Below are 144,179 nucleotides of genomic sequence, written 5' to 3'. Positions count from 1 at the left end.
TAATGCCTGTGTAGAGATCGTGCAACTATATCATACCTCGTAGCTTGACTACGGCGCCTAAAGCTGAGCGACCTGCAATCCCAAGCTGAAACTTCTGTGGTTTCTGGACAAAAAGTTGTTATAAGTAATTTTTGCGTTCCTCCATTGAAACTAAGTGCTATGAGGGCATTTCTGCAAAGACCAAGGTAGTCTGCTGGTGAAAGATCAGGGGTATACGATGCATACATCAGAATTTTCTATCCCAGTCCTTTTATTTTTGCCCAATGGCCAAAAATGTATGTGGTCTGATATTTCTCCAGTCGGATTTTTTCAATGGCTAGTTGTAATCTCCTTATTCTGTGATGACAGAAGTTCAGATCAACTGCTTTGCCGGGCGCCAGCGTTTCATAATGCACGATCCTTACTGAACACAGACTATAAGCTTCTTTGATATCAGTTTGGGCTTTGCTACGGATCCTGGAGCTAATTTTTTTGTTTTTTATTTGTACCTTATGATCCACTTTTATCTTCCTTAATCAGCAGTGTATACAAATAGCTCAATTTCGCTACGTAACTACAAAGTTTCGCAGATATAAGCATGATCGGGTAAATTATCATGCGTCACGTCGTGTGGCAGCCAAACATTGACCATTTTTTGCAGCCAGGTTTTAAAATAGTTGAAAATTATTTAGCGGTGGATGTTTAATTCATCGGCGATAGCTACTCAAACGTCGGTCTTACACTATTCCCACAATAATTTCACAGATCTCTTCTATAGTTGATTGGCGATGACGAGGGAGAGCTTTCATTCAAAACGAAAGCGATAAAATCATCTTTGGACTGCTTCTTTCAATAGCAGATCTTTAATATAAATAGCATAATTTTTTCTATAAGCCTGGGCAGCATTTGGGCTCAATTCACCTTTTGTATTGAACCTGATTAAAGACATTTCAACGATTTTAGCATATCTATTACTACACACCTTTTTCAAATGACACCACCTTGAGACGGCTCATATTGTCTGCGATACGTGATTTTGAAGCCATCTAAAAGTAAAGCTAACTAGAATAACAATCAATGCTTCTGCGATCCTAAAAAATTCACCTAATTGTGCATGCAGGAGAGATGTTGAGACAATGCCGGGCGCTGATAGCAGCTCGGAACAATTAGCCAAGATATTTCCATGCCGGGCTTTTCCTTGTGATACCCGGTTTGTATGACTTCTAGCTCATGGTTGTGGGCGGACTTGGGTTGTGTCGTATTTTTTTGCGGACAACCCGTGAATTCACATGAAAACATGGTATGTCGGAACGAATCTCATTACGTATACGCCCATCTTTAAGTAAGTCAACCTGTATGATTCATCATTGCTAGCCAGGTCGCCTTGGCTCTATCAGGATGTTATAGCAATGCAATACTGCTGTGTGGTCGTTTATGCTGTTTTTATTTCCGCTAATTTCTATCGAGATACGTTATAAGAAATGAGAATTCTATAAATTAGTGAATATTTTTCTGTTATAAATAATCAATACTTTTCGTCCGCTGTTTCTGCTAATTTATGACCATTAGCGATAGCCAGCGGCAAGGTATGCCTCGCGCCTTTACGAACTCTCCCATGGGTCATTTTTCTATTTTACCGAAATCGGCATTTTACACGCCAAGCCAGTATTTGCATTGATGTTCCACTTGGCCGCTATCACTGCTATTCCTAGGATCTGCTTCGTCACTGATGAAGTGAGCACCTGTCAGGATGCAGCAGTAGTAAGAGGAAGGTTAGAGGAAAAAACGTGGGTACCAGAGTATGTATGTGTGGTTTGCTAGACAATAACGGCAGCGGTGCAGACGAGCAAGGACTAAGATTGGCAAAGGCGCTACTGTCTGAGATCGGTCCGAGTGCGGGACAGAGTATCAAAGTGTGTATCATCACAAAATAAAAACCTTTAGATAAAAGGAATTTCACAGGCGTTTCGTATTCACAGCCAAAGACAACCAAAAATGGAGACGGACACGGGCCTCTGCTGGAAGTTGTCGATACGGAGAACACAATGATTTATACTGTTATTTGTATATGTTATGATATATTCTATGTATATGTTATATAACACTAGAATCAATGAGCTCGCTTAATGTAATGTGTTTGCAAGTACGGGTTAGGGAGCAAGGGCTAACGTGACACATCAACGTTCAACACATTGGACCCGTCATTCTTACTGAGTATTTATGTAAAAAATAACCGGCTCCTAACTTACAGGCGGGCACACAGGCCGTATGAGACAGTTTTTAGGAAAATCAGTAATATTACAGAGCGAATCCATGCAAAAAGTGAGTGATGGTAGGTTTCACAAGCAACAGGCTTTGTTGGCTTTCTATTCCGTCTATATAAAGTTCATGTCTCATTTGGAGCCAATGTTGTGGATTGATACTATCTTCAGACCATGCTAAATGGACCTTAAATTCAAATCGCACCTTCAACGTAATTAGTGTCTTCAAGTGTTGTGAAGTCAGATAAAATCTGAGCAACGGCAACTTGAGACGATCACGTAGAGGACTGTGAAGTTCCGTTTCGGGCAAATGCGTCCGGTCTCCTATAGCGGACTAAACTAGAGACTTAGAAAAAAACTTCGGATGGCGTAACTGCTCTATTTAGAAACCATCGTTTCGCCAAAAGCCTCACAACTAGCTTATCAGAGATAAGCGGCCATTTTGACAACAAGAGTATATTTTTTCAGAACCGACACATGTTACGTGCAGACGGATTGCAGTATTCGCTTCGATAGGCGTATAATGCTCTGCTGATTAGAATGTCCACTGTGTAAATATTACAGTTAGTTCTTCGCATTTACCTGGATAATGTTTAAATTGAGCAATTTTTTCTTGGAGGGCACAACATAATTGCGGGCCTTGACCAGAGAATTTCTAAGGACATGCATGATGCATGTGGCATACCAATCTCTATGCACGCCTCCCTAAATGTCTTTACTAGATGCCAGAAGGACGAAACCTTGAACATCACCTTCACTAAATCCTGAACCAACAATACAATACAGCAGCACTTAGTGAACTTATATCTCCCTGCATCTAACTAGTACATAGAGGATGGTCCCGTCTCGTTTAGCTCCCAACCATCAGACCGCCTATGCCGTCATCGGATAGTGAATTATAGTAGCGATCGCGGCGGCACTACCGCAGTCATATTACAGTAATGCAGGAAGAAAATGAGCGGGAGCAGTTCTTGCGGCGAGCGAAGCGATGTTGTACATGCAGATAATACGGAATTTTTCCGTGCTCAGCGCTTAGCTGCCTCGGGGCTATCTGGCCGGTCTTTTCTAGCTCTGTGCAAGAATACCGAAAACAAGGGGCTTTCTCGTCGTAGCAAAAACGACCATCGAAGGCCTTCTCGGCCCTGTTAGAGGTGAGGTGAACTGCCGTTTACTTACCCGCAGTCAACCTTGGCTAGGTTGCCGATTCGGCGGTGTCGGTACCTTGCTTGGCCCATTGTGGGCTAAAAGAAAATAAGCGCCAAAACCCGAAAGATCGGAAAATAAAGAAGAAGAAGAAGAAAGAAAATCGATGTCACATGGGTGGATCATTATACCATCCATTATCCACTAATGAATATAAATAAACCACGAAGAAAGAGATCAAGATATTTGGCACATATAATTGCCTTGCAAGACTGGCTCGTACCATTTTCCATCTACGTGTTGATGGTTTCTTTCCTCCGAAACGGCGTAGCGATAAAGCGGGGCAACTGTTGCTACTCCGGCTTTCTCTTTCCTACAGTTAGTCCCTGTACTTTAATTCAACAGATGCAGCAATAACGGAGATGGGTTAGAAAGAGAGGTGGAGAGGCAAATGTAGTACGCCTTTGCACTTCGTTGCGGGAGGGGGAGCGCTTATTCATTAAGCAGGGCAGGAAGTTACAAGCGACGACATACAAACACGATAATGAGCAAGCTGTAGCAAGTACGTATTTTGACTCTGCGTACAACAGCGAATCATGAAAATAAATCTATATATACATTCGTTGCTTGTTTGTGTTTATAAACAAACGAAAGTTTAGAGAGCAATGGAGGCGAGAGGTGGCCGATCGGTTAACGACTTCTGGTAGCAGCTGGTTCGATATTTGTGTATGTGGCAGAGACATGCATAGCTATATGTAGATTGCATTGATTCTTCATGGTTTGTCAGCTTTTATTATCGATGTTTAATATTGACTCGACCTAAGAAGGCTCGCTGAGACATTTACTTAGCGCCGCCGATCAATCCGATACATCCCCTGAACGCGAAAGTGACAACTGTATTTGCATGGAAAGTAGCTATTGAATCTGATGTTGTGATTCTTTTCCATATTATGTTCTTTGCTATTTGCCTTGCTAAGCACGGGTGATTAAATCATTTCCCAATATTTTTATTAAATCGTTATTAAATCATGATCTCTCAATTGGTATCTATTGATACACCTAACGTAAAGGGTCTCTTAGTAGGTTTTCGCGAATGTTTTGTTGTTTTCTACTGGCGTCCCTTAGGAAACAAAATTAGTGTTCTGCAGTGGAAATCATACATCGTTCACGCGTTCAAGTTAGACTTGAACTAATCCTTAGACCGTAAGTGGGTGTTGCTTTCGCATGGCGTTGCTACGTGCTTGCCTATATTCCAGTCCCCTGTTGCGTAATCATCATGCGAAGCAAACGTTGAAGGGCGAAACTACCCGTTTTGATCTAGTTTCACGTAATCCCAATATTATAGGTTGGGATGAGCAGGGTTTCTGATTCACAGCCATAGAAAAATATGTTTAACCAGCGTCTTTGGACCTTCCTAAAGTTCCGTGTTTACAGAAGCAGCAACGTTGAGCTTTTTTTAAAGGCAATGATTTGCTTGATCCCCTTGTTTCATCAGCCTGGCCTAAGTAACAACTTGAAATCAAAGTGCTACTATTCTGTATTGAAAACGCTGCTGATCTCTTTGTTACGCTGTTTTATAAGTGAACGGTTAAATAATACGAATCTGTTTTAGTTTCTATCTTTAAATGTAGGCGGCAAAGATCGCCGTCTTAGCAGTAGTCGAAAACTGTGGTTGGTTTCCATTGTTGGTTTTCGTGAATAAGCCACGTCCAAGACTCCCTCTTAAACTGTTTTATCGAAACGAACTATTAAGACAGTTCATAAACGCGGATAAATTACAATCTTTTGCGATAAATTTGTAGTAAGTTTTCCATGTATACGTTTCCTAAACTGCGTATAAGACACCACTGAACCTACGATTGCTTCCAGTGAACTACAGAGTCTATACTCGGTCGGTATTTTAATCCTCTTCTTCGACGGCCAACGAGGTTCGAGTTGCTAGAAATGATAAGGATTCGCCATGTAAATAAAACCTTGCCGATTTGCCGCCCTGTTTGTTTTTCTGCATATTTTGTGTTTGCATAAAACGTAACGGTCCCTAGATAATAGTGAACTTATTAACTTATATATGTAGTTATTTTCAATTCACTAGCTTCGTAAAGTTGAAATAACTTAATCGTTTTCTGTGTTAGTTATATAGAAGCATACAAGTATCGCGACTGTTCTGCAAATGTATGTGTTCCGTTTAATATACCGAACGAGGCTGGTATATATATATATATACCAGCATCGTTCGGTATATTAAACGTATAAGCTATTTACAAAAATTTCATAGATTTATCAGCAAGTGACGGAAGTGGAATATGTTTAGGTACTAGCGAAAAAGGGGGGAGTCGAGGTTGCCATTGTCCTCAAGGCGAAGTGAGATATTAAGTTCTTAGCCAAATCGTCTGGCAGCTACCTATGACCCTATGGTAATGTCAGCTCTCAATATGCCTTCAGGCAAGGTGTTCTAAGATGCATCGAAGGCCTGCAATCCTTAATCGACCTCAGAACTTATTCAACGGATGGATGGATACAGATTCAAATGAGTTCTAAATATTCGCATTGGTTGAAGAACTTTCAATAATAATAGAATAAGTAGTGAATAATTAAGGCGACAATTTTGCATAGTTAAGTTAACAGTACTTTGTCCAAAGCAAATCTTACAAATCAGTTGTGTGCTTGTGACATTTCCCTGGAAATAATACTAGGTGTCGAACTACCTTCATTATGTAATCATAGAAGAAAATATTGATCATGATATACTAGTTACATAGCACAATTGTGATGTTTATTGACGTTACACGTACTGAATTTCAGAGACGGCGTACCATGGGAATGGGGGCGCTCAAAACACAGCCGAACAGAACTTTCTGCCGCGGAAGTGAATTTTGTCAACTTCTGTAACAAGCCATCCTAAATCTGCTGTTCACTTTATTTAGGCTCGGTTTATTGACATTTTATTTTAATCAATGTACGGACGCCTGCTGCTTTACACAAGTGCACGACCATCTGAATGATAAGGCCTAATTATGTCAGTTTGGTCTGTGCTATTCAACTTAACAATAAAAGTCACCGAAAAACGAAATTGCTATACAAAGTACGTTTACCTCTCTGTCAGGCCCGTAATACTGTTAACGAAAGATCCGCGCCGTCAGAAAGTGAAGTTCGAAGGGAAAATGGTTTGAATCATACAACACCTGTTCTGTTCGGTCTAGGTAAATCATTTGAGACGTTGGCCTCTGATAAAAAACAAGGCCCCGGGGCATACTACTACTACTCACGTGTAGGGTTCAGTGTGACTGGGCCGCAGATGGCCTATGCAGTCAGGAAACACTTCCACAACCACATCATAAAAACCACAATCGTCATGTTCCTCTAATTTCGTTTCGAAAATCCCCTTTCCTTTTGATGCACACGTTGAGGCAATGGCCATGGTGAAGAAACGCCTTTGCGTCCGATGTTCCATAGAAAACGTTATGAACTACGCCCTCACCTCAAACCTAAATCAGAGTTGTCCTTGCCAATTCTGGGCAACACAGAGGCAGCCATACTAGGAAATAATGAAATTTTAATTCCCATCATATTCACTGGCCTTTGGGAGAACTTCAAGCGACGAAGAAGCAGTGAGTATAAGGAATCGCTAGATCGTCACCCCTATCTTCACGAATAACCTACCGCTAAAGTTCTTCAAAACGTTTTTCATCCAATGATTTAAGGGAAAGCGTATGGCCGAGTTTCGGAGGATGAGTAAAATATCGATGACGATCTTTTTAGATCAGTGTTTCTCACAACGGCATTAGGGTATTTTCTTACTTAGTTAGGGTAAATTTTTTTTTGCACGCATAGTACATAGCTATTAGGCACCACTTTAGGTGGGTCATGCTGGGGTTTAATGGGTTTTTTTCTTAATAGATCTGTAAGCGACATGGAAACAATACTAAGAAGATATACTGCTATTAGGCGATTGTATAGTTCTCATCATGTCTTTAACACGGGCACGAACATGTACTTAACTTTTTGCAACGTAGTATCATATCGGTGTGACAAACTTAGATGTGAGTTAGGGTATACATGCACGTCATATGCTGAGGTTATCATGCTTTTGTATATCTCTCAAAATTGTGTTAACGCCTCGTTGTTAATACCTTAGTTCGTAACTAACATCAATGAGATTCGCAAGTAATTTCTCCTTATATTCCTGCAGCGAAATGAGCTTGGTGTAAATGGCCGGACACGGTGCTGATCGCTATTAAGGGGTCTAGCTCGGTTCTTCATAAGGTGGTTCAATTTAAGGTAGTTGCCATCAGCGCTTCACTGTACTGTAAGTATTGCGCAGGGCCCGTTTGATGACCGTCTGAGAAGAACAAAACTTCTCGGCAAAAAAAAAGTCACGCATTGTCACAAATGGCTATCGTAGTTGTAGGTAGCAATGGCCCCCTACGCGTTAGCTCTCGATTCACGTTCACTGCTAAGGAAAATTCTCAGGAGTATGAGAAGTAACAGTTATCAAAACAGATAGTATTGACAATAAATAAGGCAAAATAGGCTTTATTCTTAATCGAAAGCCGAAAATTTCATTCAATCTCCTATAATAGGACCATTTATAGTGCTACGAAATCAGCTGGCCCCTTACGACGATAGTAACCTAGATGTCCAATGTGCACAAACCAAGCTCGAATGACTTCCGCGCTTTTTACCCATTGCAATATGTAATACGGATTTTATCTAGCGTTCTGGAGTAAAACAATATCAGTATTTATTTACAATGGTTTTTCGCCTACCGTCTTGCAGGACTAGGATTGACCCGAATCCCTCAACAATAAGCAATTCATAGACGGACGTTTACTATTGAGAGAAAGCTAAGTGAACTATTGAGAAAGTTGTCATTTCAATGCCGATATCGTGGCTCTATGCATCTAGGTCTGCGACGATTCTGGTAACTGTTTTCTGCCGGCTTTCCCTTATTGACACGCATGGTCTTCGTCTCGGTCCGAAGGGGCTACCTAAAGGATGCGACTAGATATTTCTACTCATAGAACAAGCTGATGACTAACACTGAGGAAGAAGAGGTATCAGTCTATTCGACTGGTACCTCTTCTTCCCCAGTAAAAAGGGTGAAAAGAATAATTGAGCAATCCGCGTCTTCTTCGGTCTAATTGTTTTCAATGGGTTACAAGAGATCTCTTTTTCGAGGTTTCATCATACGGGCTTTTCGGTAGTTAGAACTATTTGGTTAACTACCGAATACGTTGATCAGTCCATATTGTTTTACAGAGAATCGATACGTCCGCATTCTTAAAGTCGCTTAATTACAGCAGTCCTGTAACAGCCCTGCGTTTCCAACAATGTAATAGACAGCATGGGATTACGTTACTAGTCAAGCCGATATGTCAAATCTTGCGCCTCTACGCATCGCGTCGTTCAGTCTGTTACAAATGGCTAGCTATAGTCATCATTTAACTTCGCTCATTTCACAGAACTCAAAGGCTTAGGATCTAACTCTAACTGTGGATAGGGTATAAAATGAGTAATGAAAATAATACAAAAAAAACTTGGCACCATGAAAGGCTTATGTATATTGCATCTTTCCATAAAACAGATAGCATTTGGCGATCATAACAGATATCAGAATAGAAAACCCTGTTGTTTATTGTCGCTAGGACCCATTCTTGCTTTCACGTGTACCAAGCCTAATACCCTATATTAATATTTTTTTATTCGACGTCTGCTTTCACTCCATTGGCGTTTTCAAACGAGAAGGAGTTCGTAAATCCCGTCACAGAGCTGACTGTCTTTCCAACAATATAGGTGATACCACGACGCTATTTGCGCGCTTATCGCATAGGTTTTAATAAAACGACTTTGAGACCTATGAGCATTCCTTTACCGGCCTACCTGTCCTGACTCTAATTACGAATTTATAGTGACGATAATTGTCCCGAGCCCTGCACACGTTGTACAGACGTGATTCTGTTCTGTTAAAAGCATTTGCACGTCGATCATCGAGAGTTCTTTTGGCATGCCCCTAACTAACTAGTTACTCCTAGATCGGCACCATTTTTGCAAAAGCACAACATCATACTGTTATCAGTGCAAGTGTACTGCCGTGAGCTGCCTCCATTGCGTTCGTCACCCGTGCGATGTAGCCGTTGCCCCGTTAAATGTTATCTTTACTTCACCGCTGGCTAGCACCATAGTGTATCCTATTTTGCCTACGTTTCCTTCTTGCCGACCCTCGCTGCGATTATAAGCAATGATGAGCCGCCCCTGGCTTGCTCCGCTTGATGCTATCCCTTGTTGATCGTCGTGTGCACGAAGCTCGCTGACCGTTCAAACGTTAGAGCTGTAGGACCTTCCAATACTTTGGGCAAGCCACACAGCTAGCGCGCTCTTCTCCTTTCATTCAACTCTTCAACTACTCATTGCCGCTCGTTATAATTGCCTGCCTGCCTGCGATAGCCGCTGGACATCCGCCGGCACCCACTCTACCACCGACCCCACGACCATACTGCACTCTAGATAAGGGGGATACGAGGCAAACCTTTATAGAATCGCGCCTACAGCCCAGCTAACTTGCTCCCCATTGACCATTTCTCGCGAGTGGATGCCGCGCTGCTGCTTTCAGTTACTAACAGCTTGTTTTAGCCTTAGAGACTACTGAACCCGAAGTTTTTGCAGTAACTGATAAAGCCGGCTGCGTGCTTGCTCTGGCGGCGTACCCTGGAACGATCCCCTTGATGAAAGCCAGTTAAGCAGTCTCCGGCTATTGGCCAGTCTTGAATATGGAAAAAAGCACCACATCATCCTCCGCCTGCAAGTGGGCAATGCGAGTGGGGTTGAATCAAGCCCTCGAAGCACGTGGGTGGCTTAGAGGCTTGCAAGCTAAGAGTGGGAATATCTGATCGTCCAACAAAGACTTCCAAAGCCTATTCTGATTTGGTTGTTCGAAGCTAGCTTGTAGATTTAGAGGAAATCGCCTGTTGGTATTAAATATGTTTGCTAGGGGTGTCTTCGAATAAGTCGCTCCGCAGGCTCTTACTAAAGAAACGCAGTGCGACACGTATATTCAATAATAATAATAGTCGTGGCAAAAACGGTCCTAATCGACTGCGGCAGAAGGCTTGGTGAATGGCGAATGCTAAGGCGGCATGCTGCAGCTGGTAGTCCTGACTACATTGTTTCACTGTTTGAATCACCATTCTACATGAATGCATCAATATAGCCGTGGTTTTATGTTTGATTATGATGCTGCAGGAAGAAGCAGAGGTACAGAGGGCACCGGCGCCCCTTCGAGTGTCCGTTAACTCCCACAGTTTTCAGTCTTTCGCGGGCGAAATAGACACTGTGAGAGCAGTTTTAATAAAGAGAGTCAGTTTAACGTCAAAAAAGGCAACGCGATAGCAACCACATATCTTCTATTAGACATCGGCTTTGCCACAGCAAATTTCGTCTGTTGCTATGTTATTCTAACGTAGCGCCGCCTTCCTGAGATCTTCGGGCTGTGTATGCACAATAAAGCTATAAAAGTAACGTTCAAGTTTTATATCCGGTAGTGCCATTAAGCATTGCTGCTTTAGGCGACGGGTTATTCGCAGCATGAGACAAAGTTTGTTTACGTTCGACTTCGAACTTAGGCCATTTCTCCTGGCCCTAACCTCAGCCGATAGACACGTTATTACTGCACCGGTACGGAAGCAGACTAGAATGATTCATTTCATATATTAGATCATCGAAGCGAAATTCAAGCAGATTAATAATAGACCTCAACTTCGGCTGTTTTTTTTTATGCTTCACGTTGCGGATAATGATAACGTTAAATTACGCTGGCGATTAGCGTCTGCAGGAAACGACAACTAGAGAGACAACTCAATCCTTCTATTTACCTCTTCTTATGTACTGCAGAAACAGGTAGTAGACATTGTAGACCAGCCACACGAACACAGACAAACAGTTCTGAGGATTGTTCTTTGTTAAAGCCCCCATAAAAAAATTCCAGCTATATTAGGAAACCAGCAGAGTTCGTTTGCATATGTTGTCGAGACGGGCATGGCCGAGCTTAGCCGTGGCCAACGGATGTACAAACTTTATAAAGGATTGCATTTCAACAGCTACTTACTCGATAGCTCTCTACTAATTAAACCGTAACTAACTTTGGCATACTCAGGAACTTGTAGTTCACGTTGACCTATGGTATTGCTAAGTTTCGTATCTTCGCATGCTTGTCTGCAATAGTGCACATCGATAGTGGATACGATGTCTATAGACGTGAGCTGAAAGCGTTCACCGAAATCCAGTTTTATACAGCTGCCTACAGGGCAGAGCAGCAGTTTATCGACACAACCGACATGGGCCTTGGAAGAACGGGCGAGGAACGGGGAAATGAAACGTGCTTCCTCATTAATCGTCAGTGTGTTACCAGCCAACATTCTATACACAAGTTGTTCGTACACAGTATCCTTTTGCAGAAAACCTGAACAAAGAGATCTAGCTACCGCGCATTTCTGTATTTTGTTGCGTCTCAAACGCCTGACGGGCCGCTGACATTTAATTTCGGAGGATTTCTTATCTCGGACTGAATTGCTGTCTCAGTTTGAAAATACATCGAGACATTATATCCGTGCCCGCTAAATGGAAGTATCCTTGTCGCATGGGACCGGTAACTCGTGTAATACGCTCTAGGTTCAGCAACGTGCTAGTTGCTATGTAGAGATTTGCACGCATAGGACTGGCAACTAAACTCGGCCATGGTATAGGCTGCTTCTCAGGACGATCGGGAACAGGAAAACCTAGCACAGCTTTACTAGGATCTGCATGGTCCTGTAGTTGCAATTATACCATCCACAACTTAGCCAACTGCCTTATATATCTCACCCATGCTGAGAAGCCATGAGTTAACGGATTTCGTCAGTAAAGATTGTGCGACGGAATCACAGCGGGCACTATCGATGCTTGTCCTACATATGAAGCAGATCTACTTAAGGCCAAGAAGAAACATACCGTAGGTTACGTGCTGTCAGCGCGAGCCCAACATAAGGTAAAGGTTATAATATAAATATAGTCTTAAATTAGGTAACTAACCAAGACCCTAGAAAATACCCTTCTGTTTCATAGCGTAGAGAATTGAAGTCAATGAGCCATCGATCTCATGGACGCAGTGATCAAACTGGAACGTTGTATAAAAATATAAAGAAAGCCACGGGACAAGCAGTACGTACTATATTAAATGTTACCATGTAGAGCATAGCAGGATATCAGTGCTAAGTGAGTATATAATGAAATAACAATTTTGAATCCTAGGTGATGGCGCATCTTTCACAGGTAAGGCGTGTACGTCTGACACTTTACGGATCATCTACGCATTATGTCCAGATCAGAGAAATTTAAATATAAATCAATTTAATGCTTCTAGAAAGTTCTGAAGCGGACGCTGATGCGTTCATCACATTTGAGCTCGGGATTGATCATTCCAGCCCAACGAGATTAGCAACATCAGCTCAAGCGAGACGCGTGAGCACCTAAACGCCTTCCACGTCCGTTCGAGAACACCTCTAGTCAACTTGCCATCTACCGAAGAAGGATACCGCTTTCATTACGGCGCAATAGTCCGGCCCGTGGGATACAGTCACTGACGTAGAATAGAAAATTGCCGCTCTAGCGGACACCGAGAGTGGAAAAAGCTTCTTCTGATCTGAAAAAAGGAGCTCTTCTGATCACACCAACTAGATACAATGGTTAGCAATAGACAGACCGACAGCCTCGCTATCACTTGAGCCTTTCGTATTTCATGAGCAAGGTTCGAGCCTGATCTGGAAATTACGGGCAAAGCCGTAAATTCACATAGAGCGATAGCAAATTAAATCACCATCATTGCGGCCCGTATTCGATATTGAATATCAGTTACTTACGCTCGATGCGCATCAGCAATTGCGCAATTCACATTAGCTCTTGTCAAAAACGACAATTATATGTTCGGAACACTTAATTGTGCGTTATGTAATGAGGTAGCTGATACCATTCTCGACGAAAGCATGTATGTATGTATGCATTTTCAATGCAATTACGGCCACGCATTAAGGCAGGCAGGGTTTAGAGGAAAGAGGTTTACTACATGACCGTTAGCTCGAACGGATCGCGTTCATTTTCCCGAGCCATTCGTAATCTAGGAACCTTGCCGAGCCAGCCCTGATATGGGTTCATCCCAGCGAGACGCACATTGCTGAATGAACGAACCGATACGGGTGTAAAGAGCTATTGCTTTTAAATAGGTCGTACCTTTAATGGAGACCGGTATCCGATACCAGTTCAGCTGTGGGATATATAGCTACCAAATCATTGCACTGTCTGCCCAGCAAATTTCATTAGTGCGCTACTAGATATTTATATAACACGTTAAAATACGAAAAAAGAAATTGCTTTTGTGTGCATTTTTTAGCGGGTTCGGTCAGGTAATGATAGCCTATTTTTCGTGCAGTAGACAAAATTAGTCAATTTGTGATGCCATCTGATGCATCGTCGCCTCGTATGTCTTCGGTATCTTCTAATACAATTTTCGTTACATAGGTAATAACCGCATGACGACTATCTAGTCAGCTCGCACATTGTAGATATATTGAAACAATAAACATTGCAATATGAAATGGATTCCCTCTATTTAAGTGAATAGCTGAATTTTCTACTAGCTAGTACTACACTGTTAATTTAATTACATTCAATCTCGAGGTTTTCGCCATGGAACCGCTCTATACGACAGCGCTTCATCAGGGCGGAAAAATCGTGTTACTGATTCACGTTGACCATATATGTAGCAGCGTACGGCCAGAAAAGCTTGCTGTGTCAACAAAATATGGCGGAATGTGCCAATCATACGCCTTTATATAATATACGCATTTTAGACTGTTTCTATGAAACGATGCCTTACAGCTGATTAGCAATGCTCTTTATAGTGAGTCATAAAAGTTTCGTAGGGTCATCCCGTCACTCCGTCGAAACATGAAGGTTACACACAATGTTTGGCATTATATTTCTCGAGTATTAATATATGTTACTCAAGGGACCGCGTCAAAATATTCTTGCAATCTCGGAACGAAGTCCGTAGTTGCCCGTGACGTTTGCATGCGATAAGGGCTCTTTTAACTAGTCAGCCTTAGATGGTCTAATCTAATAGGCGAGAAACTGAGCTGCTCCGATTGCCTGATATGTCTTTGCCCGACCAGAGAGTGGGGCTAAGCGTTTCCGCTGCCAAACTTTATCTCTCACGACAACACTCGAAAGGCACCGGAACAGTTGTCAGGAGCTTCCCATAGTGGGCAAAATTTAACAGGAAATGTTAATAGTAATTATTATTTTATAATGTTCTTAAAAAATTGCACAGCAATTACTAAGACTTCTGAAGTAACTTTAATTTAATCTTAACCTTAAGTGAGTCTGCTTGTTCTGTGGCTGGCCTAATCCAAAATCACTGGCTAGCGAGATCTGCTTTCAGAGGGATAAAAACATCTTAATCTCCAGCTAATCGACGGACAGATAGAGTTGGTTCAGTCCATCGCAAAAAGATGTTTCCAAAAACGAAGATTTACAATATTGTGGAAGTACGGCAGTTTATAGTCGTCAGTAAATAGATAATTGCTATCCGCTCATCGTTCCGGAACTAAACAGGATGTAAACTTTGCTTAATTTCACACCAATATACGCTATTAGTATTAGCCAACCAACACGGTGCGTTCTATATCCTACATGGTTGAAACCGTTGAACCCGTAATTGCTCTAGTTCTCTACAAATTCCTAATTATCCTTTACGGAAATTATTGCTGATATTAGTTGACCAGTAATCTGTCAAGGTACTGCCGTGCATTGTTTTATCGGCCAAACGTTTCGTTATGTTTTATAAACCTCGTTATACAAAACTGGACAAATGTGTGATGCAAAGGATATGACATAACCCGTAAAAACATTAGTAACAACAATAGAAATCGACAGTGAGGGATCTAGGTAATCCGCCAAATCTGCTTGAAGACCATTGGCCTCCCAGTGGCAAGAATGGGGTTTTTACTGCTTTCCATTGTCTCTTTTAGCGATTTTTCAGTGACGTTGGGTTTCAGCTGATGCTAGTCAGCAAACACGCCGCTTCACCGAGATCTTGCTGCCAGGCCGTCCCGAAACTGTTATATAGCTTCCGAAGGAAATATTCTAATATATAGTACGATAATGCGTATGTAGGCATTCTTGCTTCTAGTACATCGCCCACTGCGGGTCGTATGCCGCTCATGCTGCATTGGTCATCTGTCGCAGGAAGAGTTCTTGCTGGAGAGGCCAGAATGGAAAGTCAGATAGGAGAAAAACGACAACAGGTACAGTAAAGAAGGTGCATCCGACTATAGACAACATCGTTTCGTTTTATTCGTTTGTTTGAATGAATGTTCTAGGTTTAGACAGGCCCAATTCGTAAGGAACAGAATGAAGGGCTGGAAAGGAAGGACTATACTAGATACTATTTTCTTATTGCCACTCATATACCATTATATGCTGTGTACTACTATTATTATTTACATTATAGTACCGGCGGACATAATAAGAAGCCTTCTAGCTCTGATCTTTAAATGAACTTCGTCTATCAGATTTATCTGCGTCGGCAAATTTTGTCAAAGACGTATGAAGTAACAGCCGTAGTAACACCTCGGATAACTCATGTTAATAGATAGAGATTTTTTTCCCTTTATGGAATCCATATACACAATTATTGCGGTTGTCTACTGTGGACCTTGGCCATATATAATTACAGATAGTCTTCTTATCATATCCGTGAAGCAATCGTTGTTTTGAAATCAAGTTTGAATCTTACTAGCTCTATAGACAACGTTATATATCTCTAGACCCAAGATGTGTGGTCCGTCGAACCATTCGCTGTCTCGCATAAAAGTCTCGAAACGTAATGGACCAGCCTTGGATCGCGCATACGTTGATAAAGAAATGTTTTACGCAACACAGCCTCATCTGAATATACATCATATTTACATATTCCTTCGTACAGAGCTCGATTTCAGAGGATAACTGCCATAGGCGGCACTTCGGCCCCTATTGATTCAAATCAAAGTCTATTTGACTGTTTATGCCTTCAGTTTATACACGTGTATTCTGTCGCCCGGTCGTCATTAGAACTGGATGCTATCACGTATATATACGTGCCTGCACATTTATAAAATATGCCGGACACGTTTGTTTCTAACAAAAACTTCCAAGACTCCAATGATATCTTTTATATAATGTATCGATATGTCTTCCACTACTGAGATTGGATACGTTACGCTACGACGTGCACTGAACGAGGGCAAAAACGACGAGGACCTCCTAAACACTTACAGACAAAAGTGAATCTTAGCATAGATACACGCGCACATTAATGCAATTTCATATTGTAACAGTAAATTACTACTGGACCTTTCTACAACTTGGATTTGGTGATCCATTGCTGTTCACTCGTCTTCAACGCATCGTTGATGCTGACAAACACGAAAAAATCCATAGTCGGTATAAAATTAACAGCTATCACATAGTTTAATTAGCAGTAGTTGTAATGACAATAGTAGTCCTAATACAAACAATAATCATAACCTTGGCAGGCAAGATTGCGAGGCACCATCGAACTGCTAGCGCAACTTTTATTTTGATTGTTATTAACTTGCCGGCTGTAGTCTGAAAAAATGAGTAGGCCTGCCTGATCTCTACGCCGCCATGAATCGCCCGACGAATATAGGAAGTGAAATAGTCGAAGGGGGCGAACAGGATATGGGTAAACTTCGGTAACTCCGGAAACGTCAGCTTGGAAAAGGAAACGGAAGCTGACCACTACGATGTGGTAAGGTGCGGTACCAAGAGACAGCCAAATATCTGTCTCCTTGTACTATATATTGGTGCGCGGCGTGATAGCAACATGCGTGGCCAAGCGCGTTGACGACAGGATACATGCATCAAATATGTGCCAGAACGCCACGAACGGCAGGAAGATCCGCAACAGCGGCACCAGTAGCAGCAATTTCAATACGAGCGGCAATAACACCGTCCTTTCAATTTATGTATGTCGATGAACGTATAGTGATGAACTGTGTAGTGGCTAGAACACAAAATACTCCGCCTGCCAAATGGAAATGTACGGAACGTTCTTGTAGTTGCGAGACATGTTGGCGATTTGGCGGGAGCAAAGGGACCAGGCACAGTGCAGAGCCAACGGTTCTACCGTGAAACTATACTTATAGAGCGGTACGATGCATCCGGTGGGAGCGAGACGAACAAACTATGGAATAGATGTACTACGGCTGACGATAAAAGACATTTTGCCATGGACCATGCAAATTCGGCCTTGATCCATTGCAAAGTGTTTCAAGTGTTGTCGTATTGATATTTTATGAGTATTTATGTAGATGCTTGTATTTTCACTTCCGTCGGCTATCAAAAAAAGGGCATGAACTCAGCATGTATAACAGTTTTCTCTATCCTCTCACTCCGCCATCGCAATACTTGAAATATCGTGTATCATAGCATCCGTTTGTAGTCTAAACACATTCGAGTGGCAGCTCCGCCGATGGATTAATGTAACTCTAGGCTGTAACAAATGGGTAAATCTGTACATTCTCGCCATGTGGCCTAAGAAGATAAAAGAGTTTCTTGGTTCGTAAGCGAGAACCGGAGAACTGTAACCTCGTTCACCCAAAAGTAGATAGCTTCGGCTTGGGCAGCAGGACAGACCCCGGCGACGGCTCCAGATATGTGAAATGTAACTGCACTAGCGACAACATGTGCTATGAGCAATGTTTAGTTTCGGATCTTCAGTGAGCACGAATTATACGCAAACTGTCTATGTGAAAACTAACGGGGTCAACCTCGACGCACATCGCCGATGGACTGCTTCCTGGAGTGCAAAACGTGTTGAATTTCTATCAATAATTGTCACCTTTATTTGTTTGTTCAAAGGAAATCAGCTTTCTTACTGCCCTTATAGTACGATCCGTGAATGTAACCTAGTTTGGTTTCTATGACCCTGTGCTTCATGTTCCTTTCTTGAAGATTTGGTATCACAAATCATAGAAATTCTAATAAACGACGCATCGATTTGCCATACAAACCCTTTTCTTGCTATAAGTCGGTTTTCCATTAACTCGACCTACCGTTATCCTTCTTCTGTTGCTTGTAGTCGAAGTATTTACCACTGATACGTTTTTATTATATCGTGATATCTTGAGTGCAGCCTTCTCTTTGTCAAGACTGCTAGCGACTTGCCGGTATTATAGGAAATTTTGCCCAAGTTCAGCATATCTAATCCTATTCAAGTAGACTGACAAGCCTGTCCAACTGTGTATTCAACCAACCAACCAACTAATACAGAGTCGACCTTCAGAGGTGTATCGCGCGTGTCGACTTCTCCCTATTGCGTTTACCAGGTTATTTTTTCCCCTTAGTGGCAAGCAACCACCTGTTTCCGTCCAGCGTCATTCTGACTACCTGCGTCACCGGCGTTAGGAGGCCTTTGTTTGCTGTTTTGGTAAGGGAACACACGAATTACCAGTGACCACTTGGTGATCCGCCTGTGTCGATCTCGCCACCTTAATATTATCCGTACAATTGATGTTTCCAGGACGTCATCGCTTCCAATTAACAATGCGCTCGCATTGTACAATAAGCAGACATTTCGTCTAAAGGTATCTATTGTCAAATGTCATATGTACGTTGTATAAATTAAATATGATATGCGAACATGTAAATACCTCATAAAACAGGCGCGACGATTGTTGTTGTTGAGTCTTCACAGCTCACCTTCGCTAGACAGAAGTCAATCTTAATTAGTACAAGTCCTCTGATAAGCTGTGTCCTTCCGACTGTTTTCTTTTCGTTTCTCTGTATAGTTCCCGATCCGCTCACGCACTAATTTGAACTAACCGACTGCGGCCGTCCACAACGTCGCCGCTCACACGGCCACTGCAATCCTTGATGACAAAGTAGTCAAAAAGCGGCACTCGGCGCAAACACTTTTTTTCTCGTGTCCCATATATGCGACACGCTTCTTCTGATGGCTTGTATGATATTTTGGCTAGTACGACCCTTTTCAGAACAACAGTTGTCTCCGAGCGTACACCCAAGTGAGATTTTCATCAGTGAGAAACGTTGCACCGTCTCTCTTTCCGTTTGCGTTCCTTGGAGTCCGGAAGCTGATTTTGTATTGTTTCGGCTTTCTTCAATAAGTAACACTACAGGCCTTCTGGCAGTCGACACACGCGCTCAACGCACACACCGCTATTTCAATCCAGTTCTTATTGAGGTTATTTCCTTTTCTCATTCTTTCTTTCTCGTTATTTCTTTATACCTTTTCTCGTACTTTTCCCTTCTGCAGCACAATTCCTCGTGACTCGTTGCATCTCTGTGACATCAACTACTACCATACCCACTCGATTTCGGTACGACCAGAAATAACGATGTAAAGTTTCTTCTCTGTTCTCGAGAGCCAATTAGTGAATTTTTGATATTATCGGCTGGCCTAATTACTACGACAAGACTGCTAGCAACAATAGCAGAAGGTCCTGCCGTTATAGGGCTATCGACGCAGGTCTGTCGTTGCCTTGTACAATTCACTCTTGCATATAACTAACTCTTTGCGCTTCGTCCAGTGAGTTGCGTCCAATGAGAAACTAGTTGCTTCCAAGCTTGATCGGGCTTTCTCGCAAACTCCAGCAGATCGTGCTGGTTTGTGAATCGTCCTACTTCGTCCGACTTGCCAGCTCCACAAGACCTGCAGCTCGGTTTTCGGCAACCTGCACCTCTCTCTCACTCGACTCTTTCGTTAGTTTACTTTTCTGCTAAACTCGTCTGGTTGCCGGTGCTCCTGTCCTACAGCTGTAGGCCTATGGTCCCTACTGGGCCGACGGTGCCCCAAGTGTCCGGGCGTGTGTTATCCTTTTCAAGGGCGCACTCGTTGCTCGCAAGCTGAGCGCCATCAAGAGCAGTGAGCAGTTCTGCCCACCGCCGCCGTTGGCGCTATGAGAGAGGGCCCTGTAAAAGGGAGGGTCGGATCTTTACCCCTTACGCTAACCCCTGTTTATCCCTACGGGACTTTCCTTAACCTGATGTGCCGCAGCAACGTCAAAGAGGACAATTGCCAGAGGTGAGAGGCCCCAACTCCGTGAGGATTCTTACATCCACAAGACTGCCACAGGTTGGCAGACTCATCGTCAGCGACTGTCGTAGGAGGAGGGCAACTGGCCGCTGGTGTGCGGAGGAAGGCTCCAAGTTTGCGCTGCAGCTGTCGTTATAGCTGTCTCAGTGACCGCCGCTGCCGCTGCTGTTACCTCTGCCACCTTCGGCGGGAGAGGGTCGACGATTCTGAGCAGAGTCGAGTATCGCTGCCGGCAACGCCGCAGCTATGCTAAGGTCCCCTGCGTTGTTCGTGTAAAACCCGCACAAAATTTTGGTGTCAGCTTTATGGGTTACTGTCATGCTGCCGTATCGGAGTTATACATTTGAGGTAGCGGCCCGGCGACTTGATAATATGATAGATTGCTGTTAATCCCCAACAAAAGAAACATTCAGAAATCACTGGACAGTTGCTATGAAGCCACTAACACTACAATCTACATATGGAACCATGTTCTCCCACTGTTCATTATTCTTCAATAAATAAATGTAGCATTATGAGTAGCTTACGTGGTGGTGGTAACAAGTTTGTTCTCCTTTTGGGGTAGCACTTTGTTCTTTCTGTAATTTTAATGAAAAAACCTAGTTAGTGCTTAAAGAAATGTTTTTGCTTTGTTTGATACCTACAACCGCCTTGCATGACGCTGGCTGCGTACAACATGAGTTTTGCGTAGCGTGCAGCTCAAAGTAATGAAATGGTTTGTTATTGTTCTAGGCGTTGGTAACCCCACCCAGACACAGGCATTTTCCCTTTTGAGCATACGAACCCCTTACTGCTCGAGAGGGAAAATGTATGTCTACATTTGTCTCAATTCTCACATAATCATATATATATATATATATATATATATATATATACATATATTAATGAAGGAATTTGTGCCGGGTAGGTCTGTGAAAGGGAAGAATATGATTTTAACGCGATAACTTTTGCAACGGTAGTCTGAACTAGGCGTTCGTATAGAACGCATATAAATGATTGACGTTTAAACAGATATTGTGCCCAGTGTGTCTATATCATCACGTAGTCTATAGTATTTTCGACATGTTGAGCGTTTTACTTGTCGTACATAAAAAGTTTCCCGATCAAACGCCTACGGATAAATGATCAGCTACTAGCCAGTATAATGTTGAATCGATGGTGCTTGTCCCGAGCTATTTTTCCATCTATACAAAACGACTCGAATGTTCGCTTACTACGTCGTCCCGATATAACATCCCCAACATGACTTTAATAATAATAGGCGAGCACTCACCATGCCATGTTGTATCTAAGCCACTCATATATAATACTTCTTTGCGTGATTATATTATATCAGATAATAACTCAAGAGATCCTCCTTTTCAATAGAATAAATTTATATACGTATGTAAGGATGGCTATTATATGTGACATTAGGATTTCCATAATCATCAATTGCTAAATATGCAATATTTATGGTTTGTCCATATGTGACAACTTCACTTCATCTGAATGGTTGACCTGTTTTAGGATGAATTCGCGGCCACATATGTGAGGTGAAGATGCATCAATTTCATAAACACTTTCACTCGTGCTACTATCGTGTAATAAATCTACATCTTTCGTAGCGGCAGTAGTGGGGCTCCGAAGGTCAAGCCGTTTCTCGTAGGCCCCAACCTTGTTTACGCACCTTTCGCTGCTGCTGCTGCTGCTGCAGCAGCTACTTCCGTGACTGACATGTCTGGTCCGCTTGCATCACTGACAGAAGCGACTCGGCCTCGAGAGGGTCTTTCTCTCATGTCAACACCACATTCTCAGACACAAAACGAGTTTGTAAGCCCGTCTATGCACGGCCGTTCCTTGAAGGCGTCTCAACGCGTACGCGGTCGACTTAGCCTGAGCTATATTTAATAAGCGACGTAAGTACGTGTGTTATGTTTGCTTGTCTATATATAATACATACGCATGCTCATATGCTGTACGTGAACATAAAGGTGCTGCATAGTTTGTTTCACTTTCAAGGTGACTATGCAGCGAACGAATTGCTCCTCTAGTAGGCTTCTTCTTGCGGAAGCTCGATGTCCTGTAGGGGTGGACGTACTACATATTGATACGTTAAATGAGTTGTCGTCGTGTTGAAGTGGTATGTTTACATGTACCAACGACAGTCAGTATAGCACGAGTAGACAATTACGTACTCGAGCAAAGCTATCAACTCAACGATAGCTTCTTTCTTAAGTGTTGATCTTCATCTGAAAGCTGGACTGGCAGTTGGAAACTATGTGAAGCAGCTGTTTTTGCTAATTGTCGTTCTGTCATTAGATATCAAAACCATCTACCTGTCCAAGTTCTTTTATAAGGAGTTTTCTTGCCAAATCAAGATGCCGATTGTGAAGCGTTCATTAATTATTTTATAAGATGACCTCATTAGTACGCCACTAGCTGCTACGTCCGACGAAGTATCATGCTCTCATTCGGCTCTTCCGAGAACCAAGCACTTTTGCGAAATGTGCCACTCAAATGAGTGAATACCCAAAGCTTTCCGATATTTCATTGAAGATCGTCGCCGTCCGATACGACCAAACGATAATCGGCTGCAACCCGGACTTGTCTAAAGAACTGATTATTATCACTTAGCCATCTATCGATGTTACAAATGACAACGTTGGATTTCTCGATTTTTTTCGGACCCCAGTGATTGTACTCAATGACGTGCTGCCGAGCATCGTCGCGTACGGCCATCAATAGAAGGCGGGACGCGATCCTAATTGGGGTAGATAACCCACTATTGCATCGTTGTCTCTAACGGCAGGTTGTCCTAGTATAGCAAAATAGCATTTATTGTATTCTGCTGTTCTTTGAGAAGAGTCAACAGAAAACCTCCGAAATAAAGTCCATTTGACACATGGAAAACGTAAAGCTGTAGATGCATCTCCTATGATAAATGAGTCTCTCTAGATATCGAGTTGTCCACATGGACAAGCGTGTCTCCGCTGGGGACAAGGTCAATGAAATGAATTTGTATACGATAGCTCTTGTTCTATCTAAACCATTGATAAACTTGGAAACGTTCGGTCGAAGTTGCACTGTTGGAGGATATCGGCTGATCATCTGAGGATCTTAAATCTACGTTCAGTATCTTATACCTTAAGTAGCTCGCGGATGCTCTCATTCATTTACAAAATATTTGAGATCAACGAGGCGAAGTTTTTCTTTTTCATAATACGTAGCACTGATGATGAACCAAATTTTTTAAAGCGTGCTTTTTAATAAACATTTACAGAAATCCATAATGTAAGCATTGATTGTAAACATATGTGTGAGCCCAACAATTTTGCAACAGTTTCTAGCTGTGTCTAAGTACCCTATTCAGAGATCAGTTCTCGTTAACGTAAATCTTCTCTACTTCTTTTTTAATTTTCAAATTGTATTCTTTTTACTTCAGCGATGTTTAATAATATTCTTTTTACTTAATCAATGTTTGTTCGAGTTTGTGTCACGTTGGCGCACGAAAAAATAGGCGTTGAGGCAGTCACCCCACAAAAGGTAGCTCAGGACGAATCAACCATCTGTTTAATAATAGGTCCACAATGCACTTGCTATTATAGCAAAATTTTCCACTAGCGTTGCGTTTCGACTTGAGGAGACTGCAATCATTTCACACACACACCAACATAATATTTTTCATATATGATTGTTATGGCCTCCAAGTTATATCGCCCTGAGGTTTATCGAAGCTTATAAATCCTTACGACACTATGACAACAACCGGATACACATGATCTACTAACAAGTATGGAAGATCCCCATTAAGAACAAAAAAACGCATTGCTGCTTATCTCATACGAAATAGTGTGATTCTTCTGAAGATCTTCTCTGATCTTCTTATTTGGAGATCTTTATTTGGAGAGGATAAATTAGAACCCAATAAAATAGTCTACAAGAAAACGCGTTTCAATTATGGTTAAGAGAAAGTAGGCTAGATGTTGAAACAGCATCTATATCAACAAGGATATTATCCTAGCTGGAAGTCCCGCATTGTGTAGCACAATAAGTGAACCACTGAAAAAATTGTGAGAAGAGTAAGGCTGCCATCGGAACGTACGCAAATGTTACAAGCCATTATCGTAAAAACGAAGCTCAGGACGAAAAAAAACTCATATGATTAGAGTCCTTGTCTTTCTTTTCCCATTATCACACACACATCAATATCTCAGCCATGAAACCCACTATACAAGGCATATTTTTTCTTTGCAGAAAAAAAGGAAGACTAATAGGGTTAACGCTGGTGATTGATATCTTGGCAGAAACTGAAGGCCGCGGAAATACATTCCGACGCGAAATGACAAAATCTGTATTACTAATTCTTTCCAACTGCTCATAGTAGGTGTTTAATATATCGTAAGATCATGCAGTATATGGTAAAGTAAGGAAAAAAAATCAACTCTGCATCACTCTGCGGAATGACAATTGCCAACGGAACGGGTCAATAAACAAAAAATGAGCGAAAATGATGACAATGATTCATGTGATGCTATTTTTTCATTTCGATTCGGCGGCCAATGACAACCCAAGTATTATCGCGGAATCCTGTTGCGACTCCCAGGGAAATAAAGACGGACTATAATGCCCGCTTGGTCTATCGTATGCCGTAAGCCATTATTTTTATCAAAAAGGTCAACGGCAATGCTCGCAGCTGTACGTAATACACCTAAGGCAAAACCAGTATCAAAACGTCGTATTTTCTAAAATTCTCATGCTTGATTTGTAGCCCGCGCGCACGTAGAAGTATGAATAGAGGAAAACTTGAAATGACAATTGTTTGATGAAACAAGAATGGAGCTCTCTTAAGACATTTGTTTAGCTGGACGCCGCTGACTGCTGGAACCGAACGAAAACGACTGCAGAATATGGCAACAAATGGAAACGAGCGTCGATCTGTGGTGTTGCTAGCGGTTATAATATCTCTAATCGTATATATCAATGGTACGTAGAATTACAGAACAGGCACCTTTAAGAGGAGAAAGCAAACACTTATCATACAGGATTGCTATGGAAATGATACCATGATGGGACGCCCACGATACAGTGGTTATTTTATAGCGTCTATTGTCACTGTAAAACCAATGCGTTCGGTTAGAATCTGATTAAGTCGATATCTGTGAGGGCATTAACGTCTTTTTGTTTCTTTTTCAAATCATCTTCAGAGAGAAACTCATTCTAACTCGTCAAATGTTTATACAAATAATAGTAATGAACAGATTGAGCTATTCACGTATACGGCGAGTTGGTTACGGCATCTGTCGCGTCAAGCTTTTGTCTAGGCACTGATTGACATTCTATTGTTAAGTTACACTAGTGGAGCCGGCAGAACTTCATCAAGGCTCACTTCGCCTTCCCGCACTCTTTATGCTATATTACAGTCTCGTTACATTACATTGATCTTCGCATAATGAATAGATGCCTAAAAATTTGCAAAATAGCTATTAGAACGCTATGGGACCTTCGGCCTTTCTGCTTGCACAAGTTTGTTTTCTGTTGGGCCTAATTTTATTCAGTAGAGTCTAATGTAGAATCACCTTGCATACCAAGACTAGGATAGGCAAAGGCCAACGCCCTAGGCGTTATAAGGCGTTGACAAGTTAATTGTTCGGGTAATATATACGAACTTTCCCTGAATGAATTCAGACTAGCAGTTTAGTTGATTAAGATCAGTTGCCGCCGGACTCTTTAGTTATCGTTGCTGGCTAAAAGCGTTAGCGATGCCAACAAGGCACGTCGTTGGCTAGATCTAGTTAGGCAAATCGTAACGGGGACTGCCCCCACCTAAATTGCCATCATAATTGGTGACTAGTCTGGGTAGCAAACAAGCTGCGCTCACAACTGAATTTTTTGCCCTTCTTTTTGTCGAGCATCCATGCTCGACGTGCGTCGAGAACGTACGCTCGATAGATGAGAGAATACTGTCACTGCCCTTTCGTCATGCTGCGCTGCCACGAGAAATAAAAGAGTACTTCCGAAAGTTTCTAGTTCGAAGGAGATGACTTTCTTCTAGAACGAAGAGATACCATTCTTTAGATGCTGCATTTTGATATGGGCCCCTTGCAGTGTCTAGCTTCACGCTGAGGCACCCAATAGAATCTGCGCTAAAATGTGATGGTATTATATCGTAAACGCGAAAAATAAGTAAGATTAGCGCTATCTTATCCTTATATGATTAAAACTTGAAGCGATGTGATGATTTCGGGCGCTCTTTTGAGCTCAAATTTTCAGATGTACGTCCTAAGCTTCAGATATGAATAGGCTTTTGGGGAAATTCTAGGTACGCAATGGTCATTCTAACTGAATGTACATAAATCACTTTCTATGTGTGAGACGTGTGAATGCACCATACGACTTAAGTTCTTAAAAAGATTTGCTGAAAGTTGAGACAGGATCTCGATATGGGATTGGTACGCCTGCCGGATCATTAAGCGAGGATATTTTACAATACGTCCCAGTCAGCGCCCGTGTACATGCAGTCACGGATCTAAGGAATTAATCCACAATTAGAGCGTTGCTGCATAAGTTACAAGTTACATTAGTAATAATTAGATAGATGCGTCACAATTACCTTATTCCGCACCAATTAGAGTTATGAATAAATGCTACAATCAAACTATTATATATTTACATACGAGGAAATTATTATAACAATAATACGTAGCTCGTGATAGTGAAAACCGTAGAGGCTAGATAAGTAAAGCTTAAGGGCCATAGCTCGAATATTAGAGTACGGCCAATGCTACAAAATACTTACCACTGTATTTCGGGCGGAGGAGCGCCGCAGACAAGACAAACTTTTTCGCTCCTTCCGCGCTATACATTTAGAAAGAGCCCTGCTTGAAACACATCGTCAGACTGGTTGCAGTGCAAGAGATCATTATCAGACCCCAGAGATTACCAAATGACCAAACCTCACCTCTAGTTAACGCTTCTTGAGATCGGTCACACCCTCCTCAATCGAACGCGCCTCATTTGCACAAAATAATTCACACAACTTGGGAAGCCATCGAATAGGCAGGGCCATCGGTATATGGCAACCGTTTAACTACCTAATGGCAAAATGGCCTGCACTCGCATTCGAAATCAGGACAAACCGATGGTTACTGCTAAAACATGACATTTGGCGCTCACTTGAGTCGTCTGGAATTAGAACCCCCTTTGTTACCTATATATATATATATATATATATTCATAGAGCGTATATATATATATATATGTATATAAATACAACCATATAGCTACATATTCAGCTCATTCACACGAAGCAAATACATTAGTAGGATCCGTAGTATTAAGATCCTACGCCTAAAAAAATAGCGATTTGAAACTGTCAAAAACTGATCTCTTGCAAGTGATTTTGACACAAAGGACAAGAAGCAAACACTCACATAATCAACACGAATGCTGTTATAGGAACTCAATATAGCGGCTTCTCTCATACGACCCGTGCTTGACGCAATGGCGATGTGGAGGAGTGGTGTATTAAAAAGAATCGAAGTCGATTTTGAAATCTTGTCGCCATGGATACCTCAATACACTCTGCCGCGATACTCCCTCTTCTTTTCGACAATAGCTGATAATTGACAATAGTTCTATTTAATAGATACAAGTATCAGAATCATTAAGGGACGATATGAAACGTCTCTTTTTTGCTTTTTTATTTTTTGAATTTTTTTCTGGAGGCCAAAACTATCACCCGAATTCAATGCAAAAATCATGGCACGTAGAGTTTAGACCATTCATAGACTTTTAGATATAAATCAAACGTAAATCTATATACGTATACAAACCATTATATAAATTGAATAAATTTGGTTGAACGATTATCATTCGCGTGATACTTATCGAACTCAGACAATTACAGTTTGAAAAAATAATTACAGTATCAACTATGATAGATACTACCAAGAGCTACAAACTTATACCCAAATACGTAGATTCACGTGGTTGGCATGTTTCTTGCTTGTCGTTTCTCCCTAGTTGGTTGATTTGTGGATACGCTTAGATGAGGAAATATGCAGTAAGAAGTATGTCAAGTTAAACTAGAAGCTGGATGTCGCTTCCGCGCCGTGTCCCTTCTGTCCTTTCTCAAAGGCAAAACTGTTTGTGACCTGAAAATACCACAGAAAGGTATTCGGTCGCTGTAAAGGTGGAACCCATGCTTCGAACGAACCAACAAGCAAGCCGACTGAACTTAGACGAAAGCTGGGCCGAAAACGCGGAGAACAAAAGCAACATTCCAGGTGGCTAGACAAAACCCTCATAATGTTCCCATAACGGCCGCGTGCTATAGTTACAGAGGATTTACCCTAGCAACATAAAAGAAAGCAACATTCTTATTTAAAGGTTGTCATTCCGGTGCCTGAGACTGAAATAACTAGCGATCGTGTGGCTACATAAGTGAACGGTGTCAGTATTACTAGGTATGCTCCATGAAGTACTTCGAACAGGAACTGTTTGTGAAGACGTTAGCTGTCGGTAACTGACCGACCGTGTTTGGCAGGCCACCCGATGCGGTCTTCATCAGGCGGCCAAAGATGCAGAACATTTGTCGAAACAGAGATGCGTCTTGGCAGTTGTGCGATTGTTTGCAAATCCTTAGAATTTTGAAGTTTAGAAGTTTGATACTTATTCGCCAGATCTTGAGATGAATAAAAAGTTGTATCTCCGACGTCTGTCAGAGCCAATGTTCTATGTACTGCAGATTATCTAACTGTAAACAAGGATTAAAATGCGGTATGTATAATATGACACAGATCTTATATATCATTCATATTAAAAGGCAAATAATCATATGTGATCGACCGTTCGCTTCTAATGAGTCATATTATTATAATATATTATTCTTTCTTTTCTCAAATTCAAGTATGGTTTACTTGCCAAGTTACACGCGCCCCACCCCAATTAAAGAACTTGACCGGTCCTTCAACAATTTCCCAAATTCTTTCGAAACCTATGATTCACTGCACATTATATCTATGCCCAGCAGGCGGTAAATTATCAAATGGATATCGATAAAGGCTAATGTCTCCCTATGACTGTCTGGTGGGCTGTCGGTATCTTCCTCAGCAACGGCTGTGATCTATGACATCACTGTGCTTACTTGCGCGCAACTGATTTCCACGAATGCTCACGTTAAGTTAAACGTCGTTCGTTTCCTCATATGTTGTCTGCTAAATATTGTCAGTGGCTATAGCTAATTGAGCTACTTGTGTAAATCTCCTTAAGATAATCCCTAGACTACTTAGACCCTAGACCGACAGTAGCCCTAATGATTGCGTTCACTACTACAAGAATGAGGGGGAGAATGAACGAAAAAGAAAATATAATTACTTGTGCATATCAATTGTACACGGATGAATTTGTATTGTTTCAATGTTGTAATCTCCTAGATTGATTCACAAAAGCTAATTCTGGTCGTAGGCGCATTGTTCATGGTACGTGTAACGGTTACCCGGTAGCACGCTAGAAACAGTTGACGATGTTGGGAGAGAGAGAGAGAGAGAGAGAGGGAGGGAGAGAGAGAGAGGAGAGTCGCTTTTCCGCTAATCTGACGGCCTTTTGAGAGCTGTTGTTGAGCGCTGAGGAAGATCCGGGCCAGTTAGCCGCGCTGGCAATGGCGGTTCGTTCTGACGGTGTCACCTTTCCCTTCATATAAAAGATTTATGTTATGTTACGAACATCCTGCCATCAGTGGCAGCGCTGTCAATTGCTACGACAAACATAGGTTAAAAGGAAGCCAGCAGGTACGAATCTGATAAAGAAAATAGAGCGTTGGCAATATAACAAATCGAACTTGCGACTCGATCCGTATTAATAGCTATCAGACAGTTCAGTTCAAGCGGAAACAACTGGACGGAAAAATATTAACATTCTTCACTATATACATATATAAATTTGTAGTTAAGTGTTAGTTACCGTTGACCCTGCACGGAAGACTGGGTTCCCATTGAATCAACATTTGTCTAGCGAAAATCTAGATACGTTTCGTTACAGGCGGCAGGCTCAGTACCATCTTAGCCCACATACAAATCTAAGAGATGATTAATATATGCGTAGTACACACCCCTGAGGAGCCTAGCACTACGATTGAGTTCAAAAGTACTAAAGGCAATTTTAAATGCCAACATCTTAAATCAGTCACCACGTGATCGTTAATAAACATTAAAATTGTTACTAACCCAACTCAATGGGACTAATATTGTACTTTTCTAACCCTTATCAAACGGCTGCATGCGTTATTTCATAGAATAAAACCCATGACCAAGTAGAGTCTATGACCGAAGTCCAATACTTGAAAACACGAAATTTATGTGTACAGAAGCAATAGAAACAGATTGACATTGACCACTATCGAGCTGAATTGAAATATGCTATCCTCGTGCCTATAACAAAAGCTATTGTTCATCTCCATCAAGCGGCCGATCAGACATGTCGTTGAACGACCTCGTTGTATAAGCGCTTGAAGTTATTGAAGTGCAAATCGCTTTATCAAGCTTCCATGTTCCCCTCGTTTCGGTGTCGTTCCAGCTGGTGTTGTTGGATTTTCATCGTTGCAATAGTCGTGATGCCTAGCGTTTCAAACACGAAACCGCCAATTGGAGAAGTAATCGCTGATAATGATGATTCTGCTTGCGTTCCGCGGGCTGCATTTGGGACGCGCGCACTGAATAAATAGTTGACCACGGACGCTGAAGTGGTGTGTTAATGTTGCGCTACTACTGGCCGCCGATCCTGAAAGAGCAAGCGCATCGCTTCCCAACTGGGCGCAGTGGGAGCAATCTCAACAAAGCATTATAAAGTTTCCTTTAGTAAAAGTTTGTTGAAATCGAATTAAAATTTCACTGAATAAATCACTATTTACGTTGCACCCATACCAATCCCATGAATTAACTGGCTTATCATTATTAATTAAGACGTTTCGGGCTTACATGCACTCGGCGTCACCAGCACTACGGACGCGATTATACTTACTATTTTAACTTCATAGCAACTTAATGTAAGCTCGAGCGCGCAAATTTGGAAGTATTACAATAGATTTTTCTTGTTACAAATCGGGACAGACGTTTTTGTCTACTTACAAACCTTATCTTGTTCAGATACTTCGACTCTCAAACCATGCCTATTGAATTCAGCCAAATATAGTGTTTTCACCCATTTTATTTTTCATTTTTATGTCACCAAATAATTCCTCTGTTCTGCAAGAACCTATCGACAGTCTACTGCTATGAAAACCTACGCGTGTTTTGTTCTTTTAACAAAGATTATGCCTGCAGTACCTATTTAGAACTTACTATAGATTACGTATGGTTCATTGAGAGACATGTTGCCAAGGACTTGAAGTATTGGTGTTGCCGAATGGGGAAATAAACGTATCTGAAATAATGGAGCAGCCGGAAGTTCGGTGTTGTGCTGCAGTCAGATCTATTCAAGTGCAATGCGTTGTTTCGCTGTTTCTATATATGCTGCTAGTGCTCAGGTAATGGTCTTAACAACTCCGAAGAAAGGCATTTCTAAGATGAGCTCACTGGTTCGAGACTAGAAACACTTGCAACTGCTTTGCAAGACAAGAGTTGCTTTAATTTGGGATCATACTTGTGTCACCTATGGCTGGCAATAAATTGTGACGTCGGGAGCGCTTTATTTGTTGAACAGAGGACAGATTTTCCAGATCGGAACTAGAAGCTGCAGGACTAATTGCCGCGGTATAGCGGGACGCACTGCTTGAGTTTCACGCAGTTTTAAATTCTCCATTTGACCTTCCTAATAAGGGAAGCCAGATGCCAGGGCCAGCATCTGTCGTCCTTTCAGCTCCTGTGCTCGGAGCGACATTGACCGAGGACCCAAAACGGGGACTGAATGCCTGGCCGGTGATGACCGTCTCTTCAAATGCTCCACTACCCGTAATTGACAACGGAGAGCGCTTGCCTGAAGAGCTGTCACATGAATCGGTTCCATTCCAATTATTAAGTACCTTGAAACCCGTAAAAGTTAAAGCGGCTGGCTGATTCCAGACCGGTGACCTCACTGACTGGTCTAATATTGAAAGGTAAATGTTCGCACATTTGGCCAGCTATGCACAATCAGATAACGTTATGATGATGCGTTAGGCCAATACGCGCCTTTCTAGACTGAGTATGCCTAATTTCGGGTACGAACAATCGTTTTTGCAGACAGATTGCAAAATTGAACGTATTTTTAACGTACTTACGAGTCAATTTCGCCATCAATCAAGACATGAATTGAAATGCTAAACATTCCAAATATGGAAATCTACTGTAACTTTTTCTAGCCGATGAATTACAGAACTTCTATAAATGGAATTAAGTTCGGGAAAAAAATAACCAGTGAAAGCTCTATAGATAAGCGACTTGAATGAATTCATTTATTTCAAAAATAAAATCTGTAAATTCTTCTTCAGCTTCAATTTTAAATATATGTTGCGATAATGTAATGATGATAATGTCAGCGCTTAAAGGACAACATTGTCACGGATCGTGTGCTTGTTTCATTACCATTACCCAATGCAATTAACCTCTATAATAGCGGAAGCTATCCAAGAATAACAATGAGAATTGATAACATTTACATCGATATGAAGCCAGGTGATGCTTCGGTAGGCGTGGACGGCCTGTTTGGCCATAGAGTTCAGAGAAAATGCCAAATGTCTGCCGCGCCTCGCTTTTTCCCCGTCTTCCAAACACAGCCTCGCTGACGTTCTATTAGATTACTCGAAAACGAAGGAAAATCATGAAACCGATGCCTCCATGAAAATGAGCTGCGATTTTTTTAGCATTTACAGAACCGATGTTCATTCACTCTGAGCGTCGGGCGCTATCTTCAGCGAAACTGTACCTAAAGCAACTAACGTTAACTTAAATCTGAATAAAGGCACAGATTCAAAGAAATTCATAAGAAATTAAGAAGGAATCAGATATGAACGAATTTTTGTTAACTCTATCAATAAATTTGTCATTTTACCAGCAAATATATGCTACCAAGTTTGCAGTTTTTCTAGGGTCACTAATTGTATTTTCTCACATAATTTCCGTTCTACGGTAGTGCTAGAAGGGGCGTACGGTTGACAAGCAAACAGCAAACATTACCTTCATATCTCTGAATAAAAGAGACATTGAACAACGCATGAATAAATACGTTGAACGTGAAAACGGTCTTATTGGTTTTATCAGGCAACCTGAAGCCTGTAGATGTCGAAGCGTTTCAAGAAATTGGCACCGGCCCCGTCAAGGAATTACCTGAACCTACTTACAGGTTGGAAGACGGCAGTACGAAAAGCCAGTAACATTATCACCAAATTCTGACACTATATATCTGAGACTACGTATTTCTTTCGACCCAAATGGGCAGATACTCACTCCAACAGTCGTTAACACATATTCGATTTTATACAAGATTTTTCGGATACACGTACGTGTGCCCTGAACACAGTTATGTCCATAACCAAAAACGTTTAGTTTTAGTTATGAAAAAAAATATAGGATCGTTTGATTAAAAAAAACTGATAGAAATCTTTTTTCTATCACCGTAAAGGTCTAGATTTTTTTTTGAATATCGAAATCAATTATTTTGGGTCATCGATATGACTTTGCCGAGTGCTTAATGTCACAACAAAAAAAGATTCTGGTGTACAATAGATAAAACGTCAAATTTTAATTTTCAAAAATAATGCTAGAACCTCCCAGCTGTAGGAAGAGGCTTCTGTCGAATTTGTGAAGCCTTAAATTACGATCGGATATACTTAGACAACACTGACTGTTCGTGGACAACAATACCACCAAGATAAAAGTTTCTGCAAAAAAAACGCTTCATATGCCATATTTTTTTATTCGATATAAAGGTTTAAGGTAGTTTTTACGGCTACTATGGCCGATATATGTTGGATTGCTAACTTCATTGCTTTGATTACTGCTCTGCCGATACGGTGTGCAATAACGTTCAGAAAAATCTCAGAGTAGAGTTTTAGCCAACCAGAAGCAAATATATACATACATATATGTTACTAGCTCAAAAAACATACAGGGACAACTTTTATTGACGCAAGTAAGGGAAAAAACGACGGTTGAAAAATCGATTCTCCGATGAGGGCTTTGGAAGGTCCGAGTTTACCTGAGTATTAAATAAAAAAACAAGTGGTCGACATAACTGTTTTACACGGAGTGTAATGGATTTGCTTGCCTGGAAACGTTATTTACTATATATTGAAATACGGAGATCGGTAGGAAACGGGTGACTACAGGATAATATATATGATAGAAAAACCAGGACGCACCTCACGGTTCGCTTCGTACTCATTTTTCATATTGCAGGTTTCTCAGAAGTTGAGGGTAAAATTGCAATGTTTTGACTCGTAATATGACAAAATTGCCATTCCCATTGTCAATAGATTGCAGGCATTAACAAACTATTGCTGAAGTTTAAATTGATAAAAATAGCTGAACTACTACTGCAAAAATCACTACGAAAAGGCCACTATAAATAACATGGCGTAAAAATAACATGACCGTAACTTGTCTGTACGCATATGAAATAGAGCTGAAGACAAAAACGGCATCTTAACAAATGACCATATTTTAACATCAATGAGTTATTGTATTTTCGGGCTTTTAGTAAAAACCTACGAAGATTGAAGTATTATTTGGTTAGAACTTCGAACGAACAAATGTATCCAAAACGAAAATCAATATTTTCTACATTTTAAAGTTGAATTAGATATTAAACGCATTATGCCACCTGTTATCGTCACGGAAAGGCACCTCTTTTCAGCTCACTGAGCATTTTACGTTGGAACTGTGAAGTTAGGCCTGTCCTAAATAGACATTTTGTAAAAGTTCTACATCAAGTTACTTTTGTCTAGTAACAAATTTTGCTACGTGAGATTGTGACATGGGTTACTGGATATTTAATATTTCTCCTAAGACATAGGAGAGTTTACTTACGTAGGAGAAATACGTCGTGTGGCTTGTAGAAGGAAATGTAAAACGATAAATGTGCATCTATGCTGAAGATACTTTGAAGTTTGGACTCGGCAAATGCGTGTGTACTTTGGTCCTTTTTTTCGCCGCCGATATGCTGTTTCTCTGTGGCAATCTCGAACGCGATACGTAAGCCGTTATATTCGGGATGTATTCTCACCGCATGCTCTACGGCGAGCAAGTTACTATAGCATCACATGCGGTTTATATGGTGGGCAGATCGGAACAAAATAAAAAACAGTTAAGCGCTACCCCGAAGCAGCTCTCAAGCTACAATTAATCACTTATGTAATGAACAGCTGAAGCGAAACATCGCAGACCTACGGAAAACATATACGTATTACATAAAGGTCCGAGAGTAGTCATTTCCAACCGACTCTCTTATAAATTGGTACATCCGCTGTCTCTAAACTGAGAGTTTCTCTTATAAGCTGTTCTATTACTGTATATAAATCATACAATTTTTTCTTTGCATGTACGAGGAGTAATTTCCCATCATTTACCGCGAACACAGCTTCAATTTAAGATCTAAGCCAGTCTCAAACTCATTTAAGTAACGCGCCTCCTTGACAGTACGAGTAAGCAAATCGTCGTAATCACTTTTAGACTCTCACTCAGTATCTCTCCATATGTACTACTTAAATCTGGACTCTTCGGTGGCCATGTGTGCTTAACCTTCAGTAGCCTCATATTCTCGGGCACTCAGTTATACGCTATCCAGCTACTATAAACTGGTGCACCATGTAGGCAGAAGACGTATAGCTTCCCTTTAATTAGCCACCGCTACACAAGAGCTTGTGGAATATGCGTTTAGCTTTCTGGAACAAATACGACCGTATGACGCCGCCGTCACTGAACACCACACTCAAAACATGCAATGGGCCGGAAATTTGCTTTTGTCTGGACTAGACATGTCCTGTGGATCACAAGTAACCCAGCGACCGTTGCGTCAACGACAAAGATTTTCTGCTCAGAGAACAATTGTCGAAAGCTTACTGCTCTATTCTCATGAGAGTCGAGGAGCAACCAAACAAGTATCTTGATTTTATTGGCTTCAGAGGGTACATGGTTAATTTTATGACATACGACGCGTACTTGAGATTTTCGTGAAAATCTGTAACATACACTTTACGACGGCATCGAATAACTTGTACCTATTTACGATGCAGTAAATGACTGATTTGAGCTAACCCAAGCAATTTATTACTTCGTTAAATTTCGCCCATCGCAAAGATATTGTTTTGTTCAAATTTAGACCGTTTTTTTCTTTAATAACGGCAATTGGGGATGAACTCACACTCGCTGCGACAGTCAGTCCTTTAACGCTTAACCCAGTGCCCAGTGCAGTTTGGATACCTTACGCAGTAAAAGCTCATACAATACATACAACGCAAAATTTTCGATGCACTTAGAACGAACGAACAGATCCAAAACACTCCCATACGATCTTGGCTACAGAAAATAATTAGTCAGGTCGTAAAGAAGTTACTCACATACAAAGATTGCATAAAGTTTCGGGATTCCTGCAGTTGGAATTATCAATACAAACGATGCTCAATCTTGACAGCAGTACAGCGTACTCTATTTGGGAACAGGAAAATTATACCCTAACGATATGTTGTCCTGTAATGATCATTATAATATCTGAACCAATATAGAAAATATTGTCTGAACGTCAGGGACGTCAATATCGCCTCGCATTAAAATGTCTTCAGTCTGTCTGTTCATTCAAATGGCACGCATTTTCGAAGCAGATCGTGCGGAACTCAACCCACTCTAAGAGGGCGAACAAATTAAGGATCACCGGTGAAGTTGCTAAGGTCAACTTTTGACGAAATATGACCTGTTATTGACTGCTCCACAAAGTTTCACTCCGGCTTGCAATAGGCTTTTGGTACTGATTGCTCAGCAAATCGTTTGAAGATAATGTTAAATAAACGGAGCGCACGTTGGTTTGCATTTGTAAAGTTTACAAAGCATATAAATAGGATATTATTAGGGAAGGACGGAGCGTCCTGTAGATATTATGGATTGTCCGAGAAACATTGATTGACGTCAATGAAATCGCAACGTCGGCTCGCGCATGAAGTACTGAGTACATTCACTTACTGGATGACACCTCAAAATATTTACTAGTTTAAATGGCGCGCGCGTATAATTTCATTTGGAACTTTGCGATTTGCTCATATGGTTGGAATGGTAGAATTATGTCACAGAAACCTATCACATATTTTGGCTACCAGCACACCGATTTGCCCAACCTTTTTTCGGGAAGCCTCTAGATTTACCTGATGAAAGTATCCTAAATTCTCTCAACAGCTTAGGTGATGTGAAATAATATGTCTACACTAGAAAACGGGATGTGGATGATGCCACTTTAAGTTTTTAAAGTTAGGCAAATCCTTCCTGAGTGCATGAGATGCAACATTATGTTGAACCTTTCCATCACTGTATAATGATACTATTTACTTTCGTTGAATTAAGCATACTACTAGAATTCTGCGTTAATAGGTATTAGGTGCGTCTAATAAGGCGGTGAGCCCGGGGCTGAACACGACCCATTAATCCATGGGCTGCTACCACTTCTCCTCTTACTCTGTGGCACTATTCAATATTAATCAACATTAGTTTCGACGGAGCCCAGCCATCAGGGTGGGTGCATTAAATCCGCCTCTTAACAAAAATTCAACATACCTACCTATGGTACGTTTTATGAAGCTTTGCTATATGCAGTCTAAATTGTTGTTTCTGTTTCACACTAGCAGTCAATGCAGTACTATTCTTCCACGGATAAGAGGTCCTTGGTCCTTTCTCGGAACATTGTGGATTTACTTTAGATTGTAGGGATGAGAATTGACCGGAAGATAGATAAGCCTATTGCATCTGATACGTCGTCCTAGTGGAATTTTATTTGGCTTTTTGTACAGCTGGAACATTCAGCAAGGGGATGACATCGTTCACAGATTTCGGCGGCTCGACTTTCCTCGTTTCTTGTTTTTTTTTCGCCAGTTGCAGTCTGATACAGTGAGTGCGATAAGACTACATGCTGGAGACAATGAGTACCCCAGAAAATGGCCGACCGTCCGAATACCGCCAGGGCGACAAACTAATAATTATTCACGTCAATTTCGGCGAAATGTTGGGATATCTTAGAATATGAAACTTATACATAGTTCAAAGCATATCCAAGTAACGTGATGGGACAAATGTTGCATAATATGAAAAGGAGTCGAGCAGTTGCGCAAAAATGGTCGGATTAAGTACGTATAGCCTATTCGAATGGAAAACCTGCCAAATTCTGTTCAGGGTGTCAGTGTGGCTGAGAAAAGCACTTAGTATAAAGCACTGCACGTTGTTCACCGGCCGATCGATCAACGAGCTTCGAGCTTACTTACGCAAGAAGCTTGTTAGGTAAAATTTGAAATAGGGGAGACTCGATGTGCTTTGTAGGATGAATAGACCGTACGTGGTGGGATTTAATCACAACTCTAACGTACACATGTACGGCAATGAAATCGCTTTGAGTTTTAAAATAGCGCATGTTGATGCCGGCTTCATTTCCCATCTCTATTTATCAACAATCACGCAACTGAAAATGTCACCTCTATCAAAACACCACGAGCTAGCCTGAACAGCACTTTTTCTGCTGCTCCTGCTGTCGTCTGCGTTCAAAATCCCACAAGTCTTCCTACGATTGACAGTAGATCTGCCGAGTAGCTCAGTCATCTTATCGATCGCTCAGTATGCAAGATGCTCTTCATACGTTTCATTCTGTAAATTACTCAACGAATTTGTTGGCAGTTGCACAAACGAGTAAGCTGAAGGGTTACAAGTTTTATAACGCCAATTTCTTCGCATGTTCAGTGGCTTTCCGGTGAGCGAACAGACCACAGGATGTTCACGACCAGCCGATTTCCCATATTCTAATCATTCTCCTTGAAAATCCTTTAAAGCTGCGACCTTCAGTTCTCTACATAGAAGTTCTAACAGCAAATCGCACAACCAAGACCTCTGGTGCTAGTACAGTCGAATTCTCACTACTCGGCTACTATACATTGTATGCACCTAAATGAAAAAATAGTTTTTCGGAATCAATAACAACAATGAAAATGCTTAATTAAATAAATGCTGTTTATGAAAATTCAATCAGTTACTCCCGGATGTAAAAGAAGGCATCTACCGTTACTCGCGAGGCAAAGATTCCCTATGATATTTGTTAACAATCCATAATAGTAATAAGGTGATACTACTGAATGAAAGATACTGTCAGTACTTTATTTAGATAAGAAAGAAAAAACGTCTCTATCGATCTTGTGTTTCTTTAGCCTACACGCTCAGCCATCTCGGATTCTGGCATCACCATGGGACCGACCATATCTACCGTCAGTATAGTCCATACATATTATTTATTGGGGTCACGATTTAAGGCCGATTATAGCATAATCGAGCCATTTGCGTTCGCATCATCATCGATGGCCATCAGTATACCGGCAGGTATTATCAACCGCATCTGAATGTATCAATCAATAGATTTCCTTTTTCGGAGGATGCACACACCCCCTGCAGCCATGCTGGGGCAGCTAATTCACGTACCCCGAATAATGGTGAGATGTGCTGAGTAACGAGAAATGTGTTAGGGAAGAATACTGAATAATGACTGATACTGCAAAGTTTCTAATGTTTCAGTCTTCCTCTCTCGCTTGTTTCTTTCATCTCCTCACGGTACCGGTCGCTTCAGGGTAAGAATAATGCCTTAGAGTGATTCTCGCTTTTTTGTACCAGCCAACGTCGAACTCGTCAGGGAACAGGGTGTGCCGCGTTGGTCATGGAACTGATTTAACCTTCCTATTTATTACGGTGTCTTTCCGTGGTGTGTGTGTTGACGATAGCAAGGTGTTTTGGGTGGCAGCCAACGAACTTGGTGAAGATCGGGGAAGGAACATTTATAGCCTTGAGTTTGTGTCACATCTAAACCCTAAGACTGCCGCCCTGCCTGGGAAATGTGGGCGAGTCAGGACCCGATCCGACTAGCGTCGGCAACCGGCTACGGAGATCTGGTGACGACCGTCAGCCCCACTTAATCCGCATAACAAGAGCCTATTTTTTGCAACCCATACGGTACTGGTACATATATATATATATGTATGTATGTATGTGCCAGTGTATATGGGTGTGTATATATATGTATATACTCTTTTCTCAGCAGCAGCAATCGTAACGGAAGTGGCTCTAGGAAAAGGTAGTACCATAAATACCTTTGTTAGTTAGTAGCATAGGACCTATTGGTTGAGTTACTGAGTCTTCTCAGTTTTTCTTTTCGAAAGAAAAAAGGTATCTGCTAAGGCAATGAGCGCAACTTTATTTGTCTGTTTCTGTCCTGCTATATATATATGTATGTATGAAAAAGGGGAGTAGGATTTTTGCATAGGATTGACTTCGGATCATAAACACAAGCTTCCTCGATACTCAGGGCTCAGGTAGAACTTTTTAGATATTTATGGGTTTTTAAGGAATTTGTATAATTATTAAAAATGCAATCTGCTTGTTATTAGCATGCATCAACTCGGGATTGACTACCACTTCACAAACTGTTGCGCTTCCGCCATCCGTTGTCTGTTACGCATATTGGCTGAAACAATCTACACTTTCTGTTTACTATTTTGTGTTTGCCCTACACGTTTTTTTGTACTATAACTGGAATTTCAGACTGGAGCAAAGAACGGTCGAATATACGTGGACCGTACAGCTAAAAACAACGGCCAACACAATACGAAGACCTAGTAATTGTCATGTAGGACAATAGAAATGCATTGTTTGTTCCATCTATGGCCGCTCCTCTGAACGATTGCGTCCACCCCGTTTCCTTATATCAATGCGTTCATTGGAAGCTATCTCGAATGCCCTCAGGGTAGATGCATGTGCAAACTGATACGGCACAAGGTTTTTCTTCGCAATGCATCAAGCTCACCTCCCAATGCCCGTTTGTCTCTCTCAAACCGAGTACGGTCCAGTTATTGCTCAGCTAGGCATTGTCTCGATTATTTATCAACAATAATATGTCTCAATAAATTACAAACAAAATAAATAATCAAACCTTAGTAACCCTTATAATGACCTAATATTATTAGACTGTTCTGATCGAAACCTGCGTGCTCTAAAATGCTAAAAGAAAAAAAATAAGAAGAAAAAAAACCTGTACACGAAAAGCTAAAATGATAAATAATGATGATCTTTTAAATATGTTTTAACTTATTCTTTCTTATTTCCTATACGTGTACCCAACCGCTGTCGCATCCTGTCGATATCTATGTACTTACCGTTCTTGGTTCCAAATGTAATTTCTCTATTTATGGTTTCTTGAAATGAATCGGTATTAAGATATACTTGGCTAACATATGCCCTTTGTAAGGCATGGAAAGCTGCGTAATCACGCGAACATAGACCGGTAGATTAAGCGAGTTGAAGCCAAGGTGGAATATTCCTTTGCTCAATTTAGAGAATCATCGAGGCGTTTGACGTTGCTAAACTGTGTGACTTCGCTTGTCATGACAACGGTCCATGAGTCTCTTGAGGAGCTCGAAAGAACGGGTTGCATTTACTTTTTCGTTTTTGGCAAGTACTTTGTGAGAGCAACTGATGCCTATTGCAAGTACGGCTGTCAACTTAGTCCGAACATACATGACACCGCCGTTAAACTCCATTCGCCTTCGAGGCAACGCCCTACTCTCACCTGAAGTAAACTTACGGGACGCCCACTTTATTCTCGGTCTCCGCAGTTTCAGCATTTGGGTTGTAGGTCTGTAACACGTTACATCTGAAATGTTAGTATTGGCAAAAAGACTCGGAATTCTGTTTTTGCGAAGAGCCTCCTTGATTTTGGCTCGAAGGACAACAAGAGATTTTGACAATCTCTTGTTGTCCTTCCTCAACACTTCAATGTCGTATTGTGCTTTTACTTAAGATCTTCTTGCCTATAGTGAAAACATCTTCGATGAAGTTGCGCAGCGCTATGATCTTCATTAAAAGCCCGCTACATTCACCTGTAACAGTGGCAAAAAATTGGAGTATTTTCTATAAGGAAACAGCTATATTCTTTCCAAGATGCATGGCGAATTTTATACAGTCTACTGAAAGAAATGATGGAACATTTAAGGTATCCAATATTTGTTTTCTACGTGCTTGAAAACGAAAGAAATAAGTTCTTTACGCACGCAGCATCTGCGTCTGTTATTGTTATTTATAGAACCAATACAAAGGGCGTAGAGCTTGCGATTGCATTGAAGCACAATATAGACCCCTGGACAAAATTTCTGCCGTTATAGTATAAATGTCGGTAAAGAGAGTTTGGAGCTCCTCGCATAATCAGGATGACGCCGTAACAAATATATGGCAGAAAATCGACCGATACGGATTAATACGCAATATATCTTCCGACGCCGCGTCCTCCATGATTAGCGTATTTTTCAATGTTGGCCTGCCCACTTTGGTTGCACTGCGAGAGTCGCTGTCAACTCAATAATGATTCATATTGATTACATTGGAGAGCACTTATCAAATGGACAAATAAAGCAGAGCATACAACGATACAGATTTTTCATTGTCACTTGCGCTTCTTCATGAAGAAAGGGGAGGCTTACACAATAAAAATTCAAGGGAACTTGGTGGCAGCAAGCTTCGATTACACTGGAACAGTGAGAAAACTCTGATTTCCTTCAAAGCGGAATACTGCTTTCACAGACAGTCGAGTCTAAAGTATGTCCTTCGCATCAATCGCTACCTTTGCGTTTATCCAGACCACTCAGTCAGCTAACTATAGAGTTACGTTACGTTACGAGAAACGCATATTCACTTCATGTGATTTTGTAAGCTCAGAGTTTCCTGCAAAACTCTAGTAGTTTCAATGGCGTCATCAACTCATCGAGTTTTAATGTAAGGAGTCTTGCGCAACATTTTTCGCTCAATTTATCACCTTTATCGTAAAGGCAGTAACACGCTTAGATGACACCGTACCCCTATTCAATATTTGAATACAAGAAGAAGCAACAACAACTGTCAATCCATCGCACGTTTTATAAGCTTCAAATAGATCTATTAAATGACAAAAATTAGATTAGGACACAGAATTTATTCATGTGTCTGAAAGACGTTATTTAGTACTACGTACTATTGCGATGATTCGATAAACGAGAAATCGTCAGACGTTTTACTAAGCGTTCATACAACACAGACCTTTATAGCAAACAAGCTCAAGTGTGATACTTCTGATATGTGTCTTCATGCTACTCTGATACGAAAGTTCGTGGGAGAAGACGATATAAAATAAAAATTGATTCACTTACGTCTACTTCATTACTCGCCATTTATTTTTAGATCCTCAATGGATTTGTTGGTAACACACAATGCAAAAAGCAGCTATTTTTAACGGGCGGCAATCTGACAAAACAGTATAAGAAATTGTCACGTGCAGTTGCATCTTGGGCCATGGGCGTTTCTACCGTTCGCGTATACGCAGCATCATCGATTGGCTGCAAGCGGTTCAGGCGAAATTCGCGACAACGTTTTTCGTTGATCTCTAACTTCAGTTGGTGCTCAGTATAGACCTTCGCGTCACCTGTCGTTTGTTACTTTGAGGTGCTTGACCTTGGTCCCAGACGATGACGTCAGAGAATAGAACAGGGGTATAATAACCAAATACTGTCACACGTTAGCAATGGCTCGTTGGTACCCTATACGCAGTCGCAGACCATTAAAATCTTAATCAGTATAATCATTAACTGAATAGGCAGTTCAACGTTCCGTCATAACATACAGTGAGACACTGCCAGAAATACGGCCACAAATATCCATGTATGAATTGTACAGCGAAAACTAAGGAAGTTTCATCGCAGTTATCATGTGTTTCGTTACTTTTTCTATTCAGGCTTAGCCTAATCGCGCGTTAAACTGATATTATCGCAAAGTGATATTATCGCTGTCCATCCTATTCCCGTTTCAAAGTTTATTTATTGCGTTTTACGCTTGCATTGAGGGGCAAACGTACGTACTCAGGCTGTAATATTAGCAACGTCTTATTCAGCAAGCAAACACGCACCGTTCATTTGGCTTCTTTTGTCGAATGAATAACATTACAAGTGCGCAGATGGGCTATGAAATAAGTGTCGTTTGTTCTCTTCCATTGGACCAATAACGGCACGGTAATCCGACGATGCTGGCAGAACTGCAGGCAGGCACTTGCGGCCGCCGTTATCCAATTTGAACGCTTTCGACGCTAGCGTATTCATCGAGCAGACGAAAATGTCTTGTGCGGGTCTAGCTCTGAACCTTCATTCGGTAGCGGATGTTGTCTACCTGCAATGGATTTCGCAATCCTTGCAGCCGCGGTAGTTGTAAGAGTAGCAGGAACAATAGTACAAGCTATTTAGCTCACTAATCTGCAGGCAATCGCCTTCCTGCAGGAGGCCAAGCAGAAGAATCACCTGAAGAATATTTTATAAATCAAGATACAATTTACCACATTAAAGCTGTCATTTTGTTAAGGTGACAAATATAATTTATACATTTTTTGCGTTCCTCGACGACCTAAAAACGTAGACTCCGGCTAAATGTTTACCGAGATTAAAAACATTACATTTACATGTAAGACAAGTGCTATGAAGATTTGTTTCTAGAGATATGAATAGTATACTAGCAGGTGGCGACACTTTCGAAACCTTGTATGGGGGGAAGATGCTGTGCGAAATACTATCACTCTTGATCTGCTGATCTTCGGTGCGTTTAGCTATGCGTCAATTTCGGTTTCTTCAATCGTATTCCTCTAAGCAGAAATTTCCTTTGAGGTATACACGACACTGTACATAGGTGATCAGTTTAACCGTCGACACAGAAACTAGAATTTCAGATGTACCATAATTAGGGTACATATGGTCCTTGCAGCATATAACTATTTGTACATAGCCCCAGTTAAAAACAAAATATAGTCTAATTAACTTAGGTGCTTATTTACAATACTTTTAAGGGACAGATCTGGAGCGTCGCTGGAGCATTAGGCCCACTAGCATAAACTTCTCCTTCTGTCACAAATACTGCAACGTCTTACCCATGTATTCTCAATGCTGTCATTTTGTCAGATGAATCGCTGTTCTAAGCGTGTTTGCTGCTTAGGCCTTAAATCTATTACAATTGGTCCGTCCTTTTCACGGTAATATAGTATTCTACTGAAGTAAGGCACGCTTAGTGACTGTCTAGCACAGTGCGGACCCGATTCATCTCCAAGATAGTACTGCCGGTCATTGGCCGTAGCATATGAATTATCCAAGGTATTAGATAGTAAAATATCATTTGCAAAACGAACAATATGGAGGAACTTTAGAGGGTAATTCGTAATACGCTCATATACCGTGTTACTAGAACTTTCATACGAGCTCGCTGATTTGGGGGGCTAATCGGAAGGCTGCCCCCGAGCTTATGTCCGCATTTGACCATACGTTGTTAGTCCTCACAGATAATGACAACTGCTATCGCCTTTCCCGTATTGTGTAATTAGATAATATAATTTCGATTCTATTACAATTAAGGGGCGCTCCTTTAGGACCGATTCAAGTCCACATACATCTACCATATAACCATATGCGTGTACCTATTTTCTATACAATTTTTAGACGTAAAGCTACAAACGCCTTCGATGAAAGCGGCGATATATATATTTTTATCATTGATTAGTTTTACCATAATGAACTATTTGTTTTTTTTTTTCATTTGTTTCATTGAAGCTCACGTTTAGTTATCAACGGTTATCGCCTAACCCGTCCAATTTCGTTACCGTTCCATTATTTTGTAGCCCACAAATATGGCTGTGCCAACTCGAAGGGCATTTAACAGAAGAACCACCTCATCCTCCATCATATTTCCGCGATCATGAGACGCCTCACAAGCAGACACAATAAGGGTGTTTAGCCATCTTACCCTTGACTTTTAACATCGTCATGGCAGCTATTGTACTATGAAACTGTCTACTACTGATCAGAAAACATATCGTAGCAACTATTACCAATTCACAGGACTTACAATTGCTGCAGGAAAATAACGGCGGAGATGGAGATCGCGCGGTCTTATAAGGAAAAGTGCCAGACTGCAAGCAGCTACTCGTCTGCGTATTTATTGATTTCACATCGCAACCTACTCTATTCCATGATCTACCTAAAACCCATGGGCCGTTGTGTGGTATTGTCCAAGAGAGGAAAAATCAAATCTGACATGTTGGCCTGAGCAGCACGTAGGCGGATACGGCCGCAGAAGCTGTTACTGCTCTGCACTCCTGGTGATGAAGCGGTGACCTTCGTACCGCCAATACAAAGTCTGTTAGGTATCAGCTGTGTTGCTGCTGCTCTATGAATTCACCAGTATTTATATATATTGCTGAAATATTAACAGGTGATTAGCGGCACCGCTGCTGGCATCTGCTGCTACGTTACGATATGGATCTCTATGACACGCTTGCCATGAATCTGCCCCTGTTGCCGCTGTTGTCGATGGCGCCTCGTTAAAGCTGCCGTGACTATCGGGCAGTACTGGCCGATGAACGGTCTTCGATCGCCAGGCGCAGCAGAGGACTTTTTCCGTTGTGAAAGGGGTTAGGTGATCCCGTTCCTCAAAAATGAGAGCTCATCGCAGAGAACACGGAATCGCATGGAAACGACGCAATTTCTGTGCTGGGTAGAGTGTCACAACGTTGAGTGCGTAAATGTAGAAAAGGACTAACGCGCACACTGCACATACTGCGTACAGCTTACCCTATGAATTTTGCTGATGGGTGCGCTAAGAGACAGACGATGCTCATCTGTACGAAGTCTAACTTCCTGCCGGAAACAAACCGAGGTCGATTGTTTCTACGGGCTGCTTGTAAATATTGCCACATGTGAAAACGTACAGTATCATGGCAGCGAGGGGGTAGCATGAGTATCAAGTGAGCAATTCATTTCTATTCGATTCCTTCATTAAACGCAAAAAGAGACGTGGCGTGATACAGATAAATGACGTAATGATAGCAATACAGTCTGCCTAAAGAGGAGTTGACGTAAACGCTTAGCTTACTTTGAACTGCCATTAATAAATGCTATAATCTATTTTGCCTAAAAGTTTCAAGTGAGCCTTTATTTCTCTCTCTAAAAAATTTCATCTGCATTATCATTCCGAAGGCGACGAGGGTTTCTTGTACCTGTCGCTCCCTCCTACAAAACTCTTCGTTGATTTCAAACTATTGAAAGTTGAAGAATAAAGATAATCCCCCGGGAAGAAGAAGGAAATAAACAAAGAGAACCGGGGTGTTTGTGAAAAGAGCTGTTCATAAATTTTGCTTAGTCAACTACTGGGCACTTTTAAACGCGTAACATAAATTGTCACGTAACAGACGTCTCCAGTAATACGAACTTTCAGCTGGTAACGCCGTTGTTTTACAAAAGAAACAAGTCCATCGATGCTCAGTTAGGTTAATGTGAAAGCACGTTAAAAATGATTTGATTCAATCAATTTCCGCCTAATTTGTCAACAGTCGCAGAGCATTTTGGATACATATAGAGATTGATAGAATATTATTGAATCAGACGAATTGTGCGCGTCTAGTTGAAGTCACAAGCTTTAACTTGAGTAACTTGTCAGGAGTCCTCTAGATGATATGAGGACGGAGTAAAAAAACAATAATTAATTTTTCACACCTAGAACACCAGGCCTTCAGAGGTTCGCTGGGAAGGAATCGAGGCTCGACAAAGCGAGTCATATAACGTGTCAATTTAGCCGAGCAGTCCGCTTCCATTCGCCGCTTTTTATCGCACATAAAAAGTCGATGTGGCCTTTCGACAATAAACGAAATTTAATATGATTAATAAGAGAAACAGAATTTCCTATGTAGTCCATCGTATACGTTTGAATTAAAGGTACGCAAGATTTATTTACCGAACTACCTCCTTCTACAGCGACTGACAGTTACCTATCCAAAGTCCCACATGGTAACTAGCTATATAAGAGTATAGCACTACGATCGGTGTTACGAAACCAGCGTAACGTAACTCTAGGTCTACTTGAGTTCTCAACTGCGAAGCCGTAAAGAGCTCATCATTCGCTCTTGATACGTATCATAGTTTTAAAATCCTGATGGTGGCACGTCTAAACCCTAGAGGAAACCCGTTTCAATACGAAGCACCGCGGGGTTTTATTTCAGCGGGAATTTAGCTCGCGTTTTGGTAAATGACCTCCAGCAAAATCGACTGCGAAGCGATGCCAGGTGCTACTCCATGCAAGGAAGGCATCAATGAAAATTGATAAATATTCCAGCACCAGCAAGAAAATGTACCTAGGCTCTTCAAGAAGCCCTTATCTAATGTAATCTCGAAATGAGTGTTGGGAGCTGGCAAAGCTGCCATACAGCTGCTTCCTTGCCGTCACACCGCCTGTCAAACGGCACTGACAGATAGTCGGATTGTAAACCTATCCTAAAGGAAACATTACCGCAATTATACTGCAATGCTGTGCGATAGATATATATATATATATATATATATATATATATATATATTACCATGCAATAGTCTTCAGAGAGTTAAGTTTCGTTGAGGAATATCGAATGTGTTTGTGTGTGGATCAATAGACGATCAACAGGAAACGGTAGAAGTAACTGCTATATATCCAAGCGAGCCCTTATATAAAATTATAAGGCGTCGCTGCAAAGTAGAAATTGATTCGTCCTATCATACATATTTTTGATAATGCTTATGATCACAACTTTCCGAGTCCCATATGACTATTGCATAAGTTGCGCAGAAGTAGCTGATTTAAGCCTCTGAATCAGGAAACTTTTAAAAATCACTGCCTGTAATATAATATAACTGTAACTACGATAAGGCCAATAAATGGTCAATATTATTATTTTATAGGTAGGGCTTGCTCAATTAGGCGAGGCTTACAAATACACGGACCTGCTATAATTAATTTCGGGTTTATAATTTACGAAAGTTGCCTTCAGCGAACAGGGCAGAATGGCGTCATTTAGCTGACTGAATTATGGGCCCATACGTAATGGTTTGCAAATAGACGGTAGCCGCTTAGAAAGTCCACACGTTTATGATTTTGCTGCCAGAGCTCGTGCCCCGTCCGGACAGGCTGACATATGTGGTAGCACTACCCCCTGGGTGTAATCTACTTCCGCAACGAAAAAACTCTATGAAAGCAATATTAGCTTTACTGCGTAACCGAGGGCTGCCCGCCGCAGGCAATCCGTCAATTCTATACGGGGATCGGGGAATACGTGGAACATTGGTACTAGCATCATCATCATCATCGAAACTGTTTTATAATTTCAATAGAAACCTAGTTCGGGCAAAATTCGTTCAACTCGGATGTAACACTTCTTTTACCTCTAGACTGACACGCCTGGCAACATGGTCCCCATTATAGCGCAGTGAATAACATGTTTACCCTGCTAAGCATAGGAATACGTCGTGATCTAGGTTCGAGTGAGAGCGTAAACATACTTCGTTTCGTGTTGAAAGCCAATCCAGCGACTCAAGTACCGCACATCAAACATTAGAAAAATAATCTTAACTACTTGCTCATCGTATCCCTAGCATCCTTACCGGCGCAATATTTCCGGGCCCAGAAAAAATGTATTGAGTGCCCAACTAAAATTTATAATTACCAGTGACATAAGATAACACAATAGGGAACACTGAAAAACAATACGAATACTAGTTGATAGATCAATTCTCGGAAAGCTCTATACAGGATGAAGCGTTGCTGGGTTATAAGTTTCAAACGTTAGCATCTGACGGCCCCAAGCAACAGTCTAGCGAATCATATACTTAGGGATAGACTTGTATAGGGCCCGTGTTTTAATTTGCCTCCTCTTATATAGGAGGCAAATTAAAAAGGTGTGAAATTACTGCTCGATAATCAATGCCATTATAGTGAAAATTAAAGCTATCACAGTGAAATTATGTTCATCCTTCGGTCGATTTTCTGCATATAATATATCTAATAGGTAGTAATAAAGGTTCGGTATGTTCGAGCGGCGTATCGTAGACCGAAACACGGCTCGCCAATCGAAAAGCCTATACATACTGCAGATACTAGATCACAAGCGGTTTACTTAAGAAAAAAATAGCGACGACTCGAAAGAAGGCATCGCAGACATCCAAAAACCGCAGGTGCGATCTAACAATGGTGTTGCTTATCAACATGTTCACCCTGCGACGATTCATCACGACCAACTTCAGTATCCTACAAACAGTCGTAAAGGCGATAAGTGTCTCCGAAAAGGTGTGCTTAGATCTAAGACGCTGAGCATTTCTCAATTTTAGCTAATTCGTACGCGTTAGATTATGTGGTTGACCATTCAGAGTTTTCTGGAGTTTACCAGTCTGCTGCTGCACTGGTCCGAAGAAGACAGAGCAAACCACGAGTAGGTGGCGCTGATTTCCGTACATGTATTTGCAATATAATAATAACAATCACCATCATCATTCTCTTTTTCCATAACAAAGTTTTAAACCAAAAAAAAAGTGTCTTACCAATAGGCGAAAGATAACCTCTTTGAAAGGTTTTTTTTTTTTTTTACAATACATGAAAATAACGTTCCATCGTAAAAGTGAGTTTGGCTAACTTAATAACATGTACCTCATTGGGCTTTCCAACATAACATCGATTGTGCAACATTTTAAATGCAACACCATTCGCATACAACTTCAATATGTCGCGTACCTCTTAATAATTTTCTTCCAGGGTGTCAAATATGTTTTACGTGCTTGGCTTCGGGAGACGATAGATCATTTTCTTCTTTTCGTGGCATAATGTTTACATGCAATTTTAAGTTTCAATCAATTACATCTTGGAACTAGCTGAGTGCTCAGAAGCAAATAACATAAGCACGGTGATAGTATAATTGTACTAAGAACAGCGGGATGTTGACGGAGTGGAACCGAACATTTAATAGAAGGTCGCAGGGGCGACTACGTGGAACGCGACAGTAGAAACTCGAAATGTCCGGTGTCGCCGTTAGGCATTCCATAAGACAGATGGCTAGCTTCCAAAACGAAACGAACGGTGTATCTATGCCCCCTTCCAACCTAAGCTTCAACGTGTCACAAATGTAGTAAGCAAATAGGTTGTCCAATCTACCCAGCAATAACTGATACTGGTAAAGCAATTGTAACCGTTCCGGATTCAACATTTTGCTTCAGGCAGAGCAAGTCTACTCTGTTGCGTCGACGAGAAAAAGCGACAAAAACCGCTGTTGGGTAGTGTCTGTTACATAATCTCCTACGCATAGATCGCGCACGAAAAATGTAGTCCATTGGCCTTCTCGTTTAGGCGGTCAAGTAAGCGGATATTGTGATAACGTTTACTATAGCCCAAATTGAGTAATAATAGCCACTACGCCCCGATGTTAATTATAATTATCGCGTAAAATATTAATTTTCATATTAAAATTAGTGTACATCATTTGGGATTTGTTCGACGAATCCAGCTCATTGAAATCAAATATTAAGCGTTTTTACTGTGTGTTCTTATAAACTACCTGTTCCCCGTGGCTCAAATTATCGTCTTACGAAGTGGCTAGTTCTCTTTCGTGTAAACTTTTATTGTGTAAAAGAAATCGAAGCCTTCGTAGCCACTTCTATAGACAAAGAAATTACAATGATTACTATACCGGACGCTAAAAACAGGAGAAATATAGCCATGAATTACATGAGCAAAATATTTAGGGTGTGGTCGACCAATGTCATTTATTTTGCTATGGCTCTGTAAAAACGAAGAGTCCAAACAAATAGCGTTTAACCCTACAGTAGTGCATCGTCGCGGCGATGGGCGGCAGCGAGAGGAGGACAATGAATCGTGATCAAAAGACCGATAAACCCGCTGATGGAGAAAACAATTCGCCAGATTTAAGCTCATAGTGGAGCGTTTCACAGCCAAGTCTACTATTTTTTGACTACTCTCGGCCTGAATAATAATAATAGGTTAGGACGTCTGAGACAGTTATAGGTGCCTACGACTGGTTGCGCCGGTAAACGCCTGCTCTTTGCTTAATGACTTCTTCCAAGCCCAATATTGGTTCGAATCTATCGCCAGCGACGGGAAGACGTGGGAGAAGTTTACAGCTCATCTAAACTTCTGTATCTAATCTGCGTCCTATGCTATATGCAGCTTTGTTTCCAAGCTAGGTATTCTAGTGCTTCTCCCCCAGTAGCCAAGCTCGTTGTATTAGCGTGGCTCGTAACGGTGGGCCCGTCTCGGATAGAAAGTTTCTCATGGTGTCCGCCATTAGGTTGAAAGGCCTTGGAATGACATATGTCAGGCATGTACGATAGATGGACCCTTGTCCGAACGATCGTTACGGATTGATATAGGAGAAGTTTCTGGATACGTACTTATCAACAGGTTCCCACGTCGAGTCGTTACGGATTGTAGAGCCCAGGCTGTCTAGAGCCGCCACCATGTCGTTCCATCTAGGAGAACAAGGAGGGTACTGAAACGTTTCCGTCTCAGCCTTGATGTTAACTCTCAGGTCAGTTCGGTGGTGGCTTGGTGTGAAGGTTACCGAAGCTCGAAGTTTAGGGGGAAGGGAAGAGGGGGACTGAACGCTTGTATTTCGACATTTGCTTTAGGCGGGCGAGTAGAGTACACAGAGCGCCAAGGTAAGCACGCCCAAGCGTCAACAGGTGTCATCGCAGAAATATTCAGTCCGTATAGATTCGCAAGCCGACTCTTCGAGAAAGAAAGACTAAGCTACAAAAGGCCAGGACACAAAGGTCCTTCGATGGGCCGTGTAGGTACAACTTCAGTCATTTAATTAGTAGTTAAGTTCACCACACCATGTTTGTAATTTAAAAGTACGATTACATACCTTAGAGATTTTATATAAATCATTACAACGTTTAACATAATACTAACGATATTTTTTTCTGCCTGTATTTCAGCTGTTTTTGCAAGCTAAGCGCAGTGGTGGCAATCTGCCTATTTTCAGTTATTACTCTCATCATTATCGTAGTTACTTGGTTCATGTTTGTCGATGACGATCTCGACGCCTGATTTGATGATGTCCTATTCGAAATGCCCACAAGACAAATCGTTCAGGTAAAAAGATGACTGCTGCTAATAGTTAGAAACGAAAAGCTGCCCTGGCCTAGGGCGCATTTGAATTTGCTACGGGATGCCATGTCCCGATATCATGGAAATTTGTGTCAATCGCATGAAGGCATTGTTAATAACGAAATGCCAAATTTAGCTTTTGCATAAGTAACTTTAATGCCGATTGAGATGTAGCAGAGCAGAGTGGTAATTCTTTTTAAGTTCTCTGCAACTAGGTTAATTAAGAGCATTAGTTCATGGGTATCGTATTTACAGTGTCTGGATCTTACAAGTACGAAGTGTGACACCACTATATTTTACTAACAGATTGCTTATTTTAGTTTACGCAGATAAAACATATCTAATAAGAAATGGAATTCTAGCTTCGATAAACGCGTGAATTACTTTTCATTATAAAGCAATGATGAGGTCTGAGTATCTCATTATTTGACATAACGTGCTGCCAATGAATCCTTTGATAAAGCCCAGACAGCAAACATTTATAAATGCTGTTCCGGTACTTATGAAGTATGCATGCAACCTAAGAATTTTACTTTGTGCCCGCTTCCCTAAGAAGCTTTTTACTTTTGGGATATTTCGCAGCTTCACCTCAATGCTTATTTCTTTATTTACTTAGTAGCCATCAGCATGGCATGGGTCCGGGTCTAGGACTACTAGAGTCCATATCAACGTTTATCTTGTGATAAATTCTGCAGATCACGAGTCTCAGAACTTATGAGCTGCACGGGAATTATCATTCCGAAAGGCCGGTTGCAGGTCGAGTACGTCCTCACCTTTTGGTGGCTTGATTAACGACAGCATATTCCCATATATTGTAATAACCTCAGGCGTTGTGGAGTTCATATAAATAGAAAGAATAGTATTATTCAGTCACTGTGTGCCAGCTCAGCCTTCATTCGGCTCATGAGAACAGTCGGTGACTTCGTCGCCCAGAAGCTCTTCATACATCAGACATATGCATATATATATATATATATATATATATATCGATGTTCTTGGTGTTATTGTGTAACACCCAGGTAGCAGGACCTTTCGGAAGATCAACAATTCATTACTTTCGTTTATCTCAAAGGTCAGTTTTTTTTTCGATTTAGTTCCTCGTATCCTTACCCTTACAGAGCTGGTGTAAAAAACGTATGAAATTTATAGCTTGGGTACGCACTATATATATATATTGGTTCCCGATCAATATTGGAATCGCAACAGTGTGACAAAGTTATTAAATAGGCCCGATCGTACAATATTAAGTTGGCCTGATAGATTCTTCCAAGGCAATTATCGAGCCGAAATGAATAAAAATATTGAGAAAAACACGTCATCAGTTTAAACACTGAAGGCCTAAGCCAAATGAAGACCTCGTTAAGCTGAGAAAGATATCGACTGTTGGCTTTGTGGGAATTCGTATGAGTTTCTGATAATGGAGGCACGCAGAAACAGAACACATACAGATTTATTATACTCGTCTCGTGGAATGGAGTTAGACTCGAAGTTAGTTTTAGAAAACTAACTTCGAATAAAACTTATTTGTTGCCTTCGGAAATCCATAGTTGCCAAAAGATTTTGTGCGAACATTGCATCATCATTCAGCGAACTAATCGAACTCATTACCAATAAGCTGATACATGTAAAAAAGCGTGCTCTACTAGCATTGTATTAGATAGAAACAACACTTGTTGAAGTGTTTTATCGTTGTCGTCACCGTAGTGATAATAACTTTCACAAAAGAAACGACGCTTAGAAGCGAGGCCACACCCCGCCGCAAAAACATAGTGACTTCTAGGCATTGTCATATATCATAGAGATAATATCCTCTTCATATTGTAGAGATGGCTTCACGTTTGATAAGTCGGGCCGAGTGCGGACGCAGTCACAAAACAAGCGCAACTTTGATCGATTACATTTATGATTATTCATTCCAGCAGTTACAGAGATAACTGCTTCTAGCTCAATATAAACCGAATAGGTGGTCACAGTGCTGATGTTGCTAACGGTCGCCGGCCTTTTTTTGAGGTCGTCAACCTTCATAGTAGCTTTAGGAGCTGACGAGGAACGTTACAATTACAGACAGGCGTGGTTGATTCTAATGACCGCTTTTAGGTGATTAAACACGTCAACGTAGTTCGTTGTTTGCTGCCCTCGATATATGAGCTTGCCCTGATCTATGTCGGATCGCTTTACCAAGACGAAAGATTAATGAAGCACAAGGTGGGTATATTTCATCCTGCGAATCTGAATATAGAAGTGAAAGAGCAATGCGTTGTTTGTGCCTTTTATGACTTTTAACCATGGTGCTCATCCATGGATAGTAAACATTTTGCTAATAAATATGCCGTCCGTTCTTGGTGACGGCCAACGATCTATCGACTGACCAACTTCTACTTGGAGAAATTATTGTCAGCGGGCAAATTTGCTACTTCGTGAACGGTTGAGGCAGAAGTGTGCGCGGACGATGGAACGGGCTGCTTCCTTGCACGCGGAATAGTTCTTTGTCGAGCTATGCAGCGCTTGGGCGTACGCCGAAATCTGTCGTTCCGCATTGGCCGCTGACAAAACACGTTCAATGACGACTCTATTTAACGTGAGCGTAGTTTACGGAGCGAAACCAAACAAGTAAGAAATAAATCACTTGGGTAGTTGCTACTCCACCAATTAACTAAGTTACCGTGGTATTAACCGCGTGTCCGGCCGGGCCCCCCCATGACCCCACCACAGTACTTGTGCGAAAGTACGCGCAAATTCTGCAATGAGTATGCACGTTTCTGTCGCAGTATCGGGTGTAGTACTTTAGGGGCCATTAGGAACTTCAATGACTCATGAGAACGTACTGTGGCCGCTTGCTTCTTTTGCGTATATGTAGTACTAAACAGGATTCCGGAAGGCGCTTTTGTACCTGATTGCTTTTTGCAAGATCAGAAAACTGCTCGCTAGCACAAGACTCTCAGCGATTATCCTTTGTTAGTGCGTGAACCATTATTGCCAGCAGGCATTATGGTGGTATCTGTACATGTATATGTATAGCTGCTATTCGATTGCCGTTCGAGATGCACGAAAATGCATATGACGGATACTTAAATACAAGCAAGCGAGCTCGTATTGTATCTATCTTTCTCAGTTTTTAGCATACACTGTTATGTATAGATGGTTCCGAAAGGCGCTCTAGAAAGCAATTCAAAGAAAATTCAGGAAAGCCCGAAACTGTTGTCTCATTCGTATCCTGAGAATTAATCAAGTACGAATATTCAATTAGTCTCTATAATATACGCGCACTGAGTCGCTTGCTATTGTTTCGCACTATTTCGATGCTGGGGTTCAAAGTCTCGGACGGCGACGTCAGGCGAAAATCGAACCCCAACAATAAGTAACATGGCGTACCGTTATGTTACTTATAACTTCCTGGCTATAATTATGATAACTTCAAAGCAAGTGTTTAGGAATACAGAAAGGCCGTATGTACGTAAAGAAATACGTATGTGTGTACGATAACGAATCAAAACACTTGAGATTGTGCCCCTGATGATACTACTTACATAGACAGGTGTCATCGACACTATGTAAACTCAAGCAGGGATAGAGCACAAATTTGCGACTGTGTGAAAGTGACTGCGTTATTAAGAGCTCCGACGAAATGGAGAACGCTGTTATTCAATCATCTTAAATAGGAACAAAGGCATCGATAAACAAACAAACATTGAGTGATTGAAACATCCATAATTAATCTAGCTTCTAGTCGAAAAGTGGCTAACACCTGTGGAACAGACAGGCCACAGTGAAAAATATCTTTTCCTATATTTAAACAAGAATCGTTCTTTATAAGATAATCTCACGTACCAGCATTCGTAACATGCGTAGGATAAAGGCCCTTCTAATCATTGTTGTGTGTCCTTATCTCTGAGTTCACATAATCCTCAATTTTCACTGTTGATTAATACGATAAATGGAAACCCATTTAGGAAAGAGATTCTGCTTGATCCGCTTAATACCAGCATCAGTGCCTATTCGTATAATTCTCTGCAGGCTTTATTTCTCCTAAGCAAAATGCACCGATGCATATGTGTGATCGTGTTTACATTCAAACTAGTCTTCTGTGAGAAAGAGAGTAAACAATGTCAGCGCATACAATTTCATCTGCCTATAGATTCATGAAGAGTGTATTTTAGCCCGCCACCTTTTTTAACGTTGTTTCGATCTGATTCGAAATACTCCACGCTTCCTATCGGATCGGAACGTACAATATATCCGGTAACTGGCAACAGCAGCAGTAAGTCGGCAGCTTGCGACGTTGGGTTTTACGGTTGTACGCTCATACACATATTGTGTGGTTAACGCTTAGCATAAAGAGGAGTGCAGTAACAGTAACACACTTTTGAAACGAATCATTCTTCCAAAACGTTCCGGGTCGTCGTGCGGCGTCTTTGTTAGTATTAAGGGCACTGTTTGCAGGAGTGAACCCTACAGACGCGCGTGCCGTAGCAGAAAACCGACAATTACCACGGAGAAGCCAAGACACTGGAACGGGACACAGATTGTTTGGTCTCGATGGCGACGCCGCACGGAGCCGAATATTACAAACTGTGTTGTGACGAGCACCAGGGACAACAACAACAATATAAGGGGAAGTGTGTTGAGCTGATCGGTAGGCTGTTCGAGCAGCTCTCTAACGGTACAAGTCAATCCAATAGTACAGTGTATATGGGTGGATGTGTTCAAATGATACGGAAGAAATAATTTCATAGTCTAATCGTTCTTATTCATTTCTGTCACAATTACCGGGTAAGTAAATTATTTGTGATTTTATTGTATCAATATATTAACCGATTTCTCTCGTTTGTCAGCTTGACAAACAACAACAACAACAACAAAAGTCCAACTCAAAAGGGGTGTATAAATGTACGGGGCGTTGATTAAAGGCTTCGATGTTAAACGCCAAATATGCCGCAATTGTGTATGTAAATCCTGCAGGGGCTTGCATGGTTAAACGAGTCGAACATCCGGAAATAAAACATATTTTATATCCTTAATCTATTCCGACTGACTTCGAGAAATGTCCACAGAAATTGGCCATCTGAAACAGCTATAATCATTCTCAAAGTTACAATAGTCTTTTTTCATTTATAGACGAGAGTTCTTAGATGTAGGCTTGTTTAGTTGAAGCCTAATAGGCTATTTATTTATAGCGAGCGACAGAGCCCGATCGAACGGGTAGAAAGGGAGCCGTTATACATAATTTTATCATACATACGATACAAACTCTGACCTGAATGTTTCGGGCTTTATATCTGGGGCGAGTGCAATCTTTAGGCATTGCTTCAGACGGATGGTTCCCTCAAGCACGAAGCGAGGTGTCACTACGATCGATTTCGTACCTAGATCATCGCACGTGTCCCTAAAATAAAATTCAGTTGGACACAAACGATTGATTTATTACTACCGGTCGGTCGGTCGATTTCTTTTCCTTAGCGCCCTAGCTAGCCTAGTGTATTACAGCTTTAATTCCGATAAATAGATAGCAGCCAGATCCGAAGGACTGCCCAGGAAACTTGGTTAACTTGAGTACTTCTTAGCAGCACATCGCTGTAGCTATAAGTAAAAACATATTTAGAAATATTCTTGAAAAAGGATTCGGAAGTAAAACTGGAGTAAATGATTCTGAAGGAATCAGCCAAGTAGAACAGGCTACGTTTCAGCTGTTCGGGTTTGCAGTCTGTATGTGTATGCTCTTGTGATAGGTCTTCAGGCCTAATGTACCTGTGATTTACTTGGAGATTTCAGCGCTATGTTTTGGTTTACTATAAATCTAAAAATATGCTACGTGTGATTTTAGGAGAATTATTGTCTTTCTCTTTTGGATACAAAATGACCACTGTGTCGTGATGGAGAGAACCGATAGGACGATGACATCGGCACGCTTGAATATGGACAAATCCGTTTAGGTTAGTCGGTATTTAAGTGAGGACCCGAATAGGTCTGAAGTGAAGCATAAAGGAACGCTTGATAATTAGTGGGTAGCGGCCTTGGCAGAGCCGGTCATGTCAAGGTCTATTCCCATATTCGGGCTGCACGAAATAGGCTTGCCCTTATGCCGCCCGTATTTAAACACTCTTAAAAAAAAAAACGTTTGCCTTGGTTCCAGTCAAAAGCACGATATGGGGTGTGCGAAAACAGTCTTACCGTATCGAAAATAGTTGTTTATGCACAATCCAGCTGCCACGAAATTACCCACACATAGGAAAGATAGGTTTTTTCTTAGGTCGTTTGAGTTGTAGTAATTGAAGCACAGTCTGAGTGCTCCTTTAAAGTCGCTAGTGATGCCGATATATATGTATAAATATATGATATATATGTATATACATCAATTACGGTCAGCGGATGGCATACGGCTGTTGTTGCGGAAAGTCGCGTTATACTTAGTCGCCAAATAACAAATAATAAACTGAATAAACAGTTTGGCGAATACATTAACAACAGAAACTATGAAATGATATCACTAACAAATCTCGCACCCAAGTAGACGTTAACGATTTGGGATCGTTGCTATCTGTTCAAATGACTGCGGCGTTGTCCTAGTTCCATGGCGGTAGTTCGGTTAACTTAATTTTTACTTGTTTTATCAGCCATGAACCCAGCATATTATGTACACAGCCCGTCTCATAACAGGGGTATTGACCTAGTGTATATTTGATGGTCGATATGAAGCGGAAGCAGCCTGGCATGTCTGTTGTAAACACAGTGTTTGAAGCAACAGAGAGCATTTTTATCGCCTCGTAGATTTCAGCACCCGTACGAAGTTGATGATGACACGAGTAGTTAACTTCAATACCTTCCTGGCCTCACATGTTTTTATGGAGCTCTAATGTACTGCGCACTCTTCTACTACGATAGGTGACTCAGCGCGGGCCTCGTAGAAGCATACATGACACTGTAAGCTATGGTTTCCTATTTACATGGAGACGATGTTTTGATAACAATACTGCTTTGAGACGCGACGTCTCTGTCGAGTCAGGTACCTAATTCTTCGAAATTGATTCAAGCTTCGAGCTATCCGTCATATACCATGTATATAATATATATGATAACTGAACCATGTATCCGCACGGATTATCGATACATGGTTCGGTTAACGGCTGTCTTACTTAAATTTAACTTAAGGCTAAAGTCAACTCGCAGCTCTGCAAAGATTACGGCCATACGGCATCTCGCATAAGAGAGATATTCATTTCGCTGACACGGTGTGCTTACAATTAGAAACGGTGCTAAAATTTGCAAAAAAAAAAAAAAATGTGCAGTAGGTGACGGTTTTGTAATTAAGCCAACAACATGCACAGCGTCTCAACACCGTTAAAATTATATCTAAATAAATATAGAATTTTAACAAAATGTGACAAAAGTGTCATTCTTTGTCTGTAGCGTTCATTGCATATAATCGCTATTTAACCCTTGTCAATTCTTAAATTCCCCTTTTTTTATCCGTTGCTAGCATTATAATAACCACTGTTAAGAACTCGTTAACAACATGCCGTCAAGTACGCTACATACCTAAAAAGTGCAAAGGCTTAAAACGGCCAAAAAATCTGAAAGGTGGAAGTAGGGGTGTGAAGACCCAATTAGCAACTGATACTTGCCTTTCTAAAACAGCTGTTAATTTCTATAGTAAAAATCAGGGTGTATCAAAAATACTTTGTTAAGTCACTTGGTGAATTTTCGAGCCATTTGAACCTAAATTTTATTTGGTTCTATAAAAATCTATCAGAATCATTTCCCGATTATTTCGAAAGCCAAATGGACGAACGTATACCGTCAATTTCGGGAAAAAGGCAGTTTCTAATTTTGATGGGGTCTATCCAGGGCAGGAAGAATGAACCTCTCTCTCTAGCTAATCTCCCTCTAATTCAGAAAATGATATACTGTTTTTTGACCATGATAAATTTGTTGTTCTGTTGTGAAAGTGGCTTTTATCTGATATCAACAATAGCGGATGAGCGTATGCCCATTACGACAAACTAACCGCCAACGTTTGCCCCAGTTCAGCTGCTTTACCCCGTATTGTTGTTTCGACTCTGTTTGTACTCCACAAACTGTATTTCCCAGCTATTTGAATTTCGCGCCTAAACCACCTTACATGTTTTTAAGCCTTCAACATTGCTATGGAAATGCGCAGCAGCGGGCCAGTGTGATTAATATTATTGATACTTCTAAAACTGGCCCGGTAGTTGGAGTACTGTTGAAGATTCTTGATACATTTTCACATAAGCTTGTTTGTTCTTCGAGATCTATGCAGCTGGAACAAGAGAAATCCTTTCAACGGAAAATCGGATCGATTGTCGAAGAAGGTATTTCCCTTATAAACAAAGGAAATAACCTGTTCTGTGATTGTTTAATGATCTAACTAACGATTTTAAAGTAATGCTTATGCAATATAATCAAACGACAAAAAATGCTTTCATTCATCGAAAAAATAAATGACGGTGTATATTTGGATCCCGTGTCTCAATAACACTGAATAATTGTAGGAAATTTTGAAGTCAGGAGCACCAAATTAAGTGAGATAAACGTGCATTTATAACACTGACCAATTCTTAATGTCAAAAAAAACTATGACTTATCTAACATTTATTTCAAAGGTGGTTCGCTGTGTATATTGCACTTATCCAAGCTTACTTCACTATGTTTACAAGCTCTGTACAGAACCAATAGTAATAGCTCAAAGTTTTTTTTGCCATCCATCTTTAGAAATAGAACATTTTGTTATATAAACCAAACAGTTACGACATTCTACAGAATGAATGAAAAAAAATAACGATGTTGACGCTTGACCCTCACCAAATAAGAAAATGACACGATAAGGAAAATTCTACCAGGATAATTTTTAGTGTTTTTTTTTTTGCCGATTGAACACTGTTTCAATACTTTGTACAGCACATGCATACAACTTTTCAAAATAAAATCAAAGGAAAAAAAGTGTCATATGGCTTATAGTATTGGATCGCCCTAGAGACTTAATCAAATTAGTTCACTCCAGGCAACGCAGATATTACAGATGAGTCCCTTACTAATGATTGTAAATTTCAGATGGTGTGCTGGCTAAAGAGTTTAAACGTTTTCTAAAACAAATTTCCGGAACACAAATCAAAGTAACTATGCAACGACGTAATGGTAGAGCTTCGTCGCATCATCAACTGGTATCGTACGCGCAAAATAGTAACGTTGGTAACTCTTCGATGATGTCAATTATGAACGAAGATGATATTTGCCAGGTCGTCACATGCTACGAAACTTCCTCTCCAGTTGTACCAATTAAGGAAACAGCCTCATATTCATTAATCCCTGGATCTCCTTTGGTGCTGGAAGATCACAGTCACCAAACAGATTACAAGTCACATAGCCGGAAACGATTTGATTTCTTTATTCAGACTACAGGTAACCAGGAGCAGGTTGATATCGCCCGTGAAGAAACTACAAAAATTCTTCGTAGCAACGTTAGTACATAATGTTCTGCTATATGAATTTTATTGTAACTATGAGACGTTTCCACTGTTAAAGCTGATTACGGATAGCGCTATTAAAACAATGTGTAAAGGCCTAAAATATAGCTTTACGATTCTTATGATACGCTTGTTTATGAAGACTGTTAACTTAATTAAACGCGTTAAAACGAAATTGTTCAAAATTATTCTTCTGGTTTCATAAGCCGTAAAGGATTATATAGGACAAGACTTTGAAAGGACGCATTAGCTGGATAAGGGGATCAAAGCAGGTGCAGTAACTGAGTAACGCTCCGCTTCAATGATAAATCGGTCCAGCTTTTATTCGATATGTGGACAAAATCTTATAAATATCATAGTAACTACTTAATATAAAGGTATCAGTAAAATTAAACGGTGGTATGCTGTGTAATCTCTGGCTTAACACCGTTTTCAATGTAGGCCGGCAACGAAAATCGAGTAACTTTGAAGATGGACGTGTCATTCTCAGATCACTCTTTCATCATAGGACGTAAAGGCAAAGGAGTTCAGGGGGCAATGCGAGCCACCGGATGTCAGATCCACTTTCCTGATTCGAACAAGAACGATCGCTGTGAGAAAAGCAACCAAGTAAGCGCCTCATAGTCCGAACGGTAAAGATTGATCGTCGCAAGTTCCACCCGAATTTCTTCCGATAAAACACTGGATTGTACAACTTTTCGCGCACCTCGATGATGTCAATGATCATCCTTTAGCGTTAGTGTAGCCTGTTTCGTACTGCAAATCATTCCATTGTACGTGTCTAATCTAAACGATTGATAAAAGCAGAAGGTGCTGCCTTAAGGAAGTCAAACAAACCTAAATAACTTTTATCAAAATAGTTGCTAGAAGACCACCTCTTTCAAAAAGTAAGGGCAAGTATTATGAACTCAAGGAGAAAATCTTACACAGAGCGCTTTTTCTAACTGTATTGTAGTTTTCATGTCCGTTTCACTTCAAAAAATTAGCCCTTAAGAACGGCTAATTCTTTGAGATAAACAAACTATTTAGATTAGGCTCAACTTAGAACTGCGTATGACGGTTTATGACGCCGTTTGTAAACTATTAAAATAAATAAACCTTTAAGGCGCCTAGACCAACATAAGATCAAAATAAAGCGCCACTAATGTATACTGTCGCAGTGTATACGTGCACAATAGACGAGTTATGTATGGATATTTGACTATTATCGGAGTTGCAGGTGTCCGTGTCTGGCACACCCGAAGCCGTTGTCGAGGCTCGTCAGAGGATTCGCGAGCTACTGCCGATTTCCTTTGCTTTTGAAATCAATGAAGAGGAATATAGGAACGCCACGTTTTCTCCTGTTGCGTCTGATGGAACAGTGTCAGAGCTCAGGCCAAAAATTAGACAAATGATTGAGGTAGGCTTGTAAGGCAAAGTCCAAATTAACTGCATGCAGATGACGTTCCCGAGAACATTGACTGGCATTTCATTGTCAATAATGTATGACCTATCAATCTATTGATTTATAGTTATTCCATTGAAAAAGTAATGAGTGAGTTTAGCACAGAAACTCTGAAGGGTTAGAAGTAATCCTAAATGAGTAAATTATGTACACTGAAAGCTGAGTACAAAATGAGAATTGGTAGTTTTTACAATACATCAATTCGGGCAAATTTGTTTTATTGAATATGCCCTATCGAATAGTGAATAAGTCCAGTAAAAAAAGAATTCATTCTATTTAGGACGCTTGAGTCATTCTCCAACGTATAACCGTTATCTATAAACAGGATTCTTCATTATTATATAATGCCTTATGTGTACTATAGAACTACTACTATATATAGACTACGAGTATTTATTACAGGTTCCAGAAATTTGATTTAAAACCTACTGCATACTAGCAGCACAACCGGTAACTTAAGGCACCTTAAAATGCTATTAAAACAAACGGAAAGCTCTATTTATGATATGAGTCAATTAATAATCTTTTTTTCTTCGTAGATTTCGGAGAATATAGTATATATATATTAGGAATATATTGCCGCTAAACAAAAAGTAGTGTACAAAATATTGCCACTAATGAAAAGCTCATTGAATAATAAATTGTGCAGCGCGGATGAATTCTATCTTCTTTGACTCTTCCAGCAGCTCTGTGCTACCATAAAAAATTAAGAATAGTATGTTGAACATTGCCCCAAATATGAACACACTGCCCTGTTGAAAGCAAACCAAGTTGAGAAGCCAGATACTGTGACAGCAATAAATCACGAATCATTTAAAATGTAGTTAGTTTCATAGAATATTATTCGGACAACGCTAGCTCACTGTTAAAATTTTTCGGCATCAGCAACTACCAACTATTGCTTACAGACCTTACAGAATGAGTACCGAATGACGATTACGTGGCTACCAAACGTCGCTACCAATCGACTACGCGGATATATCCCTTATGCAATGGTCACGGTTCGGGGTGGTCGCAGGAATATTGTACGGATATGCGAGGGCATCCAACAGCTGAATGCCCTTCTGCGTCCTGGAAAGCCTCCGCCCAACGTCGAGTTGGGAATCGAAGTGACGAGTCAGTATGTGCAATTCACGTATGGAAATAACGGCACAAAGATTCAAGCGATCATGGACGAGACACGCACGCAATTCAGCATCGTCGCCGGCAGATCGGACACGTCTCAACATATTTATACCGTGAGGATAGTCGGTAAAGTGGAAAATGTTTACCGTGCATGGCTAGCATTTATGGATCTCTTGCCGGTCGTTGTGCTCATACAGATTCCAGAGTCCAATGGCAAATCTGCTATGTTCGGTCAACGAAAAGATAGTGACGATAGCCGAGTCCCTTTCTCGACTGAGGGTGAAGGTTCTACACAGATGAAATGCATCACAGACGCACAACGAGGTGCATTCAGCTGCGCGTTGACAGAAGATCGGGGCCTTTCCGAAGAAGTGCATTTGAATTTACGGCAACCCAAAAAAACGCTGTCTCTTTCTTTCGACGAGTTGCAGGCACTCCAAAACCTCGGGGTTTTGTCGCCAGAGACGCTAACATCGGCAGTATCTGCACAAAAACCTAATGGTGATATCGAGATTTTGGATCCGGGTGAGTCCAAGCGTAAAAGCTAACAAGAGTAGCGAAATTGTATATTTTTGTGAGAGGATAATCCTTTAATGGATTTTGCATGGGTAAATGCAAACAAAATAACATGTCTATCCCTGCCGATGCATTGGGTCATGTGCATTAGAAAACAACGCATATATCCCGGCTTTCTGCTCACTAATCAATATGATTGAAAATAACAATCCATGCTTCTCCGTGAGCTTCTGCTATATCGACAAGGCATACGTCGAACGGGATCTATCTACAAAAAGAGTTTATCGCGCCATCTTGCCTACCAGCCTCCCTTGTTTGTATAGCTCACGTTTAACGGTACAATATCTATAAAGTGACACTTATTTACTTTGAACAGCAGGTACCTTAAATAGAAATCGAGCAGATCGTATTTTACTAAATCGAAACAAGACCTATCTTATGAGATAAGTTAATATCGACCTTTTAAGAAAATCAACCTTCTTCAATCTTCAAATGAATGCCTTTCTCCAAAATCAACTACATTGGGTCAAACAGCGCGCACCTGAAGTAACGGATGCGTGCCAAACCGATGCTGGCGTGCTAAAATGTCGCTAAATACAATAAGCTGTATTAGCTGTTGAATATGGCAATTTCACACAAATCGGCTTGAAAAATTTTAGGGCTGTATTAATTTACTATTTCATCTCGATCTACAATAACTAACAATCTATACGATTTCTACATTCTTAGTAAAAAAAGGTGTTTAGCTGTGAGCGTATAACATTCATTAAATAAACTAGAACGTGCAACTTATGTAATGCTTGCATAGGCCTGTATCATGCTATCTCACTGGCGGCTGGTTTCACTACGATATTGTACCCGTTTGAGATATCATTGACGGTCCGGCCATCTCGCGACTCGCGGAGCTGGAAGCTGGAGGCTAAAGGCCCTGAAAGTAGGATAGATCTTCTTATGGACGTATATCGAATATTGCGAAATCCCAGCTGTCATGCGCTGGAGTCGCTACGCAACGCGGTCTTCTCAGAAACTAAGAGACCCCTTAAGTAAGTTGGATGAGATTAATGAGCGCATGTAATTGATGCGTTCAGATTCATTGATGATGTTTGAAAACGAACGATAATTATAGAGCAAGACTAGTATTATAGCTGTAAGACGTAGAAATGTGTGAAAAGGAATTTTTAGAGCAACAGCCAATTTTCAGTATTTACTAAGCATTATTCGTTCTTATTACGTAAAAACAACAGGAAGCTAACCTAATTTTCTCCTATAGCACTGTCAGAAAAGGAAAACGAAGGGTTAAAACGATAATAAAGTCTCGGAAATTTGTCTTTTGTCCATGGTTCAAAATAGCTTCTCACATGAGGGTACGTTGAACTCGTTGGTCACGACGTCGTCATCTTTAAACCCGTTCGAGCTTTCGAGATTACTATTACCTCAGGCAAACAGTTCTAACGGCATCGAAGAGACGAACCACGTTCCGCAAAAAGGAGACGCCTACGATAGTATTCACAAAAGCCGATCGTATGCCCCACTGACGACTGGCCACGCGCTTACAAGTCTGCACTGCGAACCAAGCTGGTATCTTGGCCAATGTATGTTCTATGTTGGACTCTTTCTATGCTTTTAGTTAAATCAACCCTGTAGTCAAAATCTGTGAAAACTGCAAAGATAATCTATATGCTGTCTCAGTGCACTGTCGTGTTGCCGTGATTTTCATAGAACGCTTTTATGTAGCACATTGCATAACAGACCATTCAATAGGCCATTATAATCTATTTGGTTGCAGACGGGCCACATTCATCCTCTATGTCGTATTCGTCGACTCCTGTTCATTTCAGGCAGCGTTCGGCGATTCCAAACTGGCCTTATGAGCAACAAGACAAAGGTTCTCAGGCTGCCATTGGCAGCTATGGCTTTTACATGAATGGTAGTCATGCCTACAACAATAAGAGTAAATTAGAATATGGCGAAGTTAAAAATGCCACTCAGTCTTTTACCAATCTAACAAATTTTTCCTATACCAATGTAGCTAGCAGAGTCGGCAGCGGCGCCTGAACCGTTGGATCAATCCACTGAAAACAAAAACGTTTTTCAGTCTATTATAAATACTACTGAAATGTGTATGGACGATCCCAAAGTGTGGCCAGCCCTCGATTACTGTTTGGGTGCACATTTTGAGCATTTGTCTATTTAACTGAATGAACACATGGCCATTACCATTAAAATAACATATTATAGTATTAACCATTTCGTTATTAATCGATATAGACATGGATATAATTTCTAAAGGCAAGTGCCTCATTATGCCTGATTGACCCTAAGCGAGAACGATCCTAGAAGACAATCATATACCGCGAAGTCACTCAGTAAATGGTCTCGAAAGGCTCTGTGGCGCAGATGAATATATGAAACGCCGTTCATGTAACACATTTGATTTGGTCGCTTAAGAACAAGTTAAGCAACGACTTGTGTAGAAAAATAACCCGTATCGTCTCCATCATATTTACAGGACACGTTTGTGCATGATAGTTTCTATATCTATTATTAATAAAATAGTTGGTGATATTATTGGCAATATTATTCAAAAGGAAGTCGACTTTATTCTCGGAAGCGCGCGACAGGGGAATGGATGTACTACATTAAAAACAAGTAGTCGTTATATATATATACATATATATATATGTATATATATATAACGGGAGCGGTACCTCTGTGCAAATGTTACTTGTTCCGTTACACAGCAATAGCGATGGAAGCACTGAAGATTCCTGGTACGGGCCGTAACACCCGGACGTATGTCCTAACGTACAGCCCACAGCCGTTTGCGCTTTCAACTACTTCTTGACAACAATAAGCCAGAAACGCGGTGATTCCTGGCTGACAGTTGTTCAGGATTTGTCGTAACACGGTCGAACCCTCGTTACGACTCTACGACGCCTGGTCGATCGACTGCGTTTTCTGAGGAACACCGTTACAAACATAGATAGTTCCGCAGCCATCGAGTTATAAAGTCATACTCTTTGTAGCGGCCCCTTTCGCACTCAAAGATACTTTGAACTTGTAGCTTAGCCGACCACTTCGTCCACCCCCCAGTTAACTAATCTCTTAATCTAGACGAACGGTTTGTAGATACTTCGACATAGTTCGCAATATATTCAAAGGATTTGGGCTAGTTCCCTCCGAAAAATGATGTACTCATCGCCTCATTTGGGTAAACCACTCTCATATATTGCTTAGTGATTGGTACTCTTTATTCAATACGTGTATGTATATCTCTATATAATATTTACTTACAGCAAATTTACCTAGAAAACAGTCAGGCCAGGTATTTGTTATAGCGAATCCTCACTGCAAATGCGATCGCTTTGTATCTCACCGATCCGCCGTTCGTCTTACCGGCATTCCCTAACTATGTGACAAAGGCCCTTTTATAACTCCAGCGACGCGACTGTTTGTCAACGACGGCATAGATCTTTTTATTCGACTCTAATTTCAAATCGATCTATTGTTTAAAGTAAAGGCTTAGCTATTTATCCAGTCAGAGTTGCTCCATTTGGAATCGTTAATGACTTTCTTCAGAACCTTTCGAGGGCATAAATGTATCTTAAGGTATAATTGTACTGCTTCTGTGCCTAGTGCTTTGGAAGTTCTATTGTATATTGCTTAGGCATCAAAGAACGGCTTCACCTATTTTGATTACCCGCGTCTTCTAAATAGTCGGCCTGTAATACCCTCTACCCCTCTGATGCAGATACAAATAGACTGGCACGATATGACGCGAAAATCCTCCATCTTAGTTGTGACTGTATTAGGCGTTCACGTCAGTTAAGAAGTTAATATTAACTGTTTAAGACGAACCTGTGCGACGTCCTGAATAACTTTTCTGTCAGTCAAAGCTACAAAAGATCTCTTCTCATCTATCGATGATGTTCATCCTGCTTTATTTCCGTTTTTTCCAAAACATCCGGCCGCTTTGTATCGGATAATCTCCTATGGTCAAGGGCTGTTTACGTTCAACCTGGTAACTTTTGAATTATTCACTTGGTCTTCAATAGAAATGGTAGTCTCTAGCTCTATCGCCGCAGTATATCAAGTCGAATTATCGTTATTATTTTAGCAGGACAGCAGGTGTGCACCATTATAATTTCGTAACTTGTTTCAAAGCATGCGCCTATTTTCTGATAGAGTCATGTTAGTACAAATTCAATCTTTTTCAAACAAACATTTATATACGAAGCCAGAAGAGATCTTATTTTATCCTGCTTCTAATTGAACTCAAAGGTCCTATAGTGACTAAACAGACCAGGGTCCTCTTCGATATTATGCGGATGGACAATGTAAATAAAAAGACGGACTTATGGCCATTTGTTTAGTATTGTGTACTTGTTTATGATTGCGTTAAAACGACAGGAATTTGTCTGATCTTTCATCGTGCCGGAAGCCGCCGCTAAATAGAAATCAGATACGCTCATTAAATATCCATATATAATAAATATTACAGTTTGAGTTGTATTCCAGCCAAGTAAAGTACATGGCTCGACATCTCTGTGCTATTCTGTATCGGTAGCGCTGTTTGTCGTTCTTAGGATAGCAAGTTCTACTACTGCAGCGTTTAACAATGTCAGTTTTTCTTGTAATCTTTATCGTTTCTTACAGAGTTCAGATAAGCGCGCCTTGTTTGAAATTTGATTTAGCCACTAACGTACCCTCCCAATGTGGGACTTTACGTTGTATGATTTACTTAGTTCGCGTTCTATAGCAATCGCACAAATCTGTAATTATATTTTTGCTACATCAAGAAAAAATGTAGATATCCTTCTCTAGCGTTAGTGCTTTGGCCGGTTTATTTGTAGGAGATCAAGGACAAATGCTTCCTGCTTTTCCCAGGTCCGCCCCAGGCTGCTAGTAGTCCACTGTCTTTTAGTTCAGGAGTCGTTTGTTAGTTACTAGATAAAGCTACAAGGCATAGGCACTCGAGCTCTAAGCCGTGTAGTTTCCATGTGCTCCTCGAGAATACTCGGGAACACTCTAGGCTCTAGCCAGGCGTGAACATATTTCGCAACTATACAGATATCTAAAGTAATGTTTTATAGTGTAACTAGTAAATGCTTTCGATCTTCGGTCCGGTACCGCCGTTAGCTGATCTATCAAACAATTAGCTCCCAACATGAAACGATGTGTTTACGCCCCGATTCGAGCCTAGACCAGCCTTCCTACGGCCTCAGCCGTTGCCAGAAAAAATGCACTCTGTTGATACCTAGCAAATGTATACTTTTTACATTGCCAGGGTCGTCTGTTTACTTTTCCTAACAGAAATAGGCGGAGTGATTTTTTCAATCTGAGATTCTGTTTTAATAATTTTAATAGCGTCAATGGTCAAATGTTTACCTGTGAACATCCAAACATCTTATAGATATTTATAAAAAAGTCATGTTACAGACACACCGAACCTATAATAAAAAATCTGAAATTAACTTTACCCGGCGAGCAAGTTCTCATGTAATGCAGACACATATTTACACCGTCTACGACACAATATGTATCATAGGAAACTTGTTCAAATCACAGTACTTTACATAATCGTCGTTCCTTAATTCCTCAGGCAATATCGGCTGCCGTCAAAATCTTTTCCGCTTCAGGTTGGGGGCATGAGTACAATACAATTTTCCAGGTTAAGCTACACTATTTCACGATCTCAATGAGGGTAGAAAAGTGACTAAAAAAGATAGCAGAGGCCTGTAGTAAGGAAATGTTCCCGTTGTGTGGGGAAGTTTGACACGAACGATAAATGCCTTTTTACTAGATCAGATGACCCACTCATTCTATATCTCCAAAGTCATATAAAATAATTACGAAATATAGCGAAGAATGGTCATCTATTTACATTGAAATTATGTAATAATTAGGAAAGATTAGTTAACTTTACACAACTTTTTTTTGGTATCACTGTTATCAATCAACAGAACAGAACAAATAAACAATTCGGATTTCATAAAAATACTCAAGAATTTAGGTTTTTTTTGGTTATTTGTTGTTTTTTGATCCAGTTAAATAAGATTTGCTTATATATTTTCAAAAACGTAAATAAGGCTTTGTTTATAGAGCTTTTACATGCCCCTTCTCTGTTAATCGAGAAGCAGCAAGTATAGCTTAAGTCTTTTTTAAGAAAAAAAACTTTCATCGTACAGCACAAATTCAAGATCTGATATCGATTCTTGAGTGAATATTATGAACTTGGACTGATAGATGCATGATTCGCATAGACAGGTGCTCAGGTACTTGAGCTGACACCTTCACCAATGATTTGCTTCTAAACTCCCTTTGATTTATTCACTTTGCTAATAGGACTGATCACGCGAGGAATATTTTTCAGCAAGATAAAAATTTAGAACAAACATTTATGTAGTCCGCCACGTCACAATTAAAATTTACTAAGACTTTTTTAATATATAGTGATTAGGTATGTCTTAGCATTTATATTATATATTGACGTGGAACTTGAACACCGTAACAAAGCCAAAAACCAAATCTAGATTAGAAACGGTGATAGCAAGGTTTATCCGTAACTAGCAGGATAGTATTCAGCTGTCGGCCATATCGGTTAGCTTACAGGTTAGATAGAGCCGACAATCTACACTCGGTACGATCAGCCACTGAGTCACTCCAGTAAGGATTTTGCAAGGTACGTCGGAAGATGACCCGCCCGGGACATTCGAAGCGGCGTGAGCAGACAACTAGATCAATTTTTCAAGAAGTTAATTTCTTCATCTCTTCGTCGCTCGGCCGTCGGTTCGCTCGCCTAAATTTCGGAACAGACAACCCCTTTTAATTATACTCCCCTTATTTGGTGAGTCGACAAACGCAACAGGGCTTCATTCGGTCGCTAGGCGACGCAATATCATTTTGTTGCTGAATACTTGACCGGTTCAATAGGATAGACATATTTAGTATACTGATGAAATTCTGGGCGGACCTTAAAGGAGTTTCGATAGTGACAAGTTTTAGTCATTACGAAAGAAGACTTTTTCGAACTACTGTATAGCTTTCTGCGTCTACACAAATCGGGCGGGACATGAGGCGGTGGCCCCTTTCAACGAATGGCTAAACTGCTATCTTCAAGTCTAAACCTAATTCTTTTACGGATTAATTGCCGATTGATACCTGATTTGCGCGGCGCTCTGTAGTACTTAGTAATAATATCTTGCACAGTTACTCTGCTTTTTTTACTCTTATTGTTTGAGTATAACAACGGTGAATGCTTATTTTATCATAAACACCACAGGTGATTTCAGCAGCCTCAGTATTAAGATTATTCCCAAACTACGCTGGAATCGCTAAGTTGGAATTTTTTTTCTGTAGCCCCAGTAAAATAGCACCAGCAAACGGGGTTCAGCGACCCTCTCGAACGGCTACCTATCTGCTCAGACATTTTGTAAAGTCGACGGTGGCTTTACCCTTAAAACCAGATGATTCCATCTAAGAACTGATTACGTGGTCTTTCCACGAGATGTTTGCGTACCTCTGTTTGAGCATTTTGAGGCGGTATTTCGTGCTGCACACGACCAACGCTAGCCTGCCGTATCCGGAAAGACAATAATAAGAATACCTTTTGTTATAACAATGTAAGTACATTTAAATCCTTTTTAGTTTCTCGTTTTTCCTTGTATATATAGGCTCTATTCAAATGTTGCCGCGTTTGGTAAAATTTCTGTCCTCAATGAAACATCTGGCGGACAGCGTCATTATTGGTAATGTCAATCCGACAAAGAGCCTAGACTAGACGGACCATCCTGTTATTTCGTCTGTCCGACCGCTTTTCTGTGTAAAACTTGTGTGCGCGATTACCTAATCTAAATATAGCCTTATATAAATATAACAAGACAAAACGCACAAAAATGAAATACATATGGAAACCAATATTGAAATGAATAAGTAGCCAGGCCTTACATCGTCGGTGAAACAGAACATGAAAATGTATGATGTCGCAGAGTTTTCCACCACATTTCGCTATTTGTTCTGCCCCCTAAAAATCTCATATACGATACAATCGCCGAACTTATCAAAAACTAGAAAGCTACTTCTATTAAGCACAGCTTTATTTGAAGCGGGCTTGATGTGCGACATTAATGACTCGCAGGCATGAGTGCCATTGAAGTTCTGGCAGTCAGTGCTAAAATAATAGCTCGAATCAATATTACAAAAACAATATAATCGCGACGGATTGATCTTCAAAAGTCTACCCTCAAAATACTCTAGGAAACAAAGTAGGATCAGCGCGCTACTTCCTCATGCCGACAGTACAAATTAAAAAACTTTTGCTTTTTTGGTGGACAAACTGATGGAGCAACCGCAGTTAACTTAGCACGTGGCTAGTTAATTATTCTACACTCGTATATGCAGATTAATAATATACCCGAATAAGAAAAGTGGATGGGATCAGAGCTCGCCTCGAAAAGACTCGTTTAATATGCCTATACTATTAGACTGGAGTGCGTTGATAATTAAAAAAATACTTCGTCTTTTCCAGTTGCCCTTACTTATGGTTTATTTCGGATACACCATTTGAAAGTTCCCTCTGTAATAATAAACAAATAAAATACACTGTAACGACATTGTGTCGTAAGTGCAGTTTCAACTCGAAGGAGTTCTACGTGGACAACAGTGCTTATTCAATATCTTTCGTACTATGCGTTTCTTTCGAGCTAAAAGGTTACTGAAGCTACCGAGACATAGGTCTTGTACGCGGTAACAACGTTGTCTCTGAAAGGACTGTCTGATAATGCTTTGCCAGGATTCTAAAGGGTAGCCGAGACCTAGAGGATGCCCAACGGTCGACCGCTTGAGTTTGATGACGACGATCTGGAGGGGTTCGACGAAAGGGGGCCGACAAACGACTTGGGAGACGGCCGAAGAAAATTGACTGTAGTCGCCTAACTGTCGTTAACTCCTCAGCTCCTTTGAGATTCCACAAAAATTTGGAGACTGGATACTCGTAGAATCCGACAAAGGGTCACAGCTTAACGCTGCATCCAAATACCTCGTTTGGTATCACGCGTCACGTGGCCGCGTTAGCAATGCTGCATAAAATCGCGATGGGCGAAGGAAAGTGATATCTATATGTCTACATGAACCGGAATGTGTAGTTCAGGACGGAAGCCATGGCCTAGGGTCCAGCCAGATTTTTATCTAAAACGGCTATGCTTTACGTCTGCTAGGATTGCTAGGGCCCGATTCAGTGGGAATTGCTCACTACGAACCAAAGTGTTGATCGGCATACCTATTTGGTCTCGAGTCAATAAAACTTCTTATTCAATAGAAAAGGCCCGACCAACGAGGTCAGATCACATTGTCTTCATTATCAAGACAGCGCGAGGCAAATATCGTCGAAGCTGCTCTCCTGGACATTGAATATGAGGTTTTGTTGTGTATTCTTTGGACCTTGCGCCGACGGATTGTCACTTTTTCGTTCACTCAACAATCGTTGCGGCCTTACCCTCGATACGGAAGAAAATCTAAACCGTAATTGGAAAACTTCTTCGAAAGCAAACCCGCTATCTTGTGGTAGAAGTATGGGAGAAAATCGTGAATAATACTGGGATATACGCAACATAGTAACTCATTATCTCAAAAGGGCAAAACAGTATCTTCTGTTAAGTGAGAGAATCGCGAAAACTTCCTTTTCGTCTTCATTTCTTCCTTATAACGCGTATATAGAAGGAAAAGCTATAGGAGATGTAAATCAGTGAGCAGAAAATCTTTTCATGCGACACAGCACACATAACGAACTGTCGAAGCAGAGCCAATTTGTTTTGCCCGCGGTTCAATTGTCCGTGACATCAGCTGCTGCCCTCGGGCATTAACAGCAATAAAACTTCGTAACATTTAAGCAAAAAGCAAATAACCACAATGATAATAATATAGCATGCTATGCTCACATTTCAAAGCTCAAAAAACCCCAATGTAACATAACCCATCACGTTCGGTTATAACATCTCGTTATTAAAAGCCCGACTAAAATTAGTGGGCACCGTGGGCGCTACACGTTCACTTGAGCTTCTAGTTCTTTCGTATACGTGTGCCTATCTGCCAGCACTTCTCTTACCCTCGAATGATATAAACCTACTCCACCATTTAAGGTAGTCCAACACGAGCTCACATTCACATACCTATGCCCATTGAAAGGCAGCTGAACTTTAGCCAGCCCAAGATGTAGGACATGCGATCTAATGTAGCAGGAATGATGATGGAACGTGACAGAGTAGCAGACCGTTTTGTATGAATCGGGTTTGAACACTGGAAATATTCACTGTTAACAAAAGCATCGTTGACGCGGGAAAGTGACACCATTTTTCGGCGTACCGCATAAGTAGCCTGGCGCAGGTACGGTTTATGGCAAGAAGTTTCCTCGCGGTTTAGGTATTTGAACCCTGAAGGAGGGCCATCATTTGATTAAGCTGTTACTAGAACTATAAGTACGTCGAACTTGTTTTCAGTTTTCGAATCAATGTAGTGCAGTGACTAATTCATCAATTTGCCAGTGTAACATCTAACGCTTCGTTGAATCAGAGAAGTTGTTGTCGGCACACATTTTGTTTGAATAACTTTTACGGTGATCTTAACCACAGTGGTACCTCTAGTTACCCTAAGCCACCACCGTAGAACCTTGTACCCCACGAGTCTAGCAATCGTGTAAACATATACCCCACCGTCATTTCTTGGAACAACTCGAACTATCACTCGTTATAATAAAACAACAACTCTTTGAAACATAAAAGTACAATGAACAACTTTAATATATTGTCTTTATATGTCTTTAATAATTGTCGCTGCTTCCTTTTATGTTTTATAGATGTATAAAGCCGAGTTACCGCTACGAACAGGATTAGCGCAAGCTGTTTTTCCTTGACTTTTCATAGTTGTTGCGTAAAATATTATCTTTGGAGATTAGAGTTGGATTGGAATGGTCTAAAACTCACAGTAGCTGACAAACGTAACCTATTAAATGAGTTAGAAACGAAGCATAAATCCAGTCTTTACTTAAGTACGATTTTTCCTCTGTACGATAACGCAATTTACGTCAATTAACGCCTTAAGTATTCGTAAACATTAGCTGGTGCTTTATGAAGAGTAGCAAACAGGGGTCTCATATATTAACAGGGCGCGAGATACACTTACACTCTTTGAAATCTTAACCCACCCATTCATATATCGTCATTCGGGCTTTCACCAGGTGAGTTGTCGTCAACCATCGATGATTAGAAAATTCGAGCGGCTTATGAGTTCCATCTTGGATCCACAACGGAGGGAACAGTTCGCTGCATAAAGCTTGGCGTTCGGTAGAAGTTCTATTTTAACAAAAACCTAAAACTGCTATTTCGTATCGTGAAATTCGCCAGAAAAAAGATACGACTCGAAAATTAATCTCGTACAAGAGTTCTCTTGACGGGGAGCGCTGATGGGAGCCGAGCATCTCAACATGGTAATGCTGGCGTTCCTGTATCGTATTGCTTCGCCTCTTTTAAAATATACACCTTTGATCAGATGCAAAAAATGAACAAATTCGTTTTTCCTAATTTCGACCTGCCTTTGTCAGGCTGGGTACAACGGACCTATTTTTGCACCAATTTGTCACTTGTGATGGACAATCATTGCCCTACAAACAACCACACCTCTAAAGAGACGCAGCCTAAGCAGGAGAACATCAGCTGTACGACCTTATACTGTCTGTTTGGTGGCCTGCTATTGTTGTGCCCTATAGATGTGTTAATCCTGCTTCATCAATTATGACGAACAAGGTTGTAACATGGCGGTGCCAAGTAGCCTGGTACTCATAGGTGGGATTCTCTCTAGATGGCCTTAGGACCTACGAAATGTTATTCAATGCTGAAAAATGTACATTTAAATGAGCACGTATTTATTGAATAGAGGAACTCTGTCGGAAACACTGTCAAATCGATAGGAGAAGTGTAACAAACAAGTAAACTGTTTGCGCCTTGTTAGAATAACTGTTTCTACGTTGATTCCAATATATTAATCAAGAATAGATAATTAACTGTCTATAATTGTATGCAATCATGGCATAACTGTGTTCTCTGAAATAATTGCTTTAGATTGAGTAATTATTACGCTTGTCTCCTAATTTGCTAGAGCAAACAATTTAAGGAAATTGGAAAAAAGCTACTTTTTCCAATTTCCTTATTAGAAAAGCTACTAGAGTTGAATTTTAGCACAGGCGCCAGGACAAATCCTATGCAGATCCATTGCCATTGAATACGTTTATTAGGTATATTTATTGTGTTGTCTTTCGTAGTTTCTCTATTTCACTCATATCTGTAGAATTGCATGGTGGTTACCGTTGAAAAGGACGCCTACATCACCGCTAACATATTTTTGCTGAAGGCGTTTCGCTCATCTTGGTGGATATACAATGGCTTTTAGAATAGTCATAATTTTTTGCTTAACCGACAAGGAACTATAGGAGAGATTCTGTCTCAAATACTATAGATACGTAAATCCTATAAGACAACGTATCGATTCCGATGCTTGTGTACAGACCGCCGTTGCGTGACATGATTTTTCTAACGAAAAGAGAATTAGGTCAGATCTCGTAAGCTCACTCGAGGACGTACATTCTCGGCAAGAGCCGCAGCCGTTCATGCTTCGCGAAGCGCTTAATTTGAAAGATGAATTCATTGATAGTTTTTTAATCATCCTATACGTTGGACACTCATTCGATATTGCAGTAAATAAAATTAAAGGCAACTTAGCTGTAACTGAGTCCAACGTATTATATGCCATTAATAATAACAGCTATTGTGATTTTATTATTATTTTTTTCCTACACTTTTCATTTATCATGCGGACCGGTACATAGCACAATTTCGAATTAACCAGCCTTTCGCATATAGAATGTTGTTTGAATATATATATATATATATTCTATACTATATATAGGTATAGAAATTTAAATAAGTATATAAATAAAATAAATAAGTCCAAAAGCATTACTGATATTTTATTTAGACATAAATCCCGAAAATTACGTCGAAGAAACTCCAGCGTTAATTTTCACATGTTTGACTGATTACTTTCGAATGTTTGTGTTAGATTGCTTGAACGTAACGAGAACCACAACAGAAACTGAAAACAAAATCGTAGTGATACTTATATTTCTTCGAATTTTCATCCACATGAAAGCAGCCGTTTGTTCGGGGACCGCTTTGGAGATGTCACATGTGACGCTCACGAACAGACTGCCTTGAGCCGTATATATCCTATCGTATATTAATAATATATCCTATCGTATATATTATTAATGACAGAGCATTAATATTACAGAGTTAATTTCTGAGAATTCGATTCGGAGCAAACTGGAACAAGCGATACAGATTTTCGTCCATATTGGAAAAGGTGAGAGGCATCTGGGGTGCATTCAAAGGTGATAAGCTTCGCGGATTTCTGCTCAGCCAACATTACAAACAAAATAACAATTAGGAAAATGCTCATGTATAAGTACGACTAACTCTATTTTGGACCAAACGAACATTTTGAATAGTGGGCCAACACAATTTCTCTGATTGCCGATGTTGAATTCAGAGTACCTTGGGTTTCGCTAGACTAGCGTATAAAATCGAAAGCGTAGTTTCTGTTTTGTGCATTTTCATTTTTCGTCCGGTCTTGTGGACGCACCTTGTAGGCCAAGGTCCTAAAATTACTTAGAAGAAGGATAAAAATTTGTAGCTTGAACAATTATGGATCACGACTTAAAAAGAGAGCACGAAATTATTCCTTTAAATGTTTCTGTAATGCAAATAAATAGTGTTTTTGCCGAGCTCTAGCCGCCGTACGCTTCTCTATTCCACATGAATCAGTTATTAATGTTGCTATCCTTTTGTGCAGAGCAAGAGATGATTATAATGGAATACAATGGTATTGTATAAACGTCGTATATATTCAAATTTTTTTTCATTCTCAGATCAACGTGCTCGATCAGAGGATTGCTCAACGACGGGTACCGCATGGTACAGGAGTGACATCTCGTGCGGTCACCACATCTTGTGCGGATACATACAACTCCTGGTCAATAGGACCCCCTGTTACACATATGATGTGATGAAACCCACGTACTGCGACACGTGTTATGTGCCGGCTCGTACAAGGTCTTCGAAACTAGGTAAATCGTGCCGGAGGTAGTGGCCACAGCATAACTTCGTGATCTCTTTTATTGCGTATTTTGGTTAACAGTTTACCCCCATGTACATTATACCACCTCCTGGCGAGAACTTGCTGGGCACGACACCGATTTCTTCCAACGATGACAAGATCTTCGACGTACGGCTACGTTTTTATCTGTCCCGGTGGACTCTGAGCACGAAATAGAAAGTTATTCAGCAGCAGAAAGAATAGCAAAAAACTTAGATTATCATTCTGCGCAACATCTGTATAGAACACATGCCAAGGCTTCGCGCCGCCTTCAGCATGGCCGTCCTTGCAATATGTGCATGGCATACGTGCCAGTTTCTCAATGTATCCAGCACGTCTATGTAGAGGGCAGCATGTGGTAAGCGTGAGAACCATACCATGCCTGGTAGTCTCGTCATAGACGTGCACAGTCAGTATATGATGCGGTATCTGATCGCAAAGCGTCCACCATGATTCACGCGTTGCTTGCAGTCATAAGTGCCTGCACTTTGTTTTCCTAAGAACCAAGCACAAAACTCAAACGAGGGAGTTAAACCTCGCTGCTCGAACGGTAGATGCTTTTAATTTGCCGTAAGCAATAGACTAGCTCTTAAAAACGTTCACGAATCCGATCAAGATACGTTGTTGCCCACAAACATAATGACCCCATAGAACCGCTAAATAGCTGTAACGTAATGCGACAAAGAGTGAATGGTGAAAATAATTTCAAAATGTAACGCAGCAGATTTTTTAAATCAAGATTGGCCGTTGGCTTCGATCGTTGGTCGATACTGCCAAGCGATTCCTTCATTTTACGTTACGGAATATCACTTACGGGTTATTTATGAACCAATACGCTTCGTTCAGAGTTAAAAAAAAAAAAACTGATATTTTATATAGAACACCTTTTGACATTTTTTCCGAAAATTAATTTGGGGAAGCAACATACGTACCACTTGACAAATTTTATGTGTACCTATAAAAAACTTGTTAAAAGAACTGGTCAAAACGACGTCGGGCTAGTCGTTCTTACCAAGCTGAAGGTGAATCGATTTCTCACCGCCGTCACCTGGAAAGATCAATTGTGGGCCTAGAGCTATGCATTCTATTCTTTTTTCAGTAAGTTAGTATCTATTAATTGGTGCCGCCCTTGGAAAGACATATTAGGTACCGGTACATCAGCAAACTTTCCGCTCAGCTCGATGCGGGCCATGATCGTTATGCTCGTTATAGCTGCTATACGAGCTGTGCTATCTTAGTGCTTTACTTAATCTGAATTCTCTATGGAGTGATTTGAATTAAGCCGTTACAAGCGAATCCGTTGCAGTTTTTGATGGCATTTGACACGTAACACGTTACGTGTGAAGTTTTGGCCGATAGAGCTTGCACATTGCAAGCTTTGCTTTCATAAAAAGCCTCCTCGATTGGCAGCGTATCCATGTTTTTTGGAGCCATGTCCTACTGGTTTTCAGCAATTTAGTCCTCTTTTTTGAAACATGCGCAATATTCATGTACTGCGCTTTCACTTAAGGCCCCCTTTAGTAATATCTTTATCAATATTTCGATAAACCTCCGCAATGTTGTGAGCTTCGGGAAACATCTTGAGCATGGCGTATACGTTTACAGTATAACACCTATTATGACACTTGCTACAGGCAAAAACTGCATCACGGGCTCAGAGCGGCTGCTCTCGACAATACGGCTGGGTGCTGTCGGTGAAATTGGGTAGCGTATAAAAAAGATTATGATCAATTGCCATCAACCTATATGTATTCCCCTACAGTGACCAAATAGTCGGACAGGCAAATAAATCACACACTCAAAGTTGAGGTACTTTGCCGAATTGATTTACTTACTAAAGTACTCTGTCAGCCAGTGAGTATCATTATCTGTACGTTTTAAATTTTACGTTTGGCATCGCCGTTGGCCATTCGAAAATTAGTACCATTATTTATCGGTACGATCAACAACACCACACATTATTCCCCTTTGCCTAACTAGCTACACACGTATAGATAGATACGCAATACATATACACATGCGCCTTAAAAACTGAACAAAAAACGTCAACACTTAGCAAAGAACAGCAAATCTATAAACACGAAAATACAAACCAAGTCTGCTCAACCGGATTAGCAGGTGACCAAATTTGAATTTTGGCGGGCGCTATCTTAGCAGTTCTCTATTTTGGTCAATTACAATCCTACGTAGACGATGGCAATGAAGGTAGTTCTACTCGAGCTGCGTACAGTTCCCACTGATGTAACCAACACTTGAGTGCCAAAGCCGAGCTTACCGCACCCATTAATCGCTGGATGAGCAATTATTACCTGTTGCCTTGATTAAAAACCTTATATCGATCGTACTGTATAGTCCTTAGTGTGCTAACCTAGTTCATAGACAAACAAGCACTGACATATTTGAAAATTCTGGCATTAAATAACATCTCATGCTAACAATCACCCCCTTCGATATGAGATCATAACAGCTCCATTAGCTTTGAGTACGATAGCCTGTTTTTGTTCTTACTTATAGTATAGCTATTATAAAATCATAATATCTAAGAAAGGCCATTAATTAGTGCAGGTTAGTTATAATCGTACCATATATTTTTTGACCTAGTTCGCCCATCTTCGAATTGGGATATTCTTGGACTTATTGTTTAATTGTAATTAAGGTTAATAAGGTTAATTATTGTAATTAATTAATTATTTCTTTCGTTACAGTAGCTGGTAAATTGTAACTGCCTGCAACCCAAGTTAAAATATGATTGGTTTAAGGAGTAAGCACTCATTAAAACATTGCACGCATCCGGTTGTGTGCTAGAGGATACTGAAAGACATGATATGGGCTAGCTTTGTCTCTTTTGTCATGAATATTTGTACATTTCTAGATTATAGAGGCATAGCTGTTAAAAAACGTACTAATTTTCTTAATACAATACTCAACAAATACTAATACACACTCCTAGTTCGTTACGAGGGTCATTGGATCTGGAGGTTGGTGTATACATTACTAAAGGGTCATTAGGAAAGGTCTGGAAGATGAATGATGATGGAACGAGCTCGGACTGCAAGCAAAATTATGATCAGTTCGAAAATGAGACGTCTGCTGAAATGCTTTAGGTCTTCAGCAAAAAAATGCGCTGCGAGCAAGAAGTTGCCAAAAGTTGTTGCTAGAATCGTGCTTAGCTTAACCACCATGATGGTACCAATCTGCGCGCGCTTGTTGCCTGTGGCAACTACAGAGACCGTTCAAAGTTATTTATTTGCCTATGAAGACTTGGCAATAAAAATTAAAATTGTAAATATTGTCTTATCCTGTGAGCTTGTCAATGAATACTTCGGCATTTTTGTTAAAGTTCGATTGGTCTGCCTTGCAATGGCCCAAACAGTGGTGCCACTTAGGAAGCTGACAAGGAAGCCGCAGGATTGAGTCATATGAAGATCGAGATAATTTATTTTACATTAAAATAGTTCTGCTTATTTATCAGCGACTATCGCACGCAGAAAACAAATAGTTATAAATAGCAATCAACTAAAAGGGCATAGCTACATTGGATCTATTCATATCATTTTGCTTTTCAACTACCGAAACATATCTTAAGCATGTTATGACACCATTGTTGATGGTTTTTAATGTTCGACATTCATTTTTGAAACGGAAATAGTTACCGAATTAACGTAGAGTACTTTTTGTATATATCAGCAATAAAACTACCATTTTAAGCGGTTCACGCAGATCATAAATGCTATACAGGGTAAATCACTTATTATATTGGGATTTTGTGATTGTACTAGAATTGTTTTGGGCCATACACCCACATATGGAAAAATCTGGCCGAAAATTTCAATTTTAAAGATATATATCCAAACAAATTTAACTTATAATCGTCGATGCATCAACGTAAACACAACTTTGACATCAACAGTATGCGCCACGATTACTTGAATGTTGTCTGGGGCAGTTGTTACTTCATTTTGCTTAGCTTAACTAGTAACTATTGTATATTGCATTTGTTTAAAAATAACGACAGTAGCATCTGTAGCCTCCCTCAAATCAATGTCATCAGCAACGCATGAAGGATATGCCACACGTCTGGCTCTTGAATTTCCCACTCTATCTCTTTAGTCTTCATCTGTAAATACGGCTTCGTTTTGGGAAAACGCACCTGTCCTTTTCTTAATCCTTACGAAAATCAAGTTCCGGATGATCCGAATTTACACACGACGAGGAACAATATGGGTGCTGTTTCCCACAGTCAACTTGATCACAACAATGCCTCTATGGGTCTCATGGTTAGCCACGATTAGCAAAGATCGCTTTTGTAGGGAATATTCGAAGACCGTCATGAACTGCTTAAGGCAGTCGTCGAATACTTCGTTTGTGATCTATCCAAACGGGTTTGTAAAACTTTAAGTCTACCACAGGTACATTCATTAGCGTGTGTTTCTTGGAGTCAACGATATAAGTAGATAATCATTGTTTCCATTTGCAAACACAAAGACGAAGGATTCCACGTTCTTGCTATTTTTCTTGAACAACGAGTTCATTCAATTTAGGCGCTTTTCGAACACGGATTAGCGTAGGAAGGAACACCTCATTTAACTTAAAGACATGGTCAAACTGTTTGACTCCACCAATGTCTTGAGGTTATTGAAGAAGATTCTGACCGGACCGGTGTTTAAGCTCGTTGCACGTGCAAAGAGTACGTTTTTAAGTTACCACAAAAAAAACTGACCATGCCGTGCTAAGAAAGCCACCACCTAACTTTTCTTATATTCTGGCAGAGATGTCAACAATCCGGTACGTTTGCAATCAGTCCCGTTACAAACCGTACGCAATTAACTTAATTTGGTGCACGGTATAGGCTCGCATGATCCTTGTGCATTGGCTAGGGTACAGTGTTGATCCAGTGTCTTGAGATACATTCAACGCATGACACGAACTAACATTTGTTGAAGCAAGCTCACTTGGAGTATCGGCCTCTGCGGCTTTTTCCAGTCACTGCACCGCGGTCTTATTCAAACGTTATTCGTTGCCTCCTTAAAGAACAGGTTCCATCGGCAATACGTCTTGGACAGTTCTGGACGACCTTGTGTCCTTGTCAGTCGGCTTCGTACGGACGCATCATTTTGACTCCACTAGCAGATATTCACCTTCTACAAGACAAGGCAAAAGATATGACCTTAGTTAATCCTCCATAAGCAATATCAATAACAAGCATCGAAGAAAAGTGGGTTGTTTTAAGTGGTTTTCTGACGCATAGAATATAGCGCCAATGAACAGTCTGCCATGTTCAAGCTATTTAGGAATGTGACGCACTAAAAAATTTGATACATTTAAAATTATAGATTATAGTATATAATATAAAAAAATTAGCTTGTAGTAGGCGACACTGGGCAGTCTCGAGGGCCTTCTATGAAAACAGAGCTAAATCAATTTGCCGAATAAATCCAAAACACTAAGTACGCGCCAAGAATCTTAAGGAGCGTGACATATGAACTTCTAGCAGGTTGAGAACCTCCTGTGGTCGCCTGCTGCATAGAGCTTAGGCCGGATAAATAAGATCCTTCAGCCATATAAAAGTGTCATATACTAATTGCAATACTGCTTCTCCTCGACGTTGCACTACGAAGATATTGGCTACGCAATTTCTTTCAAGACGATCCTAATTATGGCACCTATGCAATCAAACAGCTTAATAGCCACACATAGATCTCCTAACTTTTTTGCACAATTAACTATCGATGACGTTTAAAATTGGCCCAGAGACCTCTAAACCCACCCTAAATGAGCCTTTGTATCGTATGCGACTAGATGGGTCGATACTATTTTGCCTAGTTACACAAGTAAATCAAATTTGGTGATTTGTTCGACATTTTGATTAAGCATAACATTTATATACTCTTCAATCTGTTTTGAATAGTACAGCTTTGGGACAGGCGGAACTGATGGTAATTGAGTTCGTTACCTTGTTTCTTTATCCTGCAACAAATAAAAGCAAAATAATATTTAATTGTCCCGGATAAACAAAAGTTCTGATATATAGTCGAGAAGGGCCTAATAGACTAAACTGCGTACGTCTTTAGATACACACGTATCTAAAGACACGAAATATTTTATACTATTTGTTTTTAAAATCAAAGTTTCCATGTCTCAACAAAAGTGGCCTACACAGTCCACCGCGACCCATACGACGCAGATACCAGTCTTTCGAGGCTGAGCCCTTTTCGCCCCGTGTTTCGGCGCCGACGAACTAGTGAGCTACAAGCTGACTCTGCTATCGGCACCGATGACTGTAACGAAGGCAATTTGCCTCGTCGGTCAGGTCTGTGACTTCTGCGTTCCCGATCTCTGCCTTTTTTTTTACCACCAAGCAAAAATCGGGCGAACGAACAGCTGACCGGTCTCAGGGTGTAGCGTGAAGCGTTGGGTCACTTCCACAAGTTTAATTGGGTGTGGGTTCTGTCATTGCAGAACAATTGAGCGGAATGCGACACTTAGCCGGAGCTGGTAGGGTTCATATAATCCAATCGCGTTCGAATTAGCACTTTGTTCTTATTATTTTTGTTGACCGTCATAATATGTACGTTTCATACGCCAAACACTTACCATTGTCACTCAGTGTTTGTTTTCGAGAACCTGCGACCACATAGCAATATGAGACGGTGTAGAAGAGTCCGCTGGCGGAATCCTATAATCTCCCAATTGATGATCGTTTTTTCTTAACTCTCCACTAATATTGAGAAGGGTAGCGAACATTTCGCAGGTTTCTTGCTCGTCCAATGCTATAAATCAGATAGTAGATAATTAACTTTATCTTATATCAATGGCAAATTCTAGACAAAGGCACACTCACTAAGCTCTCATTAACATTTTCGAAGTACGAAAACATATCCCAAAAGCATCGAATATTATAAATCTGCCATGTCTGATTTGGTCTTTGGGCTATACAAAAGCCAATTGTACGGACTGCAGTGAATATTCACCTCCACAAGGCGCACACCCAGGTTGGCATCCTGAAAAGCGTTGTCGTGTAGCAGCTGGCGTCAACACTGTGAACATACTCGACGGCTTCAAAGAAGCGTTAGCGAACGGGAAACTGCTGAGAGATCAGACGCATTAGACTCAGCTGAAAATCGTGACTTCGGGAAAAAATTATGGATTCGAATGTTGAGACGATGATAGTCTCTTTCCATTTATTGCAGATTTATTAGATGGGAATACTACAGGTAAGAGTAACTACAGTGTTTAAGCCTTTATGCAGCCTTAGAGCTGTGTTGCATAGCTGCAGATTCGTGTGCAGTATGAACTATGTAACATGCACAATCGGCCACAGTAAACGAGCGACCATAGTCAAAAATATAAACATGTATTTTGTTTATTACTATTAATTGGTTATATATGTGCATACGTGGGTGGCGGGTCTGTGGCTTGGAGCGCTCTGCACACCAGCTGCACAGGATTGTGATTGCCTGTATTTGTAATAGCGCGGTGAATCTCCATCAGAAGGTCCAAGTATTTTTCCGGGCCTTTAGCAGCTATCTTCCAATGACGCAAATCCCGAGCAAAACGTAACGTAAGCGATATCTCGTAGCAAGATAAAATCGAATTTAGCGTCGTCGCGATAGTCATTACATAATGAAATCCTGTACACAAAACGTAGAGCCATCAGATACGACAATGGCAAACTGTGGATAACTATCAATATAAATCAGCATTAATAACGAAAGCACAAGGTTTTCTGTCAAAGTGTTTCAGTAATGGAAAAAAAAGACACACTTTATCGATCGTTTTTTACCTGGCGTGTGTTACGTTCTACACGAATCAATCACCAACCTGGAGAACGAACTACAGTGCTTCCATTCTCTTCTACAGCAGAAGAGAGGATCGCTGTCAGTGAATCAGACGAAACGACTCCCATTTCTCGAAGCTGCACTAGCTCATTCAAGGTGACAGGCTCCGTAGGAAACTGTTCCTGACGACTGGTTTCTACACCGTGAGGCAAGTGAGGACATGTTGTGGCCTGACTTGGCAGAGTCTCTCCAGTACAGCCTTCTTCACTGGCATGACGACCTTCACCGCGTGCACAGCAGTTATTCGACGTGTTTAGCACGTCAAAACACAATACAACAGGTAGTGAGTCCATGAATGACAACCATGCATGGTAAACGTTATCAATTTCACCAAAGATGCGCACTGTGGGTATATGGTGCGAGGTATCTGACCGGAAACCGCCCACTGTGAGCCGAGTGTTGGTCGCATGCATTAGTGCTTGGGCTTTAGTTTCTTCAGTGCCAAGCACAAAACCCAGATGTTGGGGTGACACCTCGATGCCCAAATGTACGATGGGAGTTGGTTTGTTAGGTAGCAAAAATGCAGCCAACTGCCGGAACCCTTCACGGATTCGCTCAAAATTGGTTCGACGCCCACGAACGGTCACGACCGCGCAAAATTCCTCCATTGGTAGCCAGATTATAGTCATACTAAATTCGTTTTGAAGGGCCTGCAATTATTGCCACATAATCGTGCCGTCCCTAACTATATTGTTTTTAAAAGTTTTATGTAACAGACGCTCGCATGAGAAGGCCAGTTTAGATGATATGATATGATGAAGATTACCGAATAAATATGTACCATTAGAAGTATTTATTATGATTATTGCATAACGCGCTGCTCCGAAATATGACATGCTTTAGGGTTCTTAAAGCAGCCGGATGCTTAAACTACTAATTGTCAGTATACAATAATTAGGGGCAAAAATTAGGGTATCTGTGAATTACCTCAATTCCTTGTTTGAAGCTTGGCTTCAAGTCCAGTGTTCTTCCGTCTGATGACTCAGACCAATCGACAACCTTTCTGTAGTCATCTTGCTCGACTACAAACGCCAAGGAGATCGGGAGCCGTTCACGGATCTTCTGGCGTGCTGCAAGAACACCGGCTGACGGACCCGTTACGGATACCTGCAAGGTTTCGATACATTAAGTTTAGATTGCAGTCAGTATGTAGTTTGTAGATTAATTAACTAATACCACCCTACGTTTCCTTTATGGACACCTTCACTGAAGGAAACTTTAGATTTGCTTACCTGCGACACTTACAATGGATAATATCGCGGGCACAATATTCTCCAAAAAACGAAACATGCGGACAGACACTAACATAAGTGACTAATATGGGTGATGAGATTTCGAACCCACGATACTTTCGCTTTGAACAGGTACATAGGCAAATCAGCCGCTATTCTATTTCCGACAAACCTTCTTACAAATGAGAGACCTACGAACCTCTGGTTCATTTAGTGCATACCTGGTTGCTCTTTTCAGAATGGTTATTTTTATTTGAATCAGGGAAGTGTACATGGCATCCAGTGGCACGCATTATACTCTGACTTCCTCTACCCATGCGGCCGATGATGAACGAATGATCCGAAAATGATACATCCATTTTGAGCATTACCCGGCTTTCAGTAGGGATCTGCGCAGCAAACAAAAATATGGAGATAAACTATTAACGTTTGAAGGCGTCACAGCGAAATAAATTAAAAAAAAATATAGTATAATTGTCTAAATACCTGAATACCAATGCGTACCATATATGGACCATGCGTTAATTGGCTCTAGCGAGATATCGCCATGCGCCTGGGAAAGATCCGCACCGATTTATGTGTTAGATGCTTTCACGGAATAATTTCTAGCCGCGGGCATATACAGCACAAAAACATCAACTCAGCTCCGTTGTAATGGGTTTTACAGCACTTGACTCTAGTCGAGTCACGGTGGTACGAACCTTATGGCTTTTCTAACTATTAGCACGATGATTTTCAAAATACTTACTCCACTTTGCAGACATTTGTTGAGTTCCTCCCGAACAATATCCACCTGTTCCTGAGTGCCGGAAACCCGAAAAATTACTTGGCGATAGTCAACCCTTCTGCTATCATTAGCCACGATTTCTTCAGGCCTAGCAGCAACGGTCAGAGTTTGTTGCTCGGGGATTGAAAACTGCTGTTGTGAAGAACGACTACTATAAATTGTTGGCTGTCTAACATCTATTGGCGTTGAATTTGGTGGGAATGTTGTCATCGCAACAAAGCTGGGTGTCGTTGCCGCTTCACAAGATTGCCTCAGTTTACCGGCTTCATTACTTCTAGGTCCTATTGAATAACTTCTCTTGTGATAGTTGTCACGACAGCTGTTATTGCTGACGTGATTGAATAAACAAGACGATTGGCATAAAACGTTGTTGAAACTTGGCAACACGCCCGCCGAAGAAGATGGTTCAGCTTTGTGAAGGGACGTTGACCGTGGAGTCGACGGCGCTGTTGATGATGATGGTGGTGAAAGATTTCCGACGTTGTTAGTTGAATTAAGGCTCTGGCTAAGGTGATTTTCCTGAAGCCTATTACTAGGATAGGTGTCAACCGGACACGAGTGCAGCGCAGAATAACATTGATTGCTGCGTCGAGTTGAACACTGGTCCAGTATTTCCACTATGAGTCCGCCAGATACACCTTGTAAGTATGAGATTAGCTTTTGGCCAAACTCAGCGTCTGAAAAGCAATATATTAACAGCGGATAAACGGACAAAGTAATGACTACACAATATAACATATGAGATCGTTTCCGGTTTTTTTTTAATTTTGCTATTTTTTTACAATAATTCAATTAATTTTTAATGGTTATTCAGAAAATCATAATTACCATGGAGCTGAAAATCGAATGTTATAACGTTGGTTGCTTGAGCGTTACACAGGAAAATAGTTTGAGCACTTACGAACGTTTGCAATAATAAACAGTCGTTTTTCAGCTATTACTACTAAATCTAGTCATTACTCTATCGAAGATCTGCTCTTCGAAAGCAGTTGCAGCTGCAGTAACAGAACAGCCCTTGATCATTTTGATCGTCATGTCCAGCCAAGACAATCAAGGTGATTATCAGCTGCTTTACGTGAAGAGGATGTCTAAGAGAAATTTTTAAAAAAGGCTTTTTGATACTTGGCCCACTTCCGTTATGAAGTGCTTCACAACCTTCAGCTCTGAAAAGAAATCTCAATGGGCCAATTGATGAGAAGTTAGATAGCGCACTAAAGTTAAGTTAGTATTGTTCGATCAAAATGTAGCCCACCTTCTTTTTCCTTTATGCAGTTGTTTCTGCTGAAGCCAATTCGTCAAGCACTTGAAAGAAACAAGTAGATCCACAAAAACATCAGCAAACCTGCGATTCATTCTCCTTACACTGTGTCAATATGACGTTGTAAAGTAGATGTAAGAATTTGCACACAAGGATTTAGCGTCCTAAGCCAAATGCAATAGACTGCACATAATCGTACAGACGTCAACATATATGCCTTAAGCGGGCACAATTATAGTGGAAATGAGAAAAAAAAACAACGTTACGTTACTTCTATAAGTTCATCATAAACTGTTTTGTTTGCAACAAAAGGGACTAACAAGCCTCTGCTGGATTCTACCCGTACTCGCGCCGCTGCCTTAGTCTAAGCGAAATTAAAATGCGCCTTTTACGTCAAAGACCGAAACTGATCAAGTGGCCATAACACGAAAGCATTGCAAACTCATGAATAGACGCTGCTCTGAGTAAGCACTATTCATATACTACGTCGACATTGCAAAGCGAACTCCAAATTTAAACTGTTTCTCCTTTAATCTGACACTCGTTATCTTTATCGACCTTCTATACATTCGACCCTTCCAACAGTCTACTTGAAATGTGGTCGTATAGTGTCTAATCTAGTAGTAGCGGTATCGGTACCGTAAAGAGTAGAGCCTAACTTAATTCAGCGTTTTTACTAAAATCATAGATTTGCATGTGTGCGCCACGGCGCAAACAAATAGAAACTGAATAAACAGAACGTCTAAACATCTGCTTGACAAGCATCAAGCGGCTAACGTAGCCTATGTTGTACTGTCGATACGCTGAAATATGTTTCCCAGCCTAGGTAACTTGATATCAGCCCAAAGCACCTCGCCATATTGTCTAGCCACGTGGACTTTGATAAGTATAACGGTCGATGCAACCGTAATGTTATTGAAGCACTGCATCTATCCAAGTAACTAGTTCTGCTTTTCTCAAGTTATTGAAACAATTGAGGAGTGTGGGTCGGCTGAGAAACGCTTTTCGCATCACGTTACTTTCCTGTTGATTGAGAGTCAGGAAATGATGCTGAAGTGGATAAAAGTCCCATTTATCATCTGTCTCGTCTTAGAGCCACTGCTTATATAATGGCTATCTGTGCAAAAAAGTTTCCTCTTCTCATGTACAAATAAACTCAGCCGCGATTCATACCTCGATAGCAATCCATGCACGATACTTCGGATTATCTATGATAAGCACAGTTTACTCATACTAAAAAGACCCGAAAGAAAGATTTAAAGACAATTTTAAATAACCTAGTAGCTGGTGGCAAACGGAGTCGGCAATTCTATATTTAGAAAAGAATCTCGTTCTTGTCGAAAATGATGTAGAAGAGGCATGCTTACAATAGAAAAAGTCTCCACTTTCTAATTGGTCTGCCTGAAGGAATCAAGGTAGTTTTTGTTTTCTCGTTTATACACACCTGTTGTAGCCTTGTCCTGCTGTAGATTTCCCACAGCATGAAAAGGCTACCTACCACTACTTTCTTTCCTGGACCAACTCTCGACATGCTGTACTTTATGGTAAAAGATATCTGTGAAAATGCCCTGCGCAAACGCCTAGATCCGAACGCTCGACTTGAGTTAGGTTATTAAAACAACATCATCGCTGCTGCCTCAGTCATCACTATTGGTAAATCTGAAGAACTGATCCGGTCTTAATTTATTCGAACTAATCTCATCCCAAACCATTAGTAGGCTTAAGTGTTATTATGACATTTGCGCAGACAAAGTACGCGCGCGGACTCTGTAACAGAGCCTACGGAGACTGGAAAGTCGGAAGTGTAAAGGCACTTCAGTCCGAGGGTTGGCCAGGAAAAAGATGATAACGGTGTTATTAACCAGTTGCATAATAACTAATTCTGAGAACAGTGTTCTATGCGAAGCAGTATTAGAGTGAAGTAGTCTTCCACATACCATTTGCGAATTGGCTATGAAACTTTCGAGGAATGTTGATCTCTTCAATGACCAGCTGACCCGGGTCGGTCCTCCTCGCCATCTTTCAATGACGATGTTAATAACGATGCTTAGAGGCAACGGATATTAAGTCACTTCGGACTAAAGATGATTTGTCAGTCTAGAGCATCTTGCGACATGAACATCGTAACAAAGGCCAGCTTGCTGCGCTACGTTTTCCTTTTGTTCTAGTATTTGCATTGACTCCGTTGAGTTGTATTAGTCTGACAGCAAGTTTCTTTAGCAGCTACGGTGGCGCCACGATGTGCGTGCATAAATATCAACTACGAATTGACCCTCTCTCCTTTGTAGGACCGCCTTATTACTTTTTACAAAATAAACAATACGAAGAACTAGAACGCGTATGAAATCCAAACGACTGCTCTTAAGTTTAAATCTATGGCGGGAAACATCGTCTCACTGACAAAGTTGATTAGGCGCATCAAAGCTGCCATGCAGATCCAGTAGACTATACCTCGTCGAAAAACATCGATATGTGGTAAAGATAGTTGAAGTGACCGTCATTTCCTAAGATTCAAATAAAGTAAAAATCTCGACCGTATATACAAGGCTAAACGCAGCGAGAATGTTTCTCCTAATCATTACCGTATACACAATATATGCTTAAGATGATAAACAAGTACTCGAACTGGAAACATGAAGCAATTTCTTTGTATTATTTTTATTATTGTAATATAGTTGGGGGGTTCATATGGTAACACGCCGTTTTCGAAATTATCGACGCTGATTATAGATGCTTCTAAATGACGACGTCTTCTGGGTTATAGTAGACGCATTCTCGTGTGCAATTCTGAATGAAATATGTCTCAAGTATTCATACTAAAACATTCTGAAATAGAATTATACGAGACTCAAGCATACTTTGTTATGATGATGTGATTGATAAATTCTTGGCAACAGAGCGTCCTTACCTACATGTCATCACAGGGACCTGTACAAAAAGTAATTGCGCTAAAATTCTGGGCTAATAGGTTTAGAAAATGATCGCACACTATTTGAAACAACCACGTTCAATTGTATTTAATGCCTTTTCGAAATTTACAGTACGATGCCTTTCGGAGTAACGCGTCCGTGACACTCTGCACACGGACACGAAATTGTCGTTTGTCGTGTTGTTTGTGACGTCGTCATATCGAAATTCGCCAGGTACACATCACTGCTTGTGGGAAACGAAGTGACCTCGACGACGGCCTGGAAGATTACTGGAGCCGTCCCGATGCATGTTACTGTGTAGGCATAGTGTAACGCAATTGTGTTGGAGGACAATTAGAGGAAGGACGATTGCGTTCTCGCTTGTCGATAGGTTGGTTGGTTGGTTGGTCCGACCCAAGTTTTGTGGGTATCGACATAAGTAGCAGCCACTTAAAAATTTATTTGGAGCGCTTGTCTGGCCGTGCTGCTTTCTACAATAAAACCACTCAGACACCCAAGATAGAGGGAAAGCTCGCTGTCGGTAAGCGTTGATTGATAAGCTACTTTTCGTAAAACTTCATGATCCAAAGCCAAACAGGCGCTTTATACGAAACCGGTTTATCATACTAGCCTTTCTATCGCGACGACTGGCACCGTAACATCGTTAAAAATATATGCAATGATTTGATTTACCTTCTTTGTTTTTCTAGAGGGGAAAGATACTCGTAATAATTGTTGCTACATTGATTGCAATTTTATGCAAAATCCAAACATGACACCCCATCAGAAATGTTATCAGGCCAAATTAATAAAAAGAAAATAAGTACCTTAGCACTGTTCGGCCAATATTTAGGTCAATTCGTTGTCTATATTGTTTCTATTTTCTACAGTTAATCTATCAAGTAAAAAGCGGGTAGATTAATTTTGCATAGAGCAAATTTTTGGTCTTTTTGGCTTCTTCATTGAAACTTCTGGCATTTTTCAGTAAATTAAAAAAAAAAATGCCGAAATATCTTTCGCCGTGTCAACTTAGTTTCGTTACGGGCATTTCTAAAAATTGACCTAAATGGCTTAACCACTGCCAGAACAAATTTTTATTTCATTGTCACATGTGTATGAAAGAAGTAAATGTTTATCAGTGTTTATGTATAAGAACGTGTCGCCACAGCTCGTACAGATCTGTCGATTGATACTCGTACAAGGGACCATATGCGACGTGCGGGGCATTTTCCACCTTTTCTTACGTGTAAATTTAAGACGTGCTTCAGTTCAGCTCTACGCGACCTTCTCACCAATATTGAGAACAATCTTTCCATATGGTCTATTTTGTTAGGTTTTGCTGAATTAATTTCTTACCTATGCTACTATCTAATTATATATATATATATATATATATATATAATAATCATAGGCTTATCTTATCAACTTCGAACTTCATGGGAACTTTATTAGGTGTTTCACATTATACCATCTGTCTCACACTTATTTCATATGACGTTTTTACGATACGGAACCATCGTATTTTCTTTACTATTGGGATCTTTAAATTACCAAAGTTGGACATGTTAGCTTAGTAATTTTATTCCGACGCGCTACCTGTTTCGCTATTAAACACATTTTATTTGAAACAAAAACAGTGCCGAACATGAGCGCAGTTGTCAACGAGCCAATCGTAGTTTTCATAATACCTGCGCGGCACTGCTGGCTGCCTTAATGTTTATAAAAGGGGGACTCAAGAAATCCCCCGGTAAAAGTATTTAATTTTCCGCGCAGATTTTTCCAGGACGAAATTCTAGTGACCCGACAAAGACAGCCCAATTCGTCCCTTTTTTTTGGGGGAGGACCCCCCCCCCAAACTTAGATTTTTACTAGTATGTAAATTGTCCGTACGATTATATGAACGTCATTTATACCGTACATTCAGTAATGTTGTACAAAAACAAAGAATTGTTTGACGTCGTCAAGGCGCATAAAATAAAAAAATAACATCTGAACTGTCACACCTATTACCAAAAATCACCAGCTCGATTTGGAGAAATTAACGGTTATAAAATTATAGCTTTTACGGATCTGGGTTTGTTCTGTACAACAAACCGCGCGGTAGCATGAGACCTGTACTGATACTGTCTTGGTAGTACGCCTAGGTACCGTAGCCGAAATTTGGTAGCAGGTGGATAAAGCAGTACTAATACCCTTTCAGGCATGGCGACCCAATTTGCGGCCCAGGTTACTCTTGCACAATCGAAATTTAAGTGATTGAGATAGCGTGGGATCGATTTATTCACAAAAGTGTTTTGTGAAACATCTCGTCGTCAGCATCGTCTTGTCGGTACGATCAATAATAACATAGTTTATTCTACTTGATAGAGTTAGACGCGAAGAGATTCGCCTCACATACACACAGCTACGCGCTAAAAATTAGCAAAAAACCTCATGAAATCGGTTGATTGATGAAAAAAGCCTGTACAATTAATTACCGAAGAGGTGTGTTGACAGACAAATGTGTTGTCGTCCATTATTGCCGTGAAAGATTCCGTCAGATAGATAATGTGCCGGTAGACTACCCTTACCGATTGATACCTACGTATATAACTCAAAACCAAGTACTACTTGGCTTAATTCAATCGTCAAGGCATCTGGCGCCTACAGGCTTTTCTAGCTGCGGAAAGCATCATGCAACAATGACATTTGAGGTATAAAACGTGTAGTACATCGACGTTTCCCCTCAAACGTTCCGATCTGTGTGCATCTGTTGTTTGGTGCAGTGTGCGGTTGTTATATATTGTAGATCAGCTGATCGTAAAATATTGAGGGGGAGCTCTTGGTTACGGTGTCCATTGGTCACTAGATGAGTAAGGAAGAAAGTAGCTTCCATACGTAGCTTTCGTAAATGTTACAGATGATAGGTTTACCTGTGTTTATGTACCCAAAGCGATCCATGACTAAGTGGCATCTCACGCTAACAGTTGCCTCTAAAACATGTTGGGTAGTACTAACGGCTCCATAAACTTAGGTTCAGCACTATAACGAGGCCTGTATTAAACCAGCTATTTGCCATTGAGTTATTACTGCAAAAATCTACGAAATTAAAAATTCTTTGCATTCATAGTAGCGTACTGAGAAATCTATTTCGAATGTAGTTCTTGGATTAGACCCTAAGAGCATGTAGTGGTGCATATAATTTACAATATATGTAATACTTTGTGAAGTTTGTCAATTAGGTACGATTAGCACCTGAGGATTTGAAGACTGCTTTCACAATATAAAAACCGCATTGTCCTTTAAAAGCACCGTCCTGTAATCATTAGGAAAAATAGCCGACGTTCTATAGTGGAGCTCCTTTAAGCATTTACGATCACGTTATAAAGAATTTATACCACCACAAGAAACAGAATTACTCATCTTTCGTATAAAAATTAGTTTTACATCATGTTTTTTAATTTGAATCTTTAATTAGGCCATGAGAGGCAGAAGTTCAGTGGAAATCCATATGCAATACTATTCATTTAGCCCGCCGAAACATTATTTTCAACAAGCTTTCAGGGGACGACTGTAAAAATTAGCTTGGAAAAACAGCGGTTGGGAAAACAGATACACCTATAATCACCTATAATATATGCTTGAAGAAATATTATAATGATTGCTAATAAGAAATATTATAATATTAACTGAAAGACAAATCATCAATATGAGTGTCTTCTGGCTGTTATTTGACGGTGTGAAATTATCATAAGGTAGCTGTTGCTAACTTACATCAATGTGTCGAAATTCCAAATGGGCTTATATCCCGCTAAGAAGACGTACCTGGCGCCGTATGGTATATTTACCGAGGCAGTGAAATTCATCTAGTGATAGCACAATGAAATCTGCGGTTTTTTTGGCTCGTCATAATGCTCATGCTGAACAAGGTTGCATTTCCGTTTCTCAAACACTGATCAAATATATGTACCTATATGACAAGAATTATATATATTCTTAATTTCCTTACCCCTTTCAACCTTCACGCTGCAGAGGTAGCAGAAGGAAAATACGAAATAGTTGTTTTATGTATCAAATGGTAAAACAAGTTGATTTAGAATCACTAGATCGTCCAGAAATCTTTTTACTCTAGTGGAAGTTACTTGCTTGCGAATAATGTTTCAGATAGTGTCCTATCTATAGAAAGCCATGCGATGCAAGCGAGTAGTACTCACGAGGAAGCGCTATAATGAGCTGGCCATCATCCAGGCAAAGTCTGCGTATAGCTGTACAATTTGAAATTTAGAACCCGATATCACCTTCCGCTAATCGTGCACAAAAATCATAGTATTGAGATTAGTATAGGACAAGCATATTCTTAGATTATAAAAATGTTTTTTTAATAAACAATTAAAAAACAAACAAAAAAATACTTTGCGTCGAAGTGTCTAGTGTTCTTTCATCGACTGATCCAGACATCAACGATCAGTAATCATCGTGCTTCACTACAAACGCTAAAAAGACTGGAGACGCGAATGCTTTGGTGCGTCGTGCAGAGACAACCCGTGGGCCTGTTATATATATTTGCAGAAGATCGGCAGATAGGCTCAAGTCTCAGCGAACGTGTACCTTAACAGATAATTTCACTGTATGTTTTCTTGTAGATACTTCACTAGAAGAAAAATTTAGGCCTTTCATAAACTTGCAACAACACCTTCAAGGATTCTTACGCAATGCGCCACAATATCGACTAAACGATTCGAAGGGGTACTATTAGAAGCATCTATCGAAGCTGGGGTATTTGAATCATATGCGATTATAAACTTAGTTTGCCAGGACGTAAAAGCTGCTTCATTTCTTAGGAGGAACTTAGCTTACGAGAAAGAAAACTATGAACTATGAAACTATGTAGGAGAGTCTACATGGCACCCAGTAACACGATGTATGATGTAACGATGACCCGAGAATAAGCTTTGCATTGTAAACACTATCTGATAGACGCTAGCGAATTGGCGTTTTTGAGGCAAAACACGGCGCAAGTTAGCAGAACATCAGCAAAGAGTAATGAACTTCGTGAAATATATAAACACACCCTGGAAGAAGACAATACCAATTGTAGTGCTATCGCACCATCTTATTGAAGTCTAGATAGCACAAATGCTAATTACAATTTGTTGTGTTAGATAAGTTTTCTAGTCAGGACACTAAAGTTTATTACCAGTCACTGCCATTCTATTTGGCTCCCAGACAACACCTGCTTGTACCCAGGTGTCAAAGCCCGCCGACTTTCTTGCTAAGAATACCTGTCATTCGTTTAGCGTGGAATCGGCTAGCGGCGAATGCCAGGATCTGTGTCCTGGGATCGGAAGCCGATGTTATTTTTGATGCATCTGACATTGTACGAGTTGATAATCTCTTACCTCTTACTGTCGGCACTATGATTGACGATGACTGCTGGCCAAGTGCTTTTGCAGTAACTGTTAGTAACGTTGTTCGGTGAGGAAAGCGGTTGCCATGAGATAATTTACCAGGCTGTATCAGGAATGTTAGGAATTGAAGTTAGTGCCGCTGTTGATGCTGGCGTCGTCGGCAGAGAAATAGGATAATTTTCGTCGATGTCAATGTAGCTGACGCTGGCTGATCTTCACGTTGCTGTTATAGTTATGATTAGTCAAGATATATTGGCAGGGTGAGAGCCAAATAGACGCAAGGTTTTGTGATGAACTGGCATGTTGACGTGGCTCTGTGAGATATGGAACCACCTTCTGGTTCCACCAAATTCAGCTTTAGGAATGAAGATACGTGAACAATAGGGGAAAAAAGCGATAACAACAAGATCATATGTAGCTAACTGACGTAAACTCTTTACGCTTTGACAGCTATAGGCTTAGTTTTTGATCAATAAAACGAAGATTTCTAGCAGATCTAAAATTATATACGACTTCCGGCGGCCTTAAAATCTAATGGAACAGTGCTATGGAACCAGTGAAATCTACCTAATAGCGACGTAGTGTGCCCCTTTACAATTGCAGCATTATCGTTAGCATTTTTGCTCGTATAAGGGCGTCGTCTGTGCCAGGCTTCGATGATTCGTGTGTATCAGAGCAAGGCTCTCACATACGTACTTAAGCTCATGACTTCATCTGTAAAAGTAGAAGAAACATGTTTCTCTTCAATTCAGATCCAAATATACGATTGACGTAAAACCGGCTTAAGGCAATCAGTTTTGCTACCGTCCGCTTTATCGCGACGCTTCAATAAATGTGAGGAATAATTTCTTGCTCTTATTTATTATTCAAGAAAGACATACGACAATGCCCATTTTTTAATTTATGACTATTAACGAATTACAGGGAAATTAATTTAGTAATTCATGAGGTAATCTAATGGAACAAGGAAAATGCCAATAGACCTACAGCTTTTTTCCTAAGATACGCATCTATAGAATCGGCATATTTATTGATTAAAGTTGACCGGCACTTAGTGAAATCATGATCTAATGTGCAAAAAAGAACGTTATGATACTACGAAGTATCTCACATAACGACTCCTTCGTAGAGTCTAGATAAATGATGTTTTAACGCACGCACATCTTCATTGGAAACACAAAAGCAAAAGATAGAAATGACTGTTATTTTGCTGCTGTTATAGTCAGTTCTCTGATTTTATATTGTATTTAATATTGTTTTTAATCTACAGTGTCAGTGCAGAAGATCGCGTGGTATAATATCCCGGCTAGAGCCGCACAAATTTGACCTTTTTAGTATAAGAAAAATCTCTGTAGATTTTGAGTAAAAACGATAATACTAATTATATTTAATGACCTAAAAAGCTGAAGCGAAAAAAAGGTAAGTGAAGGTATTGAAGTCTATACGGTACTGATAAAAAATTTTTGAATTATACGAGGTTCTCTTCGGTAAGTGATGTTTCTTATTAAGACGTTAGCAACAAAATTGGATTTAATAATAATCCTCAGCTTCCTCTAAAAATACTTTACTATCGCTAAGCGGAAGTTGTAGCGATAATTTGCTAAAAAAATGAAAAGGTAATGGTTACACGGATGATACTAGGCAAAGCAAATATCTCGGATCATTTCAAATAAGCACAATCAATAAGAAGGTGATCCATTTAAGAACCCTTACAAATTGTATATGATGATATAAACTATAGTGCAGAACTTACGCCTATATCGAGAGTTTTTGTCGTACGCGAATTAGTATCTGTTCCCTAATTTATTAACGTAAATAAATCATATGTAGTTTTCATGGATAAATGTGACGACACGATTTTGTCTTAATCCCGATGGGAATTTCAACTCCTGAAGTAATCCCAAAACGACAGAAATCTTGTGCGTGTCATTAGGGAACTCGGAAAAACAAACATTTCGCAGAATCTTGGTGCGTTTGACAATAAACGGAGCGACTCTTGTCGCCATCTTTGACCTTAAGAACGGTTCTGAAGGGAAACAGTGAATAGGTAGGTTATCGAAGTTCCGTCTTCCAATATGACTACACGCTATATTCTAGTAATTATGTTCTATCTATCTAATAATCTTATAACTTTAGTAACTGAGGTTGCGTACGTCGCATGAGTTCCGTGAGCAGGTTAAGTGGCTGCACACTACATAAACATGATTTAATGAATATCTCTGCGTTTTTGTGAGATCGCCCTTCCACAGAGGTAGCCATTAGCAATTCTCAGTGTTATGTATTTAAGCTAGCAGCGAAGCTGAAAGATGGCTACAGAAAGTTATTGAACGAGAGAAAAAAAGAGCCTTGCCATGTCCATTTTCTCGCTATCATATTCATAGATGATATAGAACTTCATAGACTTCCATAATAAGTGAAGTCCGTTGTTCCCACTCGGCACCGTTGTTAGCGCCATTTCCAAAACCGATGTGTTGAACAAAACATTCCACAAAATTCCAAGATCAACTGAAAAATGTATTTTTGTTTTTAGCTTCCAGCTATTCCAAGAGTTCAATGTTAAATGTTCGTCTTGTCGAAGTTATTATGAATTAGCGGTAAGAAACTTTGTCAATTGTATAACAGGACAAGATTATGTTGTGATGTACATCCGAAAACACTGCAAGATATTTTTACAGGACTGTAACAAACCCCTTTGATGGTCCAACAGACATGATGTATGTTACCACCTCGATGTGTGTAATTTGTGACGTTTCGAAGTGGATTCCGGTATCAATTTTGGTACAAAAAAAAATTAGCCTAAAATTGCTTTGACAAATAAAACTTTTTATGTTTCTCAATTACGTAACGCCGTCTAAAAACTGTCATAAGACTGTTGTCTTTCGAAACGAATTAAGGTGCTGATTAGTGCAGAGGTGTGGCGCTAGTTACCCAGCTGATCATTACATCATTTTAGTCCAACTTGATCATTACACACTGTCTATTAAAAGTGAACAAAGTGACTTTGATTGCCGAGAGAAGGATCTTAATCGTCTCGATGCATAGTACTCTGTAAGCCTCACGCAAGAACATTGTGCAGAAAGACCTGCTACAGAAGGGATATCGCAATTCATATCTGACGGTAGGTGGGTTACCCTGATCTAAGACTTAGGGCCACAACGTATCTGTGAAAATGTTTGGCCCGAGTGTGGGGCCACTTATTTATTTATTTTTCACATAATAGCGATCAGGTGAGAACACCTAAGCTAGGTGTCAGCCTGTGCTGTATTTGACGTAATAAAACGAGCGTTCAGCTACGAATATCTGGTAGAAGCGAAATACGCTATCTGTTGTGAGTGCTGGTTTGCAACAAGTGTACAACTGAAGTTTTGCACCAAAGGGAACGATGGCTGGCTCTGATAGTCTTAATATCGTCAGTTTGCCTTAAACCTATATTTTACGAAAGATAACGATTTGAGTGAACGTTTGTTGGCATTTTAGTAGTTTACGTAGCATTTACGTAGCAATCTACGTTAAACTCATGGATATTGCTTTCGTGTATCTTTCAAGATCGTCGGACTCACAGACGTGGTGTTTAGTGGTTACGGAATTTTTTTCAGACCAAGTGGCTGTTGCCAGGATTATGTCTCGTCTCGAACGAAATTTCTTTGCGCCGGAGGTACGGGAGCCACGTCACGTATCGTTCCATCCGTCTCGTAGTAATGGGAATATGACTGACATTAGCTGCCTCTCGACATCTGCGTATCTACTACAGTACCACATGGAACACAGAGATTACTTTAGTCGAACGGCGTCAGCTAATCCACATAAAATGGACCTTAGTTTTGACGAGCCAAGCAAACCCTTGCGCAACGTAAGACAGCGGAAAGAAAAATAAGTTTCTTAATTTTCGATGAAATTATGTTGGGAAAGATGAAATTGATTTCTCGTAGATGGAAGTTGTAAAAGGGTTTAGTTTAGAGAGCGGTGATTTTATCATGGATCTTTACATTTGCCTAAAATACATAAATCTCTCGTGACCTCGAACCTTATGCAAAAGTGTTCGCAGTGTAACGCATTAATGGTTAATGTGAATGATCGAAGTTAACAAACGGTTAATTTAGTAAATATCATTGATTAAACTGAATCAGATGTGTGTTTTAGACAATGTTATGAAGCTCGAGTGTATGCGAATCTTGTTTTTATACCGCATGTCTCCAATACAGCAGGGAGTCTCCGGGGAACGGGTGACCCTGAAGATGGACGTCTCGTTTTCTGATCATTCATTCATTATTGGCCGTGGTGGCAAAGGAATACAAGGGGTAATGCGAGAAACTGGCTGCCACATACATTTTCCTGACTCCAACAGAAATCACCGCTCTGAAAAAAGTAACCAGGTACGAATGTGCTATATTTCAAAATATTATTAAATAGAACAAGAAAATGCTGGGTTAATTAAGAATTTGTATCCGGAAAATGTTTTCTAGGCCAAGTGCAAAAATGGCACTTGTGCCCTTAACCTGGAACCGGACGTCGTACGCATGATGAAAGGACGGATTCATTAGAAACCTGTTTCGCTGTTATTAGGATTTAACTTTATTTATTAAAGTGGGTATTTCGTTCGTTTAGGCATCTAAGTAACGATTCCGATGTTAATAGAAAAGGCTTTTTAAAAGAATTTAGGTAATTTTAGTCGTACTTTTGATACCCTCGGAACCACTGAAAGATTCTATCAGGACAAGGGAACTTCAATGAGCTATTTCTTTGCGCCAGATGAAGACATGAAAACCTTTTTATTTAGGTGTCTGTAGCGGGACCACCTGCTGGCGTAGTTGCAGCTCGACAGAGAATTCGCGAGCATCTGCCGATTTCTTTTGCGTTCATGGTGGATAAGGATGATTACAGGAGGGCAGTGACTCCATCTGAGTCAGCTTCTAAAACAAAACTGGAACCGAAAGCGAAAGTTAAACATATGATCGAGGTACGAGTGACTTTTTTCAACGCCTATATATAATCGAGAACTACGAAAACAATGTAAAATGGCTATTTTATTGTAGGCTCTGCAGAACGAGTTTCGTATGACCATCACTTGGTTGCCTATGGAGAACTTTTCTTGTGCGATGGTCACTGTGCGAGGGAGACAAAGTAACTTTGAGCGTATTCGTGAGGGTCTGCGTCGATTGACAGCTTTTCTGCGGCCTGGACAGCCACCGCCATACGTACACCTCGGCATCGAGGTATCTCCACACCATTTAAGCTTCGTGATGGGTGCTGGTGAAGTGAAAATGAAAACGCTGATGCAAGTCACGGGTACGGAGTTCATTATTCCCCCAATTAGATCTGACACGTCCCATCACATACCCACAGTGCGGATCTTCGGCGAAGTTGACAATGTTTACCAAGCGTGGCTAGCATTCATGGACCTTCTGCCGGTCGTCCTACATATCGATATACCAGATACGGTCGAAGTATGGCGTGGGCGAAATTTCGAGTACCGGGATCGTTCCGGCGAACACGTCCATGATACTGAGGCAATAAACAATGGGGAGCAATCGGCGCCATGGCCGTTATCTGGGCCGATTGGGGATCGTCGTCAACAACAACAGCATCGTCAACACCGTGCTTCCACGGATCACCTGCAAGAGCTTCGCGAATTCGTGTCGCCCGAAGTGCAGACCACAGTTGCCCTCAATGGAACGGAGTTGGACGGGGACACTGGGGTTTTGAATCCTGGTAAGAGAACTAAACATGGTTGCTAGTGGTGGAACATCGCTTTTTTCTACAAGTATAGCACGTATTTCCGCAGACCGTCGGCGCTTGTACCGTTGTACATCAGGCTTTTCAGTCGCATGTTAAAAAGTGAAACCTGACTAAAACTCATGTTAACCTTATGACAAGTGTGTTTGTCGTTCCGACTCTTCGGGCTCCGTCGGCTTGGCACCACCTCGGCGAATTTTTATCACGCACCCGGTTTATTCGACGTTTTAGCATTTCAATGTTTTTTTTTTTTTTTTTTTATGTTCTGTACAGTTTTCCGCAGGTTGGCCACGTCGACAGACCACCTGAACTCAATGCTGCGCAGCTACGATATATCATTGATGTTACGGTTGGGTCGTGATTCGCGCCATTGGAGAATGGTGGCTAAGGGCCCTGAGAAACACGTCGACTTGCTCATCGACGTCTATCGAGCGATCAGGGATTCTAGCCACGATCCAATCGCTTCGATACGCAATGCACTCCTCGTAACACCGATGAAGTAAGTTGAACATTGAACGAAGCGGCAGACAAACGTCGCTAGCACCAAGTCAAAACGCGTTGTCTTAAGCTATTTTTCAAGCCGGGTGGTTAAGTTGAAAAAAAGTTGCTGTTTTTATCATTTAGATTTAGAGAATCTGTAGATTGTCCACATGAGTGGTAATCATATTCATATGAGACAAATAGTTAGCTATATACCATTAGATGCAAAAAGCTCCTGAATTACTATTATATACGGATTTAATCGTGCAAATCTTAATTCGAGCGGGTAACTCGAGCTATTATCGGTTGCTATTTCCATTGTTTTCCTTGGTATTGTCAGCTCTTACTGTATGGTCCTGTTAGAAGCCTCTGCAAGTGAACGACTGACGACATACTCCGAACACAGACTTTACCTTACCAAATCGTTTATATAGGAACAGAATTTCCTGTGATTATTCTAGCGAAAGCCGAAGTCTTACGACGCATTCGTGGTAGGACATCGGCATTCCTTATATTTGCAGAGGTTAGCAATGGGTATTTTACAGGTATCTGCACAAACATTATAAGCTCTCTTGGTTATATACGATTCTATACGATGTTAATTTTGTGACAAAGCAGTGAATCTTATGATAGATTTATGACTGACGATGGTTCTACATGTATTAAAAATCAAATAATTGCCCTCAATAACAATTTCAAGGTAGATAAATGAACGCAGGGTCGCTCGCTCGCCCGCCTCTTGCTGAAGTTCCGAAGAATAATTTATTTAAATAAATTATTCTTCGGATAATGTAGATAATTTAATTAATATTAGTATATAATAATTAAGAAATAATTATAAATACTTAAGTGGCCCGTGGGAGAGGATTGGTGACATCATGGCTTTAGAAAATGTAATTTCAGAAAACACTGATGTTTATCTTTGCAGCAGTTTTTCGTTGAACTCCCCCCCTGCCCATAGTTTTCCGGCGTTCTCCTCGTTAATTCGAAGTTCGAGTTTCAGCGATGCGCGAACGAACTCAGACGAGATACGCCTCAATAATGCTACTTGGTCTTCACGGTGTTCATCAACAGCGTCCTGCCACGGCCGATCGAACCACGATCTCGGATGTGTTCCCTGTGAAAGTAAGTCTACGTGGGTCCTGTTTTTGTTTGGTTTACTTCGGGTGTTAGACAGGCACTAACGTGGAAATTTCTGGGCTTCGTTTGATTGCCGCGGCTGAAGTTTGGTATCGTTTCTAGAACTTCTTCATCGTCATAAATATGTCAAAAGTGTATTCCACAAAGGTTTCCAACACGCTAAATGGTCGTAGCTCGTTACTGGCGTTCAGGTGTGTCAGAACTTGGCCTGACTAACCACTTTAACATTACATTAAGTTAAACTATATTTAGCATTCCTATAGATCTTCGTTTCTTAACAATTTTCCTTCTTTTGTTCTTCTTTTTAACCACCAGATATGCGATTTTGGCTTGGCTTAGATAACTATTTGCAAATTTTATTTTTAATGAGTTCTTAATCTCATGAACCGAAATAAATTTATGATTGCAGTGCTGGGATCACAAGAAACTTGCGAAATGTTTGCAAAACTGCTCAAGATCAGTAGGGAACTGAGCAGTGAAGGTCCAGCGTTTGGTTACTATACGATTACCCCTTCGTCTGGTCTCAATGACGAACAGCGTCGTTCTAGCAGATTAGTTACAAATAACAATGGTTGGTATGAATCATTTTGACCTCTGTATTTACTTCAATAATCTTTATTAAATCATAGTATACAATACCCACTTGCTAACCTACCGAGATGCAAAATTCAATTTTTAACTAAAAGCTATAGGCAGATCATATACGAATTAAATCTAAATCGTGTTTTAAGAAGACAAAGTTGGTACATAGATTAGTAAATACATTAGGTTTTGTCTAGAATAAGTCCACACATTTTGAAGGGCGGCACCTCGCGCCTTACGCACGTCACGATTTTTATCGTTCTACGTGATTCATTGTATGACGTTTACTTTCGGTGTTGTCGGACGTTTCGGTTTCGGTGTTGTGCTCAACGGTACAATGCGTGTGTGAATAAAATAATTCAATGTTACTTAATTTCCAGAAGCGCTGTTTCCATCGACCCCATATCGTTACTCCATTGAGTACTTCAATCATTATTTTGGAGGACGGTATCCGTCTACCGGTTCCCGCAATGGTAGTAATTCCACGCTGCACCACGGGGGTGTCCACAACGCGAGCCCCGTATGTGTTCTTCAATTTTCCTCTAAAGGGAAAAATAATGAGGTTCAAAATGACGTCATTGTTTTCAGTTTTATAATTGGCGACCTAAAAAAATGCTCTTTAACAATCTCCGGTATTATCCAGATTCAGAAACCCAACCCACGGTTGAAAGAACGATCATCGGTGTAGCCAACTGGGCGAGAAAACCTGCTTTTATCCACCCCTCACATTTAACAAGCTTTGTGTAATTACGTCCATAAGACAATTAAACGAAATACGTCATTCCCTAGTCTCTAGAAAATACCTCTGTATACAATCTTCGTACGTACAAACGAACCCCCCGAAGTCAGCGTTTTGGTTACCCATAATCTGCTACTGTTATAGAAAGGAAATGTAATCTTGTATTAAAGGTAATGTAATCAAGTATTAAAGTACAAATTAGTGAAGAACGTGGCTTCGGCAGATTGGGTCAGGGCTATCGATAGAGGTAACGAGCGCGCGCAAATTGCTAACCATTAACAGACTGTCACTGATATATTCTCTCGTAATTTTGGTTGTGTGTAGGGTTTTCATCATTCTACCGGATCTGGATCAGAGTACTCGCCGTGGAACGGGGTATCGTCGTTTGACCTCTCTGTAAACAACGACTCTGCATCAAGAGGATTGTACTCCTATGGAGACTCACTGGGAGCTTCCGGTCGCGGCTCCATTTCATCATACTCGATGTTGTCACATAACGAGGTTAGGAATAGAGCAAAAAAATAAGGATTCATGGAAAAACATGGGGAGACTAGCGAGAGAAACTTCCGTGCGTCTGGCACAGCGCGGGATTTTATGTATGTTGAACTTGTTCAATAAATGTTGCCGTTTTTCTTTCAGGAAGCCGGAAGTGCACACCGTAGGACCAGTGAAACAATTTACAACCCGGCACGCCAAGGCTGTAGTGGAAATCTAGAAGTTTTCCCACATGATGGGCGAGGTGATTGCCCAACAGTCAAAGAGTTTGATGCAGCCCCTGGAGCTGGCAGAGACCATCGCTAAATGTAGCTGACGCTGGGCCAGTGACGAACGTGCAAACATACATACATATGAAACGTACGAAGCTGGTCGTAGAATGTGTGAGTTCGCAAAGGAAATCTTGTGGAACCCCAGATTATCCTGGAACCCCAGATTATCCTTACACATCCTTCGCGCATCGACCGCACTCACCTCTACACTGCTATTTCCATAGCCCACGAGACAATCTTTTTGATAATTTAATTATTTTTGTTACTTAACATTCACCTACATAACCCTGCCGACAGAACCGACTACCAATGATTAAGGAAAGAGATCTCAGAGAAGTGAACCAAAACACGGCCTGACCAAGTATTTAGTATATTTATATTATTGTGGTAACGTAAACAGACAATTTGAACTATATATATGCCTCTTCGGTATTTAAACACAACAACAAGCCCTTGTGAATGATTCCAACAATTCTATATAAATAGGGGCAAACGAGTACAGATGACGTAACATCATAGATGATTAATTATGTAACAAGGGACTGCAGCGTTTCAGGAGCTACCTCCCAAAAACCAAACAAAAACCTCAGATGGCCAGAACTTCTTTCAAAAATCTTCGGAAATTCCTTCGAGCTTTAAAGCTTAAGAAAAAAGTGAACAATTTGTAGAGCGGACCTCCTTCAAGGGAAACACGGCTTTGCGAGTATTTATACCTTGGGAAAGAAATAGGCATAGCCCAGAAAGATGAAGGCCAACATACAGGCATGAACAGAATATAACTTACATAACGATATTCATCGTTACTACTCAGCGACAAATTGCTATAGCAACAAAGGCATAATCATTTGGACATTACATTAGTATACGATTGCTTATTCCACGATATCTGCCGATTTAACCTGATGTGACCCGATAAAGCGATGCAATACCAACACGAAAAAGACGAAGATGTCAGTCGTATACAAATTTCAACAGCAATTATAACGCCAATTGCAAAAAACAAAACAAATCTAACTTAACTACCAAAACTTAATCAGGACAATTGGACCGGGAAACGTACAGGACCATTTTACGACAGGAACAAATAAAGATGGCATACGTTCAGCGTTTATTCGTTTTAAGAAAGTTTCCTAACGTTTATGCTACATTCTCAGTCGTAGTGCACAATGTATTACGGCTGGAAAAGTAAAAAAATAAAGACATTCGATTATATACTTAAGCGCGAAAGAGCTCGTATTTTTTTTAGTTCAGTTACAGCCCCGACAAACATTATCCCCGATTAACGCGTTTAGAAATTTCTCGAGCGAAGTGGTTTTCTATCCGGACGTCGGATTTTCAGCGTTGCACATAATGGTGGATGCTTCGTTCTACGGTAGAGTCATCATGTCACACTCGTGTCAAAGCAAAATTTGTACTATATGAAGCTAGATTTCGAAACGGCATCTGAACGTAACCGTATGACAGAAAAAGAGCACTGCATAGAAGCTTCATGTTTGAATTCAGGTAGCGATTATTACCTATATAGCAGTTCTAGTATGTAATTAATAAAATGCTTGTAAATTATGGTCATATGGTGGAAAATCGGCGACGTGCGATATATACAAATAGATAGACTGTACATACGGCGCAAATAGGTATGTTTGTGGGAGATATTTAGGTGTCATCCTAGATACACGTCAGATTATCGAAATAAGATGTTTATTATAAACTCGGAAAACGAAACGAACGAAGAGGTGAAAACACATTTTAATATTTGGTATTTAATATATTTAGAGATAATTATATAGTCTAGTGCCGTAATAATAGCCATGTTATTACTCGACCTTATATGATAAGAAATATAGGAGTTAATCATTTATCCATCCTACGGCTAGGCTATACCTTCTGGCTTCGCGTGAGTGAAACTACCCTACAGCTTTTCAGATAGAGGAACGCCAAGGGGCTTTTACACTGTTGCTTTTTCCCGTTAACAGATATGGAAAGAGCTCTGACTAGCAGGATCCCGTCGAAGACCAGCGGGAAACTTTGGCTACAAATTTGGTTGCCAGCTAATTTTTCCGCTGTGTTTGAGGGCGCCGTTTTTAGAGAACAATCGATCATAGAGACCTGTAGGTCGGCATCATTGGTTTTCGAATCGACGTAGAAGGGGCGCGCACTAGGGCTTTTTTTTCATCGAGCTCCTGCAGTTGAAGCAATAGCCGTTGTAAACATCCCTTAAAACCATTGCCGCGACAACCATCACCAAATAAAACACAAAAATATAGAAGTAGGATGAAAAAACAATCACCACGATAAATTGCTGACTTCAGGCGGTGCTGTGTTTCCTTCTATACGAGTCTTCCACGATTTTCATGGCTCTCTCGTGTTACTGTTAGATCGAAACAATAGAAAGATTCGAAAATGGTTCACTATCTGGAGGTCAGAATGGTGAAGAAGCAGTCTTCAAGTGTGTTTCTATTTTCATTCAAAGTACTCTTAATAAAAACGTTGGTTGAGATCTATTGGGACTGCCCTGCGGATGTACTCGCTGTGATCTGTCTCATGTAATTATGGCTACGTTGGCATCTGTTGACACACGCGCCCGGCAGGAAAATTCAAGGACGGTTGCTGTTTAGTCGTTAGTCTACGAATATATGATAGAAAAAATGGTCTGTGTTTCTTGTAGCTTTATAATTTCGTGCATTTCTCTATAAGATTCATCCATTGTCTAAATCGAGGTGCCTGTAACCGCATATAGACATAATTACTGCTGTAATCATTTCATCAATCATCGAAAATACGTCCCTATTGAACATTTTTCTTTGTGTTTTTGTTTTCGGCTGATCGGTTAGTAACTTGAGCTGTATGTGTGTGTCTGTGTGTCTGTATATAACTTAAAGCGTGTATTCCCATTTAAGAAACTAAACTAGGAAGTATTCCAAATAGATAGGCAATGTTTAATTTAGCTTTGGGTGGACCTATTTCCGCATGTCAAATGGTGCTCAATAGAGAGAGGCAATCTTTTCGTTGTAAACGTGTCACACCGGTGAGCAGTACTGCCTTACATAGCCTAATAGCATAATCAATTTTGTAACCGTCGAAATATAATTATTTCATACTCGGCTTTGTACAAACGCATGCGCGCTTATGAAACATTTTCGGTACCTACCTGTAAGAAATTACGCACGAAAAATTGCAATCACTCCACCTTGTTTTTCCGTTCACCTACGAGCAAGGAATGTGATATTTCCCTTCATTAGAACAGTTATAAATTTTTGCGTCCTAAGAAAGACACATGATTTGGTTAATTTTTATAAAAATAAATAAACTGTTTATTATTGACGTTCGTGATGCTCGGCTGGTTCGGTACCAGTTAGCGTGAATAGATCAAAGCGGGTGACCAACACCAGTACGCACCCATAGTAGGGTCTTTCAAACTAAAAGATTGCAAGCACTCAGTGCCCACACACGCATCACATCTGCTAACCAGCTCTCGAAAGAGCATCATTCAACATTCGTTAACAGCCTTAGTATATTTCCAAATAGAAGAACAGTGTTTTTGGTCTACTATACACAAATGCGAAATTTCTTTTAGCAGACGTTAAGGTCTCTTTAGCTTGACGCCTACCACACAGAATTATACTGTATGCTACTTTTTGTACCGTTTTCACGGGAGATGTAACGTTGTGTAGTATATTTATCGAATTTATTGTTGAAAGTAGTTCCAACGAACTTCGTCTTCCGTTATTTGACTATTTTATGTGATCCTTGAAGGGAGTTCAAACTCTATAAACAATAAGGGAGGGCACGGAGCAACAAAGGGGACAATAGAAAGCAAAGGAACCCTACCGAATAAAGTTTTCTAAGTTTATCTTCTTGAGCCCCACCATGATCGCCTCATCTGTGCGCCAGTATGCAACAGGGAACTGTTGTTAGCGTGCTTCCTATAGCAGGAACTGCGCGTCTATGATGTCACGCATCAGCAAGTCGACCGTTCTTCTAATAACGACTGTCTGTATTGTGTGGCTGTATGTATTGTCCTAGGAACTGTATTTGGCCACGGAACCAGCTGGCCTACCACTATGGCAGTTGACAGGGTCGAAGCCGCTAGCTTAGGACACACAGTGCCAGTTTAGATGCTACTAGTACCTGTGGCTCATCCGGCAGCTGTTCTCGTAGCAAAGTATTGCTTTGAAAGTTTATTTTAAGGCTGGCGCAACAAGTACTCGGGACAGAACACTGCAATTTGCATGTAAGCTGTTTGTGAAGCTAGAACAGGCCTTTTCAGCCGAACCCTTTTCGTCGAGTGGAGATTAGGGAAGAGTTGCGAGTGGCTTATGGTTAAAAGCATGAACACATAGGCCATGAGAAAAAGCTGGAATCTTCTTCAAAGAACGAAGATCAGTGAAGTAAAGGGAACTAATTGCATATCGGCTGTCGTTTTATTACCGTTCGCTCAAACCGTAAAGTTGTTTGACACCACCTGTTCATGTGTTGGCTAACTGAACTTTAATTAAGAAGTGTACAATGCTTTAGAGACCAATAGACCTATGAAAGTTTTAATCACCGACTTCTTTTAGGAAATATAATATGTGATATAGTATACTACTAGTATTTTGAGTTTACAAATAAATTCCCAGCCCTCTTATCCAACGCTCAACAACTGTAAGACCTTGCTTATCGAAACAAACGCCAACATGATCTATCATTTTTTTGTTAGGCCGACAGATTTTGCTAGAATAGAATCCCAAAATAGTCGAAAACTCGTATTTTGACTTTTCCAATTTCCAAGAACCGTTTTCCGGTCAATAGATTTTGTCTCGATAAAAGTAAGTGCTCGTTTGCGGGAGTTGATTCTAGCGAATGAACCGCAAAAAGAAAGTGTTCCCGTCAAACTGAACCACGTTTCCCTGCACCCTTCAAAAGCTATATAGGATGAGCGTTGTCGTGCAACAGAATCACTCTGCGACTGCTCTGACCGATAAACGATCTTTTTTCAGTTGAACTTCTCAATCTAGCTAGCTAGCTGGTATTCATATCATTGCGTAATAACCGTTGCAGAAGAATCTGGAAACTCAAAAAATAGCTTTCTTTTTTTTCTAGGTTCCACCAAACGCACAAAGAACCTTCTATCTACCAAGATCTTTCAGGCTAAACCCATAGCATTTTGAACTTTGAATTAGAGTATTGGCCTTACACTCCATCTCCGATAAGCATTTGATACAAATAAAAATCTAACCCCCTTAATGAAACGAGGGGGTGCAATGTTATGCCTCTTTAGTCAGTTTGAGGAAACTTGTCCTTTCACATTTTTCATCTGCCTTATAGCATGTAGATCATTTCACCAACATTTGTTTGCGGGCAATACTTTAAGTGATTCATTTAGATATCAATTTTGTTTCCGCCAGACAAACAATATCTGCGTCAGCAGACATACAATTGCCAGTAGCTACGAGTCAGACTAATAGGCGGGGCACATTTTGAAGTTCTACCTCCTTCAGAGTGGGAGTATTGAAAGGGTCTAAATTTAAGTTTAGAATTTAGCTGTAATAGACTATAAGAGCGAACTAATATTTTTTTATATTGAGTGACAATAGCAAAGATTTATTTACTGAAGTTCTATATTGTAATGTTAATTCGATAGATGCTGCATCACTGCATTTTCTAGTTATAAGGTATCGAGACTCGTTTTCGTTTCTTTCTTTCAAGGTAATATCCGACCATAAGGAGTAATAAAGATGACCGCTTCTAGCGGATCATCCGTCTCGTCCATTGCCTATGAAATTCAAAACATAAATGACCAATAACTTAAGTTGATTTATAGCAATAGAGCGCATGCATCGCTTACGGTCGTCACAGATAGATACTGTTCAAAACGTAGTACTATTACCAATTGCGCTACCTCGCGTATAGTTGGCCTTTATCGTGAGCTCTCGTCATCTGGCATTTACGGACGGCAGCTGCAGGGCCGTACTCTGAGCGTTATCTTCAGACCCTCCAGGTACTGTGTAACCAGATGGCTAAACACAATAGACACAAACGTTTCTGATAGTTTTCTGTGCCATGTGCCAGCCAATACATTATTTTAAAGACGAATCAAGCTAGTGTGCAGAACAAATCTAGATTTATTCTAAAATTGTTAGAGAATATGTGTTTTTTGAGTGGAACGTCAAGGAGTCTTCGAATAACATAGCTAGCATTTAGATCATACCTTTACTAACTCATGAGCCGCTTAATTTAATGCAAATATTATAACCATTGAACTGATATATCAGAATATCATTATAGGATTTTTGTCGTACGTATTGAAATCGTAGTTGTAGGTACCGCTGTTGTAGGTATTCTGAACCGCAACAAGTAAGGCACGGAACAATAGGCTAGCGCAAATACAGAACAAAATAAATGCGATAAATTCTATACAAATAAAGTAGGTACTATTGAAGTATAAAACCCGCTGATTTGTTGATTGATCCACATAAATCGCGCACTCCGGACAGACATCATGTACGAAGCTACGATCAACGGGTCCAGACAAGTATATATGAATGGTGAAACACATCCACATGCTAATCCGTACTTAGCGCCGGAAATGGTTTGGTAAGTAGGTGGAAAAAACATTTTTGACAATGGCTCATATTAAGAAGAACGCCCGCGCCAAATGGGAATGAAGGAAAACTTAGAGTGGGCGTAGTCGAACTATTTTATCTATTATCTTATATCAACTTTCATCTAAAACAGCTTTCTGAAAGTGGCGCAGATTAACAAAAATGGAGCTTGTAAAAGACTGAACATATAGACATCGTCTTGAATATACAAACGTCCTCTAGACATGTCCCTTTCTTTCCCTTGCCTTGTTCCTCCGTACACGAAAGTGTATTTGCTCAATTTATGGGCAGTAGCTGTCAAGTGTTAGCAACTGACGGTTGGGTCCTAAAAGTGCATCGTGTAATTGAAAGTTAAAGTTTTTATCTGAAAGATTGCATACTTTTGCCGAATGATCTGTCAGGGTCCGTTTCCTCTGGCCATCATTACACTGCAGTATGCATAGCGGAAGCCTTTATATTAGTGGCCATTGAAATCATCGGCAAATAATTGATTGTTGACCAGTATGTATATATATACCTTTTTTTTTTTCGACGTAAAAAACGTTTACGTGAACATTATCGTTACACTCAGTCACAGTGACACATGGTCATTAAAGAGATCATAAGCTCCGTTGAGCTCTTTAATGTTATAATAGTATGTTATGATATTAAATGAGATTTAAATATATTTAAAAAATATTATATAATATATTTAAAATGGTAGCTATTTCATTTTGACATTATCTATGAACAATCGTGATAAACGCCTGTGGGCGATATCCCTATGAACTACGAACTATCGTGAAGTCTGCGTGTAATAACCTCTTTCCTCTTTTTTTAGTGTCAAAACTTAAACCCAATACGACAGTCCTCTATCGCTCAAGTGATTCGTGATGATGTAATATGCTCCATGTAAATACATTATGTCACAGTTATACGTATTTATCCAATCACTGAAACGAAGTCCATACCGTGCTTTCCATAACGCTTTCTTCGCTGGACCCCAAGAAAATTACGGATGGCCGATAATAAATGAGCTCCACTTACCAGTTGGGTAAGTTCTGTCTCACGCCATCAAACTTCGATTAAATACTCATTGGATCCAAGGGGCGCGGTGCAGCGCTGGGGCATACTAGTGTGCAAGTCTATCTACTGTATAATTTGACGGTCGCATTGTCTTTTCTTTGGCTGAAAAAAGGCTGTTGAGTGGTTGGGAGTACGGTGGCGAACGTGCGGTGTGACTAAGCCGCTGCCGCTAATATTATGCGTTACGAGCACGCCACCCTAGAGCCTGAGGTAAGCTTCGCTTGTTCAAGGCAAACCCGCCCTATCACACGGTAATCATTAACTTCTGATCTATGCAAACAAACACTAGAGAAAAAGGAGCGGGTTTATTGGCCACTACTAAATTATAATGTAAAAAGTCCAGAACTCTTTTTATACTTCTTTCCCTTCTGGATCCTTCTCAGATATCTGATAGTCCATATAACGATTTTTTCTACCTTTTGCTCATGCCACTGCTTCCAAATGATCCTTTCTGAGTGAGTAAGTGATACGTGTAACAGTACAGATGCATCCCTAACCTTTCCAAGAGATGGCTGTAAACTACATCCATTAAATATAAGCAAATAGGGGTGCTCGATAGCGAATAGCAAAAAGTATTTCGGCAGGGAAAAGGCAAAGTATATACGCAGGCTTTCGGTTATAGCTATAACCCTTGAAAAACCCTGCGGCGATAATTTGTATTAGAGGCTTAACGAAACGTGCTATATTCAAAATATAGTAGTAACCGGTGGATCGGCTGTTTGTAATTGCGATGTTATTGTAAGTGTACAAAAAAACTATTTTATGTTGGTGTATTTTTGCGTAGGTATTCTTCAGACCGGATTTTTGAAAGTGTACGTACGATTTTGAATCTAAACGTAAACTGATTGGTATAATGAAGTGATAAACTCTGGCTTTATTTTTAAAAATCTAAAGCGACTCAAGGCTTATGTCTGTATTCGTATAACATTTCAGTATCTGTATTTTAAAAATCACATGTGTGTTCAGATATATATATATATATATATATATATATATATATATATATATAGGTGAAGTGTGTAAAACGCTTCTTTGCTAGCTTTATCAAAATTCACGGAGTGTTTCCATGTCATTGTACCAAGAACAAGTAGATACTTTGGATGTATACGCATGTTTCAATCATCTGAAGGAATCAAGAAAAGATCTTTGCTCCGATTGGAAGAATGAGCCGATCAATGTTACTGCGCGTGCTGAAGCGTGCCTGTATAACCTCTATTTCGGCCTGTAAAATCGAGATTGCATTGACTCTTTTTTGAAAAGCTAACATCAAATTAAGGGGTACGATTGTAGTACGAGATTTATCAATGACGACTATTTATATTTAATCAGTCCTATACAACGTTATGGTCAACGCTTTGGTGTCGCTACGTGACACGTCTTCAAATCTCCAATGATCTTCAGATCAGATACAGAGACATAATAGTTATGATAATAATCGTTGACCTAGCCACTGGCTTATCAACAGTTTTCCCATGACCATAGAATCAATAAAATTATATTTACAAAGATATTCTTATAGTCAGTTTTTTTTAGTACCACGAGTTACTGGCGTATTCTGTGTGGCGGGCGACTTCAGTCTTTACGAGGAAAAATACCTGGTGTATTTTATCTTAAGAGGTAGATACAAGGCTTCTTCCGTCCCTCACCACGTCCTGTACGTGTCTGATACCTGCACGAGGAGCGTTCAGTTACGAAACTGCTTTCGTGCAGTTTCCTTTGCTCTCTCTGTCCGATAGAAGGGCATTACAGACAATAGAATTTATACACGTTTTCCGCATAACTTTCATCAGCGTCAGCCGCGAATCTGGTCATCCAGGGCTTGAAGCTTCCGCTGTATCATTCGAAAATGGTTCTCAAAAATATTTCGCGACAATCTCTTCTGGTCATCGTGTCGTCCTGGCTATCAATGCTCCTCTTACTAGAGTTAATCGTTATTGCCGAGTCGTTAGCCTGCTAATCGTGCAGACTCAGCGCAACGTGCTTTTCGGATGAGAAGATGGTCGATGGAAGGAAATACGCAGTGATTCAGCCCTTTCGATCCTACGTTTCAGCTCAAGGGCATAAAAACGTCTAGCCTCTAAGCTCAGCCGTCTAGGCCGCTAACACCTGGGCAGCACCGCGCTCTATGCATTATGCGTCGACAACAGAAGAGGAGAGTTTGCAAAACGGTAGCATCTAAAGACACAGGAATTGCTGGCCAAATTAATCAATTTTTTATTGCTAACTTAGGTAAAAATAAAAGTCTCTACATTATTTGAGGTCATGGCTTACACAACGCAACGTTTAGCTTCGGTGCAAAGGGATAGTAATGTTCGGATTTAAACAACACACTCAATGAAACACTAGCGCCATTATGGAAGTAACACTCAGAACAATTGGAGGATATTAATTCTTATTTGAATTTACTACTATTATTATATGATTTGTGCTTAATTATACATAAATATATATAGCCGCTAAGGTAGAGGTGGAAAAAACAAAATACTGAAATGCGTTGTGATAGCTACTTTCTTAAAGACATCACTCCAAGTTGATTGCATCAGTCAACTGCTATATTCTGCTGTTGTTAGTACTGCGGTTGTTGTAATAGAATATAATTTAAATAGAGCATGCAGGTGTTTCACAAGCAGTTGTGTTGGAGTACCTGTCCGTAAGTACAGCATCATAGACTTGTGATAAACTTAAACGAATATATTGACGTGTACGGCACAACTAACGACGTTTGACAATGGGTAGTGGTAGAAATGGAAGCCCATCTCGGCTAGAACATTTCGGCTAGAGCACCACTTTTTCTTACTATACTTATACATGTCGTCTGACTTGTATCGACAAATAATAAATAAATGTAGTCACGCGTTCGAATATTACCGCCAATCGCGACAAATTCGATCGAAGGTTTATTCACTTAACCGAAGTTCGCGAGCCCGAAGCTTAAAAGCCAGTCTCTTCAAGAAGTGATGAACTTTTGAGAGGACTGGATTAAAACGAAGGTTTGTACGCACTCCGAAACATCACCGCTTGCAATGGTAAGCCTGCCTGTCAGTCAATAATGCGTTGGTACGGAATGTGGTGTTTCTATGCAAAGAACTCGTTTTTTTAAAGCAAGTGAAACCCTAATTGCTCAGGCGACCTTTAAATCATTCCTTCTGTTCCCTTTTTCATATGGCAAGTCGAGCTCACGTTGGAGGACGAACTTTGTGGTCGCCGAATCCAGGTCCCATCCTCGAAACGGATGCAGAAATCCGTCCAAGGTTCCTATTTTTGTTATCCTTAACATATCCGCGCTAACACCCAATCCCTGACTTCCCATGAATCCTACTTTTCTTCTTTTAGGTTGTAAAAACTGGTCTGCGCGAAACTCCTTTGCGGTACCCCACACCAGGCACAAAAAAAAAGACGAAATAGCCGCACGTCTCTGGGGATTTGCTTTCGCCTGCTGTCTGCCTGCAGCCCAGCCGCGGGACAGCGGAAAGCATACTCTGTCGATCGAATACTTTTTATTCATTCTAGCTTCTTGCTGAGGCGAATCACTATCATGCTGTACGATAGGGCGTGTAAAGCGTTCAGTTGTATGAATAGGATGCGTATGTTTTTTAAACTTTGCCTACTAGTAGTAATTTTTTATGTACAAGCATCGAGCATTTATATGAGGGACTTTTTTGTTTATAGAGCGCCATTCAGTATATATATATATATATATATATATATATATATATATATAAGCATATACGCATTTGAATTTTTTATCGCTTACAACTGTAAATTTTGGCCTCTTGGAGACTGCTGATTAGTAACCATCCACTTATATACTGATAGCGGCTAGACAGTGCTACAACCCATACGACAAATTACACATAAGACTGTATTCAATAACAATCGACTAGATGGGATAATACCCTAATTTTATAACGATGATTATACAGGTATTATCAGGTAGCATATCCGGAAAACCCTTCTTTCTTTGACATTTCAGGCCGAAATGTTCAGGTAACGTGATAGCTGCGTTGAGAACTTTACCCACCCAAATTAGCGGCACCAATGAGTGTTGGTTTCGAGGGTCGAGATATAGGAGATTCCAGGATTTTTTTAATAACAGGGAACAAACGAATACAGACAAGTGAGTTACATCTCATGTTGTCAGGGTGTGTTAGATTTTTCCTACAAAACAGGTTTGCCGCGGAACCATTGCGTTGATTATGGAGATCAACGTAATTTTTTCAACATGATAAATAAGGAAATGTCTTTTTTAGGCCAGAAGGGAGAGTACAATAATAATTTATTCCTTTCCATGTTAGCGCGTCTGTTTCGTTCCTAACAGACGACATATGGTGACCTATCTACGAAGTACTGTTAGACCCCAATGAATTTGACCCTTTGATGTTATCTGATTGTAGTTTATCAGTTGTAAGCCGTTTGCTTCGTCTCTGATTTTACCTTTGGCCACTATTTTTTTCTAAAACTATAAATGTGTCTATTTTAGACTAGGTCTTTTTATATGATATGTTCAATTAATTTAAATTGTGGTTTGAATAGAGCTATTGATTAATGTCTGCCATTTCGAGAAGATGCCTAATTCATTTCTCTTAGATTATAAAACGTGCAGAAGCTTAGGTTCGATTCAGATGCAAGCACGAGTTGCTAATAAAATCCCGCTGATAATTAGATGTCGTATATCGATCGCGTCGCAAATATAGTTCTATATTTTCCTTCCATACTTCCAAAGACATAAATCTATCTCTCGATGTTACTAGACGCATATCAGCGAGCCACAGATTCCGCTAGATAAGTAAAAAAACACTATACGCAGTAATACGCGATAAATGGCTTTGTGCTCACATTCAGCTGCAGTTATATGAGATTAATTACGTGTTGTAGAATTACGTAGGCGTAGAATTCTGAAGGCCGGTTATGTCCAGGTACTGTTTGTTTCGTCCAGCTCCTGCCAACGTCGTTAGAGACAAGAAACTGCCGAATACAAACGATATCTGCTCTTAGCAGATGGCTCCCAGGAGATGGCTGGCAACGTCACCCGCACTCACGATGCAGTACGCCTCTCCACGCGGCAGCGATGTATGGGTCTGGCTCTCGCGCTCGGCAAAGAGGCTTCGTTAAAGGTTTCTGGGTTAGAACAGCTGGGTAAGGCGGCTGCAGCCGATGAAAGCAGACAACAGCTGCTATTTATGTTTCACCGTTGTTCCTTCAGTTCTCGATCTAGTGACATTCGACAGATGGAAACGGCACGAAAAAGATGTCATACGGGCAAAAATATCCACGCCAATAACATATTATTGCCTATCTGAAACGATCAAAGTTCAATGCCAATGAATGCTTTATGCCACTGTTTAACTTTAGGAAACTACCTTTACGCACACTTTTACGTTTTGTCGGGAAGGGTTACACATTCGAAAATGATGTCTGGCGAGGAAAAAACTAATCAATTTTTTTTTCTTCTGCACTTCCTTCGAATTATCCTAGTACGACATGTGGCAGTAAAGGAGTTACAAAGAGAGAGCGAACAATGACTGTCGATACAATGGTAGACGCAAAGCTTAAAATAACATCGGCATTCAGTCAAACGGCAAACATCAACAAATACTTTCCGTTGTTGTTGCTCCTTAAAGCAAGGGCTAACGTCTCCAGTTGAGTCTCGGCAAGACACACAATGCAGCCGATCGACAGAGAATAAAACAAGCGAAGACTACTTCCCAAAGGCATCCTACGTGAGCCCCGCAGTACACTAACTGCTCCCGATAAAGTACTCAACAAATCATCTCTAAAAGGGAACTAAGCAAATGCTCGAATGCTTTTGACAAAACGCACGACGAGGAACGTTATTACAGATAGCATGCACTTTTCAAGTGAGTTCCTTTAGCAGTAGGCGTTCCAATTTGAGAAAAGCTCGGCCAGAGGTCGTACTATCCGAGGGTGTTCCGCATGGTAAGCCACTTCTGTTTGGCAACCATGTATGCCGACGTTCCTGGTCATACCATTTACCGTGTTGGGCTACACGAAGGTTACCCAACGGTACTCTATTAGGCACACCTACGTACGCTGCCGGCTTCGTCCGTTTTTGGAGGCAACGGTCGACGCCACAGTTACCTTTCTGTTTCTCTGGATCCGCTAGAAAACACCGTTTAACGATAGAAAGGTTTACCCAGCCGACTAGCAGTGGAAGCGAAATTACTGTAAGGACAGAGCAACCCGACGCATAGACCGCTCCACAGGCAGATAAAGAAAAGGAGCTTTTTGTTAACGCGAAAAAGCCCAGGCCAAACGTGAACGTTCGAGTTTTCCAGCGGGCATACACACAAAAAGGCTTTTAATACTGTCAATTTCAGAGCTGATATTGGTTACTGTTAGATTTCATGGAATGAGTGCCTATACCGAATGTAAAGAAATATCTAAGAAACAATTTTTTAATACCGTCATATGCCTGGATGTTTTCGACCTGAAATCCCCGAACCTAAATTAATGGTTCATTCAGCCGGGCGCGTGATGCTTATACAGTGGATCGCTTCTCAAGCGTCATAAACCTTTACAGCAAACATGAATAGGCCCGGAGTAACCCTTTGCACATCCTTTGGCGTATGAACAGTTGCTAATCGAATTCTCTGCAGCGCTTCCTACTGACTCTATCCCTGTTAATCAGGTAACGTTTGCGCAAATACACCGATTCTTAATAGAATGTCACCCATTTTTAGCGTACAAATATTAGGCGAAACACTTCACTTGAGCTTTGTAAAATAGCGAGGACAGACCTGTTGGCGGCTTGTATCGCCCACCTCAAAAAAATGCACCAAAGTGTACGTTTTTTGCCATCGCAAGCTTTATTTAAACCTTCACTTTGCTTGCCAAAGAGAACCAAACTGTCATCAGAACAAGCTAATTAGCAGGCCTTTCGAAACGAAGCCTTCCCCAATTCTGGCGCCTCAAAGTTCATGCCATTCGCTATTAAATAATGCCACATTACCAGCTGGCTTTGGGATAGGTTTCTTTTTACAGTCCTCTTTATAAACCAGACGTCTTATGATCAGGCAGCGGCTCTTTGTTAAGCAAGATAAAATTTGCTCTGCATTTGAATAATGCATATCTAACCTATCAATTTATAGGGTTCGGAGATGCCGGCGTTCGATGCCAGTGGTTAACAATAGATTTTTTACTGAATAATAATAATATATTTTTGTATTTGCTCTATAAGTGCTTGCGATACATTTATTTAGATCACATTGGCGCATCTCAGAATTTTGCTTCCTCTGACATTCTACTAGCGTTTGGCCGCGTTTAATCCTTAAACTTAATTCAATTGTCAAAAACAGAACAATGATACATTTCTGATTTTTTTTTTTTTTTTTTTTTTATAGGTCAACAGCGTCAGCTTTTGGCCGAATTTAGAACTAAAATATCCATTCTAAATGCAAGATTTCGTCTCTGCTCGTAGAAATTCATTGACGAGACCAAAAAACATCCCTTTACATTGGCCTCCGTTCATATTTTTTTTCATGCCTTTTAGAAAAATTAAAAAATGCCAACAAATCACATTCATAAAGATATGTCCAATTTTCCTTGAGAAGTTGTATTCATTTTCCGTACACATTCAGCTGACCGTTCAGTATAGCGCCTCAAGAAAGGTCTAGTGGATCGTTGATAGGAGCATTCTGGTTTGGCAGTCCTGTTTACACAAAGAAAGATGTTCTTGTTTAATCACCAATTTTATAGTTACTATAATAGCATCGCAATGAGAGATTCGTATTCTGGAACACGCCGACTTCACAAAATATTAGATACTGAAAAATAGGACCATTCTGTGTATATAATCGCCATCGTTGCGGGCTTTTTCGACAGCGGAAAGCCGGCTAAACTAACCTTAAGAAAAATAGTTAGGCCGCTAGATAGGCAAAGGCCTCATATTGCGACCTAAAGCTATAATACAAGTTCTCCAACTTAGAGAAGTATGTGTGCAGTCTTCATAAGTGATTCAAGTGAAACTTTTTTCTGACACCCCAGCTAGGGCATGTTTCTGTCGCCCCAGTCGGAGCTTCGGAAGAAGGGTTTGTACATATACGATGGCGAAGGGCTTCAGTCTACACTCAGTAGCATCTTAATGCAATATGCGTTCACTTAGGGAAATTTCCTGGCGTTCAATCCGTGACAGTTCTCGCAGCTACAAGCGGAAGTTTGTATAACGCCTATTGCTAGTGTTTTGTTATGAACATAGACTTTGTTTTATTCTAATAATAGATTTTCCTTATTATATTTCTTCATACATGCCTCATTGAGCCTGTAGTTCCAACATCGCGTATAGAAATTTATTCTACAAGAGCAGTTGGTGCTGGGCCCGGATCTGGCAGGTTGGGGTTGCTTTACGGGTACGAAACTGCTTTTTTCATCTACTGACAATCCTAGATCGACCTCTAAATGTTGTCAACTAAATGTTTCAAGTTATACGTTCAGCATTGTCATTAGGCATTTAATAGAACAAGTGGCTCCCAGCACAACACGAAGTACATTTATACCCGAGTTCGAACCGACACTTCAACATGTCTCTGAGATCAGCAGGCAAATTCGTTACCCACTATGCTATTATGGGGACAGCAAAAATCCATAAAAATTGATTCCAAAGCCAGTTCAAGTCGTCACTTCTGGAAATTAACACTGGCATTAGTGGTGATCAGAGGTCGTCCTGATGGTAAAGCAGCAGTGGGTTTGTCTTAACTTAGAAATATGCGACGTTAAGTTAGCGAGAAACCAGGCACATAACCGTATCGTTTAGTACCTGCCTAGAACAATGCTTAGTTAAGTTAGTACCGCCTAAAAACGTTTAATTTAGAGTTAGTCTTAACCTAGATATGAATTTTCTTTGCTGTATTCACAGATTACGAAACACACTTATTCGTTCTTTATTTACGAAGTCTGTTCTGCATTTCATTCAGTTCTGATGTTAGCAGCTTTCATATTACATAACTACACAAGACTTAATCCCTGGGATATAGTCAGCAATAATAAGCGGACGAGATACGTGGCTTTTTCGTGGACTATTAGAAAACGTACAGTCCAAGATACATGTTCAGCATGATTCTAGTTCCTTTTCAGTGCTAAGAAATCTCAAGGCCTCGCATATGTTTCGTAACTTTGCAGGGTCATGCCGTATTCAACGAGCGTGCAGTCTCCACTTCCACCCATAAGCTATGGTTTCTAGATGCGCACGGGATCAACGTAGGCAGATAAATCCGACACAAGGCTGACCGAGAGTGCTGGGAATGACAACTCCAAAACGGAAAGAAAGTAGCCCGGTGAATACTGCGAGCTTGCTTCAGTCCACAGCTAAAGAACCAAAGATAAAAGAAACTTTAGGCCAAAGCCAAAGATAAAAAACTCCATTGAAAGATAGAAGAGGCAAACACTCAATGATACGCTTCAATGGCCAAAACCCCCGCGTGGTCTGACGGCGGGGCCTAGTCTACGATGTCTTTGCTAACCTTTTTTTCTATTGCTTTGAGGAAGCGGGTCTAAAGCGAGTGCTACTGCTATCTATTCACGACGCAAGTTGTAACAGGCTAAACGTCTTTTGTTTCTCACCTCAGTCCGATACCGGTTTTAGTTTTGGTCCCCGTTCGCCTTCTCAAGAATTATGCGTCACTTTTTTGTAGCGCCGCCGGTGCAAAACTGAACTAGCTAAAGTAGACATAACAGGACATAACTACATAAGTTACTCAGCTCCTTTCGCGTAAAGCATCTAGTAAGGACTCAGTCGGCTAGCTATCTACGTATGTCCTAAATCAAGAGATACAATTGCTGTGCGCTTCTTTATGGTCGCAGTGTATTATTTCTATTGGCTACGGTTCAGTTCAGGTACTTCAAGGCATAGAATTGGTGCGCGATCGCCACATGTGCGTGCTTACGTAAAATCCAAACCATACATTTTGGCTTCAGTAAGTCTCAAGACGCTCATGAAGTTTGCATTGGGGGTGCAATAGCACAGCTCTTAGCGCAAATCTGTATTAGGTCTATTACAAAAGCAGCTAAGAAAGCACAGCTAATAGTAAACGAGAGTTGCTTTCTCAGGGAATTGACCCCAGGGAGGTTCCTGGAGTCAAATCTAAGAAGCAAATAAGGTTTCCGTCGAAGCTGCCGGAAGCCTAACCTAACCTTCAATACGTAGTCGTTTCGTAGTAGTGTACTGTAAGCAAAAGCAGGCCAAAGTGGTTAGATGGCCTTCATCGAAATAATGGCTACGCTAACCGTATGCTACTAGCGTATACGCTCGTACATCTGCGTTGAATTTTATGTTCAGTCAGACACTCCTTAAGAAACAGTCTAATACAAGCTACGTTCTGCTGGAACAAACGCTACCAAATGTCTGTTCAAGTACTATGATTTCAATATCTACAAGTATATTTTCCTAGAGGACAATATTTACGACAAACATATGTGGCATAAACAAATACAGCATTGTCCTTTGCGTAAAAAAAAATGTATAAACTGGTTTGTTTTGTTGTGGAGTACCTATGTTCACGGCAAAAACTGATATTAAATACTGGATGCTTTTCTGACAATGCATCCATAAGCTGACCAAGGAAATTAAGCTAACTTGGTTGCCATGCTACGGATTTTATTATACAATAACGTTTAAACGACGAACTCCGGTATGTGCATATATGTAAGCTAACTGCAGTCGACCAAAATAGAATGATCGACGGAAGATGTCGGATTTAATCGGCCGTAAGCTGAGAACCTAGTTCCCGACTCCACGCGGTCCATACATCGACACATTCGACGAACTAGTGGCCGAAGTCGTCTGCAACTTACCTGAGGCTGCGCCTACGACGTCCGCCATACTACGAATTGTAAGCTGGCCTCTGCTACAATGAAGCACACAACTGACTATGCGTCACCTGACTACGGGGTCGCTTGATACCTTCCTAGAAAGCTAGTATGGGCGAATGCTGACACTGGTCCGTCGATAGCACCTGATATAAAAATAGAAGACAAGTCAGTTATATCAGCAAGAAGGAAGCCGATTAATTCCATCGTCCTACTACAGCGTTTCAGAAATATGTACATAGCACCCAACACCATCCTGCAGACTGTGCTCTGGCACGCGGGTGTATCGGATCAACAAATACCCACGAAGCACGGGACGCTCAAGACGTGGTTTTTTGTGTTAGAAGTGTCAAGCAGTAATCGGACCTGATTTTGATTACACGCTTAAAAACTGTAACTGACATGTTCCCCTATTTAACAAGTCTATTCAGTGCCTCCTTGTAGAATCGACGCCTACCAGCAACCAAGAGTAATACCCTTTCAAGCATTATCTCCAAGACAAAAGACAATCCACACGATCCATCTTTGTAGAAAGTGGTCGCGAGGAACAGCTACTGCTACAAACGTGTTACCCACCTTATCACACGACGTCTGACGACGTTTCTACAAGCCTGTTTATACCGACTAGGCACTACAGATTTCGCACAAGACGTTCCAATTTTCGGCACGCGACATACTACTTGAGGAAGCGCGCAGTTCGACCACAATAGGTGCGTTGTGAATTTTGTATCGGCATTTGATATGACGTCTTGAGGAAGTGTTTTAGCGAAGCCTGCACAGTATCGAGTTCTCCAAAAAATCTTGAAGCACGTGACCAGCGTCAAGTACGTAAGCATTACGCCGAACTCCCACTGGACTTTCTCCCACTGTTAAAACAGTGCTGGTCTTGTTCCAATAGTTTCCCATCGAATCCAGATAGGGTAAGAACACCTTTCGTCAGTGAAACCGAATTAAGCTCGCGTTTGTAAAGTGCGACATGACACGTGTAGCTTCTAAGCGGCACACCACTATTTATAAAGGGTCTAAGACGCAGATACTAACTTCCAACTTTTTTTTTTTTTTTTTTTATTATTTGAAGTTCATCATAGGAGAGGAATTTAACGAAGATCTGTCCTGACTTTTGTAAAATAGGGGCGATTAGGTAAAGAGGAACGAACAAAACTCGTCCATACCTAGTTAGGGATTTTGTAGGGCATGCGTTTCAATGCATCCTACGTAGTATAGTGGATTTTAATTTGCCAGACAATACACGATCGTGTTGTACCGACGTCATGCGCTGCGGTTGTATTGCCGAGCACTTTTTGTGACGGGGCATATTAACCTGAAAAATGGATCTTTTAGCTCTGTGCAACATACATTTTTGCATATACATAATTGATATATTATGATTAATACATAATTAATCTAATTAAACAAGTTGATCTTTGTATGTATATGCCGGTGAGATGTTCCAGTAAGACTACGTCAGCTGGTCAACCTTCTGTGTAGATCTGAGGGATTTGTATAGTATGTTACCCTAGCAAATTAGCAAATCAAGCATATCGAGAGACCGACAGCTTGTCCGGAACTAGTTTAAAGGAATGATGCTCCATTAACAAAGTAAAAATTGCTGCATATTAAAAACCCACACTCATTTATGTTGCCATATGTATATGTATATTAAAATAAACCCAAAACAAAAACACGTACAACAGACAAACGAATGTTTTTATGATTTCGTGCGGATCACTGTGTTTTTCGACTTTCTACAATTATTAGTTTGCAACAGCAAATATTTTTGTTTTTAAAGTAAACGTTCGCTTGTAGAACCACATGTTCATTATAGCAACTTAAGCGTTTTTCGCCACCATTTTTCCACTTCATTTTTCCACTCATTTTTCGTATTTTTCTCAAAGCTTGACCATCCTCGGCACTTGGTACCACAGCAGATATAATAAAAATGTGTAAGAACTGTTAAAGCATGTACCACAAACTGACTATGAATCTCTGAGTTTTCCTTCTATCTCTAAATGAGTCCAGATGTGATGTCTATTCTTTTGTGCAGCGGCTCTCGTCAGATATGGGTTCTTCGTCTTGTACGACCTTCAGCTGTTAGGCATTACTTCACCATGTATATCCAGTTCTATGCTGTTGTGCATGTGACCAGTGCCTCTTTTCCAGGGCCTTTCCCCATACAGAACACCAGTAATATATTGTTCTACTAAATGCATCATCTACAATTATCACACTTATGTTAGTTTTCTGTAACCTTTTTATTGTTGCTTTTGTCGTTCATTGAGTCCCGTCGGGCTTTTCGGATGAAAAGAGAAAAAAAGACTTTCTAATTTTCCGTTGACCAGCCCCGTCATTGGCTGAATTAAGTAAGACGGCGTGCTTTTATTCTAATATAGTTTTCGTTCTGTTCTGGCCGACTTCTCTTGATATGGCTACCTGGTAGCGAAAAAAGCAGTAGTAGCATTAAGAGTTGGATGTCCTACGTGCCAGCGTCGAAGACCTGATGCGAGCACTCGAAATGCTGGACTAGCTTATGTGCATTATGCGTGTTGTCCTAAAGCAAGACGAGACGTGAAAACGCAATACGAATGTGGGCTAACTCGAGAAAGGACGCTGATTTAAAAAGAGAACAGGCATCTTCGAAGCTGTGACGACGATTCAACGTTGCGGGTTGAGCGTTCTTCAACGATGATGGCTGAAATGAAAAAATGCTAGTTAGTCAGCTGCTCTGCTAATCGCACTAAGCAATAGGGCGAAGACGCTAGCTAATTAGCGACAGGTGGCGCACCTCAGATCGAGAAAGAAGATTGTGATTCCGTCTTATCAGAGTTAATATAGGGAAAACGAGCTAAATCAGTCAGTTTGGTCACGAAATAGGTAAATGTAACGCTTTGACAGCTGAAACTGCACCTGCATCACTTTCGATGACTGCATTTTACATGAGTTCCAAAAGGAAATACCGAACATGACATTGTTCTAGGGATATGCTGTTCCAGTTATATCCAAGGCGAACTACTCCTTCCGCTTACTGTTAATTCCGTTTAATGGTACAATCAAGGAAATATTAGGATATGGCTGTAGAAAGTGTGTACAGTCAAATAGATTAAAACAAATTGTTTTTTGACTTTTCTACATATTAAAACGAAACTAATTTCATCTTATATTATAGCTAGCTTCATTTCTCTTGTAGGGGCTAATCAATTTGCCGGTATTACTTAAAGAAGAGTTGTCTTATGTGTGAGCGTGTTAGGGTGACTCGTGTGCCGCCATAGTTATCCTATTGTTTATTCTTCCTGTTCTGCTGCCGCTAAAGTATGCAGTGAAGCAGGTTTTGCTCATATCGATTTTGCCAATTTGAATCACCGACGCTGTTTCGGCGAATCGGCCGAAAGCGCTCCTTTTTATTGGTTTCATCCTACTGCCTTTCCACGAGACGGGTACAGAAGATTGCATTTCCGTATAACGCTGCTTCTGTTACATCTTTATGGCTAAATATAGGTCAACGGGCGGGTGAATGGCTGGCTGGCCGGCCGGCAAGGAAATAACAAATCCGGAGTAAAGCGGATTAGAGGCCAACGATGGGATTGCTTACAAAGCAAAATCGTATCATAAAATAACCAAACAAAGACAACTATATTTCTATTGTTATCCGTCGTACAAGAACCGTTGGTATCGTCAAGGACCGTCCTAGGAAGAAACATTTGTGAAGATTGAGGAGAACTACTCTAACAAGTAAACGCCTACGAAATACTGTTGCGGTACTTAATACGATGATGTTACATTTGTATCGTCCTTGAAATCCGACGTGGCGGACATAACTAATCAGTTTGCATTTACGCATACGCCTCCAGCTGACCCCAGGGTTTCTCTCAACTCATCTCACTTCCTGTATGGCTTTTGCTTTTGGCGTCTGTTTTGCGTTTTCGATCCGCTTTTGTGCACGTGTGTTTTTCAACTTGAAGAAAATAAATATCCATGCCAGATCAGTTAGTATACTTTTTTTTACGAAGGAACTATACGTTATTGTCGCGTCTGTTTAATTTGCTGTGTATTACGATTGACAACAAAACACAAATCGATGGCCTCGGAAGGTGTTATCACTTCCAGTGGGAAATTCCAAATAACAATAGCGTGGGGTAGTCTAGGCAATGCAAAGTTTTCTTATTCTTCTTTGCTCTTTAATTTGCTTAATAAGCCATGATACTCGTTACTATCATTAGATTTAGAGCCAAAGGTACTGCTGATAATTAACTAGCGACCATCTGTACCCTACGCTATAGGCTACAATACATTCGAGAGCAGCTAGAAAAGCAATGCCACTGGTCAATTATTGCGCACTAGTTGGCTTGTCCTTAAGGCCGTGTTATGGCAGTAACTGAGTGTCGTCAATGGCCAATACTTAATTGCATTACAAATATTACGTTACGAATGAGCGTTGTAGCTCGCCAAGCAGCAGGCGTGCTACTGAGGGTTGGGTCGACCGCTAGAGACGAATTAGCTTCGATGCTGTGGCCATCAGAACAGCGATAGATCTGGCATGCCAGTTAGGCATCGGCGACTGCGTACCGCCAATTCGGGGGTGGACGCCTAGAGAGAAACTTTGCCTATTCATCTGCGCTCTTCTGGTCAATACGTATTTACGTCATTTCCACACTCGGTTTGTTCTGCGAAATGTAGCGACTAGCTGCATGATGACGATGGTCTAACTTGTTAGAAGAGCAAACTACCGGTGCGCTCTCGTAGTCAAGATGGCGTAGCTGTGAGGGAAAACTTAGGTCGGGCGCTCCATCATCGATATGTCATTATCGCACGAAAAACAGGGCACAACGAAATGGCACCGCAGAAGGCGAAATATGTTTGTTCTGTAAGCACAACTGTTTATGGAAGTGTCGGTGAGGGAAGGGGATGGCAATATCGATAACTTATTTCGCTTACGTGGCGCGTGGATAGATACAACTGTTCGATGAATATACCGGTTGACAATGCGCAAATACGGAGTTCTTCTTTTTTCCGTTAGCCAAATATCGACGAGCTGACCTAAAAACATATCGTCAAGCAAAAACCATATCGTTAGCAGTGGTCCGCTAACAAACCGTTCGCCGGCCTAACGCCACGCTTACCTAGCTGGATAGAATATCGAACAACAGATACTAAAGCTACGCTCGTTTCTTGCGATTATTTAGCCAGGTTGCCTTCTCCAGATCTATATGGCTATATCAATAAGGTTCATGGGCATCTTATAATGAAATTTACCTAAAATCACGGCAAATACTTTGGATACTAAAATCAAAGGACCGTTTGATATTAAATGCTATGTTTGCACTCGTTGTTACTAAAATACATGGCAATACAGTTTTTTTTTTGCTTTAAACGAACTTCAAAATTGGCACAAAGTGTAATTGTCTGTGACGTTCAGTAAACGCAACGCTTATGAGAAAAAAAAAAAGAAGAAAATTCAATTCCCTTTCATTTAAATGAAAAGGAATTGTAAAACGCTAAAGCACGCTTCTTTGGCGTCATTTTAAAAACCGCTAGAAACCAGCCGTCCGTTACAGGTGGGACTGTTTTTACGTTACACGGGTAGCATCAAATTATCTAAAATTATTATCAGTCATAATAATAACATCTACAACTTCTGGTACTAGTATCACGATTGCATCAAAGGAATCTGCTTTACAAATCGCGCCGTCTCAAAACATAGAACCGATGATGGCTGAATTGAAAGTTGTTACTGACGAGATCTCCGTTGGATAGGTAACGCTTGTTTATCTATACTAGATAAGTTTCTTGTTGTCCGTTTATTGATTCCTCAATCAGCAGCTTAGGGCTAAAGTAACGTTTACATGTCCTGTTTATTTGGCGGAAGGTATAGCCAGGGGAAGAACATTTACAACGGCCTTGCTTAACTAAGTCCTCTGCTGCAGCTTCTTACGAGACCTTAACAGGAACGACCAGGCTGGCCCGAGTGCCTTCGGTCCGCATAGCAACCCTTTCTCCGACCGACCAAAGGACCGACCGATCGAAGCACCTTCAGGTGCGCTTGCATGGACGCTATACCGTCGCCATTTATGCTAGCGTTCTCCGCTTGGGCACTGTCCAACAGGTAACAACCGACTTGCCGATATGCTCTTATTTATTCTTGCCGTTTTTGGCTCAACTTTAAGACCACCAGTACTACCAAGCAGCCGGCATTAGCTTTATTAACAGTAAGCGGCAGCAAGATTTATGCCGGCGAGTTTTTTCATACACTGCCATGGCTTACGAGTTCGAAGGTGGGTACAGCAGCTGGCGGAACAAAAAAAAGCAGCATTGACGACATATAGCCTTCCATAGGCCGTAACCAGTTAGCAGTGCTTCATGTAGCGGGTGGCCGTTGTCCTGACGTTGGTACTAGGTGAGCTCAACACGAATGATCAGCAGAAATAAAGGGAGGACCCGTCTTGCGCCTGAGCTTTTACCTTGGGCCAGCCCGCTCGGGAGCCCTGCGAAGCAGAAATTGACAGCCAACGGCATGTGACCTGCATTTTAGCTTGGAAGGAGCCGATTCGGGTTGGGTCAACCGAACCTGTCGGATGAACATGCTCTTGCTGCTATTGCTGTTACAGGCCAAATTGAACGAACTGTTTGAGCTGCATCCTTACTCATCTCACATTACACATCGGCTGCTGTTACATGGCTGCAAGAGTGTCAAAAGAAGTACTGCTGGTACTGCAAGTCTTATAGTAATAGGCGCAGTGATACACCCCATGTATCTATGCGAAGGAAAATGTAATTTACAAGCAGCTCGTCTCTATTACAACACCGTAAGTAGTGGGCCAGCGGGTGGAGCAACATAAGAAGTAATAAGCAATTCTCATGACAGATTCCTGCAGCTGTTTCTCGTCTTCGCCTCGATGGTATAAAATAACCCATATATCATTATCGACCACATATTATTTGTAATAAAATATAATTACTTGCCATAAATGCTAAATGGAATAAAATATATAGTTTATTGTCGACTAAAATAAGGTGTGAGCATTGCCGCTTTTTTCGTAAGTGTCAAAGTTACTTTTTTGTTACTCCAGTGTTACGTAATCGTATTGAGTAACCCGCGTATAAACGTTGTCAGTAAATATGTAGCGGGGAGTATATAATGGCGTTGTGGTGTAAACAGCTTTTTGTTCACGTTAAATGAGATAATGAGCAGATGTGTGAATTTCGGTTATGACTCTTGATATTGCAATATGTGATATTGAAATTGGACCTTTTTCTAGATATAGGACCACGATGCTTTGATTTCCACTTGCAGTACAGCGCAGACTATGGAAAAATGTGGTAAAGACAATCTATATATATATATATATATATTTCTGCCTACAGTCATATACTTATATAGCCTGCGCTTAGATGTATTCTTTGGTGGAATCAAAACTATCCGTATTTCAGAATCATCATCCTATGGGGGTAGCCAATGTTGTCGTAAATATGTCAACGAAATATGGCCAGACTTACCCAGACGATGCGCGCTGCGCAAGCCTATGGCTTCGAAGGAATGATGTACCTAAGCGCCTGGGTTCGTGTTGAGCAGTATGGGTGAAGACCTCATAAGTACACGATTTTTTAATCAAATCAATCTGAAAGTTAAATAAACACTTATCGTAAGCATACTTGAAATAAACGAATTATAGAAAAGTGTTTGACCACACAATTTACGGAGTATGCGAACGATCATTGGAAGCTGAGTGATAACCAATGTTTTATTCAGAGAACAAAGCTTGTTACCTAGGGCTCTTCAGCGGAGTCTGAATATCTAGATACAATTAGGGTCACGTTGATACCTATAATCATACATTTGATTTTGTGGGACAAGATATGCTTTTGGAAAATTTAATGAACCCGTTTATTTTCTTCTTAAATCATGTATATATATGTGAGTTCCGAAAGGGACGTACATTAGGAACAGGTATTTCGTGAATATGGTATGAAATAACGGCGAGGTGCAAGGCTAAATAATTTCAGATATTGCAAAAAGCACTTGCTAACACAAAAAGATCATTAAAACTGCTAGCTATGTTGCAATGTTTGTCAAGTTTGTCTAGCTCAATTCGATAAGAAGTTACTTCAAAAGTTATTTGACCATTTAGGGCACGTTGATTGCCTGGTGAAATAACCTCTAAACTTAATCATAATGACGATGTACGGACCTTTGCACATAATAAATATTATTCTATATATTTACAAAAAAAAACATTCAAAAAGCATATCTTGTATAAATAATCGCAATATGGTGAGATCTTGTATGTGCAATTGAAAGATCTTGCATTTCTTTTATTTCCCAGCCCTTGAAGACCGTCCGGAATCAGGTTTGGCCTTGACAAATAATCTAGGATCACAAAACGGATTACAATTCTTCTTAACGAGGTTCCGTTTTCGATTGTTTCCTGCGTCTACAGTATTTAATATAATTGGTGTGCACCTAGTTCTACATTGGAACTTGAACTGAATAAAAATGTGCTCCAATCTCGTCAATCAGCAAATTAAGTTGTAACTTAAGTTGTTCTAAAGACTTTCGTTCTGAATTTGAAAAATGAAGTGAAAGCACCGATTGATTAAGTTGATATTTTTCAGGAACACTACACTTGAAACTTTGCATAATTTTTACATATAATTGCGACTTATGACTGAATGATCTTGCGCCTCGCTGGACTTGTGTAGCAGTACAATAGCTTGAAGATGAACGATAAACGACAGCGTTGTTTCCATTGCGTCAATATCTATTTTGAACTGCTTAAACTGGTTCATAATGTTTAAGTGTAGATTCTTAGTAATTCACTTAGGATGCGGTATACAATATTAAAAAAGAAATCGCGAAGTTTTAAAATTGGTTATTGCCTGACTTTTTATTCTGCTACATCTTCGAGCTTTAACAAGTGCTACAGTATTCAATATCCCTTGAGGCACATCGCAGATCGAATCCTCAAGCCATGTGAGGACAAAGCTAGCAGACCTTCATTTTCCTCGCTGACTTTTGCCAATGAAATCGTTAGGTGCGCACTAACGTTCTTTATTGAGCGATATCATGAAGCAGGGGGAAATTTAGCTCCATTGTAGAACGAGATTTAAATTAAAGTGGCCTTGCACAGTGGCTGAAGCAGACCTAGATTTAACGGGATAAAAAATCAAATACTGAAGTACGTAGATTGGTTTTCTTGGCCCGCTCGCTCGCTCGCTCACCCGATCATGTCGTTCGTCGTGCGGCTGTCATCAACCCTCAAGAGGAAGCGAGACCAGACCTCTGAACGTTTTTGATGTCGGCTTTAAGTATCACCAGGCCTGCCGACCATCTATCTCAAAGTCTACGACTTACGGGGCGCGTGCCCCGCACTGCTGGGCGTATGCGTGGGCAAAACTTTTACTAAGCCGTGGCAATCGACGGGCAGAATGCTGCTGCTGTTTTTAATTATAGAGATCGTACTGATGATGACTATGCGAAAAGAAGTGCAACTGGGGAAAAACGCGAGATGAAGACAAGGAGCTAAGGGGTAAGGCGAAAGTAAATACTTGACGACGACCACCTAAGCTCCAGACCCGGTCCTGTGCGTAGGAGTCGAGCACAAAGACAGAAAGTAAGGGACATTAAGCAAACCGTGAAACATGAATGACCTGTATAAAGGCAGCGTGGTTCAGCTAAAAAGGAACGAGGATAATGGCAACAGTCGCAAAAACCGTAGACATGCCAAAAAAGTACAGTACAGTAACACCCATGATATAAAAACATTTTGGTAAAGGTGCATTATGCGCAACATCTTAGCTAGAGAAACTATCATATTCTATTTACATTTAGAAACGGTCCAGCTCGCTGGCTTGCAGAGACTTCGACTTATGTCAGGTCTCACAAACTGCGCCCCGTATATCGTCTTTTCCGCGTTGTTACACACGGCTGATCCTGTTGTCTATGCCCCGATAAGCGATCGCATGAATACGTTAATAGTACTGCTTGACGAACCACACATGCGGTTTCTATTTGATTTTCTCAATATTGCAGATAAATGTTAGAAATATAAATAAATTCAGACTGTTTCTGGGCTTCGGAAGAAGTTTGAATTTTTAACATTTTCAAGATGAAGAACTGCAAGTAACGCTGGACGAATATTTTGGTCATCAGTTGAGAGTGATTCAGCCAGCGCTTTCGAATCGTGTACATATTATGTAAGAGGAAACATTTAAAGAAAGAACTGTATTCTGAATAAATTATTACAAGTCCCAGAATCCCATCCTTACTTCAACATATCATGAATAGACCAAGAACAACCAGCCGAACCCTATGCAACAGGAATAAAATTTCCTCTGCGTTCCGTAAGATATAGGAAAAATTATGTATTTAAAACTTATAGGACATCAGAAAGCTTTTAATGTAGGAATTAAGCCAAAGAACTCAATTCAAAATAGCATACCCATTGCCGGTCGAAGAGTCAATCACGTTGGGTGCTTCAAAGTGAAAAAAATTAGCCTCCACTATGTAAGCCTGAAGAGGCTAGAGTTCTATCACGAGAAAATCTGCTAGGTAGTTGACAGAAAAGCAAAAAGCTATTAACTATAACGGCCATTAAGTCGAAGGCTGAAATATTCGCACGATTATGGTTAATTAAGTATAGATCAAAATTATAAGAGCTTATTTGCACACCTAAATATACCTACATAGAGGAAAGTTTTGTTCTAAAACAGCAGAACAAATAAGCACTCAAGAGCTGACGCTTTATTCCATTTAGGTCTGGGAGGTCTACTTTCCTATATAGGTCATACAAATTAAAGAACATAGTATTCGTGGTAATTTTCCCCGCGACGCTGTCTATAAAAATAAAGGATAGGTTTAGGCTAGACGGATTTTTGTTTCTTCGACGCACAAGGTTCTTTTTCAATAATAATATTAATGGACCATGTCTGGTTTTTATGTGCTGTGTATTAGTCTTGTATGTTATAAGCGCCAAACAAATAACTTCAATGAGCTTATACTTCTATATATTCAGGTAAATTACTACTACGTGAACCTCAACTATCGAATAAGTAACTAAAAGCTAATCTGTACTGATCATTCTAAATGTTCGCTCTGTGCCAAGACGCTAAATACAGATATCAATTCTATTGATATCGAGCTGCTATACGCGCTCCTTATAGTTCTCCTACACCTTCCTTCTCGTGGCATATTTTTCCTTTAGGTTGTATTGACAAGGACTCTCCAATTCGATTAACATCTATCCTTGCAGTGAAAGCAATACATATATTAAAGCATCCTATATCGTTTTGGGTAGACAAAAAAAGAGGAAATTATTTTGGCCGCAATAGTAAAGGCCCTTCTCCTATTTCCCAATGTAAACAACTGTCGATTACTAGGACGATAGTTCCTCAGAGCTTCAAAAGTTTACAGTCTTTGAGGCAGTCCAGGCAGTAGACGAACCACTACATTTGACAACTTTAAAATATCGTCTCAACAACTATAACCGTTCCTAGATAGATGCCCACTATATCAAATATATTTTTCAGTTTAGATTTCATCTTCTTTTTTTATGTTTGGCTGACTCTTTATCTTGAGGTGCAAGTGAGTGACTTTGTCTACCTTCTATTCAGTAGTCTTAATATTTTATTAAGCTTTCTGCCGTTAACCATCACTCGTTATTAGATTGCCTAGGTATGAGCGCTATATTTTTACCTGCCTGCTCCTTCAACGTTAATACGATACGTCTCAAACTGAATCTTTTACAACAACGATTAAGATTAGAACATAGTCGTCTAAGTTACACTTATAACCAATAGACCTGGTTTACATCTTAGAGTGTATTCCTATAATTGCAGGTTTGCGGGTTGTATCGTTTCAGTTTGCAGTTGTTTTGCTAGGTCCTTTATTCAGCGAAGCTCTTCATTTGGCTAAAACTGACGAAAAATTAGAAATTCTGTGAATACATTTATCTGTTCTCCTTACTCAAGGAGAGACTATATATATATATATAATCGCAATTGTAAAATAATAATAAATAGTAAATATAAGGACAACGATAAAAAAAAAAAGCCTAACCTTTATTTCTCTAGCAGAACGTAATATATTTTCCTAAATCTGAAGAACGCAAAGAGCAGTCATAACGATAATACAGTATCTATATTAAACTAGCATAGTCTAAAAGTATCTTCCACAGTTTAAATATGCTCGCCGCTACTTGACTTATCGATTTGTTGTTTACCTAGAAAAAGCGAGAAGAGCTCGCGTTTCACTGAAGGGAGAAAGACGAACCTTCATATGCATATTTAGGTTTACCTCGTACGGGTCTCGTCACCTTTCACTGAAGTCGCTTAGGTGGCGTATTTACTCAGGCCCGAAGAGACCCAATTTACCTTGCATATGCGAATGAATACGATCAATAAAATTACGCTCCACGGCTTCACATTTACACGAGGAGGTCGAACTGGTTGATTATCTCTTAGTATCCTTTCGGCTATCCACGAAAAAAAACAAGTCAAAGCCAGCGTGGAAGGCAGGAAGGTAATTCAGGTCGAATGGTAGATATGGAAGAGATTGGGCGCCTAGGGTTCTACTAAGCGCATCTTCTACGAATCGGAACTCCTTCATAAAACATGCAAAGGCAGAATGTTCCTTGGCTTTGAAAACTATGGCAGTTGCTTTGGTCAGATGTCGACAATTGCGTCGTCCACCTAATCTGCAAGTTACAAACTGTCTTCTATTGAAGTCTGAAAAACAAGTAGAAACATTTGCAAAAAAAATGTATGCTACCTTATTGGTGTTTATATTTCTTTTCGGTAAATATACAAGATCCATTTATGTCTAGCATTCTACTAGTTCGCAGTCCGTCATAATAGCGCTGTATTTATACAACGTTCCATGATAGACTTCACTTACCTTATTTACGTTTCACATATAAGTCATATGTCTCAGTATTTTTGTATGCCCACACAGTCAAACACCTCAAGACGCTGTCATAACTTAATTCCATTGGCGCACGATAAACAGAGGCTCGTTTTTTACCGCTGGTCAGTGAAAACCAAAATCGCCGAAATTGAAGCACAGCCAATGTTGCGAACAGAAGTAATTGGCTGGAAGTTCAAGAGCAAATTGGTTTGTAAAAGGAGTAAAAAAAAAAAAAACAACCCAGATCTGGGGAGCGTTTGGGAGTCAGCAAGATCTGGAAATCAAAACATCTTATTTAGATGAAAGGGAACGCGCCTTGAATCAGGCAAAATAGATTATACTTCGTAGCGCTACATGTTTTATTTTAGTTTGTGCGTATTGCCCTTTACACACATAACTTTAGATTCCACCCACTTTTGCACTGCGGGAAATAAAATATGGTAATAGATCTTCAAAGAAGGCCGGGCGATCTTTAACTTTCGAAAGTGGTCCAGCTGAAAACCACTATTCATTTTTCTACAAACACAAAGACACAGAGCGCTTAAGAACTGAAGGTAGTTCTGATCTAGCCTTCGCGTAAGGTTAACGTGTTGCTTATAATGCTAACTTTCTATATCTGTATACCGTTGACAGCTGGATAAGTTTGCTTTTAATCTAAACGCACGCCGCGACAGCCTCAAGGGCAGAAGATGCGTCTGTGACAAGTGAGAGGGAAAGAAAAATACAAACAGCGCGGCAGCAGTGGTGCATGTCGATGCGTTTTCGCCGAATTATTACTTCGGTGTAGGGGAAAATCCTAGCCACCTCCGAATCCTTTGTAATTTGTTTCGCATGCACATCCTTCTGTATTACGCACCAGAGTAACGTATCCTCTGGGAAGTGTGCAGCGTTTAGGCTTGTAGCGTTTCGAAGTAAGAAAAATGACTAAGACGCCCCCATTATCGTCGCACGCTAACGTCGTTCCCCCCACTTGTCGGTCGTGGAACACCGCAGCTTTGAAATACTGTTAGGAAGGCTGGGCGAGCCGGAGACGACTTTTTCCGGCGGTGCTCTTATCAGAAGATGCTGCCCAAGCACTTAGCGATGTTTTATCACGAATCCAACGTGAAACTGTGAAACAATCTAGGAATCATAATATTTCCCTAATTTATAACTAAGTTATGGAATATATATGTCGCTCGCGACATCCGGACGGATGCGACAACGGACCTAACGTTGCAAATATGCGTTAAATAGTTAAACAACATAAAAAAAATCTTTATGGTAGCTCCGTTAGTCTAAAGATGTGCAACGGTTTTCAATACGGCCGAGATAGCCTTATGTTCCATCTAACAAATAAAGGTAATTCCCAACACAATTCAAGAGTAATGAACTTCTAGAATTAAATATTTATTCATTAAGGCTCTCTCAGGTGCCTGACAGAGCTAAGCCACGCCGTTCACGTGGCGTCCTACCGATTACATCATGGATCAAAGTACAAAGTTAAAATGAAAGTTGACTAACATCGATATGGCAGAAACAAACAGCACTTTTGTTTACGAAGCGATAGGTCTTAAGACTAACGCTGAGTATTTAAAGGAAGAAAGAAAAATAAACAGACATAGAAGCGAATCGTGTTAACTCCCCAACAATGGGCTTTGCTTTATTACACCTTCAGATGGTAATTACACACGCACTTCATAAAGGAACGATCTATCGTGTCGCAACAGCTATCTTGTCAAAGACAACGCATCATTAAAAAATCCGTGGCATATATGTACGAGAATAGGACATGATGGCGTATCAGATCTTTTCTATTTATCTAACTTCAAAGTTTTAAGGGTTCCTACTATAATTCGAAGGCGCCTCGAAGACGAAATCGCTTAATAGAGCTTTAAGTCGTTCTAGTAGTCTTTGCTATTGTGGATCCAATTTATTTAAATGTAAAAACAAGTATGTCCGATCGACCATGAAAGCTAATTTTTCTAATTCCTAGTAACTAAATCAGTAGGAATTATTTGAATCAGATATAAGCGGTGAATATAAATTGATGCATTCTGTGTAGAGGCATGCTCCTGTATCTTCTACAAATTAACTTATTTGTAAGTTAACATTAGGCAACTAGATTTATTTATTGCCCAAAATAGAAATTTTTTTAGCACTTATCGAGTTAATATGTATTTGTACACTGCAGGTAGACTGACAATTACAGTCCTTTTCCAATATTGCCTATTTAGTTAATTGAGTCAGAGATTTTGACACACGAGGGTAATTTGTCTGAAAAAGAAATCCTTTTTTTTCCTTACCACATTGTCTTTTCATTCTCTGTTGATTATCGATTACTGTCGCGCCACTCTACCAATTTGCTGCGCGTTGCTATTGCAAGGACCTTGCAACCCGTGAAAGATACAGCCGCAGATATCGCTGGAGCTCTAAGAGCTAACTCCAGTTCAACGACAGATGCGTCATGCTCATAATCAAACCATTAAAGAATGATTAATTTTTTTTTTGCCGTGCACAAACATAGCTCTACTCCACTTCAGCCGTTGTACACCTCGAAGCTCCGCCAATCGTTAGGCTTACCTAGTCGACCAAAGTTTAGATTTTTTACAAGTCTGTCAACTCTAAAGCGGTGAGGGGTTACACATTTTCTGGAATCGATTTGGTTTTTCGTACGAGACGCACGTGCAGCTGAAGCCAACCTCATATAAATCGTGAATAGCGTACGCCTGGAGAAAAGTGACCAACGATAATGAATAAGCTTCTGAACGACAAAAAAAACTATTCCATGAATTATTAAATAAGTGAGGTAAAGTACTTTTTTTAAAGTACTTTACCTCACTTACTGCGATAGAGGTAAAGTACTTTACCTCTATCGCAGTCTATCTAGATCTACAGTCTGAGAGCAGAAAACTCACAACTGTAAGGCGAATACGAATAAGTACGCACTTCCATTTTTCTCCATTAGGTGCAGCTGGACCTTATACTCAAAAAGGCAACATTTTTTTTTTTCCCAACACTTGTACGCTTCAAAACTACTTTAGAACTAAAATTTGCCTAATAAGGCTACTTGTTAATTCGATTTAAACAAGTGTATTTTGCGTCTCCGGTTCTGCTTCGGAGATTTACGTTTACGCCGCAATTATTTGATCAGATTAGCCGCCTGTGCTCTCAAGTAACTCTGCTATCCTTTGAAGCATTTCTGTAACCTTTTTGCTCTGCTGTTGTTTCCGCTACAACACGATCTCCAAAAACCCCAGATTTATTTGTTTTACGTCCGGGACTTCGTTTCCTTCGGAATCTACTAAGAAAACATTTGACTGGCAGTGTACCCTCGAAAGCAGGCATGCAACTATAAACGACTCACTTAAAAAGGAAGATGTTTCACCTTGCTTAAATTTCTTTACAGGCAATAACAAATCTCCTTGATGTATGGCCCTTTACTCCTGGCATTTTGCCTATGCCCTCTATCTTATTTGAGCCGTTAGCTTAGTTTGCTGACTATTGAAAAATAACCGGCCTTGCCCGTCGTCTTTGTG

General features: G+C 40.5%; 3 protein-coding genes and 3 long non-coding RNA genes across 15 annotated transcripts; 3 read left to right on the top strand and 3 right to left on the bottom strand.

Annotated features, from left to right (window-relative positions):
* Positions 1–29,296: 29,296 nt before the first annotated feature.
* On the top strand, positions 29,297–31,439 carry LOC111270239 (uncharacterized). The gene is made up of 2 exons (XR_002686214.1): positions 29,297–30,296; positions 31,081–31,439. It is a non-coding gene; the product is annotated as an uncharacterized LOC111270239 (long non-coding RNA).
* A 12,209-nt stretch (positions 31,440–43,648) lies between these two features.
* LOC111270227 (uncharacterized) lies at positions 43,649–57,999 on the bottom strand. Of its 4 annotated transcripts, none has more exons than XR_002686209.2 (2): positions 57,911–57,999; positions 43,649–45,019 (listed from the first exon to the last, which is right to left on the bottom strand). It is a non-coding gene; the product is annotated as an uncharacterized LOC111270227 (long non-coding RNA). The 4 variants fall into 4 exon arrangements; XR_002686208.2 differs by having other exon boundaries at positions 57,847–57,952; XR_002686206.2 differs by having other exon boundaries at positions 57,510–57,945.
* Positions 58,000–58,313: 314 nt separating this feature from the next.
* LOC111270222 (protein bicaudal C homolog 1) lies at positions 58,314–70,617 on the top strand. 5 transcript variants are annotated; one of them, XM_086972425.1, is made up of 9 exons: positions 58,374–58,451; positions 60,561–60,681; positions 62,748–63,154; positions 63,602–63,769; positions 64,380–64,559; positions 65,513–66,254; positions 67,054–67,288; positions 67,596–67,837; positions 68,032–70,617. In XM_086972425.1, the coding sequence occupies exons 3-9, from the start codon at positions 62,816–62,818 to the stop codon at positions 68,298–68,300; spliced, it is 2,175 nt and encodes a 724-aa protein (XP_086828551.1). In that variant the 5' UTR covers positions 58,374–58,451; positions 60,561–60,681; positions 62,748–62,815; the 3' UTR covers positions 68,301–70,617. The 5 variants fall into 5 exon arrangements, with proteins under 5 accessions (XP_086828558.1, XP_086828563.1, XP_086828551.1 ...); XM_086972430.1 differs by lacking the exon at positions 60,561–60,681 and adding an exon at positions 59,503–59,611 and having other exon boundaries at positions 58,383–58,451; XM_086972432.1 differs by lacking the exon at positions 60,561–60,681 and having other exon boundaries at positions 58,314–58,451.
* Positions 70,618–79,269: 8,652 nt separating this feature from the next.
* On the top strand, positions 79,270–110,526 carry LOC111270266 (uncharacterized). 2 transcript variants are annotated; one of them, XM_086972419.1, is made up of 14 exons: positions 79,270–79,655; positions 80,221–80,418; positions 94,604–95,012; positions 96,672–96,800; positions 103,455–103,708; positions 104,061–104,231; positions 104,636–104,815; positions 104,892–105,567; positions 105,865–106,090; positions 107,003–107,196; positions 107,621–107,782; positions 108,174–108,313; positions 108,857–109,033; positions 109,172–110,526. In XM_086972419.1, the coding sequence occupies exons 5-14, from the start codon at positions 103,478–103,480 to the stop codon at positions 109,331–109,333; spliced, it is 2,319 nt and encodes a 772-aa protein (XP_086828545.1). In that variant the 5' UTR covers positions 79,270–79,655; positions 80,221–80,418; positions 94,604–95,012; positions 96,672–96,800; positions 103,455–103,477; the 3' UTR covers positions 109,334–110,526. The 2 variants fall into 2 exon arrangements, with proteins under 2 accessions (XP_086828545.1, XP_086828544.1); XM_086972418.1 differs by having other exon boundaries at positions 107,000–107,196.
* On the bottom strand, positions 83,858–93,767 carry LOC111270251 (uncharacterized). Of its 2 annotated transcripts, none has more exons than XM_022850389.2 (9): positions 93,500–93,767; positions 90,266–90,981; positions 89,739–89,906; positions 89,213–89,392; positions 88,269–88,935; positions 87,844–88,078; positions 87,419–87,534; positions 87,042–87,217; positions 83,858–85,588 (listed from the first exon to the last, which is right to left on the bottom strand). In XM_022850389.2, exons 1-8 carry the CDS (start codon positions 93,579–93,581, stop codon positions 87,051–87,053), a joined length of 2,331 nt encoding a protein of 776 aa, XP_022706124.1. In that variant the 5' UTR covers positions 93,582–93,767; the 3' UTR covers positions 83,858–85,588; positions 87,042–87,050. The 2 variants fall into 2 exon arrangements, with proteins under 2 accessions (XP_022706124.1, XP_022706130.1); XM_022850395.2 differs by having other exon boundaries at positions 87,419–87,531; positions 93,500–93,766.
* A 13,265-nt stretch (positions 110,527–123,791) lies between the features above and the next one.
* Positions 123,792–128,771, bottom strand: LOC111270279 (uncharacterized). The gene is made up of 3 exons (XR_002686232.2): positions 128,227–128,771; positions 127,755–127,915; positions 123,792–124,617 (listed from the first exon to the last, which is right to left on the bottom strand). It is a non-coding gene; the product is annotated as an uncharacterized LOC111270279 (long non-coding RNA).
* Positions 128,772–144,179: the final 15,408 nt, after the last annotated feature.

This window comes from Varroa jacobsoni, unplaced genomic scaffold (assembly GCF_002532875.2).
Source record: "Varroa jacobsoni isolate VJ856 unplaced genomic scaffold, vjacob_1.0 scaffold_158, whole genome shotgun sequence".
NCBI lineage: Eukaryota > Metazoa > Arthropoda > Arachnida > Mesostigmata > Varroidae > Varroa > Varroa jacobsoni.
Note: the sequence above shows the minus strand (reverse complement) of the source record. Positions and strands in the feature narration are given on the sequence as shown.

What these genes read in the sequence shown, in the direction of transcription:
- LOC111270266 (XM_086972418.1), top strand. Translation starts at nt 103,478, where the DNA reads ATGTCTCGTCTCGAACGAAATTTCTTTGCGCCGGAGGTACGGGAGCCA. An exon ending in AAGTTAAACATATGATCGAG is followed by an intron (nt 104,816 to 104,891) that starts GTACGAGTGACT and finishes ATTTTATTGTAG; the next exon opens with GCTCTGCAGAACGAGTTTCG. An exon ending in GTGTCCACAACGCGAGCCCC is followed by an intron (nt 108,314 to 108,856) that starts GTATGTGTTCTT and finishes GGTTGTGTGTAG; the next exon opens with GGTTTTCATCATTCTACCGG.
- LOC111270251 (XM_022850389.2), bottom strand. Translation starts at nt 93,581, where the DNA reads ATGGCGAGGAGGACCGACCCGGGTCAGCTGGTCATTGAAGAGATCAAC. An exon ending in ATTCTGAAAAGAGCAACCAG is followed by an intron (nt 89,393 to 89,738) that starts GTATGCACTAAA and finishes GAAACCTTGCAG; the next exon opens with GTATCCGTAACGGGTCCGTC. An exon ending in CACTGTAGTTCGTTCTCCAG is followed by an intron (nt 88,079 to 88,268) that starts GTTGGTGATTGA and finishes TTTTGTGTACAG; the next exon opens with GATTTCATTATGTAATGACT.
- LOC111270222 (XM_086972432.1), top strand. Translation starts at nt 62,816, where the DNA reads ATGCAACGACGTAATGGTAGAGCTTCGTCGCATCATCAACTGGTATCG. An exon ending in AAATTAGACAAATGATTGAG is followed by an intron (nt 64,560 to 65,512) that starts GTAGGCTTGTAA and finishes TATTGCTTACAG; the next exon opens with ACCTTACAGAATGAGTACCG. An exon ending in AAGCTGGTATCTTGGCCAAT is followed by an intron (nt 67,838 to 68,031) that starts GTATGTTCTATG and finishes ATTTGGTTGCAG; the next exon opens with ACGGGCCACATTCATCCTCT.